The sequence below is a fragment of the Protomyctophum parallelum genome (assembly GCF_964188405.1).
Source record: "Protomyctophum parallelum genome assembly, chromosome: 17".
NCBI lineage: Eukaryota > Metazoa > Chordata > Actinopteri > Myctophiformes > Myctophidae > Protomyctophum > Protomyctophum parallelum.
Genome location: NC_139719.1, coordinates 29,248,995 through 29,370,890, shown reverse-complemented (window position 1 = coordinate 29,370,890; position 121,896 = coordinate 29,248,995). Strand labels below are relative to the sequence as shown.

General features: G+C 42.3%; 1 protein-coding gene across 1 annotated transcript; it reads right to left on the bottom strand.

The window, feature by feature from the left end:
* Nucleotides 1-12,337: 12,337 nt before the first annotated feature.
* LOC310875116 (zinc finger protein 385B-like) lies at nt 12,338-68,270 on the bottom strand. Its single transcript, XM_083788211.1, has 9 exons — nt 68,207-68,270; nt 66,685-66,787; nt 29,811-29,977; nt 28,716-28,823; nt 20,251-20,416; nt 16,996-17,346; nt 15,663-15,868; nt 15,202-15,303; nt 12,338-13,569 (listed from the first exon to the last, which is right to left on the bottom strand). The coding sequence occupies exons 2-9, from the start codon at nt 66,776-66,778 to the stop codon at nt 13,348-13,350; spliced, it is 1,416 nt and encodes a 471-aa protein (XP_083644337.1). The 5' UTR covers nt 66,779-66,787; nt 68,207-68,270; the 3' UTR covers nt 12,338-13,347.
* Between the last annotated feature and the right edge of the window lie 53,626 nt (nt 68,271-121,896).

Below are 121,896 nucleotides of genomic sequence, written 5' to 3'. Positions count from 1 at the left end.
TGGTGGACCCTATTGTAAACAAGTGTAATGCTTTATGGTGTCATCCACAGTTAACAGTTTTGTATTGAGTTGTGCTTGAAATGTACTGTAATTCTCCAATCTGTTAATAAATACTTCAATCAATCAGAGCGGTGCCCGTGGTTAAACGGTGCCAGCAATGCAATGAAATACTAACTGAAATCTTTCTTTCCCTTTCATGTTTAAAGTTCTTTCCCTTTTTAGGTTCGTCATCGATCGTCTTTCCAGAGGAGGATCATGTAGGATTGACAAGGTAGGTAGATTTCTTTCCCTAACTCTGTCTTACTCTATGGCTCTGGGTGAGCCCAGAGCCATAGAGTAAGACAGAGTTACGCAAACTCTGTTCACTTCATGGGGCCAGTCCAATGGCGGCTCTTCTACATAGACTTCTATTGAGCATGGGTATAACCGGAAGTTTACGGAATGCATTGGAGTCTATGGGCTCGCGCTAGTACATGAACCACGTGACCAGGCTGTTTTCTGCCCCCATAATATCGCAACTTCCCCACTGGTTCTCCGGGCTATAATGCTCACCTGGCGGCCTGTTGCCTAGTGACATCCCACACTATGAATAGGGCATCTCCGTATGCCCCATTCAGAGCATAGGGTCACATATGTACGGACCAAGACTGGATGAACCTGCAAGACGGACAAGGCAAACGGAGCCCAGCAGCGAAGTTGGCTGAGTGAGCAACTTTCATTGAAATGGGTGGGTGGGGATATTCAGTCTTCTCCATCCCACCTATGCTGCTAATGCTGTCTGACACGTGTTGCGGGTTCGACTCCTGATCCCGCTGAGTCTGAAGGCTCATACATAGTCTGGATTTTCGGTGGTTAGGTGACCACCGAACTACAACATGACGTCACGAGCCGCGGTGAAGAGCAAACCACCGCCACAGCTCCAGCCCTTCTCTCTGTTTTTACTCACCACCGCTCAACGTTATTTCAGCTCCGGTGGTCAGCTCACCACCGGAGCGGTGGTCACCTCACCACCGAAAATCCAGACTATGGATATGCCTTCACTCCCCATCTCTCTCTCCCCATTTCCTGTCAGTCTATCATTAAAGGCAGAAAAAGCCCCAAACAATTTATTCCTGATGTCACAGTTGGATAATGCCTAAATATGGACATGCCTTATGTCACAATACTGAAATCATTCATGAATCATCTGTGAGTCACCTGTGAGTCACTGTGAGTCACTTGGCCATGATGTGACCCATATTACAATACTGTGTATGATAGGTGGAACAGATAGTCATACATGACGACAACAGACAAGGCTCATATTACATCGCTGTGTATAACAGGTGGTGAGCAAATGAAACTCCCGGCCGCCAAAGTGCCAACATCCGCTGGGAGCAGCAGAAGTTTACACAGGACCAAGAAGACTCATCTACAGTGTCGCACATTCCTAATCTTCAAGCGCCACAAACGGAAAAAAATGGCAACTGTACTTGCTGCACTTTTTGCTGAGGCAAACAACATCAGTGCGTCCTCCTTACCTCCTGAAGAGAAGGGAGGAAGAAATCTGAACGAAAATAATACTCCTCGTGGGGGTGTTTTAGGAGGTGCACAGGCTGTGGCTAACCGTAACAATAGCTCCTCCTTGGATAGTTTGGTTGAGACCACCCAGCCCTCAGTCCCAGCCATTCACTCCCTGCGTGCAGAAGAGCTTGACAACCTTGGGTTATACAACGTGGGGCAAATGTGCTATATGAACTCTATCCTGCAGAGCCTCCTGACTTTGACAAAATTTAGGGATGAGCTTCGTTGTCAGTATCAGGTTGTAAGTACAATCGCTGAGGCTGACATACTTATTCTTTTGGTGAACATTGACATGTCACGTTTCTACAGTGATGTGCACAGTAAAATACGGACCCTGAAGACCTTCAAGAGGATAATCTCAAATGAGAAAAAGTATTGGACATTTCGGGACGACAAGCAAAAGGATGCCCACGAGTTCCTCATCTGTGTGCTGGAACAGCTGGGGTCTCTGTACCCCACTCTGAAGGCAGCAACACTGACTTACACCTGTCCTGTCCAGGCTCACCTGTCCTTTATGATGTGCAACACCCGGACCTGTAAAGGATGTCGCACGCTGTCCTCTACGCAACAGGAATTCACCAACCTATCGTTGACTGTGATGCCTGGAGAATCCGTGGAGAGATGTCTCGATGTATACCTAAAGGAGACGGAAGTGGACTACAGGTGTGAGTGCGGACATCTGAAATCGGACCAGCAGTGGTTATTTCAAAACCTGCCTAATATCTTGGTTCTCCACCTTAATCGCTCCAATTGGAACAGAACAAAAGATAGTCGGGTGCATCTGTCCAGGAAGCTGCTGGTCACTGCAGCCGATGACCGTACTGCAAAGTACACTCTAGCGAGTGTAGTCAACCATTTTGGACCCTCTGTTAACGAAGGCCATTACATCTGTGACGGGGTGTATCCTCCTGAGGCGGAGACAGACTGCTGGCTCATCTATGATGATGATAAAGTGTCTAAAACAACAGGTGACTTCGTCTGTCGCTGTCGGCAAAAGTCGGTGTACATTCTGTTCTACGAACGACAGGACAACAAGCGATGAAGTGACCAGCAGTCATTAATTGCCCATGATGGGACAGCTGGGACTGAGCAACAACGAACATCTAGACGCAGATGCCTTACATCGCTATATGACAACTGTTCCTAGCAAATTATCGTCACATTTTGACTGATATATTGGTATAATTAACCCCCCTCCTTTTTATACAACCTTTTAAAACCAAGTCAAGACAGTCTAATCCGTGAAGTCTTGCAAATTACTCTACATTTGACTGATATTCATATAAAATCTATCTATAAATGCACCACTTCTCTGTATGTACATCTGTAATGCACGTAACTCGAGAACCGTGCGCCCCACCAACTCAAATTTGACAGTGCGTTCAACACCCCCACAGGAAGTCCGGTGTCAGGTCGGTCAGACCCACGGTTGTCCAGAACCGCCACAAAAGACATTTGCATAGACTCCATATTTGGGCATGCCTGACAAAGATATGGGCGTAAAAGGGACACATACTAATAATAACTGGGTGGGGCATTAATTTCCAACTTCTGTCGTTCTATGTAGGCCAGTGCCCAACGGGCACCGCTCTAGTAATTAGAAGGGGCCAAATAAAGTGTATATTCACTCATTATGGTCACTTATCCACTCATCCAGGGTCGAGTCTAGGAGGTAGTAGCAGATCCAGCAGAGAATCCCTGACTTCTCTGTCTCTGGGCACATTAGGCAACTCTAACCGGGGAACCCAGAGGCATTCCCAGGCCAACATGGTCCTCGGTCTGCCCAGTGCCTGGGAAACCTCGGTGGAGAGGCAGTGAGGAGACATCCTTTCTCGAAATACCTTAATAGTCTACTGGAAGCCCCCATAAAAAGATGCCAGCCACCATGGAGAACCCATTTTAGCTGCTTCTATCTATGATCTTGTTCCTTCGGTCATTACCCACGTACATTTCATTACCATATAGGTGAGAGTATAGGAACGGAGGTTGACCTGGTAGATCGTCGAGAGTGAGAGAAAGAGTGTGCACCTCTACTTAATTAAAATGTGCAATTTGCATCAGTGCATCACTCAAAATCCCCATACATGGGAAAACCCCATATATGGTCCCCAGGTCTCGTGACATCACTATGACATCTGATGTCATAGTATAAATACGATCTGCTGTCGCAATTAAACCCATATATATGAAACCCATAGATCTCCATATATGGATATATGTCAGATTCAGAACCTGTTCTGACATTCCATATGTTGATCCTTCCCCATCCATTCTTCCTCTTCTATGTCTCCCTTTTGACCGATACCTGTCCATTCAAACTCTAGACGGGCCTTACTTACTTACTTAGGCCCGTCGCTCCCAGTGGAGCATAGGCCATCAACGACTCTTCTCCATCCAACACGGTTTTGGGCTTTCCTTTCCGCCTCTCCCCAGCTGATTCCCTGTCTCTTCAGCTCCGCCTCAGTGTCCCGCCTCCAGGTGTTCTTAGGCCGCCCTCTCTTCCGCTTCCCCTGGGGGTTCCAAGTCAGTGCCTGGCGTGTTGTACTAGCTGCCGGCTTCCTCAGGGTGTGGCCAATCCATCCCCACTTTCTCCTTAGGATCTGTTTCTCCACTGGTTCCTGACTCCCTTTCCTCCAGAGTTCTTCACTGCTGATTTTGTTTGGCCACCAGATCTTGAAAATGCGCTTCAGACAGCTGTTAATAAATGTCTGGATCCTTTGCAAGGTCCTCTTAGTCGTCCTCCACGTCTCTGAACCGTAGAGCAGTATGGATTTGACATTTGAATTGAAGATCCGCACTTTGGTTGCCAAGGCTATCTGTTTAGAGGACCAGATGTTCTTCAGGATGATGAAGGCTGCTCTAGCTTTACCTATTCTAGCTGTGACATCGCTCTCTGTTCCGCCCTGCATATCTAAAATACTGCCGAGGTAGGTGAAGGAGTCGACTGCCTGAAGTGGTTTGTCGCCTACTGTAATTGGGTTATTGTTCTGAGTGTTGATTGACATTATGTTGGTCTTCTTCTGGTTGATTCTTAAACCTATACCCAGGGATGTGTTTTCCAGCCTGGTTGTCTTGTCCTGCATCTGCTGGTGATTGTGTGACAAGAGAGCCAGGTCATCAGCAAAGTCCAGGTCATCCAGTTGTGTCCATAGGGCCCACTGTATGCCGTTTCTCCTACCTGCCGTGGTGGTCTTCATGATCCAGTCAATGACCATTATGAACATGAACGGCGATAGGAGGCATCCCTGCCGGACTCCAGTCTGGACTTCAAAACTGTCTGACATTTGGCCTGCATGGAGTACCTTGCATGACATTCCTTGGTAGGTTTTCTGGATTAGGCTGATGATTTTTTCTGGTATGCCGTAATGCTGCAGAAGTTTCCACAGTGTCTCTCTGTCTACGCTGTCAAAAGCTTTTTCATAGTCTATGAAATTCATGTATAAGGGAGAGTTCCATTCTATTGATTGTTCAATAATGATGCGCAGAGTGCCAATCTGGTCTGTACATGATCTATTACTCCGAAATCCTGCCTGTTGGTCTCGAAGGACTGGGTCAACTGCTGAACTCATCCTGTCCAGTAGGATTCTGTTGAGAACCTTACCAGGTATTGAGAGCAGCATTATTCCTCTGTAGTTGTTGCAGTTGGTAAGATCTCCCTTTTTTGGGAGTTTGATGAGGATTCCCTCTCTCCATTCTTCTGGAATGCTTTCTTCCTCCCAGATCTTAGTGAAGAGGCTGTGGAGCATATTGACAGCAGTATGGATGTCCGCCTTAATAGCTTCTGCTGGTATTCCATCCGGTCCTGCAGCTTTGCCATCCTTCATGGACATGATGGCCTTTTTGATCTCTGCTTTGCTGGGCTTGTGACAGTTTATTGGAAGTACTGTCTCTGCTGGTGGAATGTCTGGTGCTTCCACTGGAGTAGGTTGGTTCAGCAGCTCTTTAAAGTGCTCCGCCCATCTTCTCCGCTGGTCCTCAGTTGTTGTGAGTGGGTTTCCTTGCTTATCTTTTACTGGCTTGTCTGCCTGCTGGAACTTGCCTGCTAGCTTCTTGGTTATCATATATAGCTCTTTCAAGTTGCCCTGGCCTGCCGCTGTTTCTGCTTGTCTGGCCAGGTTGTCTATATGATCCCTTTTGTCCTTCCTAATGCTCTTCTTCACCCCTTTATTCGCTTGTGTGTATTCATTCTGTGCCCTTACTTTTGCTGCTCTTGTTTTGCTTGTGTTCATTTTCTCTTTCATCTCCTTCCTTTCTTTCAATAGTTGGTGTGTTTCAATGGAGACCCATTCTTTGTGTGTTGCCTTTTTCTTCCCCAGAATTTCCTCACAGGTATCTTGCCACAACTTCTTTGAGATCTGCCATTGTGTCTCTACGTCTGTGTCCGTGTCTTCCTCCTGCTCCTGTAGTTGCTGGAATCTGTTGGTAAGGCTGATCTGAAATCTGCTCTGTACCTCTTTATTCCGTAGTAGTCCGACATCGTACCTTGCTCTTCCACTGGTGGTTGTGGAGTGTTTCTTCAGACGTAGTTTTGCAGTCATTTGCAGGAGGTGATGGTCTGATGCCACATCTGCTCCCCTCTTGACTCGCACATCTTGGCATGACCTCCTGAACTTCCGACTGATGCAAATGTGGTCAATTTGGTTCTCCGTGATGTGATCTGGAGATCTCCATGTGGCTTTGTGAATCTTTTTGTGGGGGAAGGTGCTCCCTCCAATTACCAGTTGGTTGAGGGAGCACAGGTCTGCAAACCTTTCGCCATTTTCGTTCATCTGCCCTAATCCATGTACGCCCATGATGTCTTCATAGCCTGTGTTGTCCGCTCCGATCTTTGCATTGAAATCACCCATGAGAATAGTGATATCCTTTGCTCTTTGTCTGTCCAGCACATACTGCAGTTGTTCGTAGAAATCGTCTTTCTTTTCTTCTTCAGCATCATTTGTTGGAGCGTAGCATTGGATTATGCTCATTTTGATGTTGTCCTTCTTGGTGGCGAACATGGCGGTGATGATTCGTGGGTTGACTGGTTCCCAGCCGATGAGAGAGCGCTGTGCCTCCGGAGCCAGCATCAAGGCCACCCCTTCTGTGTGTGGGGCGCCATCTTCTGTGTGACCGGAGTACAGCACCATCTCTCCTGATGTCAGTCTCAGCTGCCCTGTCTGCAGCCACCTTGTCTCGCACAGCCCCAGGAGAGAGATGTTGCAATTTCTCATCTCCTGTGCTACTTGAACTGTCTTCCCCGTTTCATACATGGTCCTGACGTTCCATGTGGCAATGTTGGTGGTTTTCCTGGGTGTTAGAAGGGGGGTCGGCCTTGCAGCTTCCTTTCGGCTTTCACTGCAGGGCGTCATAAACCTCCTGTGCGGAAGCCCTTTCTCTCCCAGGCCGTGATGGTTTCGAATTGTCGTTGATGCTTCTGTAACATATATATTTTTTATGGGTAGGGTTGTTGGCCCTACGCCAACCCCTTTAACCTCCGGGCGAGGTGGTCCAATTTTGTCTCACCTCTACCCTTTGACCTGTCCAGCATGGGTGCCTCCCTACCAGGTGCTTGCGCACCCGCTGGCATAGCTCTTTGGGTCACAGAGGCACTCAAGCCACCACCCCACGACAAGGGATGGACCGTGTGATGGACGGGCCTGCCCCAAAGTTATTAGCGCAGCCCGACCCTCATCAAACCCTGTACACTCAAGAGAATGTCCCCGCTACCACCCTTAGATCTCGATATATGGAGCTGACCTGTTCTGACATTCCATATGTTGATCTGTCAAACCCTGTACACTCAAGACATGCTCCAGTCCTTATATGCCAGTACAGAATTCATTCCATGGTGATCTGACCCCTCATGCCAAAGCGCCACTGTGTGTGCATACTGCACTATGTACTCTCCCTCTGCCACTTATATTGACCCGTTATGCGATGCTCAGCCAATCACAGCGCAGAATGCGTCAATGTTTTTCCCTTTTTAACTTTTTTAAATGTATATATTTTATATATCCTGTTTTTCATATAAGTGTAGGCCTATATTTGTAAATCTTTAAATGTTCTGTGGAATTGTTTTTGATTTTCCTGGTCTCATCCTCGTAGCAGTTTTTGTATTGACTGGCGCTTTCGTTTGAAATGTACCCATTCTACATACTGTGAATACAATTTTCAATCAATCAATCAATCAATCAAATCACTTCACTTCCTCGTGGTACTCGGCAATACACATAAGACGTTTGACGCCAATCAGTCAGATGTTTCTCAGAGCTTGGGGACAAGGACAGACACAGACACAGTCTTTATTTTGGAACTAGGATTCTACTAAATCGACCAGTAGATGGCAATAAAGTGCTACATAAAATGCACAATGTAGCCTAATATATTTGTGGAAACAACAGATTTTTAATCTGCTGTTCAGTGTTCAGTATTCCATATTTGATTATTAATTCTATTGTCTCCACCAGGCCGAATGCATGGGAGAGTACTCCGTCCATCCATCCATTTGTCCGCGTGTCCGTCCGTCTGCGTACAGCTAATCTCCGGCTCCATTGGTCCGGTCGATGCCAAACTGTGCACACACTCCCTGGATGCCAACGACGGACCTATGCCCCAAATGTTCCAGAACGGTCTGTTATAGCGCCACCATGAGACCGATTTTTGCGAAACACATTTCTTTATATTACTCGTACACATTTTATCCATACATCACACAAATCGGTATACATAGCCTATAGTCATGTGATCAACACAGACCTGTCCAATTTCCCATATTCCATCCGGATTGGTTAAGATTGCCTTCCAATGTTTGCAGGATTGGTCCATTTTCAGAAAAATACCTCGAATCATGAACACATTTCCGTGAAATTATGCACGTACATAGACTACATTCCCACTATAGGCAGAGGAAGAAATGCTACTTAAACATTTTCAAATCAGCCTCGGCTCATGGTGCTATAACATGCTGATTTGTGTGCATTGGAATAGGGGCCAAGGAAAAATGCAGAATTTAATCCATGCATTTGAAGCATAATTTCCATTTACATTGCAATTTAATTGAATGCAGGGATTGTCCAAAATGTATCATTAGATGGCAACAGGGTGCTTTAGAAAATGCACCCAGTCTATTTGTGAAAATGATAGCTTGCAATCAAGACATTCTTTTCATTTTGAATAATAATTAAAGGTATATTCAGTGATTTCACTCAATTCAAATATCACTTATGTTTTTGTTTTGTTGTGATAATCCTCTCTACTATAGAGTGTGCTGACCATATAAGGAGTTCCTCCCTGTCCCCAGTTAACCCCTGGGGGTAAAAAAAACCTTAGGTTTCGTTTTTGGCTCTCTATCCTGATTGGATGAAAGGCTTAGGTCCCAGCCAAAAACGAAACCTAAGGTTTTTTGAGTGAAATCACTGAATATACCTTTAATGTAATGTATGTGTGAACAGCATCAAATGGCCCCCAGCCATTATAAGTCATATTATTACACAATATTGTATCATAATCTGTCACCACTCACCAGCTGTCAGGTCTGGAATATGTTGAGTTGTTGAATAATTTGTTGCCAAGTTTGAATACTGGCAAAGAAAATGTACCACCAGTACAGTACATCTGTAAACCTCCCAAACTATTATTCTGGAGATTGTATGTTTCTAATTAGGCAAGCGAGAAGTGATGTTTCCCCCCAGACACATTTTCATGAAAGGGTTTGAACAAGCTTTACTGACCTGTTATGAAGGTAATGATTAGACAAGTGAGGATTCTACCTTTGAAAATAACAGTCATGTAAATGGGTGGGTGTGCAATAATAGATTATTCCCATTATCTGCTAAACATTTACAAAAAGCGTCTTACAGGAGTCTTGCAGGAGTTCTGCTGTATATTATATACTGTAAATCTCTAAATGATATAGATAATTCATAATTCATTTGTGGATTGTTGCAGGTTGTTGAATCTAAAAAATTAGTATGAGAAATATGAAAGCAACTGAAATACATTTTTGAAACAAGGGAGTGGGTTCTATAGCTGATAGTAGTTTAGGTTACAAAATAGAATATGCTTATGTTCAATGTTGAAGCCCGACTTGATCTAATTGAAAAATTGAAACCGTAGTGCTCAGTGAACTCAAAGTGTCTCATCTATATTTAATGTATGGATCTTTATATGACAGGAATTGAACACATGCCCTGGTTGTAATCCTGCCAGGTCCTTATGCTCACTAAGCAAATTACTTGGAGTTTTGACTTGCTCATTTGAAGAAAGTAAGAAACGGTTAAGTTAAAAAAGAAATATAAAAAAAAAAAATAGGGTATTGTTGTCATATACAACAATACCCTTTTCTTATAACAAATAATTTACATTATTGCAATGGATGTACAGTTAAGCTAGTCATGAATTTCAACACGTTATACACAAAAAACTAAACAAATTTAAAATATGTATTGCTAGGATGACTAACACAGTCAGGTGGAACATGGGCACTCCTTGTATTGAGTTGCTGAACTGAAATATATTTTTATTCCAACCATAGATTTATTATAAAACTAGAGTGAACACCGGAAATCTCAGCACATTCATTTCAATGAAGTTTCTCACCCAGCCCATACAGGTTGTCGCCCAGTCTGCAGTATAGTTTGTATATATCGAGACCTTCTGAAACAGGTTTGCTCTAGGGAGACCCTTCAGAAAGGCCTAGAGCTCAAAGGTTAAACTTATAGTGCTTTAGTGATGAGATAAATATCAGTAAGAGAGATGAAAAAGGAAGTTGAGTCAGGAGAAAACAGGGAAACACAGGGAGCCGTTGTCAAGTGCAGAATACTCACAGATGGGCCAAAGCCTATAAGGGCCCAACGCTGAACTTGAGAACAAGATGATCATTTATTACTACAGTGGCTTGATATTAATGTAAGAATATGAGAGCATAAAGGAAGGGTGTAGGAGAGTAATGAGTTCAAAGGGCATACTAAAAGAAATGTATATGTTTAAAAGTGTTACTAGTGTTTAAAGGAATGAAATCTTATATACACAAGCAGAACTAGTTGACCTTGGTTTTGAAATCTATCAATCTCTAATCCAAATAATAATAAAAAAATTCAATCTATCAATAAAATCATCTCTGCTAGGGAGCGCACCCATGGGGGCATGGAAACAAACCTTTTTGTAGGGAGAGGGAGATGTTTACTAAATTGGTTGCACAACAGACTGATGGCCTCATACCAATGATCGTTAAAAACTTGTTTATCATAATTATGTAGGAGACATTGTTCCCTGGGACGCGGTACTGGGGCTGCAACCAGTTCAACACCACAGAAACGTGACATTGTTATTGCAGAAGTGACCAGGGGTGGTGATTGAGACATTGTTTCCATTAAAGATCATGATGAGGGATCAATGATCTGATAAGCCATAGGGATGTTACAAAGGATGTGACAAACAGGGCCCTTATAAACTCACGCAAGACCCTTATGAACTCACGTACAGTAGTTAGAATCCTATGGATATGTCAGGAGCAGGTTTAGCTATTTTACCCAAACGGATTTAGTTTAGTCTCTCAAATAGAGATAAAATTGAATTAAGCGGCTTAAATAAAAACTATAGGGCCCTATGGATTAGGAGCTCCCAAACTATAAGTATAGGGTTTTTTAACCTTATGGCCTATTGTTGGGTTGAATCAGGCGAGGACACAGATTGATCACCTTATATTAAACCTCTCTCTGTGCTAAACTAACAACATGGTAAAAAGCACAAGGATATAGTATGGTAAGATTATTTCCGTGTTTGGGCCATGATGTCGTGGGGCAATATCACATGCGCAGTATAGTGTCCTCTATGCATCTACGTCACAAGCTACCTCTGTGTGCAAGCTCGTGAGTCAAGCTCATTGGTCGAAGGTTCTCAAACCCCTTATGCAGTGGGCCCCAGAGCTGGTCAAGTTACAATAACAGAGTTCTCTGGGCTTGATTCCAACCCTGGCTGTAAATCTTATTTAAATTAAGAATGTCAAAACATGGATTTAATAAAAACATACAGATACTTAATACTGATCATGGGAAAACCTATTAGCCTCCTGCCACTTACACAGTATATTAAGCTCAGCACAGAGTTCGTTCGCACCAACATCAGAGTTTGTTTATTAGCCAATGTGCTAAATGTGCTGAATTACAGCTCTGGGTCAAAGGAAAACGAGCTCTCTGTCTGAGAGAGAATGCACACCAGATCTCCTAATCATTCATTCTATGTCTGTTTCAATGGAGTTTCTGTGTGCCAGCATGAAGTTCATTCTAGGAATTGCACGTATTACACACAGTACCACTTTTATGTCAATTGTCTGCTGTGAGAAATAAAAGGTCCTTTCTCAACAATGGTTCTCAGCTATGGTCTTGGGTAGCCAGAATATCAGGGACTCGCTTAGCCCAGAGTTTTATGAAGTACAGTACCTGGCAAAAGTCGTTGAGAACAGTGTTATTGGATGTACACTGGTTGATTGTCACTGTACACACAATCTGGGAACCCATCAAAAAAGAAGAAATACTTAGAATCCACCAGATGTCGGTCGTTCACTCTCCTTTAGCGCTCCACTGCCGGTGGCATGCGTCTTTGTTTACATTCCTTCCTAACTCTACACAACTCTATCAAAACGTATAGCTGCCAAGATGCAATCACTTCCAAACACGAACGTTATAAGTCTTCCTATAGAAGTTAGGACTTAGTAATGAAGTCAACATGTTCATTAGACAATAATATAAATGATCTTTTTGTGAAAAATAAAACAGAAGAGGTATTCAGAGGCACAGTTAGAAACCCTGGGCTCTAATCGAATAATATCATTCGAAATAGTTACGCCAATTCCAACTTTTCATGACTGTGTACCAGTACTATGATATACTTTTAAATTATTATATATTTTTATAATATTGCTATTTATTTCACACGTTTCTATCTTAAGAGCTTTGAAGAAAGCGCTTAATCTATAAATATATTATTTATGATTTAATTGTACACCAGGACCAGGATTTCCCCCATGAATGAACAAACCTATCCTAAGATGATAAAACTCAGTCATCACTTATGGTCCATCAGTGTCAGTCTGTGGGAACCCTGCCCAGCATTAACAACAAACTACCCATTTACAACACATGTTTTACAGGTGACAAGTGGCAGACTGCTACTTTAAAACACACCAAAATGGCTGGTATTTTGTCCATGAAGAACTGTCTTAACAAAAACATAAGTAGGTTGATGGGGAACCAGTTTGCTCTATTGGTGGTCTTCACTGCCTGTTCCAAGGTCCCTGGATCATTCAGCTTGCAACTCGCGACACCCCGCCATGTAATTCGTCATGCAGAATGCCACTGGACAGAGTTAAAAAGTGATAGGATTTTGGCAACAGACCTAGTGCATTGATCTACTGTAGTCTTATCAATATGAAACAGGAAACTAAAAACGTTGTTCTAGTAGTCTTTATGGCTCCAGAAGTGTCCAGACCACAGGGAGCTGCACTCAACAGCCACCGAGAAAAAACACTGAGCCAGGAACCTTCCATTGTGATGCTGAGAAGTTGTAATCAGCACTGGGGTCCACACCAGGGGCTATTGCATACTGTACCTGAGCCAGCCAAGCTGGACCTGCATGCTTCTATCACTGTCACTGGATGCATAGTGTTCCTGTGTCCCTCATACTTTAGTTTGACCTTACCAGGGCAAGAGCAGGCTCAACGTTTTGGATAGTCCAACGGTGCCAAGGCTGAAGGTTTCGCTTTTCTAGCCCAGGCTGCAACGCACGATAGCTGGGCTGGGCTCTCTGCTAGTAGGGGGAAAACATGATGGGTGCATGTGTGGCCCTTAGGGGACCCGGAGCAGGCCTAAAGAGCGTGGGACTGAGCAGGGGTCCATGGATGAAGCCGGGCGGAATCCGTAGAGCCAGCGGTCCAGCGGCCATGGTGCACAGGGTGGCTGGGTTGAGGCCACTGGCCAGGAACCCCGCTGGCAAGATCTTGGCCAAATGCTTCTGTAGGGCCAGCTTGGTCTGCATGGAGAGATGCAAAACAGACACCAGCTCTAAACCTTAGTAGATACAGTAATCCTACAATATTACTGTTCAATGTCAATGAACAGTATGAACATGTCAATCAATTGTATGATCTATTTTGACTCAAGGAAAGAGTAACAGGTAATTACTGTGCAATTATGTTCTGACAATCATCTGCCACTAATTTCAGTCAATGCTTCCAGAAGGATGAACTGTTGGCAAGTCCTGGCACTGGTCTTGAACAAACTGCTATTGATATAACAAACTGCTACTCATGTAACAAACTGCTATTGACACATCAAACTGTCTTGATCAAACAAATAGGTAATTGATACAACAAACTGGTCTTGCCACAACCAACTGGTGTTTATCAAAACCCAGAAGGTGATGCCAACAGCACGAGTGAGATGAGACTAGCTTAACATTTAGAGAAACAAGCAGTTTGAACCTGCAATCCATCATTGTTTTTAGTGGATAAAACGCTAATTTCTAATATGGTATATCTTAATACAATACTGTAGGGCCTACAGTATTGTTACTGTATAATGAACACGTGATTTAATCTGGTCTCCCTGCTCTTCTATTGAGAAATGTAGTGGTCAGGTAGGACACCTACTGGTTGACAAGTGGTACTGCCTGAAGGTCAAAATAAAATTTCTCCCTTGAGCAAGTAGGCTTACTCAGCTGGTTCCAATCCCGGGTAGGACATGAAAAAACTGCAGTTTACAACCTGGGCTGCAGCAGTGAAGTAATGCACAATATTTGCCACTGATCCTGGAGGAAACGGCAACTACTCTCCCACAGCAATTCTGTATGTATGTGACCCATACTAGGAAGCTTGGTAGTCTGTAAACTACAAACTTGTAGTGATGTGACATGTTGACATGTGTGTGAGCTTGTAGATGAGATATTTTCTGAAAAGATTTGAACATTTCAGAAAACCTTCACCGATAATGACATGAACAAAAGGTGTGTGTGTGTGTGTGTGTGTGCGTGTGTGCGTGCGTGTGCGTGTGTGTGTGTGTATGTGTCGTGGTATGGCTCCCCCATATCTTGCAAGTATGATCGAACCCTACAAACCCTCCCGCGCACTCAGATCAGCCAACGCAGGGAAACTGGAAGTACCCTCACTAAAAACGCCGGGACAACGCTCCACACGTCCCAAACTCTTCTCCCTTCTGGCTCCAAAACTGTGGAATGCACTTCCCATTGCAGTCAGAACTGCAGCATCACTCCCAATCTTCCGCCGTAGTCTGAAAACCCACCTTTTCAGACTCCATCATGGCCCATAGCACTTACCCCACCCCCTTAGATAGCATTTCTGTAGACTTAGATAGCATTTGATACAGACTTATAGCATGTTATGTAGACAGCACTATAATTGCATTGTATGTAGTCATAGCACGTCATAGTACATATGTATAGCATAGTAGTATAGATGTATAGTTTATATGTATAGCTTCATTATATAGATATTCCACTGTTACTTTCTTAGCTTACGCATGTTTCTTGATAAATGTTTTTATGTGATGTATTCCCATGCTTTTGTGTTCTTGCTTAATGTAAATCGCTCTGGATTAAGAGCGTCTGCTAAATGCCTAAATTGTAAATTGTAAATTGTGTTCTCACCGCTAACATATTAGTGCAGGGCTGGACCTTATTAAAGGGGCTGAACTTTGGCTTGACCAGCTTCCCAGCCAAACGTTCTTTGTGCCTCCTGCTGTTCATGTGCTGGAAGAGACAGCAAGCAGAGATGGAGTCAGTACACTGGAAAGGAGGACAACTGTGAATGACAAACAGTAGCATCAACAGAGTGGAGTGAGCTGGTAGAGTAGGAATTAAAACGTTTGTTATTAAAACATCGAACCCGCAACACACTGCAGATGCCCGGACCGCTACGCCATATTTGGCATATATACACAAACCAAAGTTGGTCCAAAATATTGAATAAAAAGACAAACTAAGCCCTATTTACAGAGCTACAAAACATTGTAATACCGTAGGTCATTAATAAGGTTAGCAAATTGTCCGTTTCAATGGACTTATTTAACAACTTAACACCTGTAAATGAAACAGCTGTTAATGCCTACCTGTTTTAGCTGTGTATCTGAGTTGACGGACAGCTGGCACAGTGCACAGTGGAACGTCTGACTGGACGTTCCTGTCCCTGCCACCCTGCTCTTGTTAGCCATTGGTTGCTTCGTCCGCTGGGTGGGCCTGGGTGACGATGTCACCTTAGACCTGCGTCGCGACTGGCTGCCATTCTGACCTTCCAGCATTTGTTTGTGCCTTGAACCTAAGTCCACCAATCAGATTTGAAATACAAATTGGTCATCATTCACTTGTTTTTTTGAGGGGCGCTAGCCCCTACAATACAATGGCTTTTGAAGATTACGTCATATGGCAGCCAAGTCTATGGGATTTTTAATGTTTGTTTAGAGCACTTATGATGTAAATCATTTGCCAGCCAATGCCATTTCTGCTTTATGAGAGAGAAAGTGCAATGTGCACAAGCCATGTGTCAGAGATTCACAATGAGGTGCAAAGTCAAAACATGGGCCTTGTAGTGCACACTTTATATTTAGAAACTAGAAAACTATACGGTTTTCAAGACCTGCTATTTATACCTATGACAGTATGACAAATTATGACAAGTATGACAAATTATGTCATATTGACCATGGCCTTTGATTGTGACCATGTCCTTTGACCTTTTTGACCTGCCTTCAGGACAGCTGATCATTCCCAAGTGTCATGAGAATCTGTCCGTCACCTTGACAACCCAAAAGTTAATAATGACTAGATCCTATCATTATCATTCTAGTAGTTTCATGAAAGCTTCATGAAAATCAGCCAGTCCATTCTCAATGGGCTAGCTAGGGCAGTGGTTCCAAAACTATTCAGGTCGAGACCCAAAACAGAGATGAGACGTTTGCCCTTCTTAATTAACTTCTTAATTATAACTATTTATTGTTTGTTTGTTTCTTATAAAGAAATATTTTGGAATATTTAGAGTTTTTAAAATGGTATTCGAGTCGTGTCGTGATACAATTGGCGTCCTCACTTCTCAGCGGCCAAACACAATTGGCGTCCTCCATTTTCTGTCCTCACTTTTTATCCTCAATATGTACATTGCTCAGCCAATCAAATCATCGCTATGGGGTATGTGTGTGTGATAAGGTGCACTGTAGTCATCATGATCTAAAAATAGGAATAGTGTCAAGCTGTTCTCATCCCACTGAGAACTTTGGCAGTATACCTGTTCTGGGCATGTCATAGTAGGCAAATATTTGGCGAAAATAGCAGATCAACAGATTGCAGATCAATCAGCAATTGTCAAGCAAAGCATAGCAGTTTGTAGGGCTTAAGCGGTTAAGGCCTATTTTTGAACCCTGCCTGCTTTGACCCTTTTGAGACACGTACCACTGTAGTGAGCTTCCAGCTGGGAGCTGGAGTTGACCGTCACTTTGCACACTGGACAGTGGAGGCGCTGTTTAGCCGAGCTCTTCTTAGCCTCTCCTTCCTCTTGACCTCCCGGGACTGTGCCTTTGGGGTCGGAGCTCGGGGCCGGACCATGGATGGGGCCCTCCACCGGTGTGCTCTTGCACTCTAGGTCGGAGAGCTGGACATCCGGAGATTCCTGTGCGGACAGCATGGGCGAGAGGACGGAGGTTGCATCCACGGCCGAGTCCACAGAGACGGGAGCAGGGGCTGATGAGGTCCCCTGTATGTCCTCCACTCTGATCTGGGTGGGAGCTGGAGTGGAGCTTAGGCCTGCATGGGTGCATACAGACAAAACAGTAGAACAGTTAAAGATTCCGATCATTGCAATCATTCCTATAGGAATGTTTGTTCAATAATAGGGGTCTCATCTCCTCTCCCCGTCTTTCAGGTAAGGATACCAATTTCAACCAATTGCAACCGCAACCTCTGAATGGTCTTGTTGTGAGCCAGTATGCTCTTTGAATTATGGCTTAAACAAATGGCCAAAATGTCCTGCACACCATCCTGGAGACTGGGGTTCAAATCCTTTGCATTATATAGGAATTCCAACAACAAACTGGAGGGGAGCTGGGCAGGGAGGCAGATCTTTGTTGCTGCACTTGCGACTCCATACTGACATTCAACGTCATTGTGCATACATTTCCGTATTTTGCAAAGAAAAACACAGAAAACATATGGCATTTTCAGGATTCAGGATCAAACTCTGTTGTATAAATTGCATAATGTCTGGGTGTCACCCACTGTGTAAAATAAACAGTGCAGTGCAGTTTGATATGCAAGGTGTCACGTTCTACTGTATGTGCGTGACGTTGAACCCATTTAGGCCTGACGACGAAATAAAAAAAGATCTTCTAAATCATGAACATTTTCTGAAAAACCTCACATTTCTAGTGGTTCTCAAACATTTTCATGTCAAGGACCCCCAGAAATATATGTAATTGGCCGCGAACCCCCATCTGAAAATATGTTGTTCCAGGGACCCGCCAGAAGAAAAGATTTGAGTTAAAATGTTCGCTGTGAAAGAATATATATTCAAAGATTTGCGCCATATTTTCACGATTCGTAGCGCGGCACTAAAGTATAACATAATGCTTAAAACACCAAAAGGGGTTCCTGCCCAGAATGGGTTAAATATGGAGGTAGGTCTGTGTGCGCGTGCGTGCATTATTGGGGTAAGGTCTATGCACAATTGTGTATACTGCCTCTTCACACAGGCTGCCTCTACACACAGGCAGATAACAGTGTTGACATGACCATTTCTGCAGTCAAAATGATTGTGCATGTTAACGCAGTAAATGGCTCAATGCTTGTTGTGTATGTCCTTTCTTTTCCCTTTCCCCTTCTCTGCCAGCTCCCTGCATCTCCATCAATCAACCTCTGCATTGAACAAACCTGTCATTATGTTGTTTTCATTCATTATCATTCTATCCTTTATATGTATATAAAAGGATAAGAATATATATATATATATATATATTCACTTTCACACTTTCACGTATGAATATAAAGAAAATCCCCCATAATTTCCACTCAAACCTTAAACTTTAAATCCCAAAGATAAGCTACCTCAATTGAAAGAACACACTTGGCAGACGCTGTTATTTTTGAACTGTTATGACATTTACTGTAGTAAATTGTGTCATTCATTATGGGACCGTTTGAAATAGCATTTTATTCATAAAGCAAACGTTATCTATACCCAAACTAACTGTAGTACACAGTAAATCTTAAAGCATTGGTAAAGATCCTGTGAGTGGAAAGTTTTACCAAAATTGACACCAAGTATAGTTACTGTGTGAATGCATGCCTGAAGCAAGATTTATTTTCTCCCTCTCTCTCTCTCTACACACCTGCTCATCTTCAGCAATCAGCAAATCTGGCTATGATCAAGTTATCAGCTCGACATTACAAGCACCCTGCACCAAAAGCCAGATCATTGCGCTACGCAGTTTGTCAATTTCACGCCCTGACACGAGTCAATTGTGCCAGTTTGTTTGTTTGCTTGTCTGCCCTTTAGTCTAATACCTGGTTTCTTCAGGAGTATCTGCCTGCTTGCTTGCCTGCCTCAGCCAGCTCCTTTATTGGAGTTCCTTCTGCCAAACCACCACCTGAATATCCACTAACCTGAGCCAAGACACCCGCCTGCCGCCGTCTCTAACCCCTGCCTGGTTTTAATGAAACACGTTATTTTCACCTACCTTGCTTGTGAGTTTCTGCATTTGGGTTTTGCCAATTGTGCATTCATATTCCTCTTGTAAACCTTAATGCCTACCCTTACTGTACATACACAGCACACACACCAATATAGAGCATGGCTATACTATTCATATTCGGGATACTCGTTACGTTATGTTTTTGTGCTGGTGCATTTAAACATCATATTGCTTATAATAACTGCAATAAAGTATGTAAACAAAGTTAATCAATGAATTTATTGGCTTTCTGCTTGACAAGCCTGGCTCTGTGGAGACAGACAAATAAATAAATATCAAACATCTAGAGACAGATTACACACCAATGCAAATAGATGAACAGCTAACAACGCCAACGGGACTGATAGTACAATTTGGTTAATTGTCAAAAGCATCAAAAACAATCAAGCTACTTAGCACTGAAACCTGAATCGTTGTGTAGTAACTACCTTAGATAGCTACAGGGATTTAGCTAGGCAATCCCAGAGTGATTCTCCCTCTGTTCTCCCAGAACAGACCGTCACTGTAATGCAAAAGGTAAGATGTTTAAAGAATAAGATCGTTATATTATCATTCTGATTCAAATTAACATCTAACTGAAACTAGAGTTTCTGAGGTATAACGTGAATCACGTGGACAGGACAGATACTGTAAACCAGAGAGGGAAAACATTGAAGGAAGTCCTAGTACAACAGCATCGTTCTTCAAATAGTGCTGGTATTCACACACTTTCATTCGGCAGTAATTATCCATAATGACGTGATGAATAGAACGACAGGTAATATCACGTAATTATAGCAGCTGAGTGGCAGCCATGCTGTAAAATCCTCAGTGTTCATACATCCATTGGTAACTCAGAGAATGTAAAACTGTAACCAACATTTGTACACAGAATTATACCGTGCACCAACCTGGAAACCTGGAGTACTTATGGTAATTACTCAGAGGAAGAAAATAATGATTAAAAAAAGGATGCATATACCTGTTACATCTTCCAGATGTGTATCAGTGGGTGGTGCTTTCTCTCTCTCTCTGTCTTTACCAGCGGACGAGGGACTGTGGACATTTCTCTGTCTCCTCCTCTGTGTGTCTAGGGCCCTCAGCTTGCGAGCGTGTTTGTGGCCCTTGTAATGGGCCTCCGCCTGGGTCTGGCCACAACACACACACATAAGTGCACGCACACACACACACACACACACACACACACACACACACACACACACACACACACACACACACACACACACACACACACACACACACACACACACACACACACACACACACACACACACACACACACACACACACACACACACACACACACACACACACACACACACACACACAAGAAGAAAAAGCAAAGAACATGTCAATATCCACCACACTGAAATATCTAAATCACTCAAGCATAACATGAGATCAATAACTACATGGGTATTGTCATTTTTGGCCGCCTGCTTCAGAATCACACTGAACATGGAATCAATATGGTGGAAATATGCAGCACAGAGGGAGGTTGGAACAGGGAGCATTTTTTCCCACAGTGAATTCCATGAGGTGCCACCAATACACATTTCAATGGACTTGACCCCACTATAATATAGTATGTATTATATATTATGTGAGGTGATCTCCATTTTAAGAGTCCCAGCGCCACAGATGGCTGAGAATCAAGTCGGGTTGATGCTCACGCTTCTATGGCCAGAATGATGCGATCGTGCACTTGACCCCAGAGGGTGAGGGTGGGTTGTATGTATGTGGGGGATGTGGGGGGAGGGTGCACATTATCATCATCATCATCATCATCACAGCGTTGGTGGAGTGAACATCGGTTTGACTTGAGGTGTCTCCGGCCATGCAGCTCCCAGTCTCTCTACTGATGCATTCCCCATGCTGTGGCCTTGATGATGATTCTACTTTTCACACAACAAACTCGTGTGTCCATTTAGGATTTGCTATTGGTCTCTTACTGTAGAGCAGCGGTTCTCAAACCTTTTCAAGTCAGTCCCCCCACTTTGAGGAACACTGTCTGAGCAGCATTAATTAGAATATTTCATTCACAAGACCTCAACGTACAGTAATATATGCACTAGAGGTCTTCGGGTAAGCCCGAGATCCGAAAATACCCGGGGTTCGAACCGAACCGGAGCCGGTTCCAATCACAAGAAGTGATCTGTTCGGAGTGGCCGACACCACCCCCACAGCGGGTCCATTCGGTGCTGTGAAGACCTCTAATATGCACTGTATGAAGGTTTCAATGCGCTACCGATCACTGCATGAATGTGTTCCAAGATTTTGGAACTCCAAAATCTAAAAAAAAAACCCTGGTGGTTTCTTGCACTCTGCATATATATTTTTATGTCAGAAATCTCATTTTCAGATCAGCACTCACTGAATCTACCAACCTCTGCACTTCAGATGATAACAAACCTGGAACATGCAGCAGCCAGCAGCTTTGTTGTTTGAATTGATTCACTTTGGCTGCCATAGACATTGGTGCGTGTACTCTTTATGATAGACAAGGAATGGGTGAGTGAGGGTCAGCTGGCTTGATTTGAAACAAAACGGCTTGTTATTGCAGGCCCAATCTCCCTTGTTTAGAGGTAGACTGCAGATTCAAGTTATTACTTTGCTCTGCTCTCATCAACACTGCAATGCTGTGTATGCATTGATGATAACGGAGATCACTGTGTCATTATATTCATGTTTTTATAGAATCTGTAAAATATAGTTGCTACTTATTATGTATAGGTCTGGGATTGATTCGCTTCAGGATTAAAGTATGGCCTTAGGGAGTGGAGGAAATGCAACTTATACACAACATCTGCGAAGGGGTCAATTGTTTTGTACAATTTACGTGTGTAAGGCCCCCATTTCAAAGTGTTGTATGTATTCATAAGTTAATATTGTATATTATATTTTGATATTTTGATAATATAGTATTATTTGGGCACGTACATGTTACAACAGTAGTTCAACTTCATACAGATTTCGTATTGGCATACAAGTGGCACCTATATCAATAAATAGATGCAGGGCTTGACATTAACCTTTTGATTTCCCATTCACTTGTCCGGGCACAAACGTCACTTGTCCGGAGCACACACGAATACATTTTAAATTAACTAACTGTAAGTTGGTTTTGGTGTATATACTGTATATTATTCTCAGTTTACAAGTTAATAGCCCTAGAATGCCTGTGATCTAACATACATTTCATGTATTCCAAATACACAGCCATAGATCGTTTCTTTAACAGACCGACCTTGTCTGCATTTAAACTTGTAGCACTGCGTGTGCACTCACCCAATAATTAATTCCTAAGGCTTAGAGTTGTTTTGGGACTAGTTTCATATTAATTTGAAAGTTCTAGCATAAAACTTGTATTTAGTAAAATATATCTACTTTCCCACGAGCTGCACTCGGACGACATTCTCCATCTACAGACATTCTAGGGTTATTTAACAATATTGGAAAGGTGATTATCAGGAAAGCCAGACAATAATGCCAGACAATATTGTTGGCTGCTAGGAGAATCACAGAATTTGATGCACGGAAAGACAAGTGCATCGACAAGTGCACCGGAAACAATTACTTGTCCCGGACAAGTGGACAAGCCTTAATGTCAAGCCCTGAGATGAGTATTTTCTTGCCTCCCGCTGTCAAAGGCTAAAACTATCTATGACAAATATTACAATTGCATGAGGAAGAAACAAACTGTACACATAGCAGGTGTGTCATGATGGAGCAAAGATACAAATAGGATATCTCCAGGGCAGGCAAAATATTTGCAGAATCAAAGACTTTAGAGGTAGCATACATAAAATTCGAGCTTGACCAATTTTGGAAAATTCCTAGACCACTGATTACCGATATTTTGTAAAACAAACGTGCAAATCCTTGAATTCAATTTGAAAATCGTAACCTATTGATTGATCAACCTATTGATATTGAACCCAAAATCTAATAATGAATATGGAATGAATGAACAAATAAATTCAGAATTCACAAATAAACTGAACTTGATTTTATAAGCCCTATCAAAAGGAAAAAGCTGATCTATTGTAAGGTCACAACACCTGGCACCATAACTAATTGTGAGCTTGTAGATCGGCTATTTTTGAAACATTTCCAAAGATTTTAGAAACTTTCAAACATTTTCCATTCACACGCCCAAAAAAGGGTAGATGAAAAGTGGTTAAAAATCGGGACACATCGGCTGCATATTGGCCGATATCTATGTCTTAAAAAAAATCAGAACTGTCTGAAGTGAGTGGTGCAACAGCGCTCCCTGTTGGTACCCTAAACATACGGACAGACAGACATACAGACATAGGGACGGACGGACATTGCTGGTTGTAGGAGTGCATGGTTTCACCACTCAAAAGTAAAATAGAGCCTGATATATTGGCCACACCGATATATCGTCTGGGCTCTACATAAAATATCTGGCTGGCGTTAATGCTGCTGATATCCACACAAGTTCCTACTCCCATTCCAGCTGTCAGGCATACAAGTGTATATGATCCCTGCTGTAGTATGCACATTCAAATCCATGGTGATCTCTTACAAAGATCATGTATAGTGCATAGCGAGTGGCGGGCCGAGGCTGCCCTTCAACACTTTGCCAAAAGCCTAGCTATCTGCGGACAGATATACTGTAGGTCAAAGTGTGCGGCAGGGAAGACACGGGGCCGGCCGACGACCCCTTTAGCGACGTTGAATGTCAGAGAACATTAGCCATTCAGCACCACCGAGTCAAGAGGGACAAATACCTTCCCACTCTGCATACTACTATTACGACCTTTAGTGTGCTAAAGTAGTATGCCTCCACGTTTACTATGTGCCAGCATAGTAACTTCAACAGAGAGTGAATGGTGTGGCACGTGGAGAGAAAGTGTATAGACAGGCAAACGGTGGACACAGATCTCGGAATAAAGACACACCTGAAGGGTGACCGTTGAGAGAGAGAGACCTCTCAGTCTCCACCTTGGATGACTTTGGTTCAAGAAGCTGTATGCATGTGCGCACAACACAGACATATAGGGCTGGGCGATATGAATTCCCGAAGGATTATTTAAAACCTTTGCCTCGATTACGACTATTGTTAAAAAAAATAATATAGTGAAATAGTAGATCTGCAAGATCACAATGCATCACGATTCGGAGTGTAGTGAGTTTGTAGAGTGTTTCACTATTTTTCTACGGCACAATTGTACAACAAAGAAAAATAAATGGTTAAGTGCAGGTTAATCAGAAAAATGTAGACGATTTATTTAGACGATTATTATTATCAGTTATGGATTTGATGGATTTTCTGTTAATTAATTGATCGCCCAGCCCGACACAGATGCCCAGGCTGCACATACACAACGAGCTACAACTGTCCTCCACAAAACCAGGAGTCACCAGTTGGGAACAGGTTCAGTTCTTCTTAGTCCATGAGCCAGCCCAATTGCCAAACTTTTAACGTTAATTATGAATTTAGTGGGCAAAAACGTAACCTATATTAAATTGTTTATAGGATCAATATAAGTAAATTTATATGATAACCCTTCCACATGAGGCCTAGTAGCTTTTTCATATTTTCAATTTTTTGCATATTTCCTTTTATTTAAATGTACAATTTCAGAAAATGTGTAAAATCATCAATGTGTAAATCATTGTCTAGGTGAAAGTAATCAACATGGGGAAGTTTCATTGTGATAATTATTAATTAAATTTTTACCTATTCACCTATCATGAATGTATAGGCCTACTGTAGGTGAAAATTACAATATGTGTGATAAATATGAAAAAGCTACTACTGTGGAAGGGTTATAATATATAAATTGACTTACCGGTATATTGACCCTATACATTGACATAACAACGCGTCATCAGAGCGGAGGGAGGGGCGTCAGCTGCGACTCCGCGGCTCCGCCCACCCCCCGGGGTAAGATTTGTGATTTGTGATTTGCTCTCGTTCACTGCAATGCAATTTGCGGCATTTTCAAAACAATATTGCGCAGAGTAGCGATTATCTAACGTATTTGCAATGCCATACGTTGAAAGATCTGTTGCCCGCGGACAAGGCACGTTACCTCCGCAAGTTAGATATTATCGGCATAGGTGTTTGCCGTATGTGATTAAGGATTGGAAAAAGTTGCATTGGCAGCCATAGAAAATTCTGCCCGGGGTAAAACACCGGATGTGATGTTTTTGGGCGTTCCTGTCTTGTTAAAAAACCGGCTGTGACGTTTTTGGGCGTTCCTGTCTTGTTTCGTGTCAGTGTATAAACAATTTAATATTGTAGGTATGGTTTTGCACACTCAATTCAAAATGAACGTTCCAATTTTGGAGCTTTGGCTCATGGACTAAGAACCAAAAAGAACTGAACCGTACTACAGAGTGTCCTTTCCAGAGATTACAATTCCGGCAGCTAGTCTGGTGGTGGCGCCCCCTGCTGGGAGCGCTACCTGCCTGCAACCTGGCATTCCAACTCACCGGACAGCGCTGTCAGCTCAGCTGCAGTACACAGAGGAGAGGAGAATGGCAGTTAATGTTAAACAGTGGTGGAAAGTAGCTAATAAGTGCATGTACTTAAGCACTGTAGCCTACAATTTTGAGGTACTTTTACTGTGGTGGAGTATTTCCAATTTTCAATACGTTTACTTCTACTCCACTACATATCTGAGGAAAATATTATAAATAATTATATTTTACTCAAATATAATTATATGAAAACTTTAGTTACTAGTTACTTTGTAGATTTGGATTGTTGTTACAAAACACAAAATAGCCGATCTACAAGTAGATCTGCTATTTTCAAAAGGTTTTTTTTTTATAGATTTGAAAACATGAACTTGAATACTTTTGTACTTTTACTCAAGTACAATTTTAATTCTGAACTTTGACTTGTAACAGAGCACATCTACATTGCAGTATTGATACTTCTACTTAAGTAAAACATTTGAGTAATTTTTCCACCACTGATTAAATGAAAATGTATTTACCCCATCCCTGAGGAAAACCGGGTATGAGCATAGTTTAAAAAGTCTTAATAACTCAGGTCTAAAATGTGACAAAATGTACATTCTCTCTGCAAGGATATGTCCTCTTTATACATGTACAGTCTGCAAACTAAGAGGGAAATACAACGGTTTTATGTGCAACTTACAGACGACACAGAGTTGTGTACAAAAAGTCTACAATATTTGCGAGCATATATTTAGTGTGTCAAGAGAAAGAGACATGGTGACACAGAGAGAAGGGCATTTAGGCTGATAAATCTGGTTAGTGTTAGGGCCTTGTCTCCTGTTTAGCAGTTCACAGAAATGAAAGAGTCATTGTTATTCCATCAAGTTTCTCCAAACAATATAAATGTAAATAGGTTTAAACCAAGGGAGGGAGATTAATGAAAATGAATCAGCAGGAGGAGATAAGGAGGAAAAACCAACAGGGCAAACTAGCTTCTGCTCAGAATCCAGCAGTTAGATGGAAAAGTAGAGGCTGTGAGAAATCACTTTGCTGGACTGAGAGATTTGTCTGGTTTTCTTTACTACATGGGTCTTCAACCATGGGGCCGGGACGCCTAGGGGGTCCTCAGGGTTACTAGAGTAAACATAGTAAGTATTGAGGGTTTAAGTTGTTACATGTCTTAAAATACATGTTAAATATACACAGCCCTGATGATAGTGCTGTCAAACAAGCCTATGTATGAAGCAATTTATGAAATCTGTGAAAAGGTTGAATCTGCAACACAATGCTATACAATATCTGGTGGCGGTCCCGGCTTCATCTCTCTCTCTCTCTCAGCTAAGGGGTCCTTCGCCTGAAAGAAATGTTGAACACCCTTGCTTTACTAAGTGCAAGGACATGCTGGTCGATGCAGGACCCGTACTTCAGTGATGCTCTCCAAAGTTTTCTTTACGAGAAAGTTTTCCCAAAGATTGTCTTATACGGCGGAAAAAATCACAGTATTAGTAATAGTAGGTAGTACTTAATTTCCACCCCTGACATTTACTACATGTTGTGTGTTTGTTTTTATACCTATGTTTGTGTATAGTTTACCATTTATCACAACTGCTTATTGGCCTGCATTGACCTCTAGAGATATGTATGTATGTAGGTCCGGCGGTAGGTCTGTATATACATTGATCAATCGATTGTTTGACAAGTGTACCCTGTGTGAGTCCTGTAATGTACACAGTAAAATCCTCAGTGGTAATTCATCCATGTGCAGTCTTGGATGATACATGAAGGCAGTGTTTCGTGTTACGGTAGTTGCAGGTTGCAAAAACCTTTGAAGTCTTTATTGGCTTTGGACATTAGATCAGTAAATTCCAGATGGCTAAGTCTCCGTTCTACAACCCTGCTGGTGTGTGTGTGAAGGTGTGTGTGAGTGTTTGTGTTATGTGGGTGTGCTATTTTACTATTTAATGAAGCAGTAAGTTGACTCCTAATTGTGGCATGTGGCATGTTAGAACAGTCAAGGGTGCACACACACACACACACACACACACACACACACACACACACACACACACACACACACACACACACACACACACACACACACACACACACACACACACACACACACACACACACACACACACACACACACACACACACACACACACACACACACGTTTTAGGACAGCAAGTTTATAAATGACACTTTTTTAACCCTAACGCCAAAGTTATACATAGTTGTGTAATGTGCACTGAAAAAAAGAACCGATCTACAAGCGCTTGCCAGGTAGATTGTCTACGTTCAGTGTGTGACACTGGCCCACAACTATCTATATAAATCAGGTATAACCCTAGCCCCAACCCCTAATAGTGAATGGCTCCCTGAACCCAGACACAATATTTATAATTGATGCTCGGAATTTGGGTCAGACTCAATCATGTTGTTCACTTTGAAAATATGAAGTGTAAAGTGTAAAAATAAATAGAAACAATACTAACTAACAACGGCCTGTGTTGTCACTGACAACGGTGCAGTGTGTAAATTGGATTTGCGAAGAGAAGTCAACGTGTGACAAGCTTTCAGATGTATTTTCACAGTGGTAATGAATGATGAGGAGGTCAATCTAAAATTGTCTTTGTGAAAGATTACAATTATCGAAGACTAACAGTAAACCAAATTATGAAGATGAATAGTCAATGCTGACAATCATCAATAGTAAGACTGACATTTCGATGATATGCTGTCAGTCTTAGGATGCCAGGTTTGGACAAAAACACATTTTTGTCCAAACGCACTCTACCTTAAATGCCTAATTCTATAGTTGTGGGGACACTTGGTCCTCACTCACACTCACACTCACACTCACACTCACACGCACGCACGCACACTCACACACACACACACACACACACACACACACACACACACACACACACACACACACACACACACACACACACACACACGGGTCAGGCAGAATGGCTTACAGTAGAATTAAAGCGAAGGTGACAGATGTTACAGGAGATGATGGGTTTCTTCTTGGGTGGAGAGACACCAAATGTGTGGTTGATCACCGCCTTCTGCACTGGGTCCATCTGATGGACACAGACACAGACACAGACACACACACGATCAAACAGCGACATCAAAGCAGAGTGATTAGTACACTTCCGTCTTGTATACATGTTACACACTCATGCAGAGGCTTGTCTTGTTCGTCCTAATCAGTTTTGATCAAAAGCATCACTGACAATGCTAGTACGCATCGTGCAAATGTTGTTACGCAGTGGCATCATATGAGGTTTCCACCTGACCATTTCTTCCTCTTCTAGCAGCTGATGTTTTTCATTGGGATCAACCCACATACCCTTCATGCAAATTGCTCTGTGTTAACATCAAAGAGACAATATGGCAGAGCGGACGACGAACGCACGTTTCCAACAAATGTCATGTCATATGACTCATCCTGCTCTCTCATAATCATAATAAGATCTTGACAATTACACACAGGATCGAAATATTGTCACGTTAATTCGACGGAACAGCAAGTCTTTAGTGTGCAGGTTATTCTCTCTCTGTGAGGTAAAATGTGGACCCAAGCTCAGTTGCGCAGCATAGTTTGTATCAACTAAATTGCCCAAAACTGCTGTAATCATAGACATAAGTGCTCTACTCTGTTTTGCTGGAGGACTTGCATGAGTGCTATGGATACAGGGATCTGTATTGGCGTATAAGACGATTCCACAGTGTACAAAAGCACTAAGGAGGCTTCTGTCTTGATTACTCTCTTCTAAGTTTTACGCAGAAGCACAGCGTGAATAGCAAAATGCTGGTTTAAATCAAGTTCAAGGGACACAAAAAGCTCTATCTAAGCTGTTTGGCACTTTTAACCCATTAAAACATGGAAATTAAAAAAAAATGCGTTGGCTATTAAAAAATAGCAGATATACAAGCTCACGGCACGTCACTTCATGCTTCGCTGCAAGCTTGTACATCTGCTATTTTTGAAAGTGTGTGAACTGGTGCTGATTTAGAAGGCATTAGTAAAATGTGTTCTCATGCGTGTGCGGGTGCGTGCGTACCATGTTGAAGTTGGGGAAGAGGCTGAGGGGCGAGGATCCGTTGACCCTCAGGGGGAGGAAGTGTTTAAGGCCCAGGTGAGGCGGTGTGGTCTGGGGGTGGAGACGCCGTCCTCCTGGGACAGACAGGGAGGCCAGCAGGGGCCGGCCGGCGACCTGGGAGAGTGAACCTACACACCACCAACACACACAGCAACAGAGAGAGTGAACCTACACTCCACCAACACACACAGCAACAGAGAGTGAACCTACACACCACCAACACACACAGCAACAGAGAGTGAACCTACACACCACCAACACACACAGCAACAGAGAGAGTGAACCTACACACCACCAACACACACAGCAACAGAGAGAGTGAACCTACACACCACCAACACAGAGCAACAGAGAGAGTGAACCTACACTCCACCAACACACACAGCAACAGAGAGAGTGAACCTACACTCCACCAACACACACAGCAACAGAGAGTGAACCTACACACCACCAACACACACAGCAACAGAGAGAGTGAACCTACACACCACCAACACACACAGCAACAGAGAGAGTGAACCTACACACCACCAACACACACAGCAACAGAGAGAGTGAACCTACACACCACCAACACAGAGCAACAGAGAGAGAGAACCTACACTCCACCAACACACACAGCAACAGAGAGAGTGAACCTACACTCCACCAACACACACACAGCAACAGAGAGAGTGAACCTACACTCCACCAACACACACAGCAACAGAGAGAGTGAACCTACACACCACCAACACACACAGCAACAGAGAGAGTGAACCTACACACCACCAACACACACAGCAACAGAGAGAGTGAACCTACACTCCACCAACACACACAGCAACAGAGAGAGTGAACCTACACACCACCAACACACACAGCAACAGAGAGAGTGAACCTACACACCACCAACACACACAGCAACAGAGAGAGTGAACCTACACACCACCAACACACACAGCAACAGAGAGAGTGAAGCTACACTCCACCAACACACACAGCAACAGAGAGAGTGAACCTACACACCACCAACACACACAGCAACAGAGAGAGTGAACCTACACACCACCAACACACACAGCAACAGAGAGAGTGAACCTACACTCCACCAACACACACAGCAACAGAGAGAGTGAACCTACACTCCACCAACACACACAGCAACAGAGAGAGTGAACCTACACTCCACCAACACACACAGCAACAGAGAGAGTGAACCTACACACCACCAACACACACAGCAACAGAGAGAGTGAACCTACACACCACCAACACACACAGCAACAGAGAGAGTGAACCTACACACCACCAACACACACAGCAACAGAGAGAGTGAACCTACACTCCACCAACACACACAGCAACAGAGAGAGAACCTACACCTACAGTACGAGCCCTGGACACACGGACCCCCCGGGGGACCCCCACACGGTAACTGTTAACTCTGTCATCTTCTGACCATTTCGGATGTTTCTGGATGTTCCGGTGACCCCCCGGGGACCCCCACACAGAACACTGCAATATAGTATATAACAATACATGTATAGTTGCACCACTCAGTTCACACAGGTGTGATTGTATTATTATATTGAGCAGTCTGCTGCTCCCTTCCTCTAATTCTTAAACTGTAGATGTGAAGTCTTGTTCCTGTACAGTATGGCAAATTGGGCATAATACATCTTCTAGTTTTGGAAGTCTCCGTCCACACAACATCTGGATGTTACTTCTATTGTTGCTTTCATTTAATCCCATGCCATTTCATTTCTGTGGGAACTTGGGAAGAATTGCTTTCAGAGAGAAGGTACTTAAAGACGGCTAGACAGCCTTGACACAGAGTGAACATCGCAGCACTCACATAAAAATGCATTATACTGCAAGCATTCTAGATAAACATAATGGAGAAACTGCTTTATACTGTATGCTACTAGCCTGGCTAATAAGCCAGACCGAATCAGCCGTTGGCAAAAGAAATTGCCTGCCGGCGGATTAGTCTGGTTTATTAGCCAGGCTAGTATGCTACATCTATGACATTCAAAGTGCTATTTTTAATAGCCAATGCTAAATTCTAAAATTATGCTTTCCAGGTTTTAATGTAAAAGTTTTTAAGAAAAAGTAGCAATACCATAATATAGAAATACTAGTAGAGTAAAAGGTAAGTACAGTAAAAGGCCTGCATTCAAATGACATTTTACTTAAGATGAAAAAGAAAAAAGAAAAAGAAAAAAAAAGTTAAGTAAAAAAAAAAGTATTTCAGAATAATTTACAAAATTTGTTGAAATTAGCCGATACAATGCATTGCACTGTCAGAGTTGTGAGCTTGTAGCTCAGCACCGTTTGAATATACTATAAAACAGGGCTCAAGTGGTTAATGTATACGTTTTGTAATAACAAACTAAATCTACAAGTAACTATAGTAAGTTTTCAAATAATTGTAGTGGAGTAAATAGTACAATATTTGCCTCAGAGATGTAGTAGTGGAGCATAAAGTATTGGAAGTAAAGTGAAAGTACCCCATATTGGACTTGTATTAAATCAGTAAATGTACTTTCCACCACAGTTTCTCACCTACTGTAAATCAAAGTGCTGCAGAGTTTATGGTGGTAATTCCCTACAAGGTCTCTGTCTCTCTATGGGCTGTTTTGTTCCACATCCCATTACTGTGTTGTCACCTGCCCAAATATACCAACTTAAGAAGGACAACGTTTAAAAGTTTTAAATGACTCCATTGTCCTTGTTGTCGCCCATAAAACAAGGGCAGGATCTGGTTCAGGTCTCAAAACCCCCAGCATGGAAGCAAGAGTGCAGCTCTATGATTACCTGGGGCCAGGGTACGTTCCATTTGTAAAAAATAAAACGTCTACTATGTCATACAAACAAGTTAAAATAGCAGATCTTTAAGGACACAGCCGCATTGCATCGCGACGAGTTGTGAGCTTGTAGATGGACTATTCTTCTTTAACATGACTTTGGACAAATGTAAATGCTAAATACAAAAACTACGCCATTCACAATGTGTGTTACGTTGTGCGTTACACGATGAAGCACACAACGATGTGTGTTTCACTGGGTGACAAAGTGTGGTATCCAAAGACAGATTGCAAAGGAAAGCAAATTAGACAAATGGATTCTCTCGGGACGCTGTGGGCGCTGGCGGCGTGGCATCTCCTCCTCATCAGTGCTCATACCCGAGGCGGGGTTGGCGAAAGGGCCTTTCTGTGTGGAGTTTGCATGTTCTCCCCGTGTCCCCTAGGGTAGGTACCCTCACAAAAAACATGCAGTAATCCTGGTCTCTAAACTGCCTCCCTCTGGCTAGCTGGGGCGCCTGATGGAGGGGAAAGGAACTGGTTGGAATAACGTGTTCCTTCTTCCACGCGCTACGTCCAACCAGGAAAACTCCCCCCTGTCAGGCGTAAAGGAGCGACTTGGACACTCATGCATGAAGAAAGCATGAGTTCAAGTCCGTTGCTCTACCCAGGTTGGCGGAGGGTGTGTAGAGCCCAGGATCACATTAGATAATTGACACTGGGGTGAAAAATGGGTTACAAAATCGTGGGATAAAAAATAAAAAGACAAATGGATTCTCTGACAAGGCACAATTTTCACATTATGCTCCATTGCGTTGCAATGCCACGCATTAGATCTGACATTTTAAAGTAATCTTGAAAGAAATGTACAATACAACACAAATCTTGTATGGGTCCCTCCCTAGCAAATACTATCTTTTCTGATAGAGGTCCAAATACATATTTTGGGGTCATCAACATGAAAAACTTTGAAAACTGATGTAAGACATCCTAGAAACAGAAAATATCCTGAAATAGATGAAGTGACCACTATGACTGTCATTGTCATTGAGAAAGACACCAAAAGCTTCTAAAAGAGGAATGAATGCCCATGGTGCAATACAGATACTGATGCACATCCGTTCAAATGTGCCAAATACACAATGCCGGGTACATTGAGTACCTTTATGAATTAGACTAAAAGCACTTAAACGTTCCAAGTGTCAGGATATTAGTATGGTTAAACAGCCACTTAAATTAGAGTAGAGTAGAATAATTCAATAATCATTACGTGGGCTTATAATTCTGATATTTCAATTCGTCTTCAGCTAACACTCCACTGGTTGCAAAAATAAGTCTATGAGGAAATGATTAAATGATTAAATGTTAACTCCATAGACACAAAACAAAACAGAAAAAGTACAAAAATCATGGCACTCTTTAAGGGAAAATTTATTCCGTTCCTATGCCTCTAAAATGTGGAACACCCTACCAACATCCATTAAGAAATGTGAATCCCTAGCCTCATCAAAACCGCTCTCAAAGAGCAATTACGGGCGGGTGCAATTCGAATTTGGCCCCTGTAAAGTGTCTACACCCCTCTCTCCAGAGTGAGCCAGGCAGTGTGTTCTTCAGAGAGAGGGCGAGCCATGCAGTGTGTTCTTCAGAGAGAGGGTGAGCCATGCAGTGTGTTCTTCAGAGAGAGGGTGAGCCATGCAGTGTGTTATTCAGAGAGAGGGTGAGCCATGCAGTGTGTTATTCAGAGAGAGGGTGAGCCAGGCAGTGTGTTCTTCAGAGAGAGGGTGAGCCATGCAGTGTGTTCTTCAGAGAGAGGGTGAGCCAGGCAGTGTGTTCTTCAGAGAGAGGGTGAGCCATGCAGTGTGTTCTTCAGAGAGAGGGTGAGCCATGCAGTGTGTTCTTCAGAGAGAGGGTGAGCCATGCAGTGTGTTCTTCAGAGAGAGGGTGAGCCATGCAGTGTGTTCTTCAGAGAGAGGGTGAGCCATGCAGTGTGTTCTTCAGAGAGACGGTGAGCCAGGCAGTGTGTTCTTCAGAGAGAGGGTGAGCCATGCAGTGTGTTCTTCCCCTCCAGTGGAGGAGATGTGTTGAATGTGTCTGTCAGGCTTTTGGGGAGATCGACTCCGTATTCCTCACAAATCTGAAATTTGTCTCATTAATCCCATGGGCACTTAGTCGTAAAACACAGCGGGGTGAGATCTTTAATGTACTGCATTTGGCTCTGCAGGAGCAGTCTATGCCCCCCCCCCCCCCCACACACACACACACACACACACTCTCGTTTTGGCATTAAAAGAAAAAGCTTTTCACAATTACTAAGCTATAAATAATCACAAGATGTAGATTCACTACAAGTACTTTTGATGCCATATTAACCCATTCTTACCAGACCACACTTTGAGAACCACTATACTACATCAATAGGGAACAGCGTTAGTGGACTCACTTTGAATTTGCCCTACATGTCAACAGTGTGAGTACAATGGCACACATTATTTCATTTCGGCCATTTGAAAATAGACTATCTGCTATTAGATTCGCATACATTTGAAAACGTGAAAATGGGACATTCTGCATAGTGAGTAGGCTACTTTTACTTTTGGTACTTCAAGTACATTTTGATGCCAATACTTTTGTACTTTTACATTTGTACATTTTGAATTCCGGACTTTTACTTACGTAACAGAATATTTCTACATTTTAGTATTGGTGCTTTTACCACCACTGGCAGATAGCATCTTCACACAGATGATGGGAGAGTTAAGAGGAGGTCACACCAGCAGGCAGGCCTCCCATAGTCACAGCGACTAAACGGGAGAAAACAGATTACGAGCCGGAGAAATTCTAAACGCTTTGCGAGGGGAGGAAAAAAAAGATTAAAAACTGGTGGAGAGAGAAGGATAATCGCTATTATTTCCAGGATTAGTCGTTGGGTGACTCAACATGGCAGCAATCACAGAGGGGGATAAATGGCTTCTTTTGATGAAAACGGAAAAGAAAATCGTTGTTGGCCGGCAGAAACCTTGTATCTCCATTTTCTCCAGTTTATAAAAATGTCTTCTACATCCTGACAGTCGTTCTTTGATTTTTCAAAAATAGCAGACCTACAAGCTTGTAGCGCGCCACTCGGTGGCGCACTATGAGCTTGTAGATCTGCTATTTTTCAATAGCTAAAGCATAATAATACATTTGATTCAATCCACGGAACACAGGATTTTTTTCCATATCCTTAACAGTAACGGTTTTGGACATACAGTACGAGGTTTCCCCCCCGACATCGATGAAATAGGGAGGGAAGGAGGAGGTCTGACTGTCATAGCTGGAATCCAGAGCGACAGCCATTTCGTTGCTGTCAGGCAGAAACCTCTTATCTCCATAATCCAACTTTTGATGTTTTCTTCCCCGTAAATGAATGGCCTACTTGATCATACTACAGAGCGTCACACAAAAACATCAAAAGGAGCAGATCCACCAGCTCAAAACGTGGCGTGAAGAGTCACGTTTTGAGCTTGTGGATCTGCTATTTTTTGCTACTTTTGAATCTGAACCCTGAACATGAGGTTTCCACCCGACAGAGACGATTTCTTCCTCTTCTAGCAGGAAGAAACCGGCGGGCGGACGCACGTCCCCAGCCGTGCACCATGCTCCCGTGCGCGCGTCCTCTCTTTCTGACACGATTCTTCACACAACAATCGGCATCGCTGACTGAGCGGTTACTTCATTTAGACGGCTGAGCCTTTGTTTGTGCAAAAACCGATGATTTGCTCTGTTAATTCCATCAAAATGTGAAGGGGACTGCTGGGTGGGTGGGTGCGGGTGGAGGGACTGCCGGTTCTGGCTGGTATATTATATGGTGTGGGAGAGACACACTGTGAATGACAGAGCCTCTGCATGAGCTGCAAGTGTGATTTTTTTCTCCTCCCCAGCAAAAAGCATAAATGTAATGCAAATGAGAAAGTGGGGTGGTGGGCGCTTGTAGGGGTACAGATTAAAGTGCTGGAAGCAGCTAGCAGGATTAAAAAACAAATAAATAAATAAACACTTTTAACCTGGTGTCACTAAATACTGGAAACAGCCAAGCTACATCTTAGGTCCTCTTCATGCGCCACCACAAAGCATGCATACATTAATGGTATTTGATTAGTCTTTTCTTTCTTTCTTTCTTTCTTGTCAGATAACTCACAAATAGATTGAACAGATATTTATTATAGAATGTGAATACAAGTGTGCATATAATATTTTATTGGCATTCGGCTCTGCTACATATTTCTCCCTGCCCGGCACAATTATACAACCATCATTAACCATTACGAGCAGGGAGATAGAATTGTTGTTTTTATTTATTTATTTAGTAATTATTGTTTTTGTCGTTAGTAAACAGAAATCAAATGAGAAGTCTGATCATCTGCGGTTTATTTAAATTAATACTATTGCAGGCTTTCAGTATAATTTTATTGATGTTCATATTGACCAATTTACTGTAGAAAAAATATTAACCCTTTTTCAGTGTTGGGGTATATAGGCTGGTATCACATGGGATTGGATTGAAATGTCCCATTCCTCGTTTTGGCCTTGGTGAACTGTTGAACATCAAAGTGGTTGCTTCATGACACCAGACTCAACTAAAAGAAATATTAATATTGGCCAGTGAGATGCTACTGGAATTACATGAGACTGTGTTGGGGTGATATACGGTAGTCTTGGCTATTCCATTTTACTTTCATTTTATCCCTACAGGTTTCTTGGTGCAGCTAATACAGGCAAGGCCTTCATGGCTGTTTGAGTAGAGACTGAAGACTAAAGAGTATTGGGAACACCCTTGAACAACCTGCCTGGGGATATGGGTAGCAAAGCAAAGCTTGTTTCATCTTTTGAAGCACTTCAAACCAACTTTTACAGACTAGACTTGGGAATCTTGGCTGGAGGAATTATGACCTTTTTTTAGGCTTTAAAACTAACTGCTAAAGGAGAATTTCGGTTAAAATACTGAACGTAAGTATTTGCACTGTGGATCGTAGATAAAATAAACAATGTTTGAGATAATATTTGAAAAAATGTGTGTTGTAGGCTACTTCAAACGCACTTTGTTTAGGGTCTGTGATAAAAAATAATCTCATCCTTAATACGCCACAGTTGAGAAGCAACCAACTATTTTTACACCCTGTAACCCCACAAGGGACCCTGATTATAGGGTTGTCCCGTTCCGATCAAGTGATCGGAAATTGGAGCTGATCACGTCATTTTCAAATGATCGGAATCGGATCGGGAGCAAAAAATACTTGATCGGGACATCCAAGAATCAATATGATATCCATATCATGATCTTGGACTGGATATTGTCTGTGATTTTGGATATTGTACTATTGTGATATGGCATAAGTGTTCTATAAAAATATAAATATCGGATCGTGAAAAAATCGGTATCGGCAGATACTCAAAATCAAATCGGATCGGGATAAAAAAAACCCTGATCGGGACATCCCTAACTAACCCTGATATATAATATGATATCATATTTAGGCAAGGTTGCTGACCAAACTGACTGCCATTCTCTTCCATTAAGAAATTTTTTTTTTTAGGTACTTTCTTGGTCTACTGACATATTTGGTGCTGATCGATGGGAGATGTTTGCAAGATCATCCCCGGACAAACAGAAAATCACACAGACCCTATTCTAGATGGCTCTGCCGCCTGCAGCAGTGATTCTGAAACCTTTTACCAGCTGCTGTGTAAGCACAGCTGGTCAATGTTCTCTCTACGGTGCTTTCACGCCCACTTGCTGTAGTTGAGACCTACAGTATGTTTCTCATTGGCTGTACTGACAACCTATCCATTCTAGACCACGGACCCACATTTTGGATGGGGACATGTTTTCTATAAGATTTGACAATCTAATAACAGACATTATACACGACAGTATACAGGGGCACCACTGGCTTAGGAGGTAGAATCAACATGCTCCTGATGAGCCTTGCCATGGTTTCCTCCACTGCTGGTGTGAAAGGGTGCATAATCTGCATATGTAATGCTGCTGCACATTGTAAATCAATGTGTAAAAAGGCGTTATACCTGTATGTCTACGACTCTACGGTAAATGCACCATGAGAAACAAAATCACACTGTATCCTATAGTCAAATTTTTGTTGCAGAGAATACAGAAAACTTGACAGAAGACATAGCTTAATTAAAGCACAACAACGCCTCTACTTCCTGAGAAGACTCTAGAAAGCTGGAATGGGCCCCAAAGTCCTAAAAGCTTTCTACAGAGGCACCACAGAGAGCATTCTGAATGGCTGCTTCACGGCCTGGTATGGCAGCTGCACCGCAAAGCAATGCAGAGGGTTGTGTGAACAGCCGAACGCATCAGCGGATGTGATCTCCCCCCCATCGAAGCCCTCTACGACGATCGTTGTGTCAGCAAGGCTCGTGGAATTATGAAAGACCCAAGCCATCCCAACCGCAGACTGTTTGAGATGTTGCCGCATGGAAAACGTTTTCGCAGTCTCAAAGCCACTGGAAACAGACTGCAAAAAAGCTTCTTCCCCCGAACAATCAGATACATGAACGAACTGATAAGAACCAGAGCGAACCCCCCCCCCCCCCTTCTTGCACTATCAGGCTGTAATTGCACCTTTTAAAACTACAATTGCTGTACGGTACATAACCTCAAATTGCACCTTCTTAAACTAAATTGTGTTTAATTTGCCAGAAGTGTACCTCCCAGCCCTGGCAGAGTAGTTCTGGAGTAGTTCCAACGGATTGTGTGCCCCTGGTTTTCCCCTAGTGGGACTGATTGAGGGTAGCTACTGGGACGTAAGTCGGGACTTGATCACTCCCGGCTGGGTCGCCTGAGTGAGGGGTATGATGTTGCGAGACCCGAAACCCTGTTGACCTCAGGATACATCACTGAGGATACATCCCAGGTGCATCCATGCGATGTTTTTTGTTATAGTTGCATATATGGAACATAACCTACTGTGAAGCTGTTCACATAAAGTTTACCTAACCTTTGCTACTACAGGGAAAACATGCACATTTATGTTACTATTTTATTTTATTTTTACTCTTTGAATGCTCTTTCTTGCACTCATTATTCTATCCCTCTGTTTGCTGTGCTTGCTGTGCTTTGTTGTTCGAATGTTATGCATTGTCTGTAAGGAAGCCAAACAAAAATAAGTTTGACTCTTATGTACCTGTAGACAAGATGTAACAATAAAGTACAACCTTGAACCTAGACATACTATTGGTCCAACTGTCATTAGACCGACAACCTACTGTACCTCAAACCCTAACCTAACCCTAACCGCAAGCACGGGAGCAGCGCATGTTCGACCGCATGTTCGACAGCATGACCGACCGTTGTTTCTGCATGTCGGTCCATTGCTGTGTCGGATAAGCGTGCGCACCCCGTCTTTGGCATGGTAAAGTTTGGGAACCCCTGGCGTAATCAAATGGGCAGGATTAAGCACAGCACAAATTATAAACTGACAAAGGGAATGGGAAAAGAGGTGCACCCCTTCCGCTTGCTAATCCTGCAAAATCACATGGTCTAAAATAAAACGTTTTGCACACCAACCCAGCATGGGGAGAAGAGCATTTTGTTAGTCACAACACAGAGGTGATTGGTGCACCGTGCTCTTGCAAAAAAATAACTGACAACAAGGAAGAGAACCGCTGCTTGGTGACTGGTGAGAATTCAGCTCTGGAAGAGGTGCCAGTATACACACGCACGTGCACGCACACACACACAGCTGCTCAGTGGCTCGTTTCTACCATGACTTAAAGGGGAACATCAATTATCATGATCCAGCTCTCAACGCACGGAATGCATTAGAAAGTGTTCTGTCGGTTTTTCAAATGACCAACTCACAACAGAACAATGTGATTCATGTTAAATGCTGGCAACGTTCTCGTGTAGAGCAGAGGTAAGTCAATTTCTGCCACAACTGGCAACCAGAGGGTGATTTCTTTCCTATCTACCGGCTGTCTGTCTGTCTAAAATGGGAGTGTGACAATTTCTACCTGTGGGGAAACATCCAGCCCAGTTCAGGCTCCCTGAGGTAATCTGTCCTAGTTTCAGGCAGAGCGCAGTGGGTCCATTTTCACAACGGGCTCCTAAAACATCCATTGAAATGAAAAATGTTCAAGGTGAAAACTGGCACTGGTGTCCTCTGGTGATAGGGAAAAATAATAATAATAACGGGCATGCTGTCAGAGGTTGCTGTCTTGGCTCCTGTAAGCCTTGCCTTGTGACTGCTGAATTTGTTTTCTCCCAACACCACCAGTAGGCTCTGCTTGTTGATAGCTGGCGATAGCAGGTGATGGTCGAAAAGTGGGCGGAGGAACGTCGGCTGAAAAGATAAAATAATTCATCTTCTGGGCAACATCGCCCGGCGATAGTGGGCGATTGGGTGATAGCCAATGAAATTCAAGCAACGCTCGCCGTTGGTCTCCCGATGTTAAAACGCACTGTAAGGTTCTGTTTTCCCCTGGGGGATGTTATACAGTAGAATAGATGTACAGTATATCTTCCTGCTCTGCTCATAAATGGTTGTCTTCTAAGGTGCTAAGCAGGGAGTAATGTATAGCAATGCCTGAACGACAAGGTCAAGTATAATATTCACAACCATTTATAAAACATTTCTCAAGCTATTAATGTTCTGAATCTAGTTGTGAGTTATCTGACTGAAAGAACATAATGAACGACCAAGGCATCTCCAAGTTAAATATAAAAATAAAAAGTTAAAAAATATGTGTGGACTTCCTCTGCCTACTGGCGCTGTGCACAAAACCGTCACCATTGATCGCTCCAGCGGTTTGCAGCTAGTCCCTTCAGGCACCGCACCGGCCGTAAAACAAAAAACACCCATAAAAGTCCTTCTTGTCGAGCAGCAATGTGAAAGTACAGCAGCCAGTTATATGAAAGGAACCGAGATGCAGCAGCGTAAGCAGTTTGAGCCAGCTAAAATAGAACAGACTATACTTCTAAACGCAGTGCATGTGCAATTAGCATTGGTGGGCAAAGTACTCAACCCCAGTGCTTGAGTCAAGACACTCCTGGTCAAATATTACTCAAGTAACTAAATGTGAATGTTGCCCTGTCAAGCTCTGACTTAGGCGGAACATTCTTGATGTACGTAGAAATGTAGTGGAGGAGGAGTATATCTTAGTTCTTACTACAGTACTCAAGTAAATACTTAGTGTGTCCGCCGCTGGCAATGAGTCACCTCATTATCTTTCCATTTTAAGCAGTATGTCAAGAGCACACAACTGGAATTAACAGGCCATTAAGTGTGTGGACAACATCCTCTAGATTATTAGCTTTTTCCCATTTTTGTCTACACTCTAAAGCAGGGGTGTCGAACTCAACTTGGGGTGAGGGCCGCATTGGTCAAAAGGTCACTTGATGGGGGCCACAACCAGTTGCGGACGCACGCTCGATGTCTCAGTCAGTCACTGCTATAATATCTATCTATCTATCTATCTATCTATCTATCTATCTATGTATGCTCAGACCCAGCCAGCCAGCAAGCCACACACATAGGCCCCTTTTCCACCAAAAGAACTTCGGTTCAGAACCAGTGCCGTTCCGAACCTTGGTGCTTTTTGCGAACCGGTCGCGAACCGGCTGCATTTCCACCAGATTGACGGCCGGTTCATTTGGTGGCGCTATTATGCGCCCGAGGGCGTTGCACAACACAAACCGATGTAAACAGTATCCACGAGGTTGTGATGTCAAGGTTACAAGTTATTATAACGCCCCGCAAGTCTCTGGATTCTGGATCGCGATGCATCCGTATACGTTTGGATCGTTTCATGTTTGCGTTGGCAATTAATGTAAACGTATTTTTGTTCAAAGATATCTGTTGCGTGTGTCACTGTGTCTGCGACGTCCTCCCAAGTTCCAACCCACTGACAAGTTCCAACCTACTGACACACCCACTTATATCGTCTCGGTTCACAAAGCGCTGCGTGCAATTACAAAGCTGAACCACCGTTTTGTGGTTCACATTGGGAACGAACGTTTATGGTTCGGAACCCACTCATTTTCAGTGGAAACACTCTGAACTGGTTCAATATTTAGCGGGAAGAAAGAACCGAACCGGTTCAACCCCGGTGGAAAAGGGGTCATAGTGCTCAGACCCAGCCAAATAAAAAACTGGAATGTGGGAAAATGCCTTATTTTTACATTTTCTTAGTTCAAACTAGGGATGTCAGGGGTTAACCGGTTAACCGGTTAGCCGACCGTTAAGAAACATCCGGATATTTTTATCAGCTTTAACGGTTAATTTGCATAATAATAAATGCGTGTTCTGATCTTAAATCCCTTTATTTTAGATCGTTTTTAGTAATAGTACAACATAAACATTACAGAGACTGTAGTTGTCACTGTACAATACTTTAAAACAGTTGTCATGTTGCACACATGCCTAAAATTGCTATTTGCGCCGCCCAGCTTGTCGCACTCCAGGCTGCATGAACAGCGCTCGGGCTCTGTTTTCTGCCCCCGTTCTCTGTTGTACTTCAATGGCTAGTTGGCTACAAGTTACAACGGTAGCTTTGCGGTAGTCAAAATGTAAGCGAGTGACAGCGAGACGAGATGAACACATGTCGACCGTATCAATGCAGAGACCTACATTATTAAATACATTATTGGCCATTTGGCCTGGAGGGAGAACGTTTACAGCTGCCGCTTCCTCCTCCTTCTCCTCCTATCCGTCCACACTGGCACGGTTTACGGCTATCAAAAGTTAGCCATGTGCTATCGATGTTTGAGGGTTTTATCGTCAGCGAAAAGTCAACAAACGGAACACGGTGACATGCATGCTGATCTTCCTTAATAATAAAAAAAGGCTTAGCCCATGCGTCCAGTGGCTTTATAGGTATAGGTTGCTCGGATCTGGACTGGATTTATTTATGTTTTGTTGGACTAGAACCGGCGGACCTCTGTACTGTAGACGCGCAGATGCATGCATCATGCAGATGCGATGCGTTGTTTATTGATGATTAAGCCAGAAGCCTACAACAATTTATTTATATTGTTTAAAATGTTGCTTTTTTGTTTGTCTTTTATAAAAGGAGCATAAATAAATGTATGCCATTCGTCTACCAACTTTAATTATGTAGCCTGCTATACATGCATATTACATTTGGGGTAGCCTATTAAAAAAAGAAAAAAATCAACCACTATCCGTTAATCAACCGGTTACCCGTTCGTTAATCCTAACGGGTAACCGGTTGGGAAACTATCCGTTACTGACATCCCTAGTTCAAACCATTCCATGATTTCCCCATGCCCACACATCTGTGGTCTCTCTCTCTCTCTCTCTCTCTGAACAGAAACAAGTCGCGATGCGGCCCCTCCCCCTTCACACACACACACACACACACACACACACACACACACACACACACACACACACACACACACACACACACACACACACACACACACACACACACACACACACACACACACACAACTTTGTCCCTATAATGTGCACGGGCTACTGGCACCGTTCCACTTCATCATATCACGCAAGAGACGCCACACACCAGTATAGAAGAGAGATAATCACTTACTCACTTGTTGTAACTTGTAGGGATGCCACAAAGTGACCATCAGCCAAATCGAATAGTCGACAGCTCTGCCGATTAATAATCGATTAATGGGGGGTTGGTTAAGCTTTAGAGTCTAAACTAAGCTTAACCAACGAACCGAACACCAGCCATTTGGGTCGGAATAGGAGCTGGCTTAGTTTAGTAGTTAACACTAACAGAAATAATGTTTTATACCAAAAACAATGGAGTGTTGGGTTCATCCAGAGGACTTAAACAGGACTGCATATTCATGGAGCTTAATTATCATCCCTGCCGGGTGGAAACCTTGTATGTCCAAAAAAGGACATGCAGTCGTGATGAAGTTGGGGCACTAATTTACAAAACAAAACAAAACAAAACACTTAAAAAAAAAAAATAGTAACAGACAGAATACAACTGATGCAACTTACCGGTAATCCATTCCATAACAATGTAACAATGCTACAGCTGCTCATTCAATATAGATCCATAACTTGCCATTCTAAAAGGCAATGTTATTATCAACGCCCGGCAGCCTATAAGGCCAGGCACAGCAATTGAATTTATTTTACACACATCATGAGAAATCACTCAGCCTCCAAAGTGCACACAAGCACTCCCAGGTGAGCGTTTTAGAAGAGCGTAGTGTGTTTGCAGCTTTGAAAACAACAACAACAACAAAACACTCATTTCAATGTTAATGTTTTTTTTTGTATCTTTTGAAATAATAATTAAAGTAAAAGGAAAATTTCGAAAAAAGAGGGATATACTTGTGAGTCGCGACCTATTAAAATGGGTCCGTGCATTGTTTGTGAACCCCTGGTTCCGAGATACAAGCTCCATGCTTGAGCTTTTGACACCAGCTTTACCATCACAGATACACAGCAGAAAATACAGTGCTGTGTATCAAGGTCAATTTATCCTGCTTTGAGCAATAATTGTTGAGCGTAGCATCGCACTACATGTCTCAGTCTCACAACGTTCAAAGTCCCCGGACCCCACTTTGGGAATCAATGCTGTATGCAACTCACCAACAGTGTCACCACAGAAGGCATCTGCGACCTTTCAACTTTTCCAGAAGTATGCGACAACCTCTGCGAAGGTCCTCTGTGACACATTGACGTCATTTTGACGTCACTTTAATCACGAGAAGCAATGTTCGACACTTGTGTTCGGCTATTTTCACTGTGTTCGGCTATTTTCTGTACTGACACTAAATAAACAAAAGAGGGTTTAAGTGGTTAATCAATTTATTATAATTTAAGTTGATATAGTCAATTAGAAAATATATTAGTTGATAATATATAAAATAAAAATAAAAATCAGCTTCAAGATGATTCGATAAATCAAACTTTGGACTGATCCTAGCCTTTCATAAGCCTCTTTACGCCTGAATCCAGCACAGTAAAAAAGACTGGCAGACCATCTGCAAGCAGCAAGATAAGCCTGAGCCCTATCACACTGCTTAGAGCTGCTCAACACATGAGCTACACACATTGATTTTTTTTCTTTAAGCCTGCGTTAATATCCACCCCTGTGTGGACTCTCCAGGTAGCAACTGGGTGGAAAGAATCTACTGTACGTGCATTTACTGAACTACTGTACTTACTGTAAGCACAATTTTGCACAAATGTACTTTTACTTCACTTGAATAATTAAAAATGTTCAATACTTACTACTTTTACTTCACTATATCTCGAAGGCAAACGTTGTAGATGTTGATTATTATTAGTAATAATAATCAAAATCTACAACATTTGCCTCTGCAGAGATTCATTACAAAACATGCATGAATCAAATAAACCCCATTTTATACTCGCAATGAGTCGAGATGTGTCGCATTGTGAGCATATAGATCTGCTATGTTTACTTAACGGGTTATTTCACTTTAAAACATGCTTGGGGTCATTTTAACATAACATCTACTCTGGCTTTTATATGAGCACAGTTTATGAGCACAGTTGTTGAGTTGCTTGATTCAGTATTTAGATATTTTATATGCATTTTAACAGCACGCCCCATTCCTATACGAACCCACTGTAATTTCAAACTCAATTAACACCACGAACACCCGGGCGTATTTAGGACCATTCAATCAGAGCGCCCAGCGATTTGCAGCAACGGAGCACATATAGCGATGCACCAGGCGCCATCTCGGATGTAGCTGAAGTAGCTAGATGTAGCCAAAACACCCCCGAGGCACTAGCGACGGGACCGTCTAAAACATAATCTTTGATTAGAATAGGATGGATTGATTTAGCTCAAGAGTTATTCACAATATCATCCGCTAAAATGGGGGGGGGGGACATTTTGGATGACGTCCCAACTGGAAATGACACAACAGGGGCTCCCAGACTGTGGAGCGATGCACTCGGTTGGACTTATTACCCCAAACATGTTTGAAAGTGAAATAAAATAATCTGAATACTGGTAGAAGCTTTCACGATACGAGTGCTTTTTTTCCGCTTGTCACCTGCCAAGTGTGTCTGAGTGCCTCTAAATCAGTGATGACAGACAGGAGACACGCACATGTTTCTCTGATTAATGCAAGTAGTTCATAAAAGCAGTTCATTAAGAGGGCATAAGGTCAGACATGTGCGAAGCGAGGGTACTATTCAAATTCAACGGTGAAAAGTGACAACAGTGCTTTGAAGTTTGAATTATTTCAAGATCACACAGACAATTACCACAGTGCCACTGCAAACTCAATACATTTGAAGAAAAAGAAGAAATCACCATGCACACTCAATTACTAGATGTCAGCTGGATTTATTTGACCACCGGTTCGGGTCTCAGAAGCCGAATTAATCATGTGCTGCCAGTAACGCATTACTTTACTTGACACGCAATATATAAAAAATATAAGAAATTAACATGAACCCAGTTCAAATGCTAATGAGGAACTAAAAGGGGCTACGTAAGCGCAAAAGGGAGACGTATACAGTAGATTGGATTCACAGCATGTGAAAGTACCAACAGCTTCCTAATGCAAGCGATGGCTGCTTACATAATCTGAAAAGTGTATTATATGAATTCTATCGAGTCAACACTGCTTGTTTAAGGCCATGTTTTATTTCCTTATAGCAGTGGTGGACATTAACTAAGTACATTTACTTGAGTACTGTACTGAAGTACATGTTTGTATTGTATTGTATTATTATACATTTTTTGCTACATTTTAAATAGAAATACTGTACTTTTGACTCCATTACATTTCTAAGGGACTCTTGAGACCCAAACTTACACAAATATTATGAATTAACACTTACTGTGACTCACTGTTTTACTTTTGTAAAACAGTGAGTCACAGTAAGTTTTAGTCCTAGAATACTAGGACTAATCAAATCCAATGTTTTATATCGTCTCTGTTGTGTAGCAACTCAATATGTCCAAAAGGATTCAAATTCAAAAGTAGCAAAGGTATCAGATCAACAAGCTCAAAATGTGTGACTTGGCACCGTGTTTTGATATTGTGGATCTGCTAGATGCTCTTGTGTGACACTGTAGTATGACCAAGTAAGTCGTTAATTTACGAAATAACACAAAACAATGAACATGGAGATAAGAGGTTTCTACCCGACAACATGTTAGGATAGAGTGAATGTTTGGGTTAGTAATAATGTGTGCCGTGCCGTCGGAGCGATGGTGCTTCGGAATCAAGAGCCGCAAGCTGCCATATATATAAACCCTAGCCTATAGGGCTGATATGGCTGCTGACCAATCAATGCAAGCTAAAGCCATTATCTTCCCTAGGGGTTACGGGGTTATAAGACAGCTGACCAATCAGCAGAGCCAAAGTGGCAAGGTGGGCTGAACTGCCATCGTAAGTGACCTCTCTGTGCCGTGTCGCTGTGGAGCTCAGCAAGTTTACATTAACCAGTTGAACCCTAGTGTCCCTATTTTCACAACGCAATGTGTTGCGAACTTGTAGATCTGCTATTTTCGGCCAAGAGATTTATGGCTCTATTTTCGTCACTGTCCATACCCCTTATCCCTAACCTTCTTTGCCTTTTTTACTATTTTGAAAAACATTTCACATTTTTCAACTAGCCGACCTACATCGACATGTTGTGAGCTTGTAGATTGGCTATTTGAACTATAAAAAAAAAATCGAAATAGTAAAAAAATAATAATAATACGTTTAGGGATAGGGGGTATAGGCAGTCAGGAAAATAGTTCCCTTGGAGTAGACGGAAGCCTACAGCGTCACACAAAAGTAGCAGATTTGCAAGTTCAAAGCGACACGTTTTTGAGCTTGAAGATCTTCTACTTTTGATACTTTTCAGGAAGTAACAGTTTTGGACATTATGAGGTCTCCACTAAAGTGGTTATGGAACTGACCATGTCAACCATGGACAAAACGATACGGTTTAAGTGGTTATGGAACTGACCATGTCAACCATGGACAAAACCTGGCTGCCAAACATGGCTGCTTTGAATAGTGTGGCAGAATCGAAGGAAGAAGTGTGGCAGAATTATCAGCAGCTAGGGGAGATATTGGAGTTTGTACGGGTGCAAAGGAACGAAAATAGAGCGGAAAACAGAGAACGTGTGAACTTTAGACGACTCTACATTTATTTCTGTTAATTATGCAATTTAGTCAGTAAGGAATTCTACCATGATAGTCTCCAGTACTGTAACAAGATAACATATAAACTGGCATGAACTATATCCTTGTTGACAGTAATATTTAAGAAAACAAGTATTGTAGCTGCACAGGTTCAGCCAATTTTCTCTCCACCAAACCACCAGAGTTGCACTTTTTTCCGTCACGATGTACAGTATGTAGAACAGTTTGAATAACTGTACAGTGTCTTCATTGTTTTCAGTTCTACCACTTTGAAACCAAATAAAACTATCAGAATGTCGATCAACAAACAAGTGTCTATTCTGTTTACTGGCCATTGTCTGCCACAGTCTGAAATCTCACCTCGTAAACCACCTCACCTCCTAGAACTCATCATTCCTTGTATGATATCCCTTCCTGTCACCTATTTTCTGTTTTGACAGAAAATAGTTTTGACAGACAGATAGTTATGTGAACAATATACCAACATGCATAGTACAGTATGCGTTATTTCAATAGACATTACGCAGTTGTTGTTTAGCCAGATGCTCGGTTTGATGATACCTGGTATCAGTTACTTAGTTTGAAGTACAAATTGTGTTCATTTAGTGACCATTTGCCTTGTCGTTTGTTGACTAGGGCTCAAATTGCTCTGCATCAGAGCTAAATGCCTAAATCGGAAATTCAAAACAACAGTATAATTAAGTGAGTAATAATAACCTGAGTTGGCTCTGTATTATTTGGACAGCCTTTGTCCGTCTACACCAAATCCCTTTGCCAAAAATAGCCGATCTAGAAGCTCACAGCATGTCGTGAGCTTGTATATCTGCTATTTGTGGCTGATATGCTCCTCCCAGAATATGCACACTGGGATTCAAGTATAATAGCAACTGATATTACTTCAACATTTAAAAGGGCAGTTTTGGGGGGCACACAGACAGAGATAATTAATTCAGACAAATCCTACAGATCCTCATCAAAGAACCTCACCAGCCCTCTGCTGTGAACTATAGCCTACTGATTGCATTAATAATACTGTAAGTAGTTGTTGTTGATGTCGACTGATTAAAATAGCAATCATTCTTGGTGGGGGAAAAAATGTCAGCATGCCTGTGCACTGTGCAGGAGTCTAGCCGTCTATAAGAGGATCTGTCCATCTGCCACCAGGCTCATAATTCTCGTGCTTGTCTATGTCTGTATCGAAACATAAGTGCAACATAAGTCAGATTCTATCTTGAAGAAGGCTCTTAAACCCAATACGTTGTTGAGCGGAGTCCACTCAAGGGCTCCAGACCAGTGAGTTTTCTGTTGCACTATATCAAATATTTTTGCTGAAAAACCAACAAGCTCACAACACGTCACACTGCGGCACGTTGTGAGCTTGTCGATCTGCTATTTTACGCAAAGGTTTTCCCAGAATGGCGCATTGAGTTTACATCAACGTTCGTTACATTTTTCAGACGAGTTCATTAACATTGTAGGGATAAATTGAAAATCTAAACATAAAGCTTAATTTCCTATAGTACACAATCAGTACATTTATAACGCTGGGTCTGTGTGTCTCTAGCATAGCATATGTGTATATACACACACAGCACACACGAACAAACGACTGACTTGGCCTTGACAAATCCACCCCCAGGTTGCATTTCGGTTTGCATGGATACATTTGCCCCCGTTTGGATATGTGATTCACTGTGAGTGTGAGCCTTTCTGTGTGCATCTGTGACTGTGAAGAGATGTGAAAGGCACTTCACCAAGTTGGAATTCATCTATGTCAATCTTTATCTTTGAAAAAGGGTATTGTCTTTCATTTTATGTTTTATCAAGCATTACATAAGATCTCTAAACATGCTTGCACACAGACATATCCCACTTAAAATTTAATAAATATTCCGTTTCACATGGGATGAGTGACAGTTGCCACATCATTGAGACTAAGAGGACATTTCCACTGTATTATTTGAAGATGATTAGAAGGAGACAGTTTATTTATTTATTTTATCGAGCATTACATAAGATGTCTAGCATCCTTGCAGGCTTGCACATGGACATATCCCACAAAATGTCATAAATATCCCCTTTCATGAGATGAGTGACCTTTGCCTCATGTTTTTTTGTTTCTTCTTTTTTAAGAAATTGTGTTATTTTAAAACGATTAGAAAGAGACAGGAAAGAGATTATATTGTCGGGTGGAAAAAAAAAGTAAAATAGTGAAAATAGCCTATCTACATGAGCTTGTACAGACGTACAGACACACACAGAGACTTGGTGCATTTATAGTTATATAGATAGTTATACACACGTTAAAAAAGGTCTACATAGAATGTACACACACCCAAAGTCACATCCACATGTTAAAACTAGTACAATACGCTTCCATGGCAAAGAAGGCTACCCTTTATTTCCTGCTTCAACTCAGCTAATTCGCAAAGCAAACCAAGGTCACATTTGTTCTTCATTATTTATTATTTGATTAAAGCCACCAAAGTAGCTTTATCTATGAATTTTGAAGAAATTCCACTTTGTGGACTGACTGAAGGCCAATTTCTTCTCTATGATTGGTGCCCATGTTCCGTTGTTCATTGTCATGGCAACATCACAGTTTTTAAAGCCCAAACGTCTGCTTCATCACACAACAGCGTTGTGCGTTGAAAATAACTGACCTACAAGCTTGCACTACAAGCAACACGTCGCAGGTGTGACATGTTTAATTCTAAGGTCAAATTAAATATTGGCTTATTGAGAGGGCAGCAGAGTGATCATGTAGCTTATTTGTATTTACTATACATATGCTAATGACTTGAAAACCTGACCTACGTTTTCTGAAAAACTTTGACCATCTCTTGTTTTGTTAGGCTGACAGATGTTTAATCTCAAATGGGTAATTTATGACATGTCTAAAATCCAAAAAGGCCTCGGCAAAAAATGTGTTTACTCTATACATTGGACAATACCGACCACCAACATAAGCACTGGAATACCCATCCAAAGAAGACAACGAGAGCAACTGCAAAAGGAATGTGAGCACTTGTACCAAACAACAATCTATAATACAAAAACTAATCTAGTACAAAAACTAAAAGATCACCAGCACTCATACTTCAAGTCCTGTTAGGATATTTTATTGTCTGGCATTGGCAGCACTACAAAAGGAAGGCTCATGCCGAACCATGCCAGTTTGTAGTGCTGCCGGTGCCAGACAGACAATAAAAATCATTTGGAGTGAGTGCCGGGAATATTTTTGTTTTAGTATAACGAGAGCCAAGGAGACAAAAGAGAGAACTTCACACCTCCATAAATAAATTGCTCGTTAATGTGGGACAGTTTAGCCTCTCTGAATAGAATGTGAATGACAATATTTCACCTTTGAGACATTTTTCTTCTTTTATGTTTTTTACAGATACAATTCAATTATTCTAGGTATCGATATGCAAAATCTCATTTTGTAGCTATGATTCTCCATGTAAGTAAGTAGGTCAGAGAGGCTTATTGTCGGTATCAAACTCATGAATCTCAGCATCTTTATTAAAGTAGTCTGTTTGACAGATAACTCGTTTTTTTAATTGAACTGAAGCCATAAGGGCTTATTGTCTCCACCAGGCCGAAGGCATGGGAAGAGAGTATGTTTTGCACTCCGTCCGTGTGTGTTAGTCCGTCCGTCCTTCCGTGTGTGTGCGTCTCGTCTAAATTAGTGGAGGTACATCAGTAGCCCAATTGGCAGGGTGCACATTTAATTTGGTTCTGATCAGTCCAGCGGTTTGCGAGATTATCTCGGGACACAGAGAGAGAGACACACACAGAGACAGACAGGCAGACCCCCCTACAGAAGTATTAATAGAAGGCTGGAGAGCCATGCCATAAAAAAGGGATCCACTGCATGCATCTTAATGACGGCATCATTACATGTGATTTGTGATTTTTGTATTGTCTATACTGTAAACACCTGAGTGTTAATTTAACTTAACAGAGTATACAAATGTAACCAAATGGACCAATAGTCATTCAATATTCATTCGAACTTAGCCAAATAATTGAGTCAGTTGGGTTTAACCTATGGACTGGAAACCAGGTTAGTTTAACCTCTTGACTTACTTGACTTATTCTTGCAGGCTCCTAGATGGAGCACAGGGCCGCAGTTTAACCTCACTGTGCTATTAATATGCTATTTCGAGTCAAAGTCAATCTGAGCTTCAATTCAGAGAAAAACATCAATATTCAATGACGTCACAACGCGGAAGCAAAGCGTTGCAAGGCGACAAGGACGCCAAGAACCGGTAAAAAATTATATATATTTATATTTATTATACTATGATGCTGGATGCATTATTTAACTAATACCTCGTCCAATGTCGTTCTAAGTAATCTGTGACTTTTAATAAAACTCATCCAATGTCGTCCTTAAGCAGAAAATGAGTTAAGTAAGGTCACCACAAAGGCAAAAGCCCTTTCTTGAGAGGACATTGCTTGTACGCCCTGTTACAGGAAAACTAATAGAGAAGAATACACGAGGTGAAAGGAAAGGACTTGCTGAGGTAGAGAAGTCATCATTCGGGAGGTTGTCACACATCATAAGATATAACAGCTCAGTGCAGACAGAAGCAAGATTTTACACAGCAGATGTTGCGGCAGTGTGAGTGTGAGTGTGTGTGTACGTGCGTGCGTGCATGTGTGTGTGCATGCACGTGTGTGTGCGTGCGTGGTGGAGATGGGGAGAGCTTCAGTATGGCCACTGGCAAACTTGCACAGTTATCTATTCTCAACCAGTGTTGCTTTGATGTCGTTAATCTGCCATTTAAAGAAGAAAGCCTTTTGACAGAGCTTCTCCAACCCCCACTTTATTGCAGCAGTCTCATCCTTGGTGCATGGAAGCATGTGTGTGCCTGCATGAAATTGTGTATCCATGTGTACGTGTATGTGCATGTGTATTTTTAAGTGTGTGTTTGTGTCTGTGTGTATATGAGTGTGTGCATCTTATCTGTAGGCTACTGTATTTGCATACTGTGCTAAATGTGGATTTTTTAAGTGCCTGTGTTTGTTTTTAAGGGCTTGTATGTTTTAAGGGCTTGTATCTGTGTTTGTATGTGAGTGTGTGCATCCAATTATGTGCACTGTATTTGCAGGTGCATGCTGCTGTGCAGTGTATTTGCACAGCAAAAGTGTATTTGTAGGTGTGTGTGTGTGTGTGTGTGTGTGTGTGTGTGTGTGTGTGTGTGTGTGCGTGTGTGCGTGCATGCGTGCGTGCGTGCGTGCGTGCATGCATGCATGCGTGCATGCATGCATGCATGCATGCAGACAGACATAAGTCAAAGATCTTTCCCACAACAAAACAAAGGTGACTTAAGTCTTCCAAGTGCAATCAGCATTTCCCTGTTCAAGCGGTTTAAAAACCCCAAAAACAAAACGAAAAACAAAGCTAGCAACAATCCCCATGCTGTCTTTATCTTTAAAAGGCTCCAATTATGGGAGCTAATCAGGGCATATTTCCCTGGGGAGATGGAGACATAATTGCCAGCAATCTGTGCCAGCGCCATCAGCTCGGCTCTCCTCGCGTCTTTATAAATGACTCGTTTGAGGAGGACAGGGTGGTACGATCTCAGTACCACTTATCCTCACAACGGGGTCAATTAGGTAAGACGAACTGACTCGGTCTAGGCCAGGGACAGATGTAGACAGGGCAAACGCACGCTGCCTTTTTGGTCGCGAGGCGAAGTAGTTTGCTGCAACGAAGAATAAGCCCAGTTCCAACATCGCGGCAGAATAGCAAAAGCAAAGAGGACGTTTGTTTTGTCAGTTTTTTCCAATCTAACCTTGTGAAGCCAAGGGCAAGTTATATTCTATTCCACTTCAATTCAATGTGCTTTATTGGCATAGCTGTGAAATGCAACAATATTGCCAAAGCCGACACGAGCAAATAAGAAAATGTCAATTCATAGCAACAGCATAGATGAATGTTAACAGTACTGATAACAACAACATAGATAAATGTTAACAGTACTGACTGTACTAATGACTAATAACAAGTGGGGATTAACTTCATTATTCATGTACATACTGTATGTGGTCGTGGCTAATCTATTCCACTCTAGACCAGATGATAATAAAGTCTGCTTAATTACTCTGAACACACATGGACCAGAAGACAACCCCAGAGCCATTGCCGCTACACTGACCCGAGTAAACAAATGCTCTTACCTAGCAGCATCTCCACGTGCCGTTGAATCCCCTGGCTCACCACTTCACTCTGTTCTGTTTCACTTAACGCTCTCCTCCCGTCAGCTCATCCCCCATCACAGACCAGACGGCTGCATGGTGTAAAAACCCCAGTTCAAGTCCTCTTTTCGTCAAGTGAAAAAACGCTGAAACAATCAGAGGCTCCCCCCTCCTCTCTCTCTCTCTCTTTTTCTCCCTCTGTGTTGCGCTTAGCTTCTGTCAGTGAAGGGACATTTCTGGCATCCGTTTGTCCGTCAAGACTCAAGAGATGCATCGCAGCCTCAATCCAAGCTGCTGCCGCTCGACAATCACACACACTCTTCAATCAAGAGCTCCGCTCCGCTCTGCCGATCACACAGTCATTTAGGAGGGGGGTGTGGAGGGCGAGAAAGAAAGAGACTGCGAGTGTGACAGTAAGAAAGTGTCTGGTGAGAGGCTGAAAGAGCTTTCAAGTGTGTTTCTGTGCATAATATGAGTACACAGTCAAAATCCTCAATGATAATTTAACTCTGAGGACCCTTAGAGGTCCATTTGGTTACGCTCTTCTTGCATGCTCTCGGAGTTGATAAATGAACACTGAGGATTTTACTGTGTATGATGAGCACAGTCAGTGGGAAGTGCACAAAAGAGGCGGTACGCGACTGAGAGACTAGAGATTAGAGGAGAGCCAGAGGGCAGTGAGAGATAGGAAGAGAGGGGCAATATGATTTCAAACAAAGATCATGATTATTTAAAACTTTTTTCTAAACTGGATTACGATGGATGAATGAATTCTTATAAATAAAGAAAAGTGAAAATGGCGGATCTACAAACTCAACGGATCTCATCGCCATGTGTTTTGAACTTTTATATGCTGCCATTGTACAGTACAACAAAGTATAATTCAGGGTTAATCAAACTAATCGAGTCCAGTATAATTATGAAATAAAACGACATGCATTTCAGTATTGTTGTTGCTATATAAAAATCATCAACCTGCTTCTTGATTATTCGATTAAGATACATAAGCAAGATTAGGTTGGGTTTATTGGTTCTAAATGTCAGTTTTGATATGGGTTAATTGCCCTGCAGCCCCAAGTGAGAGGAAGGGAGGGGAGTGCAGAGAGGATGCTGGCGGAGGATATTGTATAGAACACGAACATCCTCCTCCTCCTCCTCCTCCCTACTTCTCAGCACTGGGGTATTTTTCTTTTCCTTTCAGTCTTCACACCTGCATTCTCCCTTAACGACCCTCAAATGTAATTTCCTTCCTGGCGTAATTCCTTCGACAACAATGGGCGCTCATTCATCAATGTGCTCCTATATGGTACTTGTGAAACATCTGTGTGAATGCAGCCATGCTAAAAGTGTACCCCACATTTATCAACTCCGTGGACACGAGGAAAACATCTGATGGCTTCGCTTCTGACACCAGACATCTGCTGTAAAATGGGAAATTTTACAGCAAAATGCTGTAAAATGGGACATTTTACAGCAGCAACCCTTCTATAATGTGACTGACTACTGCTGCCAACAGGAGCGCCACATGATGATGCACCGCCGCACGCACACCCGTGAGAAGCCGTACGCCTGCAGCCAGCGTGAGAAGACCTTCAGGCATTCAGGCAGTGATTGTGTGTGTGTGTGTGTGTGTGTGTGTGTGTGTGTGTGTGTGTGTGTGTGTGTGTGTGTGTGTGTGTGTGTGTGTGTGTGTGTGTGTGTGTGTGTGTGTGTGTGTGTGAAACTTATTGGGAAGTATCAATATGCTGCCCTGAAGGGATGCTTAACTTTTGGGTTGTAAACCTCATGGTCAAAATGTCTTGACATCTCAGCAATAGAGAGGTGATGTTGGTGTGGGCAGGGTTTGAACCCCACGCGTGTTTTAATTTGAATCATTAATTGTTATTTATTTTACCAGAGACTGAGACCTGGTCAAGGCAGCAGCTGCAACACCACAGCATTTTTAAATATTATAACAGCTTCTAAAGAAAAACAATTGCATGCCGCCTTCACCACATCGTTTATGATGCCCTTAAATTAATCAATATATGAATGAGTCTAATTTTACATGTTTGTATAGCTCATGTTCTGTAGCATAGCAGGAACATGCATTTTCCCCCAGATATGCCAAAACCTGGGGTACATAAAAAATCACACCTGTGTGAACCGAGTGGTGCAACTCCCCTCTCTCTCTCTCTCTCTCTCTCTCTCTCTCTCTCTCATTAGCAGGCAGCAGGCACAGCATACTCCTCTCTCTGTTTCTGGCGCCCCCTACTGGTATTAATAAGTCACAAACTCGTGTTGTTCCAATTTCACGCATGCGCACACCACTCGTGCTCATGACAACAGGATACAGGTACACGGACATTGCTGGTTGTAGGAGTGGTTGCACCACTCAAAAATCAACCAAGTGCAAGTGGTCATTACCAGAGCTGAGACAGAGAAGTGTACATACTGTACATATAAGCTAACGTTTAGCCGGCAGCATTGCTTTGTTACTGTTACATATTTAAATTAGTTGTATATATAGGCAGATTTTTTGCCGACATAGTCCCCCCACCAGAATTGTCCGGCTTTATACAAGTCAGACATCATGGATAAACAGTTGTGTGCCAGCTGTGCTCAGGGAAAGGGACATAGCTTTAGCATACAGGGATGAGAAAGCTGAGGAACCAAAACCTACTGTGTCTAAGATCCGTGTCATTTTAGATTTTAGCCGTGGCGATTAAAAAATAGCAGATCTATTTGCAATTAGTGCCGTGCTGCGAGCTTGCTGCTATTTTTGAACATTTTTGGAAAATCTGAAAAGCGTTTGAACATTTCTTTTTTTACTTCTCTCTTCTGGGGTCCCTGGCACAAAACATTTTCAGATAGGGGTCCGTGTATATCGCGCAATTTGGGGGTCCTTGGCACGAAAAAAGGGGGTTAATGGGCCCTTAATGGGGTCTTAATGGGCCCTTAATGGGCCCATCCCAATATAAATTGTCCTCTCATAACGTGTGTTTCACAAAATGTGTCTGGCGGTGTGTTACCTTGCTCTACTTCTGTATGAACCATTACTCTACGTCTCTGTCTGACGAAATAAGCCTTTTCCACTGAGACCCACAGGGAGCCCTAACCAGTGTTCATACCACATGGGTACTCTGACATTGTAATTGGGTCATCCTGGCCGGGTTATGTTCTGCTATTGCACGACGTCGTACACGGTCAAATCCTCAATGATAATTTAAAGGGGCATTCCACTCATTTTCAACATTTTACTATGTCATTAATATACCTTAGAACCGTTACTTTTCAGGATTCAAATTAAGAAAAAGTAGCAGATCGACAAGCTCAAAATGCATGTTGAGCTTGCATATCTGATACTTAAAATATGGAGATAACTATATTTTCCCCCTGTAATTTGTTGTAGCAATGCTGCTATATTCTGTGAGTTACACCGTGCGAGTTACACCGTGCGAGTTACACCGCATAAGGCACTTTCGTTAGCTACACCTTCGTAGCTTGCCTAATGCCTACTACTGTACATTCCTAATTGGCATGTCACCTCTAAAACAGGACTTATTTCTGGCTGATAACGTAACTTCTCACTTCTAAATTGTCATTCTCTAACCTGTCCTCTCTGTCACCTCAGTAATATAGCAAAATGCCTTTGAAAATAACAGCTCAGTTAGCTAATTTCTCCGATGTGCTGTCACACAATGACCGGACACGGCATTTATTCCATTATTATGCACTCCAGACTGTGTGTGTGAATAATTGTGTTCAAATAAAACAATTATTCCCACACCCGGGGAAACAAACAAACATGCGCATGCTCACGCTCACGCTCACACTCACACGCCTGCGTGTGCCCCATTTTCCTCCCTCTGGCTCCTTGTCGACCTGAATAAACATGCTGAGGGAGTGTGACACTGACAAAGCCTGACAGGTTTACACTTGATTTCAGGCAGCAGAGACAACTCCAAGTGCAATGTGGGCTTAACATGGCGTCCATGTACATGGGCTGCATACACTCTGCTTCTGCTCATATGAACACACACAAGGTTCCGTGATTGTATGTGTGTTGTTGTGGCGACTGAACACCAAACTCAGGAGTCATGTTCACAGGGTGCCAAACCATGGCCGTTTATTAACAGAAAGTTAAATACAAGATTTCACTTTTTCACTTTTTCAGGGGAAAATAGCAGTCAGAGTCAGCATGGGTTAACTTAAAAGTGATTTCACAGGTGGAGAGGAACTGTTGTCGTCATCGGTGGACCTTCGTCGCTTCAACTTAAATCTTCACTGAAAGGGATTCCAACGGGTGAGTAAAGGGTTAACTTAGGTATTTCTACGCCTGATACTCGAGTAGAGTAGTTTTACTCCTCCGAAGGCTGTGTACTAAGGCACATATATCACTCTGTATACACTCCGTTTCCATGCATGTCCGTGTACTTGGGTAGGGGTTTCCTTCCGGTTCCAATCCTGAATACACCTTGAGAGGTTAGCATGTGCTAGGTTGCCAAGCTAGCGTGTGCGCCGTCGGTGCCTGGGATTGGTAAGACACAGAATACTGTACATGCGGTCGGTGCAATTCCCAATCATCACATAGAATGGGATGTGAATTAAAGTGGTGGACCTGCTTACCACCCAACTGTGCTCGCCCATTCGTCTTTCAATGAGACAGAGAGAAGTTGCTTTTATAGTGTGTTTGCTCCAGCGGGGAGGTTTCACAAAGTTGTGGCATAATCAAGCTGATCAAGTAGGTGCACCTGTACGACGGGTACGTGTGTTCCTTCTATCAAGTGACGAGACATCACAGTGTATATAACCTTGTGTAAATAAAGCAGTTCTGGGTTTGACACCTGTGGTGTTGTACAGCCTATACTGGCTCACTTGCCAGTGAGGTCAGGGCCCACTCCCCCCACATGCAGGGAGGATATAGCGCCTCCGTCCTACTTGTCCCAGTCAGCACACTGCGCTGACAGGTGCCACTCCCAACCGTAGTGCAGCAACAAGGATTGCCATCCCCGCAAATCGTGCCAAATTCTTCCTTCATCTCACAAACGACGCGGCCTGGTGACAACCTGACATGTTACACTTCAAGGTCAAGCTTCACAACGTTCTCCACTAAACTTGTGACAGCTGATAGCCAGTTCCAAATAAACTGTAACCGATACACAATAAATATAATGGCAAACAATTCCAGTACAACAAGAAATAATACTATTCAGCATGAATAACAGTGCCTTTCTTACACAGTGACAATCTGATGTAAGTGTTGCCATTTTGCCATGAGATCAACAGTCATCGGCTTCTCCGATTGACCAAGCTTTGTTAGGCCGTTTGTGCCGCCGTACTAATATAATAGGTGCTATTCTTTAGCAGAGCAAGAATTACAAGTTAATGTTTGCGGTGCATGCGAATGTTGCGCTGGACGGTGCGCCTGAAAGGTGGACCGAGGAGGAGCCGTCATGCTGCCGTGGCTGCGGGCCACAGGGTGTACTCCTTCGGGGGCTACTGTGACGGCGAGAGCAGCAACGACATGGACCAGATCGACGTGCACGTCTTCAACACAGTGTCCTTGCGCTGGGCGAAGCTGCCGCCAGTGAGGCCCGGAAGAGGAGGGGGACGACCGCTCAACGTTCCCTCCATGCGCTGGGGCCACACGGCCGTGCTGATAGGAGACATCATCTACCTCTGGGGAGGCTGCACGTACACGTGGGAGTACTGCAAGGTGCTCTATGCGTTCGACGTCGACGCCAGCAGATGGTTCAAGCCCAGGATCTCCGGGACCGTGCCGGAGGCGAGGAGGAGCCACTCGGCATGTGGCTTTGGCGGGGTCATGTACATCTACGGAGGTTACAACCGAAACAAACAGCTGTCTCGCTGTTGTAACGACGTCCACATGTTGGACACCACCACGATGGCCTGGGCTTTAATCAACGCCAGAGGCACCCCGGCGCCCGTTTCATGTGGTCACTCTGCCACCATCATGGAGACAAATATGTTTGTATTCGGGGGCATAGGGAACAACGTCGACATGGACCACTACAATAACATCAGAGTTTTTGCCACCGAGACAAAATGGTGGCTGAGCACGCCATCTGCGCAGCTTCTTCCGGAAGGACGCTTTTGTCACGCAGCCTTTGCCTACAACGGAGAGCTGTACATATTTGGTGGCCACAATTTGGACCGGAAATTTGACGACATGTGGAAATTCAACCCGGAGACATGTTCCTGGAAGAGGGTCGAGCCCAAGGGAAAAGGCCCATGTGGGATGTCTAAGATGGGCTGTTGCATGGTGGGAGACTGCATCATCCTCTTTGGAAGATACACACCCCACGACCTGTACATCTTAGACTTAAGTCCTAGTCTGAAGATGCTATGCAAATTAGCAGTTATTCAGTATGGTCTGGAGCAGTCGAGAGTCCCACACGACATCAGGTGGGAACTTGCAGCCATGAACTGAAATGTACAAGTGTGCTCGCTGCCAGAGGGCCCACATAAACAGATATGCCAAGCAATGGAACGCAAAACGGAAAGATGAGATTAAAAAGGCTCCCTTCACTCAGATGGGAAACAAAGCCAGAGCACAGGATGTTCTACTAACTGCACTGCACCAGGACAGACATGTCTGCAAAGGAGATTTCTAAACATAGACCCTTTTACGTCCATTAGGAATGAGTATAGAAACAAAAGATGATTTGGGCAAAAGTGTGCACCATTTTGGAAGACTTCAGGATACAGAGAACTGAGAGTTGGAAAGGAAAATGACTGCAAAGGTGGAGACCTTTTTTGATAAATCGAACAATCGAGAAGCAGCTTTTTATTATTTTTTTATAAAAACGAATAGACTACCCACTTAAGCCCTATTGTATACTTGATAACACATTGTGTCATACAGAAATAGAGAAAAAATTGAAAATATTTTTTTATGTTTGGTTAGACAACAAGTGGCCCAAGTGTGTTTGTCCATAGGCCTACATTTGTATATGACGGCTTGTATGAGCATTCTTGAAGGAGCCCCTCCTATATATGGCTTTAATGTTTAACATTAGCACCCGTTGCTTAAACAAACATTATGTTGTAACTGATGTTGTAAGATGATAAGAGCGCCCCTCACTTCACACGGGTGTGATTTTGTATATCACTCCTACAGATCCATAAATCACGCGAATCAGTAATCGCAGACAATCGATAGTCATTAAACCAAACAGGCCTTTCAGATTTTTCATATTCCATTCTGATTGGCCACGATTGGCTTCCAAAGGTTGCAGGGGGGGGGTCCATTTTGAACAAAATGCCTCACATCATGAACGTAGACTAGAGTCCTATTGTCGCGAAACATGCACAAACATTCCCACTAAGCCAACGAGGAACACACCACATTTTTCACATCGTCCTGTTATAGCGCCAACAGGAGGGTAAACACATTTATCACAGGTTTTTGAGCAGTGCTAACCGCTCCAACATGTGACTGTGTGTTATTATTACGCCCCCTGTGATGTCATGTGGGTCAATAAATCACCATGCTTTATCTTGAAGGCACCGCTCACTTCACACTTGGTGTGATTTTTCATATTCCATCCCGATTGGCTTTTTTGATTGACCTGACCTGCTCTGAGGAACACTTTATCTAGTTTCTTATTTTCTGCTTTGTTGTTTTAGGCAATAGTAAAGCGCACAGTATACAGCTGGACTACTTCACCAGTAACAATGAATGACACTACTTCACAAGAACAAAGTTAGTGTAATTGGCTGTAAGATAATAGTCTACTAGACTTTATATATAAATATATATAAAGTCTAGTTTATATATTTAAAATAACATGCATAGATTATCAAATACAATACAAATACACAACTTTAGTTTTGAGCAGCAGTATCTCCCATTTTCTTACCACGAGGCAGCTTGTGACATGTCACAGCTCACAATCAGAGCTCACAATCAGAGCTCACAATGTGCCGCGATGCGATGCATTGTGAGCTTGTAGATCTGCTATTTTCAAAATGTTTGTATACATTTGAGAACTTGAAATGAGAATTTCAAGTTCAATTTCAAGAATTGAATTCTGCACAATGAGTATATTTACGTAACGTTTGGTACTTTAAGTACATTTTGATGCCAATGCTTTTGTACTTTTATTCAAGTAACACACACACACACACACACACACACACACACACACACACACACACACACACACACACACACACACACACACACACACACACACACACACACACACACACACACAACTGAGGCTAAGTGAAGCTAGAATGGTTGGTCAAGAGAACAGCTTGCAGTGAACATCCTGTGTGCAAGGGGACACACTGTCCTGTCAGGAGGTACAGCTCCTGTGTGCTGTGACTGACTGTGCACCAAGGTTATAGAGTTTTTATTTTTATTTCGTTTTGAGTTTTCATTTTGAGTTTTCAAAATGTTCCGAGTTTAGTTCTGATTTGTTTTTAAAGTGGGTTAGCTAGTTTAGTTTTCATTTAAGGAAAATGTTAGTTTGGTTTTTTTCTTCGTTTTAGTGTTAGTTCAGTTTTTTTATTGTAATATGGGGTAGTCAGTGGTGAAATTCAACATGTTCAGAAAAACAGAAGATCTACAAGCTCACAGCGCTTCGCGTTGCGCCACATTGTGAGCTTGTTTATTAGTATTTTCAAGTTAAACACTAAACAGTAAGTGCTTTCAAGGTAAACAGTAAAAACTGTGTTAATTGTCTCCACCAGGCCGAAGGCATGGGGAGTATGCAGTATGTTTTGCACTCCGTCTGTGTGTGTGTGTGTGTGTGTGTGTGTGTGTGTGTGTATGTGTGTGTGTGTGTGTGTGTGTCCGTCCGTCCGTCCGTCCGTCCTTCCTTCCTTCCTTCCGTCCGTCCGGTACCAGTTAATCTCCGGCACCGTTAGCCCGATCCATGCCAAACTTTGCACACACAGTCCCTGGATGCCAACGATGAACCCAAATATTCCTCAACGGCCTGTTATAGCGCCACCATGAGGCCGATTTAGGCAAAACACATTTCTGTAGATTACTCGTACACATTTTATCCATACATCACACAATTTGGTATACACTATCTCCATAGTCATGTGATCAACACGGATCTGCATCATTTCCCATCTTCCATCCTGATTGGCTAAGATTGGCTTCCAAAGCTCACATGATTGGTCCGTATCGAACAAAATGCCACAAATCACAAACACAGTGTGCAATTCCCATGAAATTATACACACACACTTCCACTAGGCCGAGGACGACATGCCACTAATGTTTTTCCAAATCAGCCTCACGGTGGCGCTATAACAGGGCAATTCCTGTTTTTACCTATAAATGCATCGAACTGTATACAACTTATGTATGCGCATTCCATAGAGGCCATGGAAAAACATTGTCCCTGCATCCCTCCACATCTGCCGGTTATAGCGCCACCATGAGGCCGATTTCTGCAAAACACATTGTTTATGTTAGTCGTACAGATTTTATCCAAAACTCACGCAAATCGGTACACATGATCTCTGTAGTCATGTGATCAAGACGAGTCTGTTGGATTTCTCAGATTCTGCACTTATTGGCTAAAATGTAGAATCCAGAATTCTATCCTCAGAGATGCTATGAGTGATCTGGCTCTGCATTTCCTCAACAAAATGAAGAATATTGTTGCAAAAAACAAACAAACAAAATGTTTCTATTACTCCTAAACATTTTGCCAAACATCACACACACTCCTATCCTCCTGGTGGAGACCTGTGCCCAGAAGGGCACTTTTTCTAGTTAACTCTGTACACCGAGTCATGACACAACTCACTCACACACTCACGCATATACACACACAGACTTGCGCACATACGCAAACGTGCCCGTGCGTACACACACACACACACACACACACACACACACACACACACACACACACACACACACACACACACACAACTGCATTAGCGCGGCCTCATACTTTAAACTATGAATGATGACTCCAACAAATGTCTAATCTGATCCAGAACATGTCAATAAACACTAATGATAACAAAGCAGGGTTGTGAGAGGACGCATGGTTTGTTTCTACTGATGAACATGGAGCCAGGCAAATGCATGCGACAGATTCCGTCTCATGAATCTCCATTAAAAGCTGATGCATCATGGCCGACTTTTCCAGCATGTTGATTGGTCAAACTGGCCTGCACGGATGGTGATGATTAATGTCTGATTGCAGCAACAGGCGTGCAAGAAATTCACTGAAAGCAATAGGCCCCATTAGGCGCCGGAGAGGGGGTCATTTGGGTCTGAATGTCCCTGCACTATTGGGGAATACTCCCTTCAGGAGTTACCAATCAGGGACGGCTCTGGGGGGAGCCGTCCCCTAAGCCCTAAGCCCCCCCTAAGCCAAACAAGCCCAATTGGCTCACTTCTATGTAAACCAAGATTCATTAGCCCCCGCTCTAAATAGCCCCCCATAGCACCCCCAGTCACGGTTACCAATTCTACAAATTATCGCCACCTGGCCGAAGGCATGGGTAGAGAGTATATTTTGCACTCTGTCCGTCCGTCCGTCTGTGTGTCCGTCCGTCCGTCCGTCCATGTGTGTCCGTCTGTGTGTGTGTGTCTGTCTATGGACAGCTAATCTCTGCCACCCTTGGCTCGATTGCAGCCACACTCTGCACACAGACTCCCAGGATGCCAGAGCTGAACCTCTGCCCCGAAATTTTAAAAACAGCCTCATGGTGGCGCTATAACGGCCCCATTCCTGTTTTTACCTATAACTGCACCGATCTGTGTACAACTTTGTATGCACACTTAGAGTGCATGACATTATTCCGATGGTCCATTATTCCGTTGGTCGAACTAGCCCCAACTAATCCTATACCTAACCATAACTCAAAGTGTGGGTTCCATTTTGTACACTCTCAGAGTTATGGGGGTCCTTGAAATTAAAAAGTTTGAGAACCACTGTGGTACACTAAATGATACAGAGCTTCAAATTGGATAATTTCAAGACCTGTGAAGGAAGTAAGTAAAGGCTTTTTTGGCTGCTGTGCAAAGTGCCTATAATCCATGGTTTACAGTAATTTTGTTTGCCATTTAATTAAAATGATGATCAAATGCTGTTTTAAGGTTCACACTGAAAAAGCTGGAAAATGGAAGCCAAAAGGCATTTGAATAAGTGAGTCTAGGACTCTTCTTGAGACTGCATTAATAGAATACATGTAGATTTTCTACAGAGAGAAGACGGCCTATTCATACAATGGCTTGGTGGTAAAACAATTACAATATTGGAAAAAGTATAATCCAATAGCAGATAACAAGAGGCCCACCGCACATGAGTGATCAAACAAAATACATTTTCACATTTCTCTCTAGTGGAAAATAACGGATGTGTGTATGCAAACATTTTTCTAATGAATAAACCCATAATAATGGGCTGAATCTGTCTTTATTGTTCAGTGGGCTGGACTGGCCAGCAGTTTTCAAGACCTACACTCAATGAATACTAAAGTGATGGGAAATAATTGGACAGTAAGTCGATTAAAGTGTATTACTGTTTTAATGTACCCATTCTTATAATCCGATTTACATGGTTTGACCATTGTCCTGAATCTGATCCAGTGGCATTTGTACACATGCACACATTTACATGTCGATGGGGTCTACTTACCACAGTAAAATCCTCAGTTTTCATTTATCCATTTGTAACTTGTGGGGGTGAAATGAGAGAGTTCCTACCTGTGACAGCAGCCTTGTTGACTTGACGTAGTCTCCTCTGGTGGGTCTTGCCTCTGTAGTGGATCTGAGCCTGGGCACCGGAGTTGAGCTGCATGTTACACACCTGTAGGGGTGTATTCATCAGTATTCATTAATATCAATATGAGCTACTGTATGCTTCTATGCTGTCTTTGTTACTTTGCAGGGTCTGCGGCACGTCAACAGACAATAGCACTTTGAATTAGCGTTTGCATTTTTTAACACACTCTTAACCTATTGAAAAGATGAGAGAGATATGTATTTCTATTCTAAAACATTTCTATTCATTGAACGCAATGACAATGATTGCTTGACCTCTCTCTGCTGAAATGTTGTTTTAGACCAAGAAACAGTCATTCCACAACCCGTTTCTGAGGGGGATGCACACCAAGTGTGGTCGAGTTGGAGGGGCGTATGCAGTTGCAGTTAGGGGAGAAGATATTTTAAGTACACAATTTATCATATTATATTATATTATATTATATTGTGATATATTTGATGAGAGAAACATTTATAAGCTAATTATTGCTACAAGCTCACAAGGCATCATTAGGCACCTTGTGAGCTTGTAGATCGGCTACTTTATTTTTGTTTTTCTGCAGTTGGCCATTCTGTCTACACATACTGCGCAGGATGTGATTGCTGAAAGAACATATGTGACTGATCTGCGTCGATAACAACACTGTCAATTTATGTTCTGAATTAATAAAAAAGTGGGTAGAGCGGCCGCTTGGTAATCAGAAGGTTGAACTACTCTCGATGACCAGGTTGGTGACTTGCATGGTTTCCTGTACTGTGTGTGTGATGTGTTTGAATGGGGGAATGTTAATGCACAATGCGCAATTCTAAAAGCACTTTGGATGAAGGCACCGCACCATATAATTGCACCATTTACTATTTAATGGCTAGTTGCAGCCCTACACAGTAAAATAATCAGTGTTCATTTATCCCTTTCCAACTCAGAGAGTGTACCGTTGTAACCAAATGGACCTGTATAACAGTCTCACATTTAAAAGGTCCATTTGGACAACATTTCAGCCATTGGATGTTGTACTCTCAACACCTCTGTTGCATAATGTTTCTCGTTTCCCTGGACCCTGACTCACATCTGTGAGGCAACGATTATGCCGTTTCCAACGCTGTAATGTGGCGGCTGCCTCCATAAGCAAATTCCTTTAGGGGAAAAAAGTATCTTTTTGAACAGTGTTACATTTTCTTTTGTATATGTTTTCCTATATGCTGTGTAGCACTGTGGTAGTTTTGAAATGTGCTCTATAAATAAAATTTACTTGACGTTCCCAACGAAAATGGAAGCATATGGATAATGGCGGCCATCAGCTTACAGAAGTAAACAAAACGTGTAAAAAAAAGAAAAAGGGACCAGACAAATTAATTATTATTTCAAAAAGATATTTTTTTTGCTCTATGTATGTATTGTTTTGTTTATATTATTTATACAGCTTTTATCTTTAACACATGATGGATGTATCTGTATTATACACACCTTGCACAGCGTGACGCTGTTGCCACCCTGACGACGCTCCCGCTTCAACCTCTCCTCCTTCTCCTCCTCTCCGTTCTCCTGCTCCTCCTCCGCCTCATCCTCCTGACTCCTGGGAGGGAGGTTGCTTTCCAGACAGCCTGACATCTTGCGGCGCTTCATACCTTGAGGAAGAGGGTAAAGGTCAGGATGTGTGTGCCATATCCAGCCGTTCTGATTATCAACCTTTTTAATTCCATGGACCCCGCGCTTTGATATGCATTAGTGCTAATAGGGCACGGACCCCCATTTGATACGAGTTTTATCTCTGGGACTGCAATCCCCACTACAATATCCTCAGTGTTAATTTAGACTGAGAGTGTACAAATGGAACCAAAATGGACCTATAAGAGTCCATTTGGTTCCATTGTTTATATTGCTCCCATAACTTGTCAATATTCAACAAACTTAAATTGTGCTTTGTTACAGTATAGGAATAGTGACAGAATGCAAATATTTTCCCTGTCCGTTAGACTCACTGACTGGTAGTTGAGTGGAAAAGATATGTGAGCACTTATTCCAACATGATTCCAAAATAGACATTAGTAAACAGAAGAACTATGTGCTTCCATGCTCTTCAACCTCCACAAATCTTAACCACTTAAACCCTATACTAAGCAAACTAGAGTCTTCCTGTGACTTGGTGTCTTTTTGAGGGGCACTTCTTTTGTCCACAAACGTCTCATATTTGCCATTGACAATGAAATGAGAAATTAGGTCATATGTCCGCCAAATATGACGTAAATTTGTGGCAAAACAAACATTAAATGCCATTGACAATGAACGGACAATTTATGTCATATGTAGTGTTCCCCTCAACCCTCTCTTTGCCAAAAATAGCTGTTATACAAAGACAACGCACTACAAGCACACTACAAGCTCATGTACAATCTTGTACTGTAGATCTGCTATTTTCATTTCCCCCAGAATCATGTAGTTAAGCATTTATAGTTTGGTTCAGCTGTACTTCCCGAATTCAACTCCTCAATAAATAAGAGCTTCATCTACAACATGTAGTTACATTCTCAACCTAACTGCTATAGCCACTTTGTCAGCATGAGGATAAGCCTTTTCTTTCATTATATAAACCTTGTTCACTTACTGTATATCACCTTGGTGATGTGCTATCCATGCATGTGTAGTCACTGACTGAACATTTTCTGACTGTAGGAGGGGTTTATTCCCCAAATTAATTGATAAGCAGCAACTGTTTATTCCTTCAAAATTTAGCTGCCATTTTGAATGTTCACTGTAGATATCGGCCAGGAGTGTAAATAAACCAAAATGTGCAAACTAACAGCAAAAGTCCTCACTATCAGGGAAAACAAACAAACAAACAAAACAGAAAGGGAGGGTTTAAATCCATTGAGAGAACAAAACAGAAAAGCACAACAATACAAAGACCAAGAGAACAAACATGTTTTCTTCTGCACAGCGCATCAGATGTGTACAAAGATGTCTTATCTTTACTTTTATACCTTTTTATGTAGTGGTTTTTAAATAACTTGGATTCAACTCAGTTTATCTCCCTGGTGCTGTGTGAGCAACAAATACTGAACTGAAGCCAGTTTTCACCCTGGTGTTTACTGTAGATGTATCAAATAATTGATTGAATACTGTATTAGACAGAAATGTAAACGGTACAGTCAAACACTTTACTTGCATGGTCTACTCTAAAAGGATAGCAGCAAAACATTTACTTGCGATCTTGTTTCCATTTGGGTCCAATGTATTCAATATATAAACATGACATGACAAATAACAAAATTCAATAGATCACAAAGTATAAAACACTAAATGTAGAAAGAAAATCACACCCGTGTGAAGTGAGGGGCGCTCTGATCATCTCATTCCGGCCAATCAGAATTTGTGTCCTCACCTTCGTCTTCAATGTTTGTGTTACGCAATGTTTGTGTTTCTGCTACAAACACTCAAAATTGTCCATTCATTGTCAATAGCATTTAATGTTTGTGTTAGGACAAAGTTTGTGTTTGCACACACACTAAAAGCTGGACATAGGAGAAAATGGGTTATAAAGAGAGGGGGGGGGGGTGATCACCTGTCTAAGGGAGAAGTGATCATTTCCCTCTCCCTTAGGCCTGCTGAAAGGTGGATTTTCAGGCCTGTTTTAAAGGATGCCAGTGATCTGCATTTTTTTAGGGAAGGGGTCAGGGCATTCCGCACTTGGGTGGCAGTGCTGTAGAAAAATAATTATGTTTGTTTGTTGTAAGTGGGTGGTACCAGATCTTTGTTCTCGCTCCCTCTAGTATTGTGGCTGTGGGTGTCGGTCACCTTTTTTGAGGGGCACTAGCCCCTCTTACTTCCAGCTTTTGGTTACTGTCCTCAAGTCTTAAAAAATTTAATTCCCATTGACAATGAATGGAGACGTCATAGTATCTGAGCAAATAGGCATAGTGTCTATTTTACGTCAGTGACGCGTGTAATCTTTTGGTAATTAGTCAGGTATGCGGTTACTGAGGGCATTGTGGGCAAAGCCACATTTACTATGTTGAATATCAATCGCATTTTCAATTGCTTAACTCTGTCTTCTACCCGGAGCCAACTTAGGCTAGCAAAATGGGTTGAAAAGAGGTGGGTCCCAGGCCCATGACCCACAAATTAGCTTGTTTTGGAGGTTTTAAGCTTAGTCTTAAGTGACATTAAGTGACATTGGGATGTTGGAGAACCAAGAAGTGGAAGCATAGTCAAAGGAGGGCTGCATTAGGGCTCCAGCACTGTAACCAGCGCTCCAGCACTGTTCATTAATGCAGTGGCTCTCAACCTGTGTGTCGGATTTTGGGAAGGTCCCCAGATGACAGTAAAGTGACAGACCTATTACTGCATCAAAAGTAATCAACAGACTACAATATAAAAACTGGTCAAACATTGTCAAATAATATAAGAAAACAATTGTGAAAATATAGCTATTTTCTGTGGAACCGAGTCCATGTGCTGGTCAGGTGGCCCAGTTCAACTATAATTATTTTAGTAAGGGTGAGAACCACTGCATTAATGCAAACAACCTACTCCTCCCAACGGAAGGTGATCGGTCTGCCGACTCAGTATATAACGAATTGCATTTATAAGAAGGGCCAGGAGTTTGAGCTATACTGTTCCAAAGTGTGATCTAAGTTTGACTTTGAACGTGGTATGATTAGCATCTTCCTCTACTCTCTTAGGAAGAGGGTACCGTACTTGAAGAGGTTCCCCAGCTAAATGATTGAGTTATGAGCCAAATTGACCCTTATACTGTAGGTTTGTAACTCCATGTGCACATTCTCACAGTTAAATTAACACTGTGGACTTCATAGTGACTAGAATGTAGTCTATGTGTAGACTAGAATGTACAGTAGTCTCTAAAGTTCTCTAAAACTCAAATAAAAATTTAATGGGAGTCCGTGGCCAAATGCATATCAAACAGTGGGTCCTTGAAATGATAAAGGTTAAGAAACACTGCTATACAGTGGGTAGAGTTTACTGAGAATACATAAACCAATATCCAGAGACATTATTTCCTCTTTACAAACATTGGATACTGGATATGTGCACATTCAGGGGGCAAAACCTCTTTGACTGGAACACGCAAAAATTCTAATGAGCTGTGTGTGATTCTAGTCGGGTAGAGCGGCGAGCTGCAGTGCCTGATCACGTGCCCTCCAGCAGGCTACAAGTCTGTCTCAAACTAAAAAGATGCGTTTCAAATATGCTGTAAAGATTGCTGCATTCTGCCCCCAACGTTATACAGTAGCTGCACAGAAACCCTATCTGTGAGAGAGCGGTTAGAGGAGAACGGCCACTCGATGAATAGCTAACGGAAGGGTATCTCTGAATGTGCAACTCATCAAACCATGAAAAGGATGGGCCTGCCTGCTACAGCATGATTGTGTGTATTAAAATGGCCACTGGGTGCAGGGCATTCAATTTGTCCTCTGGGGTCTGGCTGCATGTTGTTGGATGGTCCACAGGGGGGGCGGTAAAGCAACATTACTTCTGTCTTTAAATTAAAGGGATTGTGACATTTAAAACACATTTTTGTAGATCTTTTGGCTTTTTTGGCTTTTCTTGACATCAATGTCACCAAAAAAAAACGAAGTTTGAACATTCAGTGTATTCTCTGCTTTCTGGACTTCTGTGAATAATTATGCAAAAATGTCTCATCTGGTTGGACGGCAGAGATATACGTAGATCTCCGCTAAAGCTCCGCCCCCTCCCCTCTGCTCCCTGCCTAGTGCCTACCCTCTCTTCTCCGCTTCCTCATTGTGATCATGACTTTGTTTCTTTGTAATACTTACTAATAATGGCTTCTAGAGAAAAATCAATCTGCTCTGTTGTTGGCTGTGTCAATCAACACAAGTCCTTACACTGGATACCAACTGGCCTAGATGACTCTTTTATTTTTGACGATGACTTCCTACCAAGTTGTCAAAGTAGCGCATCTTGGGTTGACAGGAAAGGGGGAATTACCGACATCTACAGGCTAAAATAATGTGTTTTTCCATGGCTTTTCAGGATGAAGATTAGACATACACAAAAACGAGAAAAAAATAAATACTGGAGTGGAGTTGAGTGTTCAAACTTTTTAGACACGTTTGAAGGACCATGGCCAAGACTTTTAATGTTGTTAAAATTATGTTATAAATCATGTCATAATACCTTTAAAGACCTGCATTACTTCAAAGTGTGGATGTGGTAATATAACACAACCTTTGCAATGGAAGGTTGCACAACAATGCAACCAAAGTCCTGGTATAGTGGTACTGGTCCTGGTGAGGAGATCAAGGGTCACAGATTCACAATATTTCTGTGATCTTGGAAATGCCACAGAAATGGGAGAATTGACAGCAAATGCCCCAAGTGGTGTCATTTTGAAATACGTTTTGAGCTTTCAATGCTATTTTATTGTTAGTTTCCCTGTTTATTTTTTTCTCTCTCTTTCCTATACAGTGTCGTTGATACGACAAACCTATATAAACCAAACCATGATGTGGAATGATGAGAAAATAATACATCCCATGACCTCAACATCTGAAATACAACCAGATAAAGGCATACTGTAAATCTGTCCTAAATCACTGTAGGCTACTGCATGTCCTGTTAAAATGCTTAAGGCATTCATGCATTTGCTGATAAGGTTGTCCACGCTAGAGCATTACAACAGACACATGAATAAAAAAGAAGAAGTCTAGATAAGGATCTTGTTCCAGCTACACTCCATTTGCCAGATAATAGAAGCTGATTTCCGAACCGAAATGCGTCTTTTGTGAGAGCACCGTTTTGTAATGCCTGTAATAGCCTGCCAATTATGGCTGACTGACAGCATAAATCAAGCCGCGGCACAATGCAGGCATGGCCGCAAATGTGGCACTGCGGAGGCGGCTAATTGAATTCTTAGCTTTGTGCTATATGGATGATAATGGCCTCAAATAGGTGCTGCCACTTACAGCTGTGCTTTGTTGTTTGTCAAAAACCTAGAAATCTCCGTCTCTGCAATCTTGCTCTTGTGAGAGAGCTTAGACATTGGTAAGGTAAGACATGATCCTTAGGGAAATGCAGAGGGGAATAGGGCTGCAGTACATGCTGATTTTGAGGCTCAAGTAAAAACAAGCTTGGTCTTTTGATGTGATTCCTGTTCTTAAAAGGGCAGGTTTATGAGGTATGCCATTTTTTATCACACAGCTGCATATTTTTTATTTATTTTATTGAACGGTAGTTACAAATTTATATCATTATTTTTTATAATGGACGATTACATTTTCAGGAAAGACCAAGTGCCTCTGAGACCTTAGTGTCAACCCCTGAGTACTGTATCTATATATTTGGTGCCAATACTTTTGTAATTTTAAGTAAGCCTTGCCGAGCCGTGAGGCCCATAGGGCAGGAGCCTATCTCCTGTTTCTGTAGCGTGAGGCAGCTTGATGTGCAAGTACACCCCCTGGAAATGATGTCGAAGTACACCCCCTGCACATAACGCTAGTATGTTGCAGGGACTTACACCAATCCAACCCTTGCTGCTGAGTGCCAAGCAGGGAGGCACTGTGTTACATTTTTCCAGATACTTTGGTATGACCCGGACAGGGATCGAACCCCGACATCCCAGTCTCAGGGCGGACACTATAACCACAAGGCCACTGAGCTGGTTTAGTCAAGTAAATTGATTACCAGACTTTTACTTCCATTCATCCATCCATCTTCAACCGCTTATCCTTCAGTCGGGTCGTGGGGGCACGACTCGACTGTTCCAGACTTCCCTCTCCAGAGCAACATTAGTGTGTTGACCAAATGTGTTAATTCACAGCCAACGGATAACTCAAAACCATCCATGAGTGTGTGGCTTCCTAGCATTACGCTAGCCAGCTGGTTATGTCATTTACTACTGCAGTAGGGGGATTTGAAAAGAGAAGAAAAGAGAGGATTTAACCTAGAGCCAATAGCATTTTTATCCTGCAGTAGCAGACGTCATCTGGCGAGAGAGACAAGGCAAGTTTGATGGAAGGGCTTTCTCACAGTCTAAGACATGGATTGGAGTCCTGTGTCCTTTGTCAGTCCTGCTGAAGTGAATAAGCACTGAATCCCCTGTTGAGCTGCCAGGAGTATTAGTCTGTGACTGAACCAATGGCTGGATCTCCTGAGAGACGCTGGCCAATGAGTAGAAAAAGGAGAGGGTTCTTTTCTCAACTGGTGAAGGTGAGATAAAACCACAAAGGACAGCTCACCTCAAAAAGTCAAACAAACAATGAAAAAAGTGAGAACTTAGGAGGAAGACAGAGAAATGAAAACTATATTAAAACGCAGGGCAGCAGATCCTTTTAAATGTTGGTTATTAAAATAATGTGAGTGGGGGGGGGGGGGGGGACTACTTATATAATTATAATTTGGCATTCTCATAAACAGTAATGTTTTATAAATGTTTGAAAAAGGTGCTAAATCTGCTGTGCTCCTCATTAAAGGTAGAGCAACACAGATAAGGGATAACATATAATATGTAAACAGTTACCTTTTTCATCATATGGGAAATGCTTAAAATTATTACCATCATATGGGAAATGCTTAAAATTATTACCATTAGAAGTTTTGAAAACCGTAGGTAGAAAAGTGGAACTGCACAGTAATGATAACACGAGGAAGTTGATAGTTATGCATACTGTATTGACAGTACTTAAAGTAGCTATATGATATTAATCTACAGAAAGCCCCCTCTATCCTTTATAACTGTATGATTGACTATGTACATTGTAAATGTCTGGCATTCAAAACTGGCATTCAAAACAACTGACATTACAGTCCTTCCTGTTCATATTACATCTTGCATTATTAAATACATAAATACATATTTGTACAGTGGTCATGAAGTGTGGGTCATGACCGAAAGAATAAGGTCGCAAATAACAAGCAAGGAACATTCCCCGACGGTGACGGAGACGCGACGCTGACGCGCCCGGTGGAGCCCCGGTGTTAGGATGCTTCTCGGGCGTCTCCCTAGGAAGGTCCTCGAGGCACGTCCCACTGGGAGGAGACCCCGGGACAGAGCACGGCGCAGTTGGAGGAAATACATCGACTCACTGGCCTTGGAACGTCTCTGGATCCCCCAGGAGGAAGTTACTAATGTTGCACCGGAGAGGGAAGTCTGGAGCTCTCTGGTGGAGCTGTTGCCTCTGCGACGGCGACTACGGATAAGCGGTTGAAGATGGATGGATGGATGGACAAATGAAATTATGCCATTTTACATGTAAATGGCCCTCCTCCTCATTGACCAGGCCTTTTCAAGGAATGAGGCCATTTTGAAATAGACGTTTCAGTTTCTCAGAGTCTTTTATCTATAATAACTCTAAATACCTCAAAATAGGGGCGCCAGGTTGAAAGTGGTTACCAGTACTTGGAAAAGAAATAATTATAGTGAAAGTGTGAGTGTGATGTGGGCGGGAGGAAGCGCCTACTTCAACTGACATACTGTACATGTACAGTAGGCCTGCATGTCCATCATTGTACAAAGCACCAGACAGCACATGTATGCCATGTGTGCACAAAATGTTTAGAGGTAACTCGGCTCACAAATTGCTTTTCCTCTGCGCCTGAGATGCTGTAACATTAGCGTGTACCGCAATTACATGACTGTGTGTGGCTGATGGCGTGTGTGTGGGGGACATTTCCATAATGTCAGAGCCATGTCGGGAGAGAGGGGCTCCTTCCAGATGCTAATGGCAAGTATGACCAACCCGCAGCTGCAATGGGGTCACTACAACCCCTCCCCCTATCCATCCACACACCCACACACAAATGCATGGAGGCATGCCTTACACATACTAGACACGCGGACACACATGGAGACACATGCACACAGACAAGACATAAGTAAACACTCAGACCCACACATTCGAGACACGTGTGAAAACACACACGCACACACACAGACACAGAAATTCTGCAAGTAGCAGTGGGTCTCAAATTGCGGACCCCCAGGGGTCCTTGGGGGGGGGGGGGGTATACATTTGTTAATTATAACATCAGAATCAGTTTCTCCACTTGAACCCTATATATCAGCTATTTGGAAATAGTTTAACAATTCTGATCTTTTTTTTTAAACATTTTAACAAATCAAATCTTGGATGGGGGTCCTTGGCACAAAACATTTTCAGATGGGGGTCCGCAGCCAAATACATATTATTTTGACATCCTTGACATGAAAAGGTTTGAGAACCACTGTACTACAGTACACTGTAAATCAAATACCAATTGGAAAAAGCAGCAATCCAAAACAAAAGATGCAAGACTGGCTCAGATGCCATTTCTAAACGCGTTTTGGCACTCAGCCTTCCTCAGAGCAGGTCCCTCTTTTACAGGTCCCTCGTACACGCCACACCGGTACACATAATCATCCCCACCTGTAAAGGGGGTGGTCCTTGCTTGACAATCAGTTGCTAGGTTACGCAATATCACAGCTACAGTCAGATTAGCCGTTCAAAATGATACAATATCAGTACACAAAATCAAATATCTTGATGAAATCACAGGCATAATTTTTTTCATCACCTTATGGTTGAAATGTAAAGGCACAGAATGACCACATTAGGGACAAAACACAGTACATTGTTAAGGCAGCCATCTTTGTTTAGTTTGCCAGCAGAGCTGGTTGTCAAAGCCTGAAAATAGCAGCCTTCACAGACCTGTCTGCATGTCTGTCCTGACTGATGATGATACAGTAGTGTTTATGGCCAGTCATGTAAACCAGGGGGTCCCAAACCTCTCAGGCCGCTACCCCCCAAAATAATCATATTCTTTCAACTGGGCTAATCACCTGGGGACCCCCACATTTATGGGGGGGAACCACTGATGTGAACCACAGGCTGTAAAGGTGTACAATAGTGTTGACAGTGACACTAACATTTCAATGACCAGTGTAGGACTGTAACTATTGATTATTTTCTCTGTGATTAATAGGAAAGCTTGTTTAATCATTAGTAGCGGTTCGGGCCACGCCGGCAATGCAACATATGTGCACCGCCTGGGATTCGAACCCGGGTCGTTCCCCCAGGCAGTGGCTCTGAGCCAGTGCTATACTACATGATTGATTGATTCAATCAATTAGATTGAATGAATACTTTATTGGCAGAAATGTAAACGGTACAGAGTACAGTCAAACACTTCGTCCAAAAGGATATCAAAGAAAAAAGTCCTTGCAGTCTTGTTTCCATTCAGGTCCTGCGTATTCAATTCATAATCATGACATATCTAGACATAATAGACACATCTGTCTGTATATCAATCCTTGTCCCCATCACGCTCACTACAAGCTCTGCGCCGTGAGGATCACTAGCCTGTCCTATTTCCAGCGTTGTCTGTTTGTGTGAACATAAACACGATGATTTGATTGACTGACCACCCCATAGCGATGATTTGATTGGCTGAGTAAAGTACATATTGAGGAGAAAAGTGAGGGCAGAAAAGTGATTGGCCGGAATGACATTTGTGATGATTTGATTGGCTGAGCACGGAATGTGATGTATGATGATGTATGATGATAAGAGTGTCTCATTTCACACCAGTGTGATTTTCTTTACAATGGGTTAAATTGATTAGATTGATTCAGTGCTGGGCCCGTACTGTAGATCAGGTTTTTCTCAGGGTAGGATAATGTATAACCATGTGTGATTTTCTGTGCCTTCTTCAGATATTAGTGTATATACTGTAGCTCTATGAGCTTATAATACACAATTCATCGGTTAATGTACAGTATATTTTGTATTAATAACGTAAATATACAAAGTACAGCAACTAAAGGAGTAAAAAGTGAAATATTTGAGTTGTATAAAGTATCAAGAAATGGAAATACTCAAGTAAAGAAAAAGTACCCCAGTGTACTACCTTAGTGTACTACAGCACAGTACTACAGTACTTAAGTAAATGTACTTAGTTACTTTCCATAACTGATGGGCTGAGTCACCGTGGAACCTATTTTCAATAGCCCTGCAGCTTAACAGCAATATTTGGTGTCTCTTCCTACGCAACAGCTTGTTCTAAAATGGCCAAGTTGAGAAAGGCTTTGTGGCTTTGAACTGCTGTTTACAGGGATGTCCTTGAACTGATTTGGCTCAGTTGGAGCTGTCACTCCGTGGAGAGCAGACAGTTAGTGGGAGTGTGCCAAACATACCATGTAATCACAACGAGCTGTCACACATTCTTCACCTGTAGGGGTGAAACCGCTTATTGGATAATCAATTCATCGCGGTGGGAGAGTAAGCAAATTAAATTGTAGCACTCAACTAATCGAGTAATGTATATCGTGCAACATCTTCTAAGTTCTAACGTGCCATTTACAACTTCAGCTAAGTGTGAATGCTTGTCTATTAGAACATTAGAATTAACAAAATTTACTTGTGATGAGCATGTACCATTATTTTTCCAACTGTATTACCTTATTTCACCATACATTTATGGTCTTTATTAACCACATAATGTGCATTAATCTAACAATCGAAAAGATGATACCAGGTTATTATTTTATTAACTGAATGTAATATCAGTTACAGCCATACAGTTCACACCTTCAGTCTTGCATTTCTTCCTCTGTCCACTGTGCTCGTGCAATGAAGAAGACATATTTCATACTGAACCATTTAAGAACGGAGAACAGACGGGTTCTTTGATCTTCAAGACCATCAGCACTGAACTGCCAAGTGTTAAGTCTGCTCTAGTCTGGTCCTTCTTTACGGAGGAATAAGGGCGCTTTCACACCCAAAGTTCGCTTAGAAGGTCCGGATCAAGGACCAAGGACCAAATATTTGCATTTTGATTTTGGTCCGTTTGGTGTTCACACTGGACTTTGTAAAGCGTACCAAATATGTAAACAAATGACACGTGGACATGTTAAGCGAACCAAATAGTGGGGGGGAAAAGAACATGAGGGGAAATCACTGTCTACAATTTTTGCAGGGGCAACCTTCAGTCACACAGAGAGAGAAGAGAACAGCAACATGACAGGCAGCAACAACTTGCTATTGCATTCATTCTTATTAATTATTTTATTAGCCAAATAAGAGCAACAGATGAACAGAGGAGCAGGTGTTTGAACAATAATGTGCTTGCTGCTGAATGCTGATGCATAAATTCACGGAGACGTATAGCCTACAACAAGGTATCCCCGATAAAAAGGACTTTTCTTCCATGTGTGCACCTTCACCCATGTTATTTCTGCGCATCAAATCGGCGCCGCGGCGGGCATTTCCATGTCATCTTATGGTTTGGTCAGTTGGTTATTGAGCTTCAAGTCAGAACAGCTCCGCTGCAGCTAATTGAGTTGACCTAGTTTTACGTCTTTTGCTATAGTGATGTAATCAATTAATCATTTGGGACCACATGTGTATAGCTTATTTAACATTGGCTTTTTCTCGATACCTGCGGCCTGCGCGACATGGATGATTTTAAATATTTCTCTGTCTCTGCGTCTCTCCCATATAAATATATGGGTCTCTCCCCCAGTCCCCTCATGTGCGTGCGCGCCCACGCGCCCACAGACACACACACACACACACACACACACACACACACACACACACAAAGGAGGGGACACGAGTTGAAAGAGAAACTCGCATGAAGACTCATGCATCGCAGATTCGCATGCGTGGCGGCGGCCGGCGCATGATTAAAATAAACAGATCTACAAGCTAACATCGTGTGCCATACCGTGCACCATTCCATGTCGATAACTTGTACATTTTGCGCATGTGAACCTCGTATGCTGCGCTGCGCCTCGACATATACTGTATGCGTCTACTATTAAAATCAGACTGTCAGCTGTCATATGATCCCCGTAAAAAAATACATGCTTTTATAACTATAATTATTAATGCAGCCTCACAACTGCCGACGCCCGACGGCTATTTTGCCTATCGTCCTGTATTTGGTCCTCTATAAAGTCCGAATGCATTCACACCAGTAACGAACCGCACCGTGGTTCGTTTGGAAGCGAACCGAGTTCGGCCTTTTTTAGCGGACCATGGTTCGTTTCTTTGATCCGCACCAGAGTTCGTATGCACGTTCACACCAACCGAACCAAAGGGGTAAGCGGACCATGGTTCGTTTTAAACGAACCAAACATGTCCGGTGTGAAAGCGCCCTTGACAGCTGCATATAGTAACGGACTAACGGCCTGTCATCATTACAGAGAACTCTATCAAGGGACTCATTTTCAGCTACGGTGTAATGTGCTATACATGGGTGCCTGCACAACAGGACAGAAATTCCCCGTCACTCACCCTTTTTGCCCTGTGACACTTGAGTATGTCTATACTGGGGCCTGGCCAAAATGTTTGGTGTAGAAGCTCACAGGACGGCGTATGATAGGCCAAGAGTGGAGGACATTCAGTGGTGTTCCCTTTATGAGGTGTCGCAGGATTCTTGAGATGTGAATCAGGAAGAAGATAAATCTTCTTCCTGCTTAAGATTTATCTTCTTCATGCTCCTTTTCTTTTCTGGTATGGAATATGTAAAAAATAAGTACAAAGTAAAATGAATATAATCATGTAAAACCATAACTGAAATGAAATAAATAAATATGAAATTAAATGAAATTTTGGGCATGCATGTCATAATAGGCCAATATCCAGCAAAACTGGCCAGTCTACAAGCAAACAGCAAAGCGATTTAGGGTAGAGGGAAAGTAGTGGTCCTGGCGTACCCCGTTCAATGAAGTATATATTGCTGTTAAGCTGCAGGGCTATTGAAAATAGGTTCCACGGTGACTCAGCCCATCAGTTATGGAAAGTAACTAAGTACATTTACATTTACTCAACTACTGTAGTACTGTTCTGTGCTGTAGTACACTGAGGTACTTTTTCTTTACTTGAGTATTTACATTTCTTGATACTTTATACAACTCAAATATTGCACTTTTTACTCCTTTAGTTGCTGTACTTTGTATATTTAGGTTATTAATACAAAATATACTGTACATTAACCGATGAATTGTGTATTATAAGCTCATAGACCTACAGTAGGCTATATACACTAATATCTGAAGAAGGCACAGAAAATCACACATGGTTATACATTATCCTACCCTGAGAAAAACCTGATCTACAGTAGCCTGGTTAATAAACCAGACTAATATCGCACGGACCGCGGGATATTAGTCTGGGGAGGCTCAGCTTGGATTTCATTTCCAGGGAAACATTTTCTCTTTGACGCAATTGGTCAGAGCTACTGTCAGTCAAAGGTCTCAAGCATTGAAAGTCACTGTACCAAAGCCCGCCCATATTGCATACCGTGTCCCGATTGGCCGCCCACATTCTCTGGTGTAGGAAATGGGCGTACAATTGAGCCTCTCCAGACCGAAATCCGCCGGCAGGCAATTTATTTTTGCCAACGGCTGATTCGGTCTGGTTTATTAACCAGGCTAGATCTACAGTACGGGCCCAGCACTGAATCAATCTAATCAATTTAACCCATTGTAAAAAAATCACACTGGTGAAACTGTAGGGTTTAAATTGCTAAACATCATTTTAAAACAGATTCTCAGTGGGAAATTCTGGGAATGGAAAGTTTCAAAAATGTGTTGTATTTCTGTTTTATAATTAAATATTACCGTTGAAGTAGAATCAGTTTATATTTTTGTCATCTGTGAAAGTTATGGTTATATTGTCTTGCAATCTTCTATCTTTTTGCTTTGCCGTGATTAAGTCCTGTATTTTACTGTCTGTCTGTCTGTCTGTCTGTCTGTCTGTACTGAATCAGTCTGCACAGATGTCCACTAGAGGGCACTGAAAACACGAAAACAAACTTGGGCTCAAAGTCAAACACAGCCTCACACAGCTCAACTACACTCCTGCAGTACAATTGCCCTGTTTTCATAAAGCACTCTTTATGTCATTTTCCATATATTATTATTATTTCTTCCTGTTGTCATGATGCTTAGAGGACATTGTAGGGAGGCATTTAGAGGCTAATGGCATGAGCTCTGCCAGGCTGGTCTAGCGGCAGGATGGCAGTCATAGAACTGGCATGGTGTTGCCCCCCCCCCAAACACCTTCCCCCAGCTGCTCTCTCCATCTGGTTGCTGGGCTGGCCCCGGGGCTGTGGTTCCACTCCAGAGGTTCGCTCATTTATCAATGGGCACTGACAAATCGTCACTGTCAGACAGAAACCTTGTATCTCCAATATTTCAATGTATTTTGGTAAATGAATGCCCTACTTCATCCCACAAGAGTGTCACACCAAAGTAGTGAAAATAACAGATCTACAAGCTTTGACAGATTGCTGGCTTGTAGGTCTGCTATCTATTTTCACTATAAAAAAAGAAAATCACAATAAAACATTATGGACATATGATGTTTCCAACTCGATAGTAACTAAATGAGGTCTGCTTGCAGGCACAGCTACTGTACGCCACAGACATAAGAACTACACGATCATAGAGTTTGGGATTTAGATGATCCGTTTTCCCTCGCTTCTACACAAAAATAGAAGCTTTGCAAATAGCATGTAGCTATAGCACAGCTGTCACGGATCATTTGTGGATGGAATTTTCCAGAACTGAAGCGTGTCTGTCCTTGGCATGGTGAGAGACACTCTAAACTGAGCCCGGCTTTGTCCAGCAAGTGTCTTCCCGCATTGTTTATCTCCGTAAGAAATTTTACTAAATTTGACTGAGGGACTGCCATTTTTAGAATTTTCGCTTTTTCATGTTCATGTTTGACCCACCAGTTTTGGAGATATGGCTTATAGAGTAATGTCTTGCAGAGAAAACAGGCTTGAAAGGTTCACTTCTGTGGACTCTAACATTACTAGCTACATGTTTAAGCATTTATTTCATATTTACTTATTTCAGACATGCTCTAGTATGAGTCTGCCTGTGCTATTAAAAAAATGGTGAAAAGCAATTTGCACGATGGCAGTCTCTCAGTCAAATCTGGTCAGAAATAGCACACACGGGAGTGCTTTGCCGTTTCAAAGACAAAAATACATTTTCCAGGAAGTTTTAGATTCACAAGAATGTTTACAAAATGTACACCAGGCCAAACCTTGACCTTTGTCTTATACTAGGATTTTCTTTTTTTTTTACTAAACATGATCGCTGACTGACACTGACCAGAACGTTTCATGCAATAAATGACCCAATTTACCACTGCAACGCCTTCCTTTGACTTGGCAATTTTCAGCTGTCTGCATATTAACAGTTTCCTTAAATCGAGCTAAGAGGTTTCAGCTGCAAACAACAAAAACAATCGAAACACTAAATGCTGAAACAGCAGTTAGTATAGCGTAATAAAATGTAATGTTATGTAGTCTATAGCTCACACATTCCCAAGGGACACATCAAGCACACAGCATAGAAGAGCACTATAAATAGCAGAGCTTAACACCTACCAGCTACACATGTAGTACATCACTTATAGACAACAAGACCATGTAATACGTGCGTCGAATTACTGGCCATCCTATATCTATAAATGCACAGAATCTCTGCCTGTATATCTGTGTATAACTTTCCCCTGCATATATATAGATTACCAGTGTTGGGGGTTAACTAGTTACAAAGTAGTTACTGCAATGTATTACTTAATTGCGAGTAATAAGCTAATATAGCGCAACCACATGGCAATTCACTAATAAATTATTACAATTAGCCAAGTTACTTTCCAAGTTACTTTACTGACCGATCGGGGTCCCATCTTCCCGTTATGAACCAATAGGGGACGCAATTTGTTCTGTAGGCAAAGCCTGTACAGTAGACTAGTAGTAGTAGCAGATATGATGGGATTTGTTTACTGTTTAAGTTGAATAAATCTACATGCATTTAATAAATGCATGCATTTAATAAATGCATGTAGACATTTTTATTTCCAGTGTGTGATGTAAAAGTCAGTCAGTGGGTGATGTGGGTGTAATGTTCCGAGGTGGAACTCAGTTGGACCAGCAGTTGTTGTCACCAAACATTCCAGACACAACTCTCATGTGTTGTGTCTGGAAAGGGGCCCTGGATGGAGTCTACACAACTGCTACAAATGGCAGCCACTATTATGTGTCTCATGGACGGACCACATCAGAAATGTGGTCCTCTACTTGTCTATTACCACAGTAATGTTATGAAGAAATAAAATAAAAATCAAAGAAATGTCAAATGCAAATGTTTAAGAAGTTGTGAAAATAGCCGATCTACAACCTCACAACTTGGCGCGAAGCAACACGTTGTGACAGCTTGTAGTTTTCACTAGTTTGGGTCCCTGGCAAACGTCTAAATTCTTTTTTGGGTCTTGGGCTAAAACATTTGGGAACCACTGCTCTACGGGGACATAGAGATAAGGATGAGGCCGGTAGGACACTGTGTCAGGCGCCCGGAACTAGTGGCAAGCAAACTGACACCAAGCGAGCCAACCCTGGGCAAAGCCAGGAAAGGCAAGGAGTGCACCACCCCACCACCACCACTGTAGATGCACTGCGGTGTGACAGCTTAGCGAACAACACTGTGGATTGCACAACCCCGATGCTATAGATAGGAGAGTGTGGAGGGCGGCGATTCAGGAGTCCCCAGTTGGTGTTGGCTATAGAACGCACTCTCGCATCGGATCGTATGTGTCTGTGCATGTCCCATTTATGGAGATTCCTGATGATGTCATCAATATGTTATAGTACTGACGTCATAGACTGGCTTCCATATTATGAGAATAATGAGTACTGTGCACTAACTACTCTAGCATAATGGTCACAACGGGTTCAACAGGTATTACATAAGCAGAGGGCAACGTCGGCCTAGTATACATGTATACTGATATTGATTTCATAATCGAATATGATAATAATAACTAGACGTCGTAAGGCACCGTCACAAGGTGCAATTCTGTCTGTCCAAAAACAGCCTGCCCACCCACCACCCATCCATTAGGGAATTTTAATATAGGATGCTTAAAAACTTGTTTCCTAGAATTGAAGATCAAGACCACTTCCCCTAGAACGTGTGGGGGCACAAAACACGTTTGGGCCATGACCCTGTCATGTTCTAGATTACATTGTCATCCATCTATCTCTGTTCTGGGATATATTTAGGAAACCTTCCCACGAAGAGGCTAATCCAGATGTATGCAGAAGAAGCCCAGGCGGTTCCCTGCTGATATGGAGGACAACCCATGGGTGTCAAGTGATATGTTTTGTCAGCATGGAAGGCACATTTTGGCAACGTCGCCGCCCCGGTCACTTTAGCCACATTGAGGGGTTTCGCCGCGACACCTGTCATTTGCTGTTCCGTTGCGTCAATGGATACGACAATAGACAATAAAGAGGGATGCAGCCTTGTCGCCTCGCGTCCCTAAAGTAATGCAGTAAACGTGCCTGGGGCAGGGGAGTAAAGGCGTGACAGTCTCGCACCTTCTAATGATCGCACGCCCTCAGATAATATCCTGTCTTTTGTATTCCACTGGGGAAGGGCTCATGTTTCCGCAGATACATTCAAGCAGCTCTCTGACAGATGCCAAGTCAAAAATAGTTGTGCACGTTTGCTGTATCGGAGCACTACTTGCAATAACTTCACTTGAGTGGCCGTCTGATGCCGGGCCAAAAACGGTTGCCAAGGTTTGTTCTAATGTAGTACAACCTGTCTGCTTGCCCGGGGTGTTGAAAACCATGGCGCTTGGAAATCTTTATGGCAAATGAATGCAACAGGCACAAATGTTTTTTATGTTGATCCAAATAGGATGAGGGTGGCCTTCAGTTGCTTCATGAAATAAACACCTGTCTCTTAAACTTGCGCGTCTGTAATAAACACTGGCTGCTTGCCATTATGTAGTCAAATCAATGCTAGAGCTATCAGTGAAAGCTTTATGGTCATAAGAATCATGGCCACAATATTCATAAAAGATGCAGGAAGTGTACAGAGTCACAATACTGCTGCGATTATTTTCTTAGCGATTACTCTATTGATAATTATTTCGATTACAGTAATCAAATAATCGATAAGTGTGTATATAGGCTATAGGCACACACACACACACACACACACACACACACACACACACACACACACACACACACACACACACACACACACACACACACACACACACACACACACACACACACACACACACACACACACACACACACACACACACACACACACACACACACACACACACACTTAGGGGGCCTTTACTGATAGGACATTTAAGCACACAGACATTTTTTATTAAATTGTTAAACAATTATGATGATTATGCAAATAATTATCTCAAATAAATCATGTTACGGCTCATTCCTTCTCACCTTCACATCAAAAAAAGCTTCACACGCAAGCACTGCTGCCTATACAAAAGCCCAGTCTGCCCTTCATTCCACGCCAGAGCTTCACATGTCTACATGTATGGTAAAGTACAGGCCAAGCCTATAGCATTGTTAAACTGAGTTATAGTTTTAGCTTTACGCAGATATTTTAGCAGCTGTTCAACTTTACACAGTTGCAGCCTTTGTTGTCTTTTCCCGTGGTGGTTGTTTTTCTCTGAAGACTGACACTTCCTCTCCTCCTCCTCCCCAGTGCTTGGATTCCCACGCTGAGTTTGGCGAAACTGGAGAGCCACCAATCTACTACTACCCCACTCCTTTCCCTAAATATGTTTGTGAATAAACCTGAACAACGCCTCCTCTCTTGCTGTGCACTTGGGTCACACTTACTAAATATAACAGATCAGGCGATTATATCTAATAATTGTAGCAGGCCTAGTCATACAAAGGCCTCATTTAATCTAGCCCCAGTATGTTCCCTCAGCACTACGCTCATTCTGTAGCTCCGAGATGAGGACACACCCTGGGCCCCTCCCACCGCGGTTCAGAAACTGTGCATGTTTCCACAAGGAACGCTTCTTACCCTTTTCTGCACAATTAATCCAAAAAGTGAAGGGCTAAAAAAGTTTTTCAATTTTAATTTTAATTAATAGCGGTTGTTTAGTCAGCTGCTTCCATGTTTATCAAGGAAGTCGTGCGTGTGCATGTTGAGTGAACTGAAGTCAGTTGGAAATGTAATTCTACTTTTGACCAGGGGAGGCGCCGGGGAGGCGCTAAAGCTTTTCAACTTCCTTGAAAAACATGCTAAACAACGCTTGTGTAACCGTTTAAAGTTAAAATCAACAATCTCTCCACACACAAGCGTACGCACACATAACATGGTCACACACTCACTGGCATTATTATTACTACTAATATATATATCACAACACCTCAAAGCAGTTACCAGATAACGCACGCATGCACGCACGCACTCACACACTCACACACCTCTGTAGAAGGGATTAGCTCTGACTTTTCTGACATGCCAGCTCTTTAATTAGAGTACACTTGCGCGCGCACACACACACACACACACACACACACACACACACGCCAACTATAACAAACTGTCACCCAGAAATACACCGAAACCTTCCGTGGACAACAAGCTACAGTAAATGGCTTCCTCAAATGCAACACACACACACACACACACACACACACACACACACACACACACAGCAGAGTGTGGGTGTGCAGCAGAAGTCCTTTGTCAGTTCATACTGTACAGTACGCTGTTGAGATAGCAGCCTCTTGTTCTGTCATCTCCTCTGACATGCAGGGACACTCTGCCATGCTAGCTAAAGCCAAATTCACACCACAGCAATGGCAGCAATTTCAACTGCATGCGTTCTTTAACTGAATAGGGTTTGCAAGTATCTATCACATGTTGGTAACATGGGAGTAAGAAGATGTTTATAGAGCACCGAAGTCCTGACGTCACTGTCAGTAGAGGGCGTCAGTCCACAGGTTTGTGTACTTTTTATTTGCATTGTAATCTCCATAGGGGGATTTTAGATCGCCTCATATAAGAACTGTGTTTGAAAAATGAACCGATCACCCCGGCCTTTTGACTCATATGGATATGAAGCATCGACTGAAGGTGGAAATGTACAAATAGGCTATACCCAAAGAGTAACAAAATAAGAAACGAGTCAAACAACCCAGAGACTACATTTCCGGGTAGGCGGGTGGCTGCATCTGCCCGTCAGCACAACAGAAATTGAATGTTAATTGTCTCCACCAGGCCGAAGGCATGGGGGGAGAGTATGTTTTGCACTCCGTCCGTCCGTCCGTCCGTGTGTCCGTGAGCAGCTAATCTCGGCCACCGTTAACCCGGTCGATGCCAAATTTTGCACACACACTCCCTGGATGCCAACGATGAACCTCTGCCCCAAAATTTCCAGAACGGCCTGTTATAGCGCCACCAGGAGGCTGCTTTGTGCAAAACAAGTTTTTGCACAGTACACCTACAGATTTTGTCCAAACATCGCGCAAATTGGTACACAGTCTCTCTAGTTCACATCTGGCTTTTAGAGCGCCACCAGGAGGCCGACTTTTGTAAAACACATTTTTGGATATTACTCCTCCGGATTTTGTCCAAAAATCCCGCAAATCGTTACACAGTATCTCCATAGTCATGTGCTCAAGACGGATGTGTCTGATATTTCATATTCCATCCTAATTGGCTAACATTGGCTTTCAAATTTTGCAGGATTGGCCTGTTTTGAACAAAAAGCCTCAAATCATGAACGCAGCGTGCAATTTGACGTGAAATCTTTCACGCACTTTCCTACTAGGCTGAGGAATATAGCCCACCCATTTCACATTGGCCTGTTATAGCGCCACCAACAGGTGGATTGTGCATGCGTGAGATCAACACGGATCTGCACCATTTCCCATATTCCATCCTGATTGGCAAAGATTGGAACAAACAAACAAAAAACATGTTTATAAACATTCCTATCCTCCTGGTGGAGACCTGTGCCCATAAGGGTACTTTTTCTAGTTACGTTTATTTTTATTTTATTGATATTTAATGTTTCGTGGTTAGTACGAGTCGAGTCACCACCAGCTGAGCTTACGTCAACGAGGAATCTCAGGAACGCAATGTGTTGACAGCTGGGCGTCCAGCCCTATAGAATGCATATGCTAATAAAAAACAACTTAATACTAGCATGTGCATTCCAGTGGCATTTCACATTGCAAAAGCGTGCAGGAAGAGCTATTTTTTAAGAATTAATTTGGACATAATGTAAACGTTTTCACTTGTTTAATCGCAAAGGGGATTTATCTTTCTTTGTTTAAAAGGATCCCTGGCCAGACAAATATGCCTTAAAACACTATACTTGCCCTCTATAACTAAAAATAAAAACACTTTCAATATTTGTATTCACTCAATAGGAACTGCTCCTGTCGCAAGTTGAGGATGTCATATGACATATTTCCAGTCCATGTGTGGTCCAGCCCCAGGGAATGTATGGAATGCACATGCTAGTATTAAGTTGTTTTTATTAGCATATGCATTCCATAGGGCTGGACCACACATGGACATATATCAACCTGCGATGGGAGCAGTCCCTATTGATTGAAAGATTGAAAATATTGATGTTGTTTTTATTTATTTTTATTCATAGAGGGCAAGTGTAATGTTTTAAGGCATATTTGTCTTGTAGCCACTGGCCAGGGATGCTTTTAAGGTTTGGACTTTATTCCAATAGGAAAATTCACATTTGTTAGCATTAAAAAAAAACATATTTTGAGACAATGTATTTCTTTTACTGAAAACAACCGAAATCGAGGTTTCAGAGAAAAAAAAAGAATCAAGGTTTTTTTTAGGAAAACTCGTGCAGCCCTAATATAAAGTGACCTAAAATCTCTAAGATTTCACTGCAAATTAAAATACATGAACCTGTGTATTGGCGCCCTCTACTGAAAGTAACGTCAGACTTCAGCGCTATTAAGAATATGTTTTTACCATTACTAATGAGACAGAAATCTCCATATAATGGGCCTCCTGAGCCCCAATCCCCCGCCGGCGGGGGCTAGAGGCTGTCCACCTCATGAACAGCTCTCAGCGGGTAAATGGGGCTGGTCAAGGTCTCAGGTTCCAACTCCGATATTTTAGATTTTCCCTCCCGGACCCCCGTGGCGTTTAAGAGGTTAAAGGTACAGAAACAGACATAAAGGTACAATGGGTATTGTGGGGCGTGCATTTCTCACATGCAACTTGTTGGCCTATTATTCCCATATAGCACTGGTCTAATAATAATAATAATTATTATTATTATTATTATTATTAGTCCGGCAGCCGACAGGCTTCTTTTGTTTAAAGTGGGAAATTTGGTATTGTCTGTATACATACATACATTCATGAATCCACTTGCTGACCGGCTGTTAGTATTGGGCAATCTTTTTTATAGGGGTGACCCTACCATTAACATCCTATATGGCTGGCAAAAATGTCACATTTTCCTTTTTCTTTAAGTAGCATGTGGCATCTATGGTATATGTTAACTAGCACAAGTGAAGCGTGGCAGTTATAGTAGCTCTATAAATGTAGATCCTGTGGTCGGGTAGGACCACTACTGGTGGACAAATGGTAGTGCGTGAAATGGGTTTTCTGTATTTGCTCAGCAGTAGAAATTGATTTGCTCACATAGGGGACTCGGTGTTTAAAATGAGAAGTGGTAAATTGAAATGTTTATAATGAATACATTTATTTATATAGTTGCAGCCCTCCATTAAAGTTAGGGATGTCAACTTTAAGAGTGATGGAAGTGAAGACATTTGGAGGACACGGGGCTCTTGATAGGCTGAAAACAGCTCAGTGAGAAAACAGATCCAACTGGCTGCAAGCCTCGGCCAAGGCTGTTGATGGGAAGCAGCTTCACATCAGTACTTTACACTAGGATCAGAAAATAGCTCTCAGACTATCGATTAAGAATTATGAATGCCGTAGGTCTACTCAGTAAGCTGACTAGGCTCTACTGCATACACCTTGCTTTTGGGCAGTGGCTTTTAACACTTTTAAGGTGGGGTCCAGGCACCCCAAGGGATCCTTGTGCTCATTTTAAACTCTTTAAACACAAACTTGTAGATCTGCATACATATCGATTGACATGGAAATGTTAAAAGAACCACTGCTTCACGGAGTAGTAGAAGACAGAGGGTAGTGGGAACTGGGAAGATTACATAAATGTATTTATTCTCCGCTACGACAGTGTACACACACACACACACAAACACACACAGTCTCACACACACACACACACACACACACACACACACACACACACACACACACACACACACACACACACACACACACACACACACACACACACACAAACACACACACACGTTGGTGGGCCGTTTGTTCAGTGTACTGAAGGCCGTCTGTCTAACTGACATACCTCCACACTGTGTGAGATTGATGAGGTGCGAGCAGCAGTTGTGTCCCACCGTGAGCTTATGCATTCCTCCACACCTTAACTGCCTTGCGTGTTTGGGGGGAAGGGGGGGGGGACGACTTGCCTGTGCAGGGCTGCTGCTTCAAATGCATGGCCCCACGATAGCATGTTATCATCACAGCATCACGATATTTATTACAAAAGAAAAACCTATAAACCATGGCAGATTGGAAATCATTCTTCAAAACGTGTGTGTGTGAGTGAGTGTGTGTGTGTGTGTGTGTGTGTGTGTGTGTGTGTGTGTGTGTGTGTGTGTCCGTCCATGTGCGTGTGTGTGTGTGTGTGTGTGTCACTCCACAGCCACCCAATCCATCAGTAACCACACCAACGTGTGGGGATCTGACACTACAAAAGGAACTGTGTGAGGGAGCAGGTGCTACAGTTTGACTTCTAACCCAACCCTATCTGTCTGCAGATAGACACCTGCTCATCATCAGCCGTTTCAAAAGGATGTGATAACGTAAGGTGTTGAACTCATTCAGCCATGAGCAAGGTCAGGGAGAACAAGGGCTATGCTCAACATCTGATGTTAAATCTCCCTTTTTTACTCAGTTATTAAGACGGCCTCTGATACGAAAGCTAACTATAAACATACTGTAAAACTACTTCATTAATGAAACTCATATATTCAGTGGGGTGTGTGTGCAAAGTTTCCCGCGGATCGAAATTACAGTCGGATGGACAGGAGCACTGAAGTGGGAAAACAAAACAAATAAATAAAATCCAATGATTAGCTGACGATTTGATTAATCAATTACTAAATTAGTTGACAGCTAATTGAATAATCGATTTGATTATTTATGAATGATCGTTGCAGCCCTGCTACACACGTACGTACAGACTGAGACATGGTGTGCATTTATTGTAAGATATCCCCAATGTTGAATAGGATCGATAAGGATTGTTATTCAAAGATTTAGGGATCGCCTGGTGTCCGATTAGAATTTAAACCAGGATGTTTAACATGGTGTAATTGGAATGGTGGTCTTGGTGAAGCTATGCAAGGTATCTGGGTTGTAAAGCCAGATACCTCGGGCGTAGGAGTCGTATACGGTACGAAGGGGTCTGGGTTGTAAAGCCAGATACCTCGGGCGTAGGAGTCGTATACGGTACGAAGGGGTCTGGGTTGTAAAGCCAGATACCTCGGGCGTAGGAGTCGTATACGGTACGAAGGGGTCTGGGTTGTAAAGCCAGATACCTCGGGCGTAGGAGTCGTATACGGTACGAAGGGGTCTGGGTTGTAAGACCAGACACCTTGGTTCGTATGTGTTCAGGTGTTCTTGATCTTGATACTTGAATCTTGTGTCTTGAGTCTTGACTCTTGAGCCTTGAGTGTGGTGTCTTGAATCCTGTGTCCTATGTTCTGTATTCTGTGTCTTGCTTGTCCAGTAGACTGTGGATTTGGGATCGTTGGAGAACTGTGTGCGTTGGTTGGCATCTGTGGGTTGGAAGCTGAGAGCTGTCCTTTTATACTGTGTAAGAGTGATGTGTCAGTATTCCGCTGTCAAGAGTGATGTGACGTCATTACCATCTGAAGATCCAAGTGATGATTGTCAGTGTTGGAATACCCATATATAGGTGTTCATGTAATGGTCTCGAAGGTCGGTCCCTACCTGGAGAGCCTTCATAACACCCAATTTGACCACGGATAATCGGATATGAATGGGCATGTGTTTTTCTTTATTTTTTAAGTGGTGCAACCACTCCTATAGACAGCTATGCGTGTCCCTGGGTCTGTCTGTCCAGGCACAAAAATAGCGTTTGTTCACCACAAAGTCACTGTTGCACAGCCTAACACACAGACACACACAGGCCAGGGTACAGTACAGCACAGCACAGCACAGCACAGCACAGCACAGCACAGCACCGTACAGTACAGTACAGTACAGTACAGTACAGTACAGTACAGTACAGTACAGTACAGTACAGTACAGTACAGTACAGTACAGTACAGTACAGTACAGTACAGTACAGTACAGTACAGTACAGTACAGTACAGTAGGGGAGAGCCGCCAAGGATGTAACACTTTGCACGTTTAATTTTTTTACTCAGAGATCCGTTTATCTACTCATGTAATATTTCCAGGCAACGGACATACACATGTCTGCTACCATAAACCACTTCATGTTATTTTTTTTATAAAACAGGTCGGGAGTTATTAAACCGAACGTGGACGCTGTTCCAGTGTTACATTTGCTGCGCATATCAGATTAATTGTAACGCCATGCATGATAAATGTAACAACGCTAAAAAACACCATTAAACATATCGTTTTCAGCTTAAAGCAATTATATTTCATTGAAGCAACTCCTTAGCATTGTTTTCATACCATGGATGTGATAAGAAAATTTATAAAAAATAAGGGAAATATTAAATAGTATCGGGTGTACCAGTTTGGGAAAATACATTGATTAAACAAACGTTTGATTGATTGAGTTGTACAATGTTATACAACCCTAAACTAATTTTAGAATACACTCTGTAATGAAGACAGCTGACTGAACATATAATATTGGCCAATATGTCAACTGTGTAAATATGACCTATAATAATGGTATTGAATGGAGCCGGCATGTGTTACAATTGATCCACTTTTGCAAGTTGTTGTTTGGCGTTGCTTACCGACCAGAATGAACGTGCATTCCGTCACGATGCAAACTAATGAAGAACATAAGCATGAAGACATCCATGTGGATTTTTATTCACCAACATCAAAGAAAAACATTGTAGCACACAATCAAGAGATAACGTTCATGATACAACCATGACGCGTTACAATCGTGGCGGCTCTCCCCTACCACTCACTTCAGACAGATTTTTTTCCTTCTTTTTTGAGCCCTCCTATGCACAGCTTTGTATGATGATAACAGTGCCCCTCACTTCACACGAGTGCGATTCCTATTTTTTGGTTTGATGCTCTTAATGGCAACTGCACAAATTGGCACTGTTAGGTCTACATGGCAACAGATTGTGTTGTGTGACATCAGTATAGAGCTGTGGTCAGCTTGTATATAAGGTGTGGTTGGATAGAACAGGAAACATACTGCACATAGACACGGACAGAGTCACATACTTTCAGAGAGTACAGAGGTAGAGAGCTGACAGACGTAGAGAGAGGGAGAAAGAAGAGAGAGAGGAATATAGGACAACTTCATCCCCAACCATCCTATATTTTGTCCTATCACGGTCCTTAGCAGTAGTATCTTTGATGGCGAACGAACCGCCGATCATAGATGGAACGAGTTCCCAACCTTCCCAGACTGAGGTGTACTCCTGTACCCTGTGTTCATACGCCTTCACATCTGAGATCTTCCTCCAGAAACACATTAAGAGGAGCCACAACGAGCTCTACTGCCAAATGCTCAAGAATGGACTAATCGCTGACCCATCATTTCCGCAAATCACCAGCACCGTAACGAGCCAGACACAAGGAGACCCAGACGAACCAAGATCTTACAACCCTCATCAGTTTACCAGGACATTAACTCAACCAGACGTAAAGACACAACAGCAGACTTACACAGGAAAGAAAGCCCTAACTCAACCAGACGTAAAGACACAACAGCAGACTTACAGAGGAAAGAAAGCCCCTATCTGTAAAAAGTGTGACAGGAGATTCAGCCAGTTGGATGACCTGAACTCACACCACTGTCTCCATACTGGAGGAAAGCCTTTCCATTGTAAACAGACCTACTCGCCTTCCCCACCACAGTCTGGGCATATCAGCAGCTTGGACGATGAACCACGACCCCTGGCACTGCCCCTGGAGCTACCCCTGGCGATACCCCTGGCACTAGCCCTGGACGGAGTGAGATCTCAATCTTCTCAGACTCAGGTCTACGATTCTGAAAGTCCATACATCTTAGCGTGTCAGATTTTCCATGACAACATGAAGAGAAGCCTCAACAACATCTGCTGCCAAATGCTAAACCGTGGACTGCAGATCCCCTCAGAATCCTATAATAGATTTGTAAGTGCTGTAGCAGGAGTAGACACGAATGAACCAAGACCATACATCCACCAACAGTTTACCAAGACTCGGTCAGGAGAAGTAAAGTCACCTCAGCTGACTAAGAAAACCTGCATGACCATGACTTCGACTCAGCCAGAAGTAATGTCACCTCAGCTGACCAAGAAAACACACATCACTAAGACTTTGACTAAGAAACCCCACATATGTAAATGGTGTAACAAGAGGTTCAGTAATTTAGGCTATCTGAAGGCCCACGAGCGTGTCCACACGGGAGAAAAACCTTACCCCTGCAAACAATGTGACAGAAGTTTCAGTCACTTAACTAGTCTTAAGTCACACCAACGTATCCACACAGGGGAAAAACCTTTCCAATGCAAACAGTGTGACAAGAGTTTCAGCCATGTAACTAGTCTTCGGTCACACCAGCGCATCCATACTGGAGAGAAACTCTACCATTGTAAACACTGTGACAAGAGTTTCTATCATTCAGGAAACCTGAGGAGACACCAACATGTCCACACCGGAGAAGCTCGGATCAGGCCGACGACACCTAACCCAAAGTTGGGATCAAATGTCACAGATACATCACAGGTGACTGCCATCACATGCTGGCCAAATGACGTCTGATTCACATGAAGGATACCTTTCTAAAGATATTTAATTCGTTTTATATAATGCAGCTCGGATCGGACTGAAACCGTTGCCAAACAAACTTGGAGTCATACGTACATCATAGACATGTAGAATCTACAGCATAATATGTCTAGGATGTACATGATCTACACTGAGAGTCTGTTTGAAATATTTAACATATTTCTGAGTGATGCTAGCCGCTCCTATTTGATATTTGATTGTGTGTGTTTGTCTAAGAACGGGAGTGCCTGACTCTCTATCCAGCATGAGAATTGCAGTCAGTGACGTATGATGATGTTCTATTGACCCACAATACATCCCACACATCTCAGCGCACTTGTGTGTAAGCAGGAGTGTGTAAAGCTGAATTCAGACCTGAATATATATTCGCCTCAGTTCGTCCCGTTTGTGCTGTGCCAGGCCGTTCGCGCAACTTCTCGTCTTTGCATTGACTTTGTATGTAATCACACCGCTCTAACCATCCAAGTCTGAACGCAGCTTTACTCAAAGGAATCACTTCACCCAGGCTAAGATCGATTTCACTTAAACCTAGAGGGGCACCACAGATTTGACAAATGTCAAAAATCACACCCGTGTGAAGTGAGGGGCGCTCTTATCATACATCATCATGCATCATCTCATACTGGCCAATCAGAATGCCTGTTGCCACGTCAAATTTATGTCATATTTTGCGGACATTTGACCTAATTTCTCCTTTCATTGTGAATGGCAAATATTGAGACTTTCTAATGTAAACAAACCAGAGAAAAATGGGAAGTGAAGCACCCCATGTGTTTTTTTTTCTTCACCAAAAACGTGATCTCAGGAGTGCTGTGATGAAGGTCAAACAGGTTTTTCATATCCCATATTACTTGTAATTCCAAGATTAGTGTGAGGGTCCTCATTTTACATGCAAGCTTACATCTTTTTCAAGGGCTCTAACCCATCCTATATTCAGCTATATTGTAGATTTTCGTCTTACACAAACATTACATTCCCATTGACAATGAATGGAGAATTTACATTATGTAGACGAGCAAATCGGCAGTTTGTCCTACACCCTCACTTCACAGGTGTGATTTTTTATTTACATAAACATTACATAAAATATATTATAATATTACATAAAATATTTACATAAAATCTATCTTACATAAAACATAATATCATCATTCAATCAGATCCAACTTGGTATCGCAGGTTGAGGGGATTCTATAGCGGAATAGGGCTGCAACGATTCATGCGTTGAATCGATTATTCAATTAGTTGTCAACTAATTTAGTAATCGATTAATCGAATCGGCAACTAATCACAATTTTTTTTGCAATTTATCATTTTCCATGCACTTGACCATAGTTTTTCCAGTGTTAAGTGTAAGTAAAGTAAAAGAGAAGTGAGCCATCTCTCTTCCCTTACAATCTGATGATAGTTGCACAGTAGCGACTGCAAAGCAAAATATGACACATAACGATTATAATATCAAGAACAAGAACAATATTTATTTTTAAATGACCTATGTATTTGAGTTCAGAAGAGTACTGTTCCTTCTAGACTGACACATGTGTAGCTATTCTTTATATTTTTAAGGTGATAGCTAAATAAGTGTCATAATCGTTTAAATAATCGGCAGATTGCAGCCCTAGTATTGCCACATTTTAACATGGGGTATTGTCACATTTTAACATGGGGTATTGTCACATTTTAAAATGGGGTATTGTCACTTTTTATTTTTAACATGGGGTATTGCCACATTTTAACATGGGGTATTGTCTCATTTTAACATGGAGTATTGTCACATTTTAACATGGGGTATTGTCACATTTTAACATGGAGTATTGTCACATTTTAACATGGGGTATTGCCACAATTTAACATGGGGTATTGCTCTGCTATTTTTGTACCACTTTAGTGACATCATACCATCATCCCCTCCCCTAACCCCTCCCCCATTATCATACAACTGTGACGAGGCTTAAGTTCAGGTGCGTGGTGCTACGGTGAAAACCAGGTATACTTAATGAACTGTGGGTGTGGCCGCATAAAAACATAATTTTAACACTTTCTGTATACTTTTGAAAATAAATCTTACTCCTAGTATAATCATAGTACATGATGATCATGTTTTAAGAAGGGGAAAAACTTCACCTTTAAGAAAACACAATGATGGAAGGGTGGAAATACTTAATTCCGGGAATTGTGGAATGATCCAAGAAATCCAGGATTTTGTTTTTACCTACGATTCGAGAGTTATAGGCCAAAATGTGGATCAGCCTGTTATAGCGCCACCATGAGCCCGATTAGAATAATTTGGTGTAGAGGTTCTTTCTTGGCCCACTGGGAGTGTGGATTTCAAGGTTTCATACTGATCGGTCCGGCGGTGCCCGTTATAGCTGTACGCACACACGCACGCATGCACACACAATTTCCACCCTATATGGGGAGTGTGTGCGACGCGTTGAGCTGTTTGTTCAAAGCACTGAAAGCTGTCTGTCTAACTGTCCTGTGAGAGTTCTGACATAACTCAACCCTGACAGATTGATGGGGTGCTAGCAGCAGCTGTGTCCAACTGTGAGGTGCCGACCGGCCCAGCGGTTTTCCAGATTAGCCCGGACATACACACACAGACAAACCCATTGACACAGACCCTCTTCTATACGGCTCGTTCCATATACGAGCCATGCTGACAAGCTGAAAGAACCTGAGGAGAACAGAGGACAGGAATCCTAGACAAATTGTAGAAGACAGAGTGCCTACAGAAGGAGAGAGAGAGAGAGAGAGAGAGAGAGAGAAAGGAACAAAATAAAAGGAGAGTGAACAGAAATGTAAAACGCATTTAAGCAGTGAGGCAGCTAAACACGGAGGCGAGACAGATTGTAACAGGACGATGACAAGGAGACAGAATGGGGCCAGGATTTTTTTCTGGTGGGAACACTCCAACCCAGGGCAGTAGTAGTGATGGTGGGCATCTGTCATGTGCCATCTTGGAGGGCCTGTGCCTTACTGCCGCTGCAAAAACCAACACAAACACCACCCGTGTTTGAATGGCAGCAATGTACCAGGACATGAACAGTGCTTATTCTGTGGTTTCATATACACTAATGCCTAATACCGGTCTGTAGCAGGTTCTGGTTTAGCATCAACACGTTTCTTATTATAAAAGAGATGTGCCCATTCAAACCACATGAATGTAGTGGTAGACAGAAACTTGTTAATTGGCATAATGTCTACATTCAGAGACAAATGGAGGGCAGAGGGGGGAAAGTTGTCTTTGTCAAGACGAGTCACTAGATAAAGGGTGAGAGAATAATTACACCATACAGACATCTGTTGTTAGGCATTATTAAACCACTGAATAGTATTATAGTCATGTCTTAGCAAAATAATTGACTCCTCAGAACAAGATGTAATATTTATATGCAAAAAAAATATATAGCATGGGAAACTTTTGAGGCTTTGCTCAAACTGCAGTTCCAATTCTCTATTTATGGGAGCTTAACTCCGACACACTATACAGCTCCAACTGCATCGTCCTCCGCCATTTCAGTCGTCCTCAAAGCACCTCAGACACCTCATAAAAAAAGCCTATATTGCCATTGGGCTAATCTTTTGAGTCACACTAAATGTGGGCCTACATGAAGCGAGCCGAGGAAGCACCGGTTAGAATGTGAAGGATTAAAGATATTACACATGTTCCGTACTCTCGGGCTAAAGTCTGCAATATTTGTCGAGCACTGCAACAAGAAAGTGTTGAATCAAGTTACTACAACTCCAAGTGGGAGTTTGTAAACAAACATTTACAAACTTAAGCTTGTTAACTTAATGTTATTCATATAATTATGTCTGCACATAGTAAGTGATATACGTTCTGGAACGGCAGACACCTCCCAATGTACTGTATGTTTTCACCTGGCAGCAGTGATAAACTGGGAGAACGATAAGCTTGTGGTGATTTGTCAACTGCCGTATAACACTTAGGGCTGAGATGGCAGCTGAACAATCAGCACAAGATAATGCTGTCTTTTCCCTAGGGGTAATACAGTAGCTGCCAACCAGCACAGCACAGCCAAAATGGCAAGGTCGGTTGAACTTCTTCCCAGCTAAGTCCTGCCCTATGCAGGAGCTAACTATTTCCGTAGACAACGCCCTGGTAACGTCTGTCCCAACAGCCAGGAATCTTGGTGTTGTCCTGGACAGTCAGCTCTCGTTCAAAGCTCACATCACAGCTGTCACTCGATCATGTAGGTTCACACTCTATAACATACGACGAATTAGACCGTTCCTCACCCAGGAATCAGCCCAGCTCCTAATCCAGACAACAGTCTTGTCAAAACTCGACTATTGTAACTCCCTCCTTACTGGCCTACCAGCATGTGCACTTAAGCCTCTCCAGCTGATCCAAAATGCAGCAGCTCGCTTGGTCTTCAACCAGCCAAAATTCTCACATGTCTCCCCCCTGCTCCGCTCCCTCCACTGGCTCCCGGTCGCTGCCCGCACAGAATACAAAACTCTGATGCTGGCATTCAAAGCAACCAAAGGTATGGCTCCCCCATATCTTACAAGTATGATTGAACCCTACAAACCCTCCCGCGCACTCAGATCAGCCAACGCAGGGAAACTGGAAGTACCCTCACTAAAAACGCCGGGACAACGCTCCACACGTCCCAAACTCTTCTCCCTTCTGGCTCCAAAACTGTGGAATGCACTTCCCATTGCAGTCAGAACTGCAGCATCACTCCCAATCTTCCGCCGTAGCCTGAAAACCCACCTTTTCAGACTCCATCATGGCCCATAGCACTTACCCTAACCCCTTAGATAGAATTTCTGTTGGCTTAGATAGCATTTGACTTAGACTTATAGCATGTTATGTAGACAGCACTATAATTGTATTGTATATAGTCATAGCACGCCATAGTACATATGTATAGCATAGTAGTGAATATGTATAGTTTATTATGTATAGTGTATGTATAGTTTCATCATATAGATATTCCACTGTTACCTTCTTAGCTTACGCATGTTTCATGATAAATGCTTTTATGTGATGTATTCCCATGCTTTTGTTCTTGCCTAAATGTAAGTCGCTCTGGATTAAGAGCGTCTGCTAAATGCCTAAATTGTAAATTGTAAATTGTAACTGTCACTGTGAACGACCTCTCTGCTAAAGGAAGGCTCCATGTCAAACATGGTGGTGAGGTCGTTTTCAAACAACTCCCTCCCTACACTGTTGGGAAATCCAGGCAGGACTACCTTTTTGTTCACTAGGGCAGTTTTCCACGGCAGTAGCCACACAGAAGAATAGAGGGTATGCAAGTGACATCATCATAAGTTATGCGGGAACGCTGTCGCCTACCGAGTAGCAAAAAACTACTTCAGAATCTTGCTTGTCAACAGGCTTCAGAAAAGAGTTAGAAAAATGCTATTAATAGTCAGTACATCCATGTAGTGTTACGTCTTTTTATTCTGGCCTTGTGACTATCAAAGGTCCAGTAAAGAAATAAATGGACAATCAACAATGGACAATCAAACCTGTGGTTGGACCACCGACAATCAAACCCGTGGTTTGATAGTCGCTGGTTTACGGTGAGCTACCCCTTTTACGACACCTAGCGTCTCCATGTGTTTGATCGATGGATTGTTCCAAATACATTAATTATTTTATATTTCATTCTGTATTACCGAGACACCTTCCCACCCTCTGGATGAGTTGACTGACATGTAATTTCTGGATCCGACCATCCCAACCTTGACAGATGAGTCTAGATAATATCTCTACCTCCCGTAATCACTCTACCAGCCTTATCTGGCCTCACAGTGGAAGGCTGACAATCTAAATTGGATTGACTTTTAATTAGCTGTGCTCCACAGGGTAAAACGGGTTTAATTGCCTGGATAATATTGCTAGTTACTTGAGGTGGGCATGCAAGCGGAACACACAAGTCACTCTCCGCCATCTGGAGCAAAGGAACAGGGAGGACTGACCTCACGCCAGCCTCGCTCACATACTATTTCAGAGGGCAAAAACAGAACAGCTCTATGGGCAGAGGAGAGCAATATGGCATCGGCAACCAGGAAGGAAACACATTTTAGGCATTGAGCAGGAGCCTACAGATCATAGGAAACTATAAGGATGATGTCACCTCAGAGTCACTTCGCTGTCCTGTTATCTTCCAATTAGAGATGTCCTGATACTGTATCGGTATCGGAACAGTATCGGTATCGGTCCCTTATTTGTCATATCGGATTCGGTATCGGCGAATATGCCAGTCTAACCACCATTCCGACACAGGGGTACGGGGTTGACACTATTGCAGGTAAATACAATGTTGGGGCATGTGGAGTTTGCTAAAGGGCCACTTCACCCCTTTTGCAACCAGATCTTATTTTAATTGGGGGACAAGAAACACTTTCCTGGGGTTTTTACGTGGATAATATGTGTTCATGGGCTCCATGATGTCATGGACACTGGGCTTCCTTCCTGGACTACAATTCCCATAATGCTTTGGTCCACTGCTCCTCCTTGTGAATAGGGTAGGGGTGTCTTACTGAGACAACATGTAGTCCTAGGAAAATGAAAGTGGAATGTGCACGGGGGCGTGGCCCGGTCTCCTGCGAGAGGTTTGCACATGCTCAGTGTAAACAGGAACTGCGATGATGGAGTGTTCCAGCAGAGGTGCTAGAGGTGCATGAGAGTTGTGACCCTGAACTGAAATAATAAAAAGGATATCAAAAAAAGAGAATAGTACAATGTTGATTTTGTTTTTATTTTAAAAAGGTATATCAATTTCATAACTGTGTGGATTTCTTTTTGAGTGGTGCAACCACTCCAAAGAACAGCAATGTCCGTGTTCACCTACCTATGTGTTCGCCTATGTGACGTTAACCCACCCACCTATGTGACTATGAGCACCAGTATGACTATTAGTACCAGTAGGGGCGCTGTTGTGCCAGAAACAGAGAGAGAGAGAGATAGTGCTGCACTGTTGCCTGCTAATGAGAGAGAGAAAGAGAGAGAGAGAGAGAGAGAGAGAGAGAGAGGGGAGGGGAGGGGGGAGAGGGAGAGGGGAGTTGCACCACTCAGTTCACAGTTGTTTTGAAACAGAGAAATCTATCAATTTTATTATTATAAATATTATTCTCTGGTATCGGTATCGGCTAACACAGAAATTGTGGTATCGGGATCGGATCGGGAACGAAAAAAATAAATCGGGACATCCCTACTTCTAATCTATAGTGTAGATTTTGATTGTGATTTTGTTCTGTATCTTTCTCAGTGACTAAACACTTTTTTCCTACACATAGAAGGCTTCCTAGATTTGTCTAATGGAGAAAATGAACAAACAATGACTGTTTAAACTAAAGCATAGGTAGATGAAGGGGCAAGTGCCTTTAGAAGTAGGCAGAGGTGAGAACAGGAGAAGTCGGGGCTATATTTGGCCTTGGTGATGTGATTCTTCATGCCTCTAACATTAACTCGGCTTCCATACTGGCAGGGCTAGACAGAGAAATGACCACGGTGGATGACTATTCCAAACATAGCAGCACAATACCAAGCAGGCAAAAGACACAATTCATATTATGAATTCATTATCCCATTATGATCGTTATCCTACAATGCTACAATTAATTCTACATATATCTGTGTATCAGTCTGTCTGTGTATCTGCCTATCTGTCATAATATCTGCAAAGATTATTTATTTATAAAGCTGGGCGAACTTCATTCGGAGCCACTAGAGGCGAAATGGTACACAAAGCCTACAAATGGTCTCCTAAACCATTTTGGGCGGGAGGGAATCCCTTTTAGTGTTTTAAACATTGTTATAATTTAGCTATTGAAAAAAGCAGATCTACAAGCTCATAGCACGCCACCGAGTGGCGCGCTACGAGCTTGTAGGTCTGCTATTTTTGAAAAATCGTGAAGATATTTATTTCAGAAAACTGGAGGATTTAGAAGAATTCTTTAAAATGTTGAGGTCAGGCCTAAATGGGCTAAATAAAGTAGGCGTAGTTTGCTTCTCCCCCGACCTCCCCACCACCCTCCCCCTCCCCTCTCCCAGGCTGACAACAACACTGACAACGTCATGTGGATCAGCATTTGAGAGCATTATATGGCAAATGTCATGATTCCCATTTCCCAAATCAACTAAGAGTCTAAGGGCTCCATTAAGCAATTCATATAATATGACATATAATATTACAGTTTTATGAGCTGGGGGCGTGTTGTATGTCATATTGCAATTTTGGGCATGTTAAGAAGCGCTTTCGACACCCCGTGGATTGCGCAAAACGGCCTTGAATTAGTCATGGGTGTGTTTAAGGAGTGTTTGAGACGTACCCAATCAACATGTCCGTACTATTCTCTTTACCAGTCAGCTGATGTCACATACGGAATGCGCACTTTGGGGATCGTGGTATTACATTTATTCAGGCTGGCACCATAGAAGACATGACATGACTTTGTCACATTTGGGTTAATTATTCCTATTGCACTGCATGGCATGCTGCATGTCACCTTTATACCTCAAAATAATTTGTTTCTATTGAAAAACACCAGTAAAATAACGTTTATTATATTTTATTTCATTCAAGTCATGATTAAGGAATGAGTTGAATGCTGCTGCTTAATGCTGTGCCTGTGGCCCCGATGGTATATGGTCTTCGCTCGTAGCATTTTATGCACCCACCGCCGTTATAGGAACCTGACGCCTCTAGCTTATAATAAACAGACATGGCAACACTCCAGCAGCCTCCCAGAGCCACTCAAGTGTAAAATCAAACAGTGCTTTTTGCTTTTATGAGGTGGTCAGACCCACGTCTAATCGTTATGCGCTGAGTGTTTTTAGGTCAAGGGGCTTAATAGCAAATTGCGCAAAGCGAAAATAATTAACATATGGACACTCCCACAATGCTAAAATATTCAGGAACGCCGTATGCCATATGTGTGTGCGTTCAACACGGGCCGATATGCCTTTCATAATACGATTGTGCGCAGAGCGAGGGCAATTTATGTATTACCCCATTGTAAAACGGATCTTCAAAATGGCACCCTAAGACAGTTATGGAAAATTATAGTATTTATTAAGCATTGGAACACACATTTTATTTCACTTTTAATATGTCCATTAATTTCACGTTCTAACATATTCTCATTTTAAATATGGGGCCAGAGCCCCCTATGTGTCGTCCGTCAAATTACAGATGGACAGAGAGACTCTTCAAATCTCGCGAGTTTGTTGCTGTGATGAAGAAAGGTCGATAACAACGTAGATTTTCTCCTGATTTGTCTCGCAAAAAGAAGCCATTTAGTATGAATATCTTGTAAATATTGTGTGCCTTGTGATGATTGGGTTCAGCATTCACACTCGTTATACCTAACTCCGTCATGGACACGACGACGGTATTAGTGCAGTATTAACAACTCAACGAGCAGCGCTGGGTCACGCGTGCGTGTGTAGGGTTGGGGACAAATTGGACAATGTTAGTAATGGGCCGAGTGACGCAAGCTTGCGTCAGTGGCACATCAACATAAAGCTCTGAATGCATTTCCTCTATCACAAACTACTACTAAGTTTTAGCTATTTTGGGGCACGGTGGCACAGTTGGTAGTGCTGTCGCCTCACAGCTAGAAGGTCCTGGGTTCGATTCCCGCTCGGGGCGCCGTGGGTGCTGGCGGTGTGTTTCCTCAGTGCCCATACCCGAAGGCGGGGTTGGCGAAAGGGCCTTTCTGTGTGGAGTTTGCATGTTCTCCCCGTGTCCCCTAGGGTAGGTACCCTCACAAAAACATGCAGTAATCCTGGTCTCTAAACTGCCTCCCCCTGGCCAGCCTGATGGAGGAGAAAGGAACTGGTTGGAATAACGTGTTCCTTCCACGCGCTACGTCCAACCAGGGAAACTCCCCCCTGTCAGGTGTAAAGGAGCAACTTGGACACTCAAGCATGAAGGAAGCATGAGTTAAGTCCGTTGCTCTCCCCAGGTTGGCGGAGGGTGTGTAGAGCCCAGGATCACATTAGATGATTGACACAGGGGTGAAAAATTGTTTAAAAAATATATTAAAAAAAAAAGTTTTCGCTATTTTTGGCTATCGACTCGAGTGGATGTTGTTCAAAATAAATGACTCACCTAATGCATCCATTAGCTTGTATGTTTTAGTTTTTTCTTCTCCATCTTCACCCAAAAACATCAAATGGATGGGTGCTCAAAAAACCTTAGTGGTCAGGAGGTGCACGCACATCCCAGTAAATTCAACGGGAGCTCGAACAAAAGAAATAAACTGAAAAAGAAGGAGAAAGTCTGCACACCGTTACACAAGACTTACTCTGATCTTTTAAAACAACGTACGGATGCTGGAGACAGTGTGGCCACAAGGGGGCGGGCCACGCTCATATTTTCTGGTCAGAAATACTGGCAGGATATCCACTCCACTTTAGAGACCATTCTGTGTTTTGAGATACCTCTGTCTGTTTCTTTTCTACTGTTGGGAGATATCCCTGAAGAGTTTCTAATACATGATAAATATTTAATCAAGATCCTCTTAGCAGCAAGTAAAAAAGCAATCACACAACGCTGGTGCCAGCAGTACCCACCAACGAAAGATCAATGGATGGACATTATTGAGGAACTGTATGCTATGGAAAAACTAACATTCATACTTAGACTACAAGAGGATAAATTCTATAAAAAGTGGGAAAAGTGGAATCTCTTCTCTCAGCCTAGCGATATTGCAATAGGATTTCATTGAATGTTTTTTGTAATATGAAAAATGCAGCCTTTTTTTTCTTTTTCTTTCCGTATAGTCTTGTCAGTTGTGTTTTCTTGTCTGTGTTTCCTTCAATAAAAATTAAGTGAAAAAAAAAAAAACGTACGGAAAAAAACTAAAACTAAGCATTTTCACCAAAATAAAAACTAAATAAAAACTAGCAAATCCGCTCTAAAAAACTAAAACTAACTAATTTAGAAAATAAAATGTCAAAACTAACTAAAACTAAACTATAATGAAAAACCCCAAACTATAATAACCATGAACAAGAGAAGCACCACCTTTTAGCTTTAGCTTTATCTGATCAGTTGATGTCACTGTAGCGTACTAGAGCTGGATCCTCAGCTGTTGTTCTTGCTGATTCTCTGACGCAATTGCTACATCTACATCGCGATCATTCTTTTGTAATTAAAGAAAGTTTCTGCAGTCTGCACATACGTGTACAACAACAACGCCACAGCTGGGTGTACTGCTTGCGTTTAAAGTAGCTTTCTCTCTCTGTCTGCTGCTGCTTCTCTGGGAAGCCTTATTTATATTTTGCAGGACGACTGTGTCGCACGCCTGAAATTGCAGATCCACAAGCTCACAGCGCTGCATGGATGCGGCACGTTGTACAGTATATAATAATTATATATGACTAGTGATATAAAAATTCCACAATAACCAGCAGAGAGCAGACCCTTTGTTTACTTACAGAATTATATAAATGGGATCGTTAGAGATGCAGAGCTATAGTACTAACGTACAGTAAAACAATAAATTGCTTTGAATTTAAATGTAATACATTTTTACATGTTTTCGGAAAGTAACAGAGCTTTAATATAAATCCTTTCTATTGTGTTGAATCGCCATCGTATCGCATCGTATTGAATCGCATCGTATCACAATGTCCAGAATTGAATCGCCATCAAATTGCATCGTATTGGGAAGAGGGGTGAATCGTATGGCATCGCATCGAGTATCGCATCGCTGGCAGTGCATTGAGATGCGTATCGAATCGGCCTCAGTGATGAGATTCACATGCCTACTATGAAGGGACGTGTTTGCTGAAGCGGCTGCAAATGGGGTTTCTCAGGAGGGTGCATCTCCCTTAGGGATAAGGTGAGAAAGAGATGAGTCATCCAAGAGGGACTCGAAGTAGAGCCACTGCTCCTTTGCGTAGACTAGAGAGTAATAAGCCATCAAGTAAGGATGTCTCCTCGTCGCCTCCCCAGAGAGGATTTCCAGGCACGGCAAGCTGGGGGGAGGCCACACCAAGTACCAGGTGGGTGGGTGATTATATATTCACAATGGTCTGGGAACACCTCAGGATGCCCCAGCCAAAGCTGGCTAATGTGGCCGAGGAAAGGGATCCAGTCTGGGGTCCCCTGCTGGAACTGCTACCTCTGTGATGGATGGATGGATGGAGATAGGCTGCCCTGTCCTCTGGACCCGGGGAATTATGCAGGTTTTGCAGGTTTTTAAGACTACATTCACAATTTACAGTAGACACATGGATTATTTGTATTGTAGTTGAAATAAACGCAACTGTGTATGTTTGATGCACCATATTTGAGGAAGCTCAACATTGTAACTGTATATAGGCGGCAGTTCCGATTTCCTCAGCTGTATGCTTGGACTAAATCATCTATCATTCTATAAGACAACCTGTCATTCCCATTGTAAAGGACAAATTATATTCTGTAAATTGAAGTCACACCTTCAGCTGCGAGTCTGGACCACACGCAAGCACGCATGCACGCACGAGTCCAGTCCTCTTTTTTTAATGTAACCACTAGCCACTAGCCATGGGGGGAATGAAGGTAATGGAGCATTCAAACTCCCACACACTCTGCACGCTTTCCCTCAGGCAGGGAAATGAAAAACCAAAGGACAATGTAACAGTTCTGCTATGCTACAGTATATTATACATATTATAAACCATGTCTTGGCTTGAAATAACAAGACAGCCAACACAGACGAAGTCAGATGTGCACTATAGAGATGGGACCAATTAATTGATTAATCGTTAATTATTTCTTTCCCAAGTCCGTATATACAGTATACGTACGTCGACACTAGGTGGTGTCATATCCCAAGTCATATCCATAGCTGGTCATTGGAGCGGTTAGGCACTGCTCCAAAAATAAATGATAATCAAGTCAAGTGTGACATACAGAGTGTGATTCAAAAATGAGTTACCATTCCTCTACAACAATGATGCTAGCTTTATTTTGAACACGAAAATATGAAGAAAAAATTATAATAAAAACGTATAATAATAAATCCCCCTCCCCCCATTGATTAATCGTTCATATTGAATTATACTAATCGATTTTCATTTGGGACACTATTACACATCCCTACTGTGCAGTGAACTATATATAGCATACACAAAATTCAATCTAAGGGAGGAGTGGGGCTAACCTTGGGATACAAAGCCACAACTATTTTTGGAGAAGTCCTCTTGGCAGCAGCAACATGCCAGGTGACTTCATAGGACGTCTTTATGAATCAATAGGCCTGTGTGCTTGTACTAGTGTGTACACACTTGAGCTTATTACATGTCATGAGAAGAGGCCCCTTACTACACACACACACACAGGTGTGTGTGTGTGTGTGTGTGTGTGTGTGTGTGTGTGTGTGTGTGTGTGTGTGTGTGTGTGTGTGTGTGTGTGTGTGTGTGTGTGTGTGTGTGTGTGTAGATTTAGGCCAGACACAGTAGGACCACTGTGTTACACACAGTCTGAGCCACAGCTAGTTCTTTATTGCTTTATATTGACTCTATATATTAGTTTACCAGTAAAACGCCTGAGGGTGAGCATCCGCCTCGTCGACTGCTGGGCGAGCGCTGGCGCTTCGGCATGGGGGGTCAGATCAACATGGAATTCATTCTGTACTTCCCATATAAGGATTGTGTCTTGAGTCTACAGGGTTTGATGGGGTCAGATCAACATATGGAATGTCAGAACAGGTCAGCTCCATACATTATATGGAAATCTAAGCGGGGACATTCTCTTGAGTGTACAGGGTTTGATGAGGGCCCAGGTATGGCCGGGCCTTAATTTTCTGGCCTGTTGAGAACTCTGCACCAATAACTTTGGGGCAGGCCCGTCTAGAGTTTGAATGGACAGGTACAAATCAAAAGGGAGACATCGAAGACGAATGATGACATTATGGAATGTCAGAACAGGTTCTGTCATATATCCATAATTCCATATGGAGATCTAAAGCCCTAACCACACCAAAGGGTCACCATGCAACTCCTTGGGTTCAAACGGTTGCAAGGAGTTAATGCTAAAACCTCTCGACCCTTTGGTGTGGTTTGGGCCATTGAATTCCATGCGTCTGACCAAGCAATTGGTTGAAATCGGCTCTCCAGCCGTGCTGAAATGGGCATGACAGCACATCTAGCCGTTAATAGAAGATTTGAGAATGGATTAATCACATTAGATTTAGAAATCAGTTGTGCTGATTAGTGATTAGACAGAGTTTTCTCAGAGCAGCAGCATTATTGGCTTAGGAATGGAACAAATAGTGCAGGTATACGGAGTCGAACCGGCTGCACACTACCAGACTGGATTACCAGCCAAGGTGCCTGGACCGCTGAGCCACGGCCCAGGCGCTGCCTCTGCTCCAATACTCAGCTATGTATGTCCCTGTGTTTGTGTGTATGTGTGTCTGTCTGGGTGTAAGCAGACCTAGGATTCCATGCACGGACAAAATAAGCTGTCTGCCGGTGTCTCTTCCGGGTTTTTAGCCCTTACGGTTCCCGGAAAAGCTTGCCCCAGCGGCAGACAGCTTCTTTTGGCCACGCATGGAAGTTAAGGTGTGCCCAGGCTGACTCGATCTGTGTCAGAGCATGGACAGCTGAAACATCTCGGCAATACCACTCGATGGCACTGTTGAGCAGCGACACACACACACACACACACACACACACACACACACACACACACACACACAGGCCAGGGAGTACAGTACAGTACAGTACAGTACAGTACAGTACAGTACAGTACAGTACAGTACAGTACAGTACAGTACAGTACAGTACAGTACAGTACAGTACAGTACAGTACAGTACAGTACAGTAGCACCACTCAGTTCACACAGGTGTGATTTTTTGAAGGATTTTTAATCATTTAGAATATTTTAACACAAATCTCCTCTTCTGGGTCCCTGTAAAAAAGATCTGATGTGGGTCCGTGGCCAACTAGGCCTACATATATAAATGTGGGGGTCCCTTAACACGAAGAAGTTTGAGAACCACTGGTATAGATAGAGGGTTCTAGTAGTTAGAGGAATGGACCGTGGTGAAAAACTACATTCTTGGTTCTGTGCACGAGGGCAATGTAAACTGTACAGCACCCTGGTGAAAAACATTTATTCTTGGTTCTGTGCACGAGGGCAATGTAAACTGTACAGCACCCTGGTGAAAAACATTTATTCTTGGTTCTGTGCACGAGGGCAATGTAAACTGTACAGCACCCTGGTGAAAAACATTTATTCTTGGTTCTGTGCACGAGGGCAATGTAAACTGTACAGCACCCTGGTGAAAAACATTTATTCTTGGTTCTGTGAACAAGGGCAATGTAAACTGTACAGCACCCTGGTGAAAAACATTTATTCTTGGTTCTGTGAACAAGGGCAATGTAAACTGTACAGCACCCTGGTGAAAAACATTTATTCTTGGTTCTGTGCACGAGGGCAATGTAAACTGTACAGCACCCTGGTGAAAAACATTTATTCTTGGTTCTGTGCACGAGGGCAATGTAAACTGTACAGCACCCTGGTGAAAAACATTTATTCTTGGTTCTGTGCACAAGGGCAATGTTAATTGGCCTACAGTAGTTAGTTGTCCATGCTGGTGTACAGACTGCAGTCACTGCAGGGTTCGGCATGGGGGGTCAGATCAACATGGAATTAATTCTGTACTTCCCATATAAGGATTGTGTCTTGAGCGTACCCAGAATTTATGTTAAATTTTTACCTTAGGTTGTGTTTACCCATCTACCCACACAATATAACAACTTAACAAGTCAAAATGTCTGCAGTGAAAGTCTGCTACTTTTTCTTCGCTACAGTATACTGTGTATAGGTATACCAAGTTTGGGTAATTATGCAGTTAAAGTGTATTAAATTAATTTATTTTCGGGTTTTTTCCTGCTTCTTTCCCCAGTTAAATCTTTACACGTGGGCATTTTAAAAATGAAAGCCATATAAGGTGTTAACATTTACTGTTAAGATTGATTTATTACAGTGCTATTAAAGCATTGAACAAGGGAAATATATACGTTTCAGAATTTCCCTTTCATACAGTATGTTCAGAACGGCAGGTTTGGTTTCCATGCTATATTGAAAGTTGCTTGTCTACAGAGATCAGCAATGTAACCTAGGTCTTCAAATCTGTGTAGCAATAATAATGATGTTCTCACCACACATAATACACTTTTCTGAAGCAGTGATGGATGAGCCATAATCCCATTAACTTTACCAAACATTCAGTTGAGTCATCGCCAAGAATGCTGTGATGTAATCGTTGTCTGCGAGCACATCACAAGCCAAGCATCTTGTCAATACACCCTCATTTTTGAAAAAAGAGGAACTGACCATGTGCTCAATGGAGGTACAGCAGGATGTGATAATGATTAAAAGGTGCTCACATGGATAAAAAAACAGGATCAAAACATGATAAAAAAGAGAAGGATCCGGGCACACAAGGTAACTGCTAACATGTTTCGACCTAACAGGTCTTCATCAGGACAAGAATGAGAAACACACTCATTTTTGTTCTACCCTATAGGGCAATTTTAACATCTTTGCAATGACTTAAAATATATTTTGTCTGCCCTGAGCTGCTGCTAGCTGAGGTTTACTTATTAAGGGAGAGATTGTATTTTAGAGTTTTGTAAACTATGGGGCCCTCTGTATTTGCTCCAAAATAGCCCAGAAAATGTCAGTTATCGGTCTGCAGGGAGGATTATGGTTTCACTCCGTGAGGGACACGGTCATCTGTCTGGTAATGACAGTCAAAGAGTCAGCACAACTCAATGATTACAGATTTAGGCCCAAATCCACCCCAGTGTTTCTGAAGTGAGCGTAAGGTTTTTTTGAAAAGCAATCCGTTATGAGGCTTTTGTGATAAGCTGTCTATCCAAAAGAGTTCTTTTCAAGACTGCTGTGACTCATCAGTCATCATATTTTATTTTTCCTGTGACAGCTCCAACTCAGTTGATCTTTGGTACAGGGTTGCAATAGATCGAACACATTTATGTATCCATCCATCCCGTCTAGGACCCCCAAATTGATATGTATTTGGCCACGGACCCCCGCCGGCGCCTGAAAATAGTTTTGTGCCAGGGACCCCCAGATGAGAGAGGATTAGTGTTTAAAAATCCTACAATATAAAATAAATCTAATACCAAGATTTTCAAAAATAGCAGTGCTGCGAGCTTGTACATCTGCTATTTCTGAATAGCCAACGTATAAAGCATCCGGAGCCCACTTTCAGAGCCCACAGTAACTTTCCCCGTGAAGAGAGGACATGCTCTACAGTAGCTGGCAACAGGAGTGCATCATTAAAAGCCTTGGCAGAAAGACAGTTTGTTACGAGGGCTCCCTCCAAATGGATGAGTGGCCTAATGCACATATTAACATATACTCTAAAAATGGTAATTTCCATCAAGGCAAACTGAAAACCCCGGACCATATGCATGGGGCACATGGTCCGGGTTTTTCAGTTTGCCGCTGTACACAGTATACAGTAAAAATCCAGGGTAAATTCAATGGGTGAATATACTTCATTACATACCCAGCTATTACTTGGCCTGGATAGGGTGAGATAAAAGGACAGAGAGGGTGATAAGCCTGAGCTGACCAATTAGAGCAGGCTAAAGTCATATCGGTTTCCCTCACCCCACAGTAAAATCCTCAGGGTTTATATTTATCCATTTTTAACTCATGCAGTTACAAATGTAGTCGGCCCTTTTGGTCACATTTGTACACTCTCAGAGGTCAATTAACACTGAGGATTTTACTGTGAGGGTTAATTTACGTGGATGCATACAGCCAGTGGTGGAAAGTAACTAAGTACCCAATTTTGAGGTCCTTTTACTTAGTAAAGGGGTCTATTTCTTAATATACTTCCAAACATTTCACAAAAATTATAGGAAAGTTACTTTATGGATTTAGATTATTACAAATCATACATTAACTAATTAAGCCCTAGTTTATACTTCATCTATACTGTGATCTTCTATTTTCGTAAAGGTTATACTTTTTCTTTTTCTTTTTTACTTTGAATACTTTTACTTTTGTATTGCAAGAATAGTTTGATGCCATTACATTGTACTTTCACTCAAGTAAAATCTGAATACAGCACTTTTACTTGTAACAGAGTATTTCTACATTGTTGTATTTCTACTTTCACATACGTAAAACTTCCTAGTACTTCTTCCACAGTGCTGTACTTCTATCAGAAGTGTGGGAGTAGTCTCAACGTAGCCAGACAATTATTCCACAATCTCCAAATGCTACAGTCTGTAACTACACCTCCGAGTCCGAGCAAGGACGCTGGCATTTTAAAATATATAAAAATAAATCTTTACATTTAATTTTCCAATTCAATTCAATTGGAAAAATAGGATAACTTTCCGCGACTGCAAACGGAAGTGGGGGAGGAGCTCGGCTTCACTTCTGCTATATAGCTTGCTCATGAACAGAGCTTCCATGTCTCCATGCAGACTGTATGACCGGAAGCTTCCATGCTCCATGCAGACTGTATGACCGGAAGCTTCCATGCTCCATGCAGACTGTATGACTGGAAGCTTCCATGCTCCATGCAGACTGTATGACCGGAAGCTTCCATGCTCCATGCAGACTGTATGACCGGAAGCTTCCATGCTCCATGCAGACTGTATGACCGGAAAGGCAAGTCTTGGGAGGCAACAGTCTGGCCACACTACGCCAGACTAGTGGTGGGTGCAGAAGCATCAGGCTATTAAATGCTGAAGGCAGACGTCCCTGACAGATCCAGGTGCTGTGTGCATACAGTACATACGTACAGTAGGTGGCAAACCCAATCAGAAATCCAAAAATAACCTCAGCAAAGGCCAGACAGGTACCTGTACAACACTGGTCCTCAAAGTGAAGTCCGGAGACCCTCAGGGGTCCTTTTAACCTTATACTTATACTTTGGCTATATGCGAAAATAGCCGATCTACAATTAAGTTCACAATGTATCGCGGGACAATATGTTTGAGCTTCTAGATCTGCTACTTTCGGCAATTTTTAAAAATCTTGAAGAATTGTGAAGAAAATCTTTTTGAAACATTTTAACAACACAAATGTTCTCTAAGGGGGTTACACATGATTGCCATGTGTATAAAATAAAACCTTACATAGTACAAAGCAGGCTGCACACAACCCAACTTATATTGGGGTGCCCAGAAGGTAGATCGCGATCTACCAGTAGATCACAAAGGCTTTGCAGGTAGACCACATGACATGCCCCAAAATATAAAAAAAACTACTTGAATTAAGGTGACTGATTGATTAAAAGAGCCTTTCAGCTCAAACACACAATACAAATACAAAGTAATATACAAATAACTATGAATTCCCATTCGTAACTATTTCCCATTCTGAAAGTGTGTTTGACTTAGTATGTATAGTATGTAACGCCAGTGCTGCTGTTTTCAGCAATGGGATAATACTTTTTTGGGTGAGTAGATCTTGTTGAGCTGGTCATTGTGAAAGTAGCTCTCAAGTCAAAAAAGTGTGGGCACCCCTGTGAATAAATACGCACAACCAATTCACCACATGCCACAATCATTGGTGGAAAAACTACTCACATGTTTCACTTAAGTAAAAAACAATACTGCAATGTAGAAAAACTCTGTTACAAGTAAAAGTCCGGAATTAAAGATTTACTTTTAGGAAAAGTACAAAAGTATTGGTATCAAAATGTACTTTAAGTACCAACATTTTTCACAACATTGTCACACAAGCTCACACATTGACATTGTGAGCTTAGCATTTTCAAATGTATATAGGGCTGAAGTGCTTAATGTATGTTTTGTTTTGTAAATGTAATAATAGTCCAAATCTGCAAAGTAACTAACTAAAGTTCTCAAATAAATGTAGTGAAGTAAAAGTACAATATTTGGAATTTGGATACGATATTATGTACTGTAGTGGAGTAGAAGTAAAACCATTGGAAATTTGGAAAAATAATACTCCAGTAAAGTACAAATACCTCAAAATTGTACTTAGTTGTAGTTGAGAAAAGTTACTTTGCACCACTGGCCACAACAATCATTGTGTAAACTGTAAACAAAACATTCCACAAAATGCTTTTGGCGTAACGACTATATAACTGCAGAAAGCTGTAGTATGGAGCTGACAAAGAGTAAAGTCATATTATGCACACATCAACAGGAAATGCAGTTTAGGCGATTGTCGGGCCCTCTCTGTGGACTTCATCAGCGGGCACCGAGCGTCCAATGACAGTGAAGGGCTGCAGCTCAAGCTGCTCAGAGAACACCAATCCCGTTCCACATGATTATTCTCAATTTCACAGCTGATGGTTTTTACTGAGACAGACGGCTGCAGCAGAAATGCCAATGTACTGAGGAGAGCAAGCTGGGGCGAGAGAGAGAGGTGGAGAGCAATGTTGCCAGATTTTGTGATATAAACAAGAAACCGGGTCTATATTTTGGAAACAAGCCAAAAAGAAGCGGCTAGATCAGTTTAACCACTTTAAATCGATTTACATCGGCCATTTGTGTATGTACCAGACAGTGGCCTTGTGGTTAGAGTGTCCGCACTGAAACTGGGAGGTCGGGGTTCGATAGCAGATCTACAAGCTCACCCTGCATCGTTGTGAGCTTGTATGTCTGCTATTTTCAACAGAAATCTGAAAAATATGGAATATTCATGAAACATTTGAACAACACAAATATCGTACTTGGCTCCCTTTGGGTGCTCAGGTGGTGCAGTGGTAAAGAGCCTGACCACCACCACAGAGGTTGTGAGTTCAAATCCACCGTGGTGCATCCGGCTTTGTCGAGCATCTATCTATTCTATACGAACACAATTGGCCAATGCTCGGGGGAGGTTAGCCAGGCAGGGACAGTGATATTTGTCAGTCACTGCATGTTTTCCTGTGGGCTGGGGCAGCACTTGTCAGCAGGGAGGAGTAGAACGGAGGCTCTACGTCCTGCCGGTGGGGTGGGGGCTCCTCACTGTCAGTCGAGTCAGTAGGATACGACACACAAACAATGTGTGAGGAGTAATTCATTGTCATAACGACTAAAATGGGGACGAAAAAAAATGCAACAAAGATGTGGCTCTCAAACATATTAATGCGGGGATCCTTGACCTTGACATGAAAATGTTTGAGAATCACTGGGTTAAACAACATTAGGAAGCAAGCCCAAATAAGTAAACACTTTAAACAAGCCCAAAATGATGCAACCGCAACTTCCAATATTTACATGCGACTATACAGAAAAACAAGCCCAAAGTTGCTTATAATAAGCAGACAATGGACAGCACTGCATACATGGTGGAGAGAGGGAGGGAGGGATGTTAGGATGGTGAAAGAGAGATGGACGGGTCACCTCATGATAAACAAATGGGATAAAGGAGGGGATCAGGGGGTATGATTTATCCAAAGCAGGAGAGGCATAGGGGACACTGCACAGTCCTCAGTGTTACTTAACTTAGATAGTGTACAAATGGAACCAAATGCACCCATAAACACCACACATCTGACTTTGAACCAATGCCAGGAATAGTCAAATTGATGCAGACCCCAAGCAGAGATGTAAACCAAATGTCTTTTGAAGTGGCATATTCACACAAATACTAGGCTATAGTATGTCCAGTTGTCCACTATTCAAATGAATTGAGGTCATTCATGATGGGACAACCACTTTTAACCACTTAAACCCTACAGTGTGTACTTCGTTGACTGGAGTCCCTTACGGATCTGTACTAGGTCCCCTCGTTTTTTCAATCTACACCAAATTGGACAATTCTCCAGGCGGTAAAAATGAGTTATTTAGCTTTAGTATGTATATGCTAAAGCATGCCTGCACACACACATATTACAAAGACAGTGTTCAATTTCACCACCAGTCTGTATTGGATTTTACAGTTACTTATGCAAATCACAGAGGCTAGACGGTCAATGGCACACAACACGCACACATTTTAACACCCCATGTCTGCATGGCGGCAGCAGCAATAAATAATTATGTGTTACCTATATTTGGGAGAAAGTGCCATCCCTTTACCCATGAATTAATCTAACCGGGCAATAGTTTATTAAATGAATTTGCAACGCAAACAATTAATTGTTAACAGTTTAATTGAAGAATTTATTAATAAATCGATTTTAGAATAATTGTTAACATTCCTACTCCGAGAGTGTAAAACTAAAAACGCATACACTGTAGAGTATTTCCAATTTTCTATACTTTTACTTGTACTCCGCTACATAACAAAGGTTACTTTGTAAAACATACTATACATTAACCACTTCAGCCATAGCTATTTGAAAATAGCCGATCTACAATCCCCCACACCCACCCCTTTTTCCCCCTCACTGTATATGTTTTCTTCCCCTTTTTACCTCCTCTATCTCTAAATGTTATGATGAATTGAACATGGTGGACCCTATTGTAAACAAGTGTAATGCTTTATGGTGTCGTCCACAGTTAACAGTTTTGTATTGAGTTGTGCTTGAAATGTACTGTAATTCTCCAATCTGTTAATACATTCTTCAATCAATCAAGCAATACAAGCTCACAGCTACTTTGTAAAACATACACTTCAGTCATGGCTATTCGAAAATAGCTGATCTACAAGCTCACAATGTGTCGCAAACACTCTTTTTGAGCTTCTAGATCTGCTATGTGAAATGGGATATTAACATATTGTGGATAATTTTACTTTTAGTACGTATGTATATTTTGAACTGAAGCCAATACTTTCACTCAAGTCAATTTTGAATGCCAGACTTTTACTATTTCTACATGATTGTAGTATTGATCCTTTTACTCAAGTAAAACATGTGAGTTCTTCCAGCACTGTTCAGACGGATGGTGAAGTGGGCTCAGCTGTGTTCACACCTAAATGCCAAGCAGAATCACACATCCGGGACTAATAGATGTATGAAGCAGCTCCGTCTCCCAGCGGAGCGCTGGTGAAAATGACAGCACTGCCTCAGGGGGTGGGGGGGTTGGGGACCATGGTGGATGCCGGGAAGGGGTGGCCCTTTCCTAATGGAGAGAATCATGCTTCGGTGGCGTAGTTTGGAAAGGAGGTCTGAGCACATACTGTACATTTTGAGGAGCAGGGACTCAAAAACACGTTTTTAGTTACCAACAGTATTTAGCTAGCTATCAATGTTATGTAGCTAAAGGGGTGCTACTAATCAAACTAATTAAACTACCGGTAAACACTTATAAGAAACAATTAATTTAATGTTGTTGTGTCAAAAAACAATGGGATAAACATGTGTATAGAATTAGAATTTTAGCATTTATTGTGAGACACTATTGTACAACAAAGTATAAAATAAAAATAAAATACTAGAGTGGTTAATCCGACTAGTAGTAATCAATCCATTTAATCAATTATGAAAACAGTCGATTCATATTTTTTTGCGTTGATTCGTTGATCAATGGTAATTCTTGTATTAAAAAGTGATCAAAATCTCCTGCTTCTCATAAATATAGAATAATCGCTAAGAAGATAAACAAAGGAGATAAATTCACAGGAGGCAGGCAGTGAGGCCCACCCCCCTGTTTCACCATCTCTGGCCAACCAGAGCAAAAACAATTCCAACAGTTACTTTTCACTGGGCAATATTGAAGTAAAACATATATAAAGAACATCCTCTGAATGATACAGCTAACCGTCAGAATGCACTCCAAGAAAGAAGTAAAATGCCCAGATATGAGATAATTTCAGAACATTTGGAGTTGAGGGCAAATAATATGATATACTCTTAGCTTTTCCCTCGGAGGAAAACCAACATCATCACTTCATCACTTCCAGAAGTAGGGAGACAAGTGTCCTAGTTGCAACCCTATAGCTAATATGAGATATTATGAGTTGCTAATGAGGCAATTTAATGCCACACTGACGTGACAGGCTTGTTATATACAGTACATAAAAGTTTAGCAATATTTCATATTTGTCAATGCATTGATTTAACCCTCAAACAATGTAATGTCAATAAGTTTGCTCCATCAATTGAACCTCTGGACTGAACACCTCTTCCGAGGGAGCACTAGTCTCTAGGCTGCTAGACTGTGCCATTTTTATTATTTACTGAAATTTGTTTCTAAATGGTCAATACAAGCAAAGAAACAGGAGAAGGGTGCATGGCAGTATTGCTGAGGTGCTGCTGACCTTGGTATAGAAGTCTAAAAGTGAAGAAAAGGCTGCACACTCATAGCCACGAGGCAGGATAATTTATGGAATACCACAACATTTTGAACTGGAAAAGGCTTCTTCAGGGATCGCATAGTAAATAAAATAAATGGCGCATTTTTGAGGGGCACTAGCCCCTCCTATACCCAGCTTTGTGTGTCTCTCTGTGTGTACCACGGATTGGCTGAGCACGGAATGTGATGTACGATGTATGATGATAAGAGCGCCCCTAGTGTAACACGACTCGACACAAGTGTGATTTTGTCATCCTACTACGACAACTACGTGCTTCAAATCACCTATAAAAAAGTAGAGCTTGGCAGACTGAGCACAGCGTACGAGTGTGGCTAGCCTGAGTAGACTGCCGGACACATAATAACCACAGGCCTGTCCCTGGCCTGTACAACACTGAGTTGGACATGGGTTAGGCTTATAATACACTGATTGGAAGAAAAAGCGGTCTAAAGGAACGCGGTGAGGGCCACCCACCGTTTGAAGGTGTCGGTGTCTAAACTTCAGGTTGTGGACCCAGGATAAGGCCACCATTCAGAATGGTGGCGTTGGGGGTGGTGTGTGTGTGTGTGTGTGTGTGTGTGTGTGTGTGTGTGCGTGTGTGTGTGTGTGTGTGTGAGAAAAAAAAACACTTCTTTAACCCTAAATTTGATAGGTCTCCACTCTATTCAGCATCTCTCTCTCTCTGCTTCATCAGCATGCAAAAACTACATTTGAATTGCCAAGAAAAGTGTGAAATTAAGACAAACAAAAAAGGAATCAAACATTACTATATAGAGGGTATACGTGTGACATCATCATACCAGGAAGTTATGCGGGAATGCCTACTGAGATGCAAAACATTACTTTCTGGCCTTGACTGCCCAAGTGCCCACATCCAAACAGAAAAGTCTTATCTGATTGCATTAAACAACGATAAACGACTAAACTCACTTTGACACTCACTTTATGCATGCCTATAACCTCTATACTAGAATAAATAAATTAACTAAAGGAGCTGTGCAACATCGTTTCCAATTCTTACATTGTACCTAGTCTGCCATTTACTATTACATTAGGAATCAAAACTGTGACCACA

What these genes read in the sequence shown, in the direction of transcription:
- LOC310875116 (XM_083788211.1), bottom strand. Translation starts at nt 66,778, where the DNA reads ATGCAGCTCAACTCCGGTGCCCAGGCTCAGATCCACTACAGAGGCAAG. An exon ending in ACCTTCGCTTTAATTCTACT is followed by an intron (nt 20,417 to 28,715) that starts GTAAGCCATTCT and finishes TGTTGTGGCCAG; the next exon opens with ACCCAGGCGGAGGCCCATTA. An exon ending in CCTGCACTAATATGTTAGCG is followed by an intron (nt 13,570 to 15,201) that starts GTGAGAACACAA and finishes CTCTCCATGCAG; the next exon opens with ACCAAGCTGGCCCTACAGAA.